Source organism: Athene cunicularia (assembly GCF_003259725.1).
Source record: "Athene cunicularia isolate RWA chromosome 6 unlocalized genomic scaffold, athCun1 chr6_part1, whole genome shotgun sequence".
Lineage (NCBI taxonomy): Eukaryota > Metazoa > Chordata > Aves > Strigiformes > Strigidae > Athene > Athene cunicularia.
In genome coordinates this window covers 3,436,156-3,537,781 of record NW_020799105.1, presented here as the reverse complement: position 1 = coordinate 3,537,781, position 101,626 = coordinate 3,436,156, and the positions used below count along the sequence as shown (strand labels likewise).

General features: G+C 41.7%; 1 protein-coding gene across 3 annotated transcripts; it reads right to left on the bottom strand.

The window, feature by feature from the left end:
* Positions 1-6,881: 6,881 nt before the first annotated feature.
* Positions 6,882-89,490, bottom strand: NDST2 (N-deacetylase and N-sulfotransferase 2). 3 transcript variants are annotated; one of them, XM_026851245.1, is made up of 15 exons: positions 89,417-89,490; positions 58,819-58,879; positions 31,137-32,537; positions 23,733-23,820; positions 23,394-23,548; positions 21,720-21,905; positions 21,181-21,309; positions 15,979-16,161; positions 15,094-15,190; positions 13,659-13,782; positions 12,086-12,260; positions 11,656-11,826; positions 10,186-10,295; positions 8,883-8,985; positions 6,882-8,723 (listed from the first exon to the last, which is right to left on the bottom strand). In XM_026851245.1, the coding sequence occupies exons 3-15, from the start codon at positions 32,127-32,129 to the stop codon at positions 8,598-8,600; spliced, it is 2,640 nt and encodes an 879-aa protein (XP_026707046.1). In that variant the 5' UTR covers positions 32,130-32,537; positions 58,819-58,879; positions 89,417-89,490; the 3' UTR covers positions 6,882-8,597. The 3 variants fall into 3 exon arrangements, with proteins under 3 accessions (XP_026707046.1, XP_026707048.1, XP_026707047.1); XM_026851247.1 differs by lacking the exons at positions 58,819-58,879; positions 89,417-89,490 and adding an exon at positions 48,838-49,799; XM_026851246.1 differs by lacking the exons at positions 58,819-58,879; positions 89,417-89,490 and adding an exon at positions 35,667-35,800.
* Positions 89,491-101,626: the final 12,136 nt, after the last annotated feature.

Genomic DNA, 101,626 nt, shown 5'->3' with positions numbered 1-101,626 from the left:
TGTTTAGAGAGATGGTTGGTGGACTATGCAAGATATCCAATAGGGACAGCATTGCAGAAAATTAACTTTAGAAAGCTTTTCTTTCTATGTCAAGGAAGTATAAAGGCCACTGCCATTTGTAAGCATACAAGCACATAAATTTCAGGGCTTTTAAAACTGGAAGTCAGATGATTGATGGATGTTAAGAATCCAGTTTCTCTGTAGTAATGTATTTTGCTTCTTACTTGGCTTTAGCCAGTGATGATGGGGAACTTAGTTTCTGCAAGCTAGAAGTAGAGGCCTGTTACTTTCAGCGATACTCTTAAAAAATTAACTCACAGGCATAGGGCAAAACAGATGAACAGGCTCCTTTAGTTTGCCTTTGTGTACTGTACAGGCCAGACTGTGTGACAGGTTCTTCCACTTCTGACTGTGCAAGAGTAACTGTTTGTATTCTTCCATAAACTATCTAGTTACATGCTAATTATAAATACTGATGTTCGGAAGAATGTGTGAAGTTTTATGGCTTTTAAACTAAGTTCCATGTTGATTATGAGCTGGCTGTTGGGCAAAACTCCTGAATTTGACTGGAGAGCATAGTCTGATGTCTGGAAAGTTTGGGTTCCTGGAGCCCTTTCTGTGCTCTCTGTTCTCAGACTAGTGTAATTGAAAACACAGAGCATGAGAGCACTGTCACCAGTATCTTTGTTTTGGGAAAATACAGTGGAGCTGTGAAGTGTGCTTGCTTTCAGTCTGTGTAGTCTGCATAAAGACTGTGAGAAAAAAGAAATCACAATACCCGTTATCTTTCACTGTGCTGAAAACTTTTTCTTGTTGGCTATTTTACCAATTCTAGTCCTCATACAGATTGCACTGCTTCTGTATGACAGACCCTGTCACAGTTGTCTTCCAGTAGCTGTAGAACCCCAACAGAGGAAGAGCCAGGGAATGTCACCTCAGGCTGACATTGACTGAACAAGCAGCTCAGTGGTATGAGGCACAGGTTGGTAGTTTCAGAAGTGTCCAGTCTTTTCTCTGAAAAAAATTCCTCACACTGAGCAGGTAGAGATGGGAGCTGTGTGGAGGTGCTGCACACACTCATTTATTCAGGCCTTCCAGAACACACTTTCAGTACTGCATCTCTGCATCTTTTAATCTGTTGTTGTTCCTGAGCTGTATCCTGTGGAAATATATCTGATCAAGGACAGGAGAAAGTGAGAAAGGAGATGGTGATGTTTTTTCTTGCCATGTGGCTGGGAGGTTCTTCAGGCATTATTCCTTCATAAGACATGAGATGAGCTCTGGTGGCCCAGGAAGCATTGATCTGTTTATTAAAGCAGAAAAGTAATTACCCAGCACAGTCTTGTTAGTTTGGTCACCACTTCAGGAGTGGGGAAAATACTTGTGCTCAGAAATTCTGTAGACTTTTCAGCAGAAGACTTGAAAAGAGCAGAGGTCACAGCCAAGTCAAATTTTCTTTGACTTTCAGTTAACCCATGTGTTTTTTTTCACTTAAATGTTCTTTAGGTCCTTGTCCTTACCAGCAATATGAAGTAAAGGCCAGCTGCCACAGCAGCTGGATGCTTTAGAGCTCTTCAGGGTAGAAGTGGTTCTAGACAGCTGCGAAGCTGTTTTCTGTGGTGGCTACCATCTCTTCCCAGGCTGGGCAGCAAATGCTGAATTTACTCGGTACTAATAGCTACAGGTATTTGTCTGGATAGGGCCTGGACCGCACTTGCATGAAGACAGATAATATTCTGGGATGGGCAACTTTGTAGTGGGTTACTGTCACTTTTGGTAAAGTCTAATTCACTGTTCATTCCTTAAAGGTCAGGTGAATGAGGTCTTTAGACTGTGCTGCTTCCTGTGTCCTCTGTTCACAGTGACTTGCTTTCACTTGCCAGATTTGTTTCCTCTTGTGACCATAGGAAATACACTTTCCCCTTCAGCTGTGTTTCTAGAAATAACAGCTCACTTCAGTGGGGAGTTGGAGGTCAAATTTGTACCGGTACAGATGAAACCAGCTGAGAATGGGTTGATGTCTTTACTGCAAGATATCTGTAGGCCAGTTTTCACTGTTCTGCTACTGTTGAAGATTGAACTGCTTAATTGTCCTAATTAGGGCAGTGTGCTATGGGCAGCCTTGAACTCTGAGTTAACCTGCTGTCTGCACTTGATGTTGTGTCGGTACTTCAGCTAAATGTGCATTTTGATGCTCTAAGGATCAGTACATGCAGATGAGCAGATGGTGTTCCAGTGTTAGGATACTTAGAAGCAGCTCCTTGAAAGATGGGGATTTTGTGTGTGTGTGTGTGTATGTGTGTGTATATATACACACACATGCACACACCAAAGTGTAAGGGAGAGGGTGTGAGAAGATAAAGGTGAGTGAAAAAGCCTTTTTTTCCCCTCTCTCCTTTCCTGAGGACATTAGTGGCCTCAGGTGACTGTGGTATCTTTACGCCTTGTCTGTATGCACTCTTATCCTGTATTGGGGCCCGCAGCATTTCTATAACTTAACCTAATTTCCGAGTCTTCAGGGGTAAAATCTTAGTGTTAGTGTAGTTGGTAGGAAATGTGCCAAGATTAGGTCTGTACTTTTGGATATTTCGTTTGTTGGAAGGAATAGTGTGATTTTTGCTCTTACAGAATGGATAAAATGTTTTAGTCATTGCAAGCTTCATGCCTGTAAACACATCTCATGGTGCAGATACCTGTTTTCTGTGTAGAACAGGTCTGCCAACTGCTGAGAGGGCTGGCTCCCCTCCTCCCTCCCTAGACATGGTCACCTACAACCATCTTTCTTGCCTGTGAAAATTTTCCTTTGGAAGCACTTCCTAGGAGCGTGAGTTAGCAGAGCAGTATTTGCCTTTGGACATCAGTGTCTTTACAGCCCATGAACAAGCTGAGTTGGAGTTGTCATCTGATGAAGCAATGTGCCATGCCTAACAACAGGTACACCCAGGGTTAGCTGAAAAGTGTCTAGTTTCTGTCTCATTTTGATTGCTGTCACCAATATTTATTTGGGATATGTACTTTCCTTCTCTCAGAACCCCTTCAGAAATAGCCTCCTGGGGAGCTGTTGAACCTAAACTGTTTTTTAAGTGTGTGTGTGTGTGTCTGTGTGTGTGTGTGTTTTTGGTTTTTATAAAGCCTAGAACTGAATACAGGTTTTTAATTTCCCAACTTATTTAGCGCTAGCTTGGATATTCCTACACAGTCTTAGGTGCACTGAACTGCCTTGCAATCACCAGTCAATGGAAACAGAGTAGCACTGAAGTATAGTTTATCACTATCTCTTGCTGTCAGTCAAGCTGTAACATGACATAAATTTGAAATAGTTATGTAAAGTTGTATTTTTCTTACCTAGCCATTAAGAGAAGAGCAGGGTATTAAAATGATTTTTTCAGCGTGTATGTGGGGGGAGTGCCAAAACAGACAAGTGTGCTCACAGTCTGCTACTGATGCTTTTTTTTTTTAAAAAAAAAAACAAACCCTAAGCTGAGGAAGGTAAAAGTGCAGGTTGGGCCATGAGGAATTCTCAGCATTTGCTGATGCCTGTGACTGCTTTTAAGGCCTACTGATAGAGTGAATGGCTCTCAACTACAATTTGTTTTGGAATATTTTGTATCTGAAGTATCATATGATGTGATTATGGTGAAGGCCTTTTTTTTAAATAGTACTACTTTTCATCAGGGTTGTTTGGTTTTGGTTGTTTTGGTTTTTTTTAACTACCTCCCCCCTCACTATGTCCCCAACCCCAGCATAACTCACATGTGGCTTTTGAACTGATTTCTATTTCCTGTTTCCATTTAAGAGGAGTACTTGTGCTTTGGGCAGGGCAGTGGGGGCACCTCTCAGAGTGGCATTATTCTGTGAAAGTTGGAAGTGCAGCTTGGGGCTACTCTGCTACGGCTTTTGTTTGAGCCTATGACTAGTCAGTGCTTTTTCTCAGGGTAGACAGACCAAAAGCAAGCTTTGTGTGCTGTCAGAAGATAACTTCACTGCTGTGCAGTTTCTTATTGGTATAAAGACAGTGACTGTGCTCTGTAAACAAGTTGACTTTTTCCCTTTGTGCTAGTGTTGCCGGCTTACAGTTACAGATTCCTAACTACTTAACGCTGCAGAGGCTGCACTGCATAGTTACTTTATTGCCGTGAAGCTCTAAGGATGGGAAAAGGCTGGAAATGCATTAAAAGTCTATTGTATGTAGTATTTATACCTAGATAGTGTGCACTGTGAGCAGGGACTGGGTCCCCACAATTTCTTTCCATGTCATGCTTTGCTTTGCCTCATTTAAGTCAGCCAGGAGAGCTTCTCTGTCAGGAAGTTGGGGCTTAAAGGGCAGCTGTTGTGGAGGGTCTTAAGTGTCAACACAGTGTTGTCAGAAGTCTTGAAATGCACCTTCTCCAATGACTTGAGTGGTTCTGAGACCTGCCTGATTTATGATACTCTGTTACTATAAGTGAAATAAACGTGAGCTGGGTTTCAGACTGCTGGGGCAGCGTCACTGTTACGGACGTGCTGGTTTACAACTGTTTTGGAGAGACTGGAGAGTTGGTAAGACTAGCTAGATGAGAATGGGGAGAAATGGAGTCTTGGAAGACCACCACTCTAAACAAAACATTGATTATTTCTACATAGTTCTCAAGAGTAGTGGAGATGACAGTGTCAGGAATAATTTCTTTTGTAAGCAAAACCAGCTTGCAAAGTGTTTCTCAGATTAGATCCTAATCTTAACAATGCTCAGTGTGGACAGTTGTGGTTTTTTGTTTTTTTTTAAACCCCCCCCCCACCTTTAAGAAAAAGGGGAAAGAAACTGTAGGCAAAGCCCTGATAACTTGACAGGAGATACCAGTGCTCAATCCATATCCTGCTTCATGATGGCAGCCTGCTGAAAACACTCATTTAGCTATTACTGTCTTGGGGGCTTGCAGCTGCACTGTGTCAGCCAGGAGACACTCAGGATCCAGCAAGGGGTGGGGTAAACATTTGTTTCAGATTGATTTGGTGTGTTCAGACCTGTTTGTCATTGCTGCTTTTACCATGTACTATTGATACAGCAAAATGACTGGCAAGGAAACAAAGGATTCTCTTACTGACAGTGTGAGGGCTGCAAAACAGCCAGAGTTTGATTGAGTTACTCAGTAGATTCCTATGCTAGGAGCTGCAGGCTTCTGCCAGCAATATGCGCCTTTGCAGTGCTGTCAGCAATGGAAAATTGCAGTTTGCAGGGACTGGATTTTTATTCAGAGCTGGTACATGATGCTGCCTACAGAGACATTCTCCCAGCTTCCATGTCTTTATCCTATAGTTGAGACTCATACCAGTATCCCCTGTACCTAAGAGAAAGAGGTACCAGGCTCCTTTTCAGTAGCGTCCTGATTGAATTCCAGAGGTTGTGTGTGAGTAGAAGTTATATGCTGAGGCTGGCATATATACATAGTCTAATGGGTTGTTTGTTTTTTTTTTTTTTTAAAAAGTTGTTTCCTAGTGGTTTTTTTTCCCAATTCTCACCTTTCATGTACCCTTCCATTTCTGAAGAGTAACATCTGACTACTGTTTCTATTACAATCACATGCCTTTCTGGTACCTAGCGCAAATTACTTTTTTTTTTTTTTTTTTTAATGGGTCAGTTTCCTATGCACCAGAAGTATTAAAAATATTTTAATGTATTACAAAAATATTTTTCTGGTAATGTTTTATTTACTGTTGTTTACCTTACCTTAGAAGTGAACTGCTTACCATGAAGTTCTGTTACTCAACAGTGAGGTATGATGAAGAGGTTTATTTCCACTGTCAAAATGAAACAGGAGGGTCTGTAATGTGTAGGTGCCTAAGGGATTAGTATCTAGTAATCTTCATATCTCACTGGAAAAGATGTTGGCTTTTTGATAGCACACAGCTGCTGATACTATAAAAGTTTCTCTTAGGAGGGGGTATTTGTTTCCATGGCCTTGAAGAGATGTCTGGAAAGAGGGCAGCTTGTGCAGCAAGGTGTTGTCAGAGGGAGTTACCAGATTTGAAAAGGACTCCTCATCAGCTAAATCAGAGGACAGTCCACATTGGGATCTGACCACAGCAGGTGACTTGTTTGCTGTTAGCATAAGCAGTAAGAGAACAAGTGTAGCATAGAAATGAAGCAACGGGGAGGAGGGAAAGCATAAATAATGAGAGTACACAGCTGCCCTTTGCTGCTCTGAGTGAAGGACTATCACCAGTAAACTCACCCTGACATTTAGTGAGCTCCTCCCAACATTTATTCCTGGTACCTTGATTATTTTGTAATGTTTAATTCCATCTCCTCACAGATGTTACCACATGGTCTGAGGTAAAGCATGAAGTAACTGTGAGTGAGAGCCTGTAATGGATTAAGAGCAGAGTTTAATGGAGCATCATTAGCATTGGTCCTGGCGTCCTCCTCCTCCTGGGGAAGCATGTAAAAACAGCCGTGCTGCTGCTGTATTTGTGTGTGAAGCGCTTGGTGGAGAAAGAGCTGTGAGGCTGTTTTATGATGCTGTCGCAACTGTGACTATTTAAACAATGTTTTGCTTCCAATTCGGTGTAGGCTGGTTATTACTGTAGGTCTGTGCCCCTGGATGGGAATGGCACAGCAGCTGGAAGCTGCTGCAGCAGCCAGGGATGGCCCAAGAGTCATCACTGCTGCAGGCCACAAAGGATGAGCCTGCAGGCTGTGCTGTGCCAGCTTCTGCAAGCCTACAGGTGCACATGCAGAGAAAGTGCCCTTAAGACACTGATTCTGTGTTGTTACAAATGTAAGTTAAACACTTTTGTTGCCCTCCCAAATATCAGCTCTAAGGCCTGGAGTAGGTTTTTCAGTTTTTCTTACTCTTCTACCAGCTTAGGGTCCATGACATCACTCAAAATCATCACAAAGAAGAAAAATAAGTAGTACATTTATTGAATCTCCACTTACTACTACTTCTAGCCTTTATTCAGACGCTTATGCTCAGCTTCGAGAGCCAAGAATTTCTTCATTATCATTCAATGTGAATGATGCTATACATGAATCCAGTGCAGGAAGTCAGGCTCTTCTCTCTAACAGGAGCAAGAGAGGGGTTTCTAGTCTTTCTGTCCTTTTTTGGCTGCACAAAATAACCCTTTCCAAGGGCCCATGAAATAAAATACTATATTGCATACTATATACATTTACATACAATGGTAAATGCACCATTCATTCAGAAATACACAATACCTAAGGCTCAATGAAGAAGCTTAGTTGAAGCAACTTCCCTCTGGATAGGAGAAAAGGAGCTCACGACAGTTGTGGAAGCTTCATTGTACAGATCCTGCCCCTCCATTCTCTGCAACTACAGCAACCTCCAACGACCATCTGCACCTGGGAGGGAGGGACGATAGCCCACACAACTCATGGGTCAGCAACAGAAAACATGTACAACCATGATGGAGGATTTCCTCTGAGTAATTATCCAGCAACTGCAGGAGGAGGCAAAGCACCTTAGTGTACTTGCTTAACTGTGTGCAGAAGTAGTAAACTAAACAGCCCCTTTTAAGTCAAAGCCTTCCCTTTTATATCCAAATGAACTTAACTGGTTTTTGCTTTTCTCCTTGAATTGTTGGGACTGTAGGGGGATTAAAACAGGTGCTATCTATCAGCATATGTAGTAGGGGCCCTGAAGCTGTCAGAAAGAGAAAAATGTTGCTTTTTTTTTTAACCTGATCAGACATGGGGAATGGAATGGTCTGCTTTCAGCTTTATCAGCCTTATTTTACAATACCTGAGCTTTGCCTCCCCCAACTGCTGTGCTGCACTAACACATGCCTCCAAAGTGCTCTAAGGGGACATGTAGCTCCTTAGTTATGTTCTGAAATGTCTTGAGTCCCTGCAGAGAAACACCTGCCATGTTGCCATATACGGCACCCTTTTCCCTAAGATAACAAATCAATTCTGTGTGTCAACATCTGCAGCTTTGCCTTATCTCCCACTGCCCAAAGTCACTGGACACTGTATCACACCAGCAATGCTGCAGGTAAGGAGGCAATGTTGTCTATTACATGTTGCCAAGAAGGTGCAGTCCCCAACAGCTGCACACAGTGGCACTGTAAGTAATGATCACAGCCACTGGGAGGAACAAGGCATTCTTGTACCTTACTGTTGGCAAATAGACTACCGTCTAAAAGCTAGGGTTCACTGGACTAGATTCCCCTTTTACTGAAATGCTGTTCTTTTCTCAACAGTGGGCTCAACAGCTCACCTCTGAAGTCTTTACTTCTGGACTCAGAGGAGTAACACATTAACTCTCCAGCTGGTGCCTGTTTCATACACAGAGAAGAGATAATTTAAACATAAAGTGTTAACCGTGCTCTCTCCCCTGCTCAAAGTAGGGCAAGCATTCCAAATCCTTCCTGTAAGTAAAAGTCAAAGCGTAACACACCATTAACGCTCAAGAATGTGACTTGCACTCCATGCGGCAGGGTGGTGTCAGAGGCAGCAGCCCTTCCCAGTGGTGGGGAAAGGCTCCGCATGCACATTCCCTGCTCATTTGTCTGGTTGTTTTGGCTTGACAAGAGATGGCATCATAGCACACGCAGGAGCACTACACATCCCAATGGCACTGGGGCAAGGGAGGTCCCTCTCAGCTCCAGTTGGAGTTCTGCAGTTCCTCTCGGAGCCAGGTTGGAAGGGGCTGCCCAAGTCTGTTCATCAGCTTGGATAATTCAATGTTGTGCTCCCGGTAGAAGTCTCTTAGGAACAGCCGTGACTGTGTGGAAAATACAGACCACATTAGTGTGAAAGGAAATGTTACCCTCAACACATGTTCCATAGGTCATCTAGGACACAGATGGTAGGAAAATCCAGGTTGGTCTGCTGGGATGTTTCCACATCTTTTGCTGCCAACGGAGCTGAGACAGTTACTCACCGAGGAATCCATATCAGGGTATTTTCTTCCTTTACTCTTTCCTAGGCATTTAGACTTTCCTCCGTCTAGCAGCTGGCACCAAAATCCTTTTGCTTCATCAAATCTGAAAAGGATACTTGTTTTTAAAAGATACGGTCACATGCCCAATTAGTAGTAGCAGAAATTAAGTAACTCCATAGGTATTTCCCATTTCAATGCTTTACAAATTGGGTTGGGGCTTTTTTTCTTTATGGTATTGGTTCCTTTTTTTCTTAGCACCTGTCTACTTCGACAAGAAAGCCATTACAACCATGACTGTTGCAACTTTATGTAGAGGTAACATGGTGTTACAGTATTTGTCTGTTAAGCTTGTGGGTGGGGAATAACAGTCAAGTGTTTTAGTGTATACAAATTCTTTTAAAACTCCTTGTTACAGTTGAGAAAATTAGAGAACCCCCCAACCATTTAAAGAGTCAGTGTTTTCTTGCCAAAACACAGGTGTAAAGCAATGCTGGGAACCATGTCAGGGTCTGGTCTGTCCTGTCCTGTCCCCTCAGTTGGTCAAAGGTGAGTGTGAGGTCTGAGCAAGTACTTCCACCAAATTCTGAGGCAAGCTGACCAATACCATTTCTTTTCTAGCCCTGGCTGAAGCATACAGGCCAGTACCACTACTGGAAATAGTCCATTTACAATCACCACATGTGCTTCAGCCAGTAAGGCTTTTGAGTAATCCGACATTTCTCTAAACCTGCCCTCCCCTGGGGAGCCATGTGCCATGCCCTTGGAAACCAACTGTAGGAGGAGAACGGAGCCGGTTCTCCTCTTTTACTGCTAAAGAAAAGGGCAGTTGCTCTGGGCACCTGTCAGGTCCATGTCTTCTGTAACAGGCTCTTTACTTCAGACTGTGTGATGCATCCCTAATCTCCATCTAGTTGAAGATACAAGGCACCTGTCACATGTTTTTATATCACAGCTGCTGTACTTCCTGTCAGATACAGGTATAACACAATGTAAAAGGAGTGCTCATAATTCCAGCTCCCTTTCTGAAACCACAAATACAAATGGAAAACATCGTAACTACTGCTGTGAGCATCTTCGTGCTTCTCCATGACAGTGCCAAAACCCACCCCTTCCTCTATCATTTTTGGAAAGACTAAGCTATGATTCCCATCTCAGCATAGCATCTCATGCTATCTGAACCTAATGTTAGGGTTGGCATACCTCTGAAACCTTGGCAGGTCTCAGAGTCAGTTTTCTTCCAATCAAGTGCTTACTAGTATCACACTTGGCTAAGAAAGTGCCCTCCCCAAAACGATTTCCCTACCTGAGGGCCTGGGTGTAGTTGAAGAGTGGTGTTACTCCCAAGAACTTCTGGATGTTGTCCATTACAGAGGCAGGGTTGTGTCTCAGCTCCTGACCATCCACAATGAGAAGCTGAAAAGACAGCGGCCTCCTTAGCCTGACAGCTCATGCTGAACAGCACCCATGAGCTTCCTGGATCTCAAAACTCCCCCTGGCCTCTCTGCATGTGAGTAAAGGCTGCCAAAGCCCGTTTATTCCAGAGCAACAAGGTGGGGAGATGTGGACCATCTGTCACCTCAGATAGAGAAGTTATGATACAGGCCACCAGTACCATGAAACAGTAGATCATGACAGGCTTTGCTTAATAAACTCGCCTTTGGCCAAACCCCCTGTAACTAAGCACTAAGGCCCAGCAGTAGCACAATTTACAGACTGTCTCTGGAAATCTCATGTATTCTTTTTAGATGTCAGCAGTCATTGTGCAAACTATTCTTCTGTAACCTATGATTATTCTCCTGTTACATGTATGATAAACTATAACGAACAACATTTGTGCTAATAAATTACCCATTCCAAAGAACAGAACAGAAAAATAGTCACATGAACTGAAGTCTGGGGAAGGTAGGATACCCTGACACTGACTATGGGTCAGTACAAGGATGGTGTATCTGGCTCGATCATTTCTCACAGCAGCAACCTCCAGGAATAGGAAGGCAATGAGATATGAGCCCAAGAATGTTTTCCCATGTCTCTCTTAGTCTTGGCAGATCTGTCATGTACAGTTTAGGCTGCTGCTTTGGCAGAGAGTAAGAGATGAAAAGGGCATTATAAGCCTCTGCTGGATTACAGGCTGCCTGAGGATAAACCACAGCAGCATAAAGGAACTTGAAAAAAACATATCCTGATTCAAACAGTTTATAAATTTCTTGGGAATTTAGAGACAGTAATGGTCTATATTGTCTATTAATTGACTTTTTAAAAAATTATAAACAAAACACAGAATCCTGACATCTCTGCAGTGAAACTTCCCTTCAGCAGACAGCTAAAGGCTTCACAAGACAGAAACTAACAAGTGGCAGAGCCCAAGAGCCTCTCTTTAAAGCAATAAAACGGCAGCAAGTAGTTTGAACACCTACTGGGCTTGAAGAGGGTCCCTGGGCTGCAGGCTGCCAAGATGAAAGGAAGGGATTGCTAACACTGCTGTTCTTGCTGAACTTCTCAATATTGTAGAGCTCTCTGGGACATCACAGGATCCTCCTGCACTCATTTACTTTTACAAATACAATAAAGTGCAAAATTGGGAGTATTCAAGCCTGATTTCTTATCAGCTCATAATAGAAGGAAGCAAGTGGTGGCTCCTGTTCCAAAAGGCAAGACAGAAGGTGAAATGAAATCAAGGTGGCAGGGAGTGTGTGCACATGTTATGGTTTGTTCTCTTCTCCACTAAACCTACAAGGGGCTCCAGGAGAGCCTCTACTGCCAAACCTCCTACCTGCCCAGAGGGGTAGTATGTCAGCCAGCGCTCCAGGTGAGTTGAATACCAGCCAGGGAGCAGGCATCGGCTTTGCAGGTTGCGGAGTTCCTGAGGGGCCTGGGATTTTGCAGAGATCACTTGGTAGAAGGTGTAATTGAGGGCCACAGGGTCATTATGAGCACGCTGGTGCTGAAAAACGTAAGCTGAATTTAGGAGCAAAATCCACACAAAATTCCACCTTACACATCTCTGTGCAGACCACATTGACTTGGCACAACCACCCACCAATGCCTTTGTGTGTAACTGTCCACACTCTGTAGGCAGCCTGCATCATGGCCACAGGCCCTCTCTGGAAGCACAGCCAGGGCCTTTCTGCCCTGGGCTGTCCCCTGCACCCTGCTGGAACTTCTCTCTGACCCTCACCCACAGAACAGTGCAGGGAAGTTACCTGGTACCATGAATAGGCTCGGTCAGCAGGGTTGATCAGAACAGTAATGATTTTGGCTCGAGGCAGCAGGGCTGCACCACGTTTTGGTACCACCTCTGTGTCAAAATAGTTGGCACTCTTCTCAAACATGAAGTCTGTGCTGGCGTTGGAGGGGATGGGAAAGAATTCCATGTACCTGCCAAACAGAGGGGATGCTGGTGAGTGGCACAGCCCAAAAAAGAAATGGCACACGACAAAACAATGCCCTTGCTCCTCTTCAACCCGCACAGTTCACAACAACTGCACCTCCCCAGCAATGCAGCGAATGGGCAAATGGGTGCAGAGCTGCCAGAGCCATGACTTGGAAAGGGGTGGCAGAGCACAACATAGAAAGTTGGAGATGATAAGAGGGTAAGAAAGTATTTTGCTGAGAGTGTGTTCCCCAAGTCCTTGGGCAATGGAAGGAAAAGGCAGAGGGTAGGGTACTAGTTACAAGCTCTAGCAGAAAGGAGGTTCTGTCCAAGAGTAAAGTCAGAGTCAGCCACTGGCCATGCCACTGACTGCTTGTTCAAACCCGTCTAAATCATTTGTCTCTTTGTGCCCCAATCCATAGCCAAGAGGCAGGGTAAAGCGCTCTGCTCTACCTCATGGGAGCTTGTCACATTAGTAAACATGGAAACTTAAAGACATTCAAATAATGGCAGAGTAGAGGGTAATGGGGAGACAGGGCACTATAAAGCACTGGAAGACTGGTCTCTGCTGAAATTTAAGCTGTACAACAAATTCAAATTCCATGCTAAACACAAAGATTCTCTCCTCTTGCATGTGATGCTACATTCAAATCAAGTATTTCACTCAAATACCAACCACCTTCCAGTATCTTTTCAACAGTTCTCTAAAAGATCAGACAAAATCTCCCACAGCTCATGGGCAAAGAGATTCCTCAGCAGAATGCCTTACTGCCACACAGAGCCACGCATGAGGGAGTGCAGTGCTTTGAGCAAGGAACACCTTTAAAATTTATCTGCCTGGAAACATACTGGCATTAATAGTGCCATAGTGACACTAGAATCTCCCTACTGGGTGGAAACACTGTATCACAATTGCATACTTTTAGAAGTAAAGACCAAGGTATGCATGTGGACACTGGGAGCCAGAGGAAGGAAGGCAGTGACAGCTCTAAGTCTAATGGGCCCGTAACAACAGTAGGGAGGTTGCCCCCTCCATAGGATGTGTCTGAACTTGGAAACCACAAAGAATTTTTTAATGAGCACACTGTTGTCTGTTCTGCATGTCAAAGGAAAAGAAACCTCAAGACAGTAGTGCATTGAACAAAGACTCTGATTTTTCAAAGCTAAGTCATGCCTACAAATCTCCTGGTGACCAGTGAGTAAAATCAGAAACCACCTGTCCTGTTCCTGGGACTAAGCAGCTGGGTTAGCAGGAAAACAGAGAACATGCACTGAGCAATAGCAGTGAAAACAGCTGTTCAGAAATAGAGAAGCTACTAAGGTGGCTGAGGTGGATGTAAAGACTCAAGAGAAGACAACATGGGTGCACCTTATCACAGAATAACATGCATCAGGGTTCTTACCAATCGATTCCTTTATGATAGTTGGGTCCATTAAAAAACTGAATCTCCTCGAAGGTGGATGGACTTGGGAAGTTACTGGTGACAGCTGGATGCATGGTCAAGAAGAAGTGTACAGCTGTTGTGCCTGCAACAGGAACCAGTTAACAGGACTCAGCTCACACGTAATGCTTGGCTGAAAGCGCAGGCTTTATCTGCACTGCGACACACAGTCCTCAGATGGGCACACTCCTACCATGCGTGGCTAACTCATGCAGGTTACAACAGCAGTGACACCAAGCACTTTGGGACTGAACTTGACCGAGTGGTTCAATCCCACATTTCAGCTCATGCAGCTGATTTAAGTCATCTGCTCAGCATGACAGCTGTCACCCATGTTGGCTACCTCCATGTCTTTTTTTCCCCGGTGGCACAGCTCCACTGTCTTGTGGCAGAACCCACAACTGCCAGAGGGGAGGTGGCCTGGGCACTGCAGGACAGTATTATGTGTTTGGGAAGGAGATGTGCTAGGGACAACATTAGTGTCCTTGGATGAGAATTCAGCTAGAGGTGCCTTGGCCTGCCTCTGCTGTAGATGTTTTCCCTTTACCCAGCCAAACCTGATAGTCCTGCTCAGCACTCAGCTGTTAGCCTCCAGCAAGCCAATAAATCAGGTGAGAGAAGGGTTTTCTTACTTGCAAGCATCTTGGGCCATGATATAGGAGCGCTCATGCTGCACTCACCAAGAGAGCTTCACAGTGACACAGGCAGGAGACAGCAGCTTGGCTGGGACAAACTTCCTCCCAAGGCCAGGATCACCATTTGCTGTGCATGGTTCACGGCTGCTGTTTCACTGCACTACAGAGAAAGCCCCGGTTTGAAGACTTGGCTTTAGCCGAAGAGATTTTGTTCTCTTCAGACTAGAAGGGACTCTTCAATACAGTATATACAGCCATGTCACTGCCAACCACAATGCCACAGCAGTTAAGAGGTCATGACAGAGGTCAGACAAAGAGGATCCCTGCCTCCCACTGACAGTGACATGGAGCATGCAGTGGTACACAGATCTGCTGTAATAAAAGCACTAGGAAGCATTCTTCGTAAGCTTTGCTAAAGCATGTGTGTTTAGTCCTGCTGACAGCTTATGTTTGTGACACACTAAGAAAGGTCACAGTTTCTCTGAGCTTACATGGAAAAGCCAAAACACAACTCTGCAGGTAGGGCTTTTCTCTGCAAATCAGGACTGAGCCAAGCAAAGTGCCAGGGTGCAAAGTACTGACAGGCTTGCCAGGTTTAGGTTAGAACAAATCTCAGATTTTCTGAAATGTCCACTGCAGCTATTTGGCAGCTTGCACAAAGGGCAGCCATACAGATCTACAATACAGACCTTTCCAGCTCTCCTCTCTGGAGGAATGAGATGGAAGCTGCAATCTCTCTTTAGATAAAACATTTGCATTACCAGTTTTCTGAGGTCCCACGATGAGGAACTTAGGGAGTCGATCACACGTTTTCTCTTTGGACCAGATATCCTTGTGCCTCTTATCATCACAGGGATTCTGCAGCACAAGTGATGGGATTAAGCATTACCATTGGGAGCAAATGGAAGGGGGAGGAAAAGCTGGAAGGCCAGTCCTCTCGGGAAAATCCTATTAACATATGAAGAACACTTCACAGCCACACAGCTGCTTTGCCAGACATCAAGAAGAGTTAAGTAAAAACATGAGGGAATGGTTTCAAAAGCTGCAAAGTGACACAGGAGCTTAAGTCCCTCTGAGAGTGTTAACCACAGTCCTTGCCCTCTGTAGCCATGCTGGGCTGGGCCATCAGGATAGTACAGCTCAGCATCTGTGAACTTCTGGCAGACAGACAATTCTATCACCTTCAGTTAATTTCATCTGCTCGTTACCATGCAGAGAGCTGCTGCCCTGGGATAAAATGGAATAAGCATGTTTTTATTTAATGAACATGAATTCTGCAGTGTGAAATTACCTTAAGATTAATCACATTAACATGCCTGCAAGCTCCTCTAGCACCAAACAGAGCTCTTCCTCGCACACTTAACATTTCACAGCAGCTTGCTCTAATATAAGCCATTTAATGACCCCAATGCCTGCAAGTCTGCCCCCCAGTCAGTTAAGACAGCTACACCATGACTGTGTCCTACTGCTCCTACTCCCCATTTTTCACCTTGTAATTTGTCACTTGCAGCCTCAAGCCACAAAGGTTAAACCTAATAGCTTTATGCATTCCACCTCTGTGCTCTGGATCAGCAGTCTTGCCACACTTCAAATGTGGGACATACCTCTTGGAAAACCACTAGGAGCAGTTAAAACTGGCATCTCACCTGCCACAAGGGATTCTTCTCCTGGGGAAAGATTTCAAAGTACTTTTTTGCAAGTTGGACAGGGGGCAATGTTTGCAGGCGAAGGTTGGTCCAGCACTGCACAAACTTGACGAGGCTCTCAAAAGTGTACAGTCCCAGACGGTCATTCCCATAGTTGGAGAGGTGCGTCATGAAGATGCTGATCTGAAAATAGGAAAGACATGGGATACTGGTAGATCACGTAACAGCACTGTTTCCTTCTAGCTTGATTCCACTGTCAGCAAGAGGCTGTTCACATCTCAGACAGTCCTGGCTGTCTGGGTTGATGAATGTCCATCTGCCAGGATACAGCACTGTCCTGATAAAAAAATGAAAGAAATGCAGCACTTGCAAGGCAGGAGGAACTCAGGAGAGGAGGAATACAAACCTTTCAGTAACCCTTGGGAATGGTGTGGGGGCGTGATAACTGAGCCCTGGATGTCAGTTCAAAAGAGTTTCAAAATTCCATTCAAGTGGCTCTGAGACATTTAGCGGAACAAGTATTAGTCAGTGACTCCCTCCTAGTCAAAGCCTTGCAAAGCCTCTTCCATGAGAGAACAGGAGCTTCCCTTCCACTTCCCTGAGGCACAACCAGGGCAACCTCTCTAGCTGTGGTGCCTGATAGAGCAGGGGAGCAGGCCAGGGCACAGTGGCACAAAGGACAGTTTTCACAGCAAGTTGTTTCTAGGCCCACAGCTTGTCACCTTTCATTCACTTTGGAGCTGCCATCTCAAGTGTGAAAGAACAACTGGCAATTCACATGTTAAATTACAAACCAGAGTACCTGGGGATCTGAACAGGGACTGCAAAGAGACCTTGCACTGGGACACTGTTGTAGAAACAGACATCAGCTGATAAAGTTTTAGCTTCCAAGAGCCTTCAGCACAGGCAGCCCCTGAAAAATGTCCTGCCAAGCCTGAGGATGTAAACCCTTGGGCAAAGTGGCACTGAGCACCCATGGGAGCTCCTCCAGCACTGCAGTGCTCAGGAGCTGGTATGCTGTCTCTCCCTTGCCAAGTCATCCCTTCTCCTCAAGCACATACATTTCCCTCCTGCCTGTTTTTCAGTATTTTAACTTCTGGAAAAGAGTGCAAAAGATTGCTGTCAGCTTGACTCTGGTGTGTGGCTTTGACAGGTCCCATGGAATTGGGCATCCCAGTGCCTGTAACACAACAGCACTTTGCCAGACACTAAACCCCACCACAGCTAGAAGTTAGCAACACAACTAAGGCCTATGGAAGAATGACTATGTGGGTGATTTAGCACTCCCCACCCAGTGTTTGCTAGTGCAGGGAAGAGAACTTAGTCACAGTAGGGGCACATACTGCTGCGCAGCTCAGTGCTGAATCCTGATGATGCCAGGTAAGGTCAGCAGGCAACAACAGGCTTCCCTGGCAGGGGACATGAATGGCTTTCCACTCACAGTAGGAAAAGAGCAAAAAAGGGAAGCAGAAACAGATGGTCTTAGGATGAAGACATTTGCTGGCACTCAGGAGGTCTGAATTCAGTTTTCTGCCCAGTGTCACCATAGACTAGTCTCAGTGCTGCAAGATGTTAGCTCTTTGTGCCTGAGCCATCCCCAAGACACTGAATGAATTTAATCCTGTCCATAAGGTGCTCACACCCCAGGGTCTTTGAGTAGGCAACAGAAAGAAGTGGTAGGACTCTGGGACACAAGGAAAGTAAGTGCAGTTAAAAGATTTATCACGTTTGTCTGCCTGTGAGTTTTTCACTTCTGGTTTCCTACTGAGCTGACAGAGAGGCCCTGCCAGACAGGCTCTGGCACCTACACTTCAAAGAGCAGTGTATGCTTGGTGCTATTGTGTAAAAAGGATGTGTTAAATACAACACAGAGCAAAGGACAGAAAGATCTTCTGTCTAACTGCAGGGCCAAGCACGTAAGGCAGCAAAGGATGTATCTCATACTGTATTTTGCTCCCCATTTCTGGGAGACACCACGAGGTGGTGTGACTGCAAAGGGTGGGTCATCCCTTTACTTACTAGTGAAACACTCAGAGGTAAAATTTGCTGCATGAACCAAGTACTGCAGCATGGAGGATGCAAGTCACCACTTGGGGCCCCTTCAAGATTTCCAGAATAAAAAAAGCCCGCATGTGATCTAGGTTACCAAAGGTCTCTCAAGACTGACTACATTCAGTAAAGTGGCTCACACAGGTAATGCTGTCACCTGCGAACAGTCCAAAGCAACTGGATTTAGAAGATGATGAGACAAGCCCAACCTAAGAGCCATGTCCCTGTACTTCTGAGCATGCAGTCATGTCCTGTAACACACATGCACTGTTTTAACAAGGCCTGGCAGCTTGCTCTGCCTCATCACACCTACTGCTGCCAAAACAGCTCTGACCACTACTTCTGACATAAGCTACACTCAATTCCCATCTTTCCCTCCCTCCCATCCACACCCAGTGACCCCAGGGACTGGCTTGGTAATAACACCTCCCTCCTCTCCCCATCCCTTCCACTGTCAGCATGCCATGGTTTCCCTTCCCTCACGCTGAGGAAAGATGAAAGGAAAGGTCACAGAGAGCCTAGAATACAGAAACCAGGAGGGTATGAGCATCCTTGCAAAATGTAACAAGCAGCTGTGGGCACAGCAGTAACCTGCCTGCGCAGTGTGAGCAAAAGTGTTTGTGAGAAGTGATCAGCCTGTCTGCTAACATCAACAGCTATTCTCCTTCCTGACATCAGACCTCGTTCAGGTCAGAAGATCAAACATCTTCTGTTTGCACTGTGGAGCTGATCATATGCATACAGGCTTGGAGACTCCTACTTGTGTATATCCACTCAAAGGGAGCTGGAAGCACCAAAAAGGAATAAAAGAGCCTGGTCCAAGTCTGCTACGGATCACTGCTGGGGCTGCAGGGCTGGCCAGCTTTCTATCTGGTCCATGAGATGGCTCTATCAGAGAGGGGTGGAATGCAAGGGACTGAGTCACTGTGCAAACATGAGCAATCATGAGGAGCTTAGAGCACAATACTCCGCTGTTGACACAGAGAGACAAATGCTCCACTGCCAAAAGAAAGCAAAAGTGTAAACATCAGAAGCATCTGAAGGTGCCTGAAATAGTTTTAAAAGTCACCACGAAGAGCCAACAGTAAATCTGGCAAATAAATTCACCCTGTACTACGGCACGATCTTTCCAAACTTTTTAGATTACATATCACTGCCAGCTGCTTTGACCATCTTATCCATAAATTTTAATGAGTAGCCCTAGAAACTATGTTTCTATAAATTCCTTGGCACAGCCTCCTAGACCAGCAGCGATCTCTGGATTACAGTCTGGCGACTGGTCTTCCTAGAGAAACCGAGAGCTCTTCATTTTCACAGTGGCTACTTCTGCAGGCATTCTTTAAGATCTGACAATTATGAACTGGGTCAAGGTGGAATTCACCCAACATATGGGAAGAGAAGCCCAGAAAAGAAAGCAGTTTCTTTCCAGCTGACCAATTGCGCCATACGTAATGCAAAGAATAGCCTTGTCCTTACTACAGACTTTCATTAAGCAGGTAGATTTGGTTGTTCTGTGTAAAGATAACAATTCTGTCTCAGGTGACAGGGACTGAAGGCTGGCTTCTAGACCTGAAGTATGAACCCCTACAGCTTTTGAGCTAGGGCTGTTACATACCCATACCTTCTGCAGACCACACACACCAAGCCAGGGCTGGTCACTGGCTAACCTTCAGAAACACAGGGCCTGTTTGTAAACTACAGCTTGTCTGTGTGATATACCCAGACAACATTGCAAGAATCTTTTCACTATCACAGTTCTACTTCTAGGAGTAGAAAGGCACTAAACACTAGGAAAAGTAAGAGTCAAGAAAAAAATAAAGCTCACTGAGGGAAAAAGCTTGATCTTCTGATTCACTGAGCTTCTACAGTCCTAACTAAAAGTCGCCAAAGCTGCATATTCAGCACAGCAATCAAGATGCACAAGAAGGAGAGAATAAAAGAAAACATCACGATAAGCAGAGCCACTGATGTTACGTGACAAATCCCACAAACAATTACTCAATGACTGGAACCGTTACTCTAGGGTTCCCGCCTAGGACACCAGTGAGAAACAACCTATTTTCAGATCTGTTTGCATGGCTTCTTGCCCATACTCAGGCACTGGTGGAAAAGAGGTATGAAGGAGAAGTAAGAACACAGAAATTTGGAAGTCAGGGGAAAATAAGAGATTAAACATCATTCTATTCAGAAGGCAGGGGTAGACATTCTAAAATCACTACCTAAATGCAGCAGGGCAATGTCCATTCAGAGAAAGGGAGGACAATAGGTGCCAAATCAGCTTCAGTAAGAAAAAAATTCAGGTGGAAAACTGAGTAAGTTACTGTACAATTGAAATGAACAGCATGTCATCCTGCTGCACCCAAGAAGCAGGAATGTGAGGGACTGTGATCTGTGGTTGGAAATTGCTACAAAGCTTTATCTCCCAATTCTTTCCATTCAGGATATTCTAAAAATGACCGTTTTTTTAAATGGGAAGTGAGAAACTCATTTGATTTTCCATCCATGGCTAAGAACTGGGAAGGGACTGCAGGGTGTTGAAGGTACTACATTAGCTTGGTGGCTTGATGGAACTGTCAAGTATTGAAAGGGAAAAACATCTGAAAGAAACACCTGTGTTACATCCAGATCTTCAAAAAATCCCTCAGGGCAACAGCTACACACAGAAATTGTTTCAAGTGTACACATGTTGAAAGAAAGGGGAGAACTCTTCATAATGAAAGCCCAGAGAAAGCAATTATTCTGAACAAAACTCATCAGTGAGCCAGGAGAGAAGCCAACAGGCGGCAGATGTGTGTGGAACAGAAGGAGCAAAGGCACATTTCACTTATGATTCATGAAGACGCAGCAGCCTAGGTAACACCCACGCTACGGTGGGCCATGCTCAGCATGTCACCCTTGCTAGTTTCTATCTACGGAGTGTTATACTTGTCAACACTCGATACTAATGCTTCCTTGGCAGAGTGTAAAGCAAAGCAGCACTAACTAGCAAGTACGTCCTTGGCCCTCTTTTTCACATCTCCTTAGCATGACAGTGGAGACACCCACACCGTGATGAGTGGTTATACTCAATCTCCCATAAGATCTAGCCCTTTCCCACATCACACACATAAACTGAGACACCCGTGCACTGATTCCCCTTTCAGATGAGCTTACTGGGTTCAGGAGCACCGTCAGGAAGAGTTCACCACCACGAATGCTCTTGTCCAACTCCTTTGAGCCACCAGGATATTCATTATAGAAGATAGTATGAGTAAAAAGACCACAGGTCTGTCGAGGCAGAACCTGGCAATATCAGAGAAAAGCAAAGTTAGGTAAGAGGCAGATGCAGCAGCAGCAGAACCTACACGTGTGTCAAAGCAGCACTCTGTGGATCAACATAAGGAGTAAGGGACACAGTGACATAGGTTCAGAGGACTCTTGATATTCCTCCCAACCATTTACTCATCACAGTGCAAACAAGGCAGTGGGATCTCAATTTAGGCTTGCTGTGCTTGGTTTTGTGCCCCATTCAGTACTGACCTCTGAATTGTACTGAAAAACGCAGACACTGGCTTTAGCCAAGTTTTTTCTCTTTGCTTGACTTTATGATTTTGGAAACACTGGTGATATTAAGATTAATGTCTCTGATGCAGGTCGCTCAAAGGCTGTCCCTTGGGCAGGAAAGCGGGCTCTGCTCACGCAGCTGTGCTCACCATGATTCCATTATGGATGAATCCACGCCGGTACCGGGCAGGCCGTAGGTGTGGGTATTCCTCTGTGCTCGTTACTTGGATGCTCCACACAGATTTCCATGCTTCATAGAGCTGTGTGTGGACAGGATAAACCCCAGAATGATGAGGGGCTACGGCATAGCCCAAGTCCGTGGGAATCCCATGCTCCTGGAAGCAGAATATGCAGCTCAATCATTCAATATTTAACTAATATCCTTAATAAGGATCATATTCAGCAATAGACTCCAAGTCAGAGCAAGTTGACAGAGTAACATGAAAATTCTATGGATTGGGAAACTTGAAATACTGCTTGTACTTCTTGTTTTATGCATCTATAGAAATATGAGTGATTTTATATCAACAAGGATGTCCAGCACTGGTAACAGCTGCTGTAAGAATGGTCTTGTAGCTTGCAGGTGTGACAAATCAGATTAATTCACAAGCCTCGGGTCAGGTTCCTTGGTTACTACAAACTAATCAATGCTGTTAAGTGACAGACACATCTGACTCCCACAGTCTGAGTCACTAAAGGAGGAAAACAAAATTTCCTTAATATAATGACGGAAAGGAAGATGACGACTGGGCTCTGTCTTGTCTCTAGCAATTCAAAGAAAAGCAGACATGAAGCAAGAGACTGTTGAGGGTAAAGATATGGGGCCTGGAGCTATACTAAAATGACAGGAAATATTTGAGTTTCATGGTTTTTAATTCCGCTATGTGATTCTGGTAACAATATGAATGATGACAGCTCTGCCCTGGTCGTGTACAATAAAACCAGAGCCCCTAAATGAAGCAGCAACCTTCTCCTTCTCACTGCTAGCCTGTTTTACATTAAATATGTGTAATTGTGGTCTGTGCTTTGTCTCTCTTTGCAAAAGACTGTACTGTTGTTTAACCAGGAAAAGGAGGAGCCTAAACCGTTTCTATAATGCTGCAACTGTGCTCTGAATTCAAGATCATTCCTAATCTGTGTGTGTCATGGGAACACAAAACAGCAGCCTGCTATTCCCAAGGGGATTACCATCAAAAGCACCAAACTAGAGGTGAAGAGGACACTTCTTTTCAGAGAAACATGTATGCTATATTCAACTCTGGGCTGTAAGCATCAGACATTGTTCCAGCAATGCAGGATGTTCAAGGTTTCTCCCTTCTCTGCCAAAACTCAGGGAATTTCCTCTGGACTTCCTAGATAAGTAACTTCCTTCAGCATTGTCTGGGGAGGCCAGATGTAGGGCTGTTAGCCATAGAGCATTTTATACTACCAACCAGGTGACTTCCCTACAAAACTTTTGTGAATAAGAATGAGAAAGGAAATGCTTTCTCACTGCCAGAGTTTATAAATTAACTGCATTTGGATGGTAATGCTACAAATTCACACTTCAGCAAACAAGAGCCTTGGGATTTGCACCCTGGAACTAGCGGAGCTGCCTGGGGCCATGCAGGTGCCAGGAAACACTTCCCACTGCACGGGCAGGCATGGGAATGGTATTTCTTGCCTGAAGACAGCAGGAGCCATGCACCAATTTAAACTTTCAGAACTACCCTCCTTAAATGGAGCTGAGTTACTAGACTAGTATTTGGGTTCAGCAGGGTACAAACAGCTATTCCAGGAGAAGAATTAGTACTGTAAGGTAAATAATCTGCAATGCTCCTTACCACAGCAAACTGTTTGTTAAGCTTCATCTGCTCAGCCAGCACAGTGACATTGTGGAAAAGATGAGGCTGCATGTGACTCCACATGTGAGGGAACCACCAGAACTCCTTCCTGTGTTTGAGCAGCATGTCATCCCCTTCATCTTCCTCATCTGTACCTACAGGAAGTGCAAAACAAAAGGCAGAAGAGGGGCTCAACGTTTCAAAGCAGTGCTAATCCCCTGCAATGCTGAGTTGTGCCAACAGAAAATCATGTGCTCTCTCATGTGTTATGCATGCATACACACGTGAACACTGGGGCTGTACACAGGTGCTGGGACCAAGGGGGTGCCAGGGGCTTACCTGTGTGGTAGAATTTCCCTGAGAAGCCCAGGTTGAAGGTGAAATTTGGGACTAAAGTTCTTAGCTTATTCTGGGTGCTCAGTAAAGCCTGTTTGAATGAAAGGAAAAAGAAATGTTCATATTCAGTTGCTCTGTAACATTTCTCTGTGCCTTACTGGTGCCCAGTTCAGTCTGAAGAGGTATCACAGGGGATGGGACTAAGGCATTGTTGCCTGTGGAGTGAAGCAGAGTAACCAAGTGCTTGACATACAGAGTCTTTAGTTGAAGTAGTCCTGCTGTACTAAATGATACCACTTTAAAACCACAGTCAGATAATGCTCTCCACTTCAGTGTGAAGGACCCAGAGTGTCTGGTGCTAAGGCAAAAGGACAGTATATCTCACTTCCAAGCAACAGACCACTTATTTTTTCCAGGTTGCAACCTCAACACTCCCTTCCTCTCCAGTGTTCACTGGGACAGCACATGGTACACAGGAGAAGGAAGAGAAGTCACTAAGATCATGAACGGTAACTAAGTGATGCAAAAGGAGGGGGCTTGTATTTAGAGAGAAAAGGTGGATTAGCAGAACTACCCAGGGAAGGAGCCCTGCCATGGCAGGGAGGTATCCCTGGCTCTGTGTCCCTTGAAAGTGACAAAATCTTTTGTAGCAGGAGTTTCCTGGATTCTCAAAAGAAAACTCGGGGGAGCTGACATTTACAGTCATCACATCTCCTACAGGTTCTCACTTTCTCACTTGTGTCTGCTTTATATGTCCGAAATAATTGCTATAGCCAAAGGGAAGGAGCCTTGTGCCACAAACCCCAAGGTCTAGCAGCAGTGTACAGAGTAAGACAACACAGCTGTGACAGAAAAAAAAATACAACCCAGAGGTTCAGTATGTCACAGACAAGACACAAACTAATTCCAGTCAAATTTCTTCTTCTGGAAAGCAGTAAAGAGAGAAATGCCCTGAGAAGCACGCTCTGCTGCTACCTGCATGCTTCGGGGAAAGTGTCACTGGTGCAGCTCCCTATGGGAGAAGCTCTCAATCAAATATGGGCCTGGTAGGAGGGCTGATGGCAGGTGACAGAGATGCAGTTATTTAGATTTTAATAGCTTTTCTAAGAAAGCAATGGATTGGTGGCTACACCAAGGTGAAGGCGATGACCTCTTAACAGCAGACTTGGGGTAGATGCAAATACACAAGCATAGATAATACTGGGGAAAGCATACAGACTTTTCAAAATGTGCAGGAGAAAGGCAGATCATTCTGCATCAGGTGCCCTTCCCCAGCCTCAAGGAGCACAAAAGAGCACTACAATGCTGCCTTCACATGGCTTACATTCTATAGGTGTTGTTTAGGCACACCGCTCCTTAAGTGGTCAAAGTGCATTCACAAATGCAGACTCTCATTCAGTCTCTTCAGGGATCTGCCTTGACACCAGGGATCTGTTCAGAGAGTTCAGGGATCAGCCTTGACACCTATCACTTAATCACTGCTGTCACTAATAATTCAAAACAGTGACCAAACACTGATCATCACATTAATTTTAAAATGATGACTTCTGTAAGTTACTTCAATCACCCACCCACCTACCTTTGAGCAAAGAAGCTGAGAGGTTTTATTCCCAAGGCAGCCAGCCCATGACCTCTCACACACGGCAAGGTGGGAAAAGCAGACAGATTATTTCTGCAGTGCTGCAGACACTCTCAATGCTCTCTCTGAGGGAACCAAGCTTTCAGACTTTACCCTAGAGATGTACCTAATTGCCTGTTCTTCCTCCCCACATCCACACAACAGTGACATCAAATGCAGCCTGGAACAAATTTCAAAGATCCCAGCTCCTCCACGGCCACATTATTACCACATCCTTACCCCAGTCCTCACGCAAGGATTGTATTTTGAGCAATGTATGACACACAACATCTCCAGAACCTATCACAAATGTAGGTAGTGCTTTTAAAAGGTGACATGCCAGCAGCACTGATGGCTGAAGCCTCCTTTGCTGCACAAGATCCACAATAGGCAATGGGAGGTCAAGTTCCCCTCACATAACCCTGGTAAGACACTGGAACTCATCCTACACATCAGGGAGCACAGACGGAGAGCTGTGCTTCTCTATACCGAGAAGCATCTGCCTGACCAGATGGATAACAATATTGCATCAAACTTGGGACCAGCACCTTGAATACACTGCCCAATATCTTAAGATGGGAAAGTGCCACTTTCTTTTCTTGTCTCCAGAGCTGTCCCCAAGCCTCACCACTTCTCTCTGCTGCCCTGAAAGGCACATCCAGGTCCTCCAGCTTGGGTAGGAAGGTGGAGGGAGGAAAGACAGCAGTTAAGAGGCTTAGCATTCCTCTGCATAGAGGGAGATGTAAAGGCTGTCTGGGGTTACCATAACAACACATCTGTCTGATGATAAATCCCCAAGAGCCTTGCTCCAGCAGGAAGAAATCTTTTGTGTCTGGGGAGGGACCAGGGATGAACTGCGGAGGTCCCAGAAATTCTGAGAATATGGAGCCTCAGAGAGTCCTGTTTTTCTGACAGATTTATTGCCAATCATGTCCCACCCCTCTGCCGATGCTGGGTCCTTTTCACAACCAAATCCATAAGGTAGCATAGCATAGGTTTGAAGAAATATATTTCTCCTGCACAGAATAAAAGAGACTAACGTGCCAAGTAAGATCTTTGGAAATTTGTTTCAACAAATTATGCATTCACTGTTCTCTAGCACACTGGTTCAAAGAGGTCTGTGAGCTGTAGTAAGGTGAAACAATACGGATGTGGGAAAATGCCAGGAAGATGGCATTTCTCTCTGCTCTGACACCTCTGCTGCACTGTTTCTCTTTTATAAAGTAGGATGAATGATAGTACTAATAATGTCTTACAGGTGACTCAAGTGGCGTTTCATTTATATCCATAATGTGCTCTGAGATTCTTAAATGAAAGGCAATCAAGAGTAGGAGTAGGCTATCCATTAAGATATAAAATAGCCAGATACAAACAGATCTTCATGTGCATATTTGAGAAATTTAGTTGCTCACATGGTACAGGACAGAGGGCTAGCATTTTAGCTACCCCCCCTAAATTCTTGGAGGGACACAGCCCCTCCAATCCCTCCAAGAATTTCTGTTTAATATTTTCTAACGATCTTCCATTCCAAAAGCCCTTCCAAGATGCCACCAAACCCCCAACCCAGAAAGGCCCCTTCCCCAGCTAAGCTCCCTACTTGAAGCTCAGCAAGGCTCACCCCAGGAAGGAACAGATGGGATCTTCAAGAGATTCCCAGCACTGGCCACCAGAACTCATAAGCCACATGAAGTCCAGACCCGCTTCATGCTTGTCACAGTCTACCAGAGAACATTCTTTGCAACTCACAACCTGTATTTCTGGAGGTCTTTAGTACTTAATTGGGGCAGCCAGGCTGCAGGACCAATTGAGACATCTTCATTTCTGGACACAATGGAAAAAAAGGTCTAAGTTTCAGTCTCATGTTCAATGCCCATCACTTTGAAAAAGGCTTTTCTATAATCTCAAATTATGATAAATATTTATGTCTAAGCAAATGTTAGGGGAAAAAGACATTATGTCTTTTGTTGCAACACATTGAAAAAACTGTATCATCTCACTGATGGGATCTGCAAAGATTTACTCAACAGTCACTACAAGTTCTTGATTCCATCCAGAGAAAGACAAAAACTCTCTCACTGGGGTTAAAATTCCAGGAGTGAGGAAGAAATCAGAGGCAGCCACAGCACCCTGATTCTGCAGTCTTTAGGTTGCTTCTTTAGGACCTAATCCTCTTCTAAGATGGCACGGTGTCCTTAGAATAACAGTAATACAGGGCTAAACCTTCACGGAACTCTGCTTTTTTAGCTATGTAATTTTTAACTTCTGAAAGTATTTGAAGAGATAACCCTAAATATTACCTCCCCTATCTCACATCCCTCTAAAAAGAGACAAAAGGGAGAAATAAGGTTGAGAGTCTGATGCTGAGAAGAAAGGATACTACGAGTCCAGGAAAATGAAGAGGAACAGATGATAAAAAATGGAAGAAGAAAGCAGATTCCTTTGACAGCCTCTTCTCAAATGCTCATGCAAAGTATACTAGGAACATGTTGCAGAAACACCTTCTTCATAAAAACTGCCCCTGTGAACACTGGGCAGCACATTCTCAAGAGGATTTTCTGCAGTTTTCTTACAGCTCACAGCAGTAGCACCAGCATAACTCAAAACAGTGCTGTCAAAAAAGAAAGCATCCATGGTACTGGTATTTCTACCTCACCCTACAATGTTAGAATCAGGGAGTTAGAAACTGCTGAGTATTTTCATTTCAGGTAAGATCTTTTGCTACAATTTAGAAAGGCAAGCAATGGCTGACAGCCACCCTCCCTAGATTCTCTCCCACCCTCAGCATTCACAACCCAAAATTAAATGACTGTCCTTGATTTTCACTTAGCTTGCTTTCAGGCTTGCTAGCAATGATTGCTCACTATTTATGCCCTTGTAGAGATTACCAGCAAAAGAGGCAAAAACTGATCTACTTAATCTTCCTTCCTCATACCTAAAGACGACCAGGAAGGCTCATAAGAGCCAGATCCGTTTGCATTAGAAACGGCTCATCTTTGTTGGCTAGTTCCATGGAGGTTTGGTAAATTCCAAGGATTATGATTTTAGAAGAGACTGAATGTGGAATAATTGAGAAAAGAAGGGATTCTCAGAGAATTTGTTTTGTTAATTAAGTGCAGCTCAAATTTCTGGTAAACTTTACAAGGGAAAAACATTTTCCTTGTGCAACTTCCCATGGTTTCGCTGCAACTGAGGACTGCAAGCTCCTGCTGCAGGCCTTCAGCAGAAACAGGAACTCAATAGTTATCAACTTTAAAGTAAAAGCAAGCACAATTCCTTTCTTTCTTGTTAAAGAAGAAAGCTATTCAGCTCTTCTTTAAGCATCACAAATAAAAACATTTCTCCCCTCATGCAGGACATCTACCACTGGCATGCATTCAATCAAATTGTATTCAGCGCTTTCTTTTAATAGTCATTTTGTCTGGGAAGGTCTCTGAATGTGGACCTGCATATGTCAAACAGGCTCACTGGGACAGCAGGGTCAATTTTATACCTTCACACAACATCCAATCTTCAAACCGCTACCCTGACCACTGTAATCTGAGCTTTAAGATAAGGACCTGTGTGTTGAGATAACAGCCCTGAAACAGAGCTTTCATATAAAAGGCCAAACAAAATGCCAGCTGTTCTATCACTATTATATCTCCTTCTCTCCCCACGACGCGAGGCTATCAACAAATCCATGTAGTTATTTCTCGCTTTAAAAAAAAATAAAATTCATTAACCTCTCATGGCTCTGCATAGAGCTTCTTTTAAATGGATAAATCTGGGTTTTATCTGCTTTGCCTGAGATTCTCTGTTTACTGATCACAGATTATTCCTCCATTTCACCCTGCTAAAACCCAAACAAAGCATCTTTTGGAATTATCTTGTCTGGGTTTGTTTTTAACATCACTAGAGCAGCCTTTGTTTCCAAGAGCTTTAGCCACCTATCTCCTGTTTTCTTACATGGGTCTGTAACCCACACAGACACTACAGAGGTGAGAATCTCTGCCAGTTTGGACTACAGGCTGCAGTGCCTGATTAGGAACAAGGTAAGATTGTGATCCTTCAAAAAAAAAAAATCTTTCCAAGCATTTCAGCACCTCAAAACACAGGAACACTGCAGTGAAATGCAGAAAATTTTTGCATTTTCCTTAAATATGTATTATATGGAACTGCTCCATCTTTCCCTACCTGCCTGCTTGGAAACATTTTTCTATACCTGTTTGCTTTGAGAGTTATGGTCAAAGGTGGCTCTAAAGAATGAAGGAAGTAAAACAAATAACAGCATGCAATTAGAACTGCTTCAGGCATGCAGCTTCAAATGAATTGTAAAGATAAAGCTAGCTCCAAACAGAATGCAAGAGCTTTTCTTGGATCAGAAGCAGAACTTAAAATCTCAAAGACCTGAAAAAATGGAGATGAAGTGAGATATGTCTTGCATGGTCACATAAAACATGTAGAAAAGGTGGTACGACTCCTAGTGAGGTGGAAGAGTGCTCTTGGGAATATGTAATGGATGAGGTTCAGTAGAGGTAAGGGGATGCAAATGTACAACAACATTTTGTTTTATATCCTTGTCTCAAATGTTCTGTGCTCTTAGACAAAAAGGTGCTTTACCGTGAAGTCATTTTGGAAACATGCTAAGGCAGCTGCTGTCACAGGCTTATTGTCATCATGGCTGGCACCAAGGGAACTCCATCCAGAACCTATCTAAGGGCAAGTGCTAAATGGGAATCCAGAGACCAGGAGCCTCCTAACTCTGGGAACAACCTCAACACACCCTGGAGGAACAAGCAATGCCCTGCCTCAATGGCTACAAACCAGAACTGGTGGGGAAGATACAAAGGCAAGTCTTGGCTCTGTGAAGACGCATAGGTACACATATCATAGACTTAGGATAACACTTTATCACATACTTTCAAGGACACAGATAAGTAGAAGGTGCACTTAGTTTCTTACTTTCTTCCTACTTGTTTTTTTTTCTTTTGCCTGTCTCGCTTCCCTCTCCTCCACAAAATCTCTCTGTGTCTTTCCCACATCCTTTCCTAACAGGTCACTGTATTACTTAAGGAACTGCCAAGGAAAGAAGATCACAAAGATGGCATCTCTCTTTCCCAATCGTGAGGCCATAGAGACAACTCACATAAAGGCTTGGTCTGAGAATGTTTCCCTGGTGAATTTTGGATATTTTCTGCCCAGGGATGGGGGCTGCTGGTAGAGGATATGAGTGGGCTGTAACAAAGGGTGAGAGAAAAGCTTTCTTTTCCCAATTTAGTTATGTCCTGAAAAACTAGATGGCTAAAACATAGGCTACAGCAATTTATACCACATGGACTGGCCTGGCCTACTGTTTTGCAATATAATATATACAGTTTATACATATCATAATACAAAATAATACAATACATACAGTTTTTCTAATGTATTCTGTTCTATGCTAACACAATTTGCCTTTTCCTTTTGAATGGTAGATTTTATAGCTACAAATAGGTTGACAGAGGAAATCTACATACGCTAGTTTCCTATGTCAAAGAGGAGAAAGGACAGACCACCACAGGCATCCTGCTCTTAAATTCAGAGAGCCCAGCTACAGGTCCCAGAATGAAAAATGGTCCACTTAAACCTGCACAACTGTTGAGAACACCACATATGGTGCCTCAGCACCTTTGCAGGCTATTTCTCTGTTTAAGATGAAAACAATTGCAGCAATCAACTCTTACACTCAAATTAAATGCAACCTTGACTCTCCTGGCATACCACACAACTAGAAATTTGTCTGGGGCCTCTAGTTGTTCTGGGGATTTTACCTCTACATCAGACACTTTCATGCGAGTGCCCTCTTTTCCCACAAATATATCATCAATGTCGACTAGGATATAGCGATCAAGTGTGAGACAGAGGCGCTTGCCAGTCAAGTAGGCAATGGCATCCACGAAAATGAGTTTGTGCAGCCAAAAATTTAGGTTATTGCCAAAGAGAACACGCTGGATCCCATCGTGGAGACCCAGGTCCTGCACCACAGTGGCATGCAACGCTTTGTGGGTGGCCAGGTGAGGAATGGACTCCGAGGATTTTGTGCTGGCCAACAGCACTGGCTCATAGGTGCTGTGGTTTGACTGGAACACTGTCCAGTCATCACCAGGCAGGGGACCCTGCTCCACCTCATTAGCTCGGGTGACGTAGAGCAGGGGAGCACTAGGGTTGATGTGATAGTCCCGCAGCCCTAGGTTGGAATGTAGAAAAAGGGGGAAACCCTTGAGCTGTGCACTGAGCAGACTGTTCTCGTTGGCTTTGAAAAAGCCTATAATCCCCACTCCATACTCTACACAGTATTTGTCCAGCAGCTCTCGGTTCCAAGCATCTAGGTTCACATATTTAAGGATGTTCTCATAGATAATAAGAGCGTATCGTCCTCTATCTTTGTCTGTCAGGGTGGGCATATCCCCTTTGCCAGGGGCGATCTCTGTCCTGTATTTAAACCGGCTAGATTCCAGGATAGCCACTATTTCCTGCCCCAGCTGGGAGTAAATGCTTTCCACAAAGACTAGCACCACAGGATCTGTGCGTGAGGTGTCCACAGATTTTGTGAGCCTCCAGCTGGCTTGCGGCGGGATCAAGATCCGGTGCTGGTTGCTGCAGTCACTGAAGGGCAGGGGTGGTGGCTCTTTGATTTTGGGACTGTTAGTGACGTAGTAAGCCAGGATGCACATGGAGATCAGGCTGAAGGCAATAAGCAGCAGGATCAATCTGTGGAGCTCCAGCTGTCGCACGTGCCTCACTACTTTCCACAACTGAATCATGGTGAGGCGGGCTGCCCAGCCCCTCCTCACAGTCTGCACCCACGTCGTTCTTGAAATCTCCAGTGCCGCCGTGGCAGTACCCAGCAGCAGCTCACAAAAAAGAGTGAGCAGCTGCAGAGAGAGACAAAGCTAAAGCAAACAGCTACAAGGCTAGAATCCCAGGGATCTGCCATTTATCTCAAGTAACCATGGCCCTCAATTCCCATCGCTCTCTTGTGTGCTTCCTCCTGTTCCTCTCCTCTCTCTCTCAGGAAAGTCTTTTGGAGGAGCGAGGTTTCCTGAATCTCGTCTCCAACAACAAATCAGTCTGTCATCCTGTGCACAAGTAGTTTCAGCTCAGCCTTCCCAGGTGTCCTGTTTCTCATTTAGCTGTTTCACATTCACATGATGGCACCTTCTCTTTGCATCCTGCAATTTAAAAAGAAAAAGTAAATTCTTGGTATGGATTCATGGCATTTAATGGGTTTGAGATGAAATGGCAGGATCAGCAGGTGCTAGGTGGGCAGTGTCACTCGCCTGTCAGCAGGCAGACCTGTTCCCTGGGAAGTGACACACACCATTTGTGCAGGAGCTTGGCAGAACAACCGTAATGGCCTTTGGAAGAAAGGTCCTGAGAGTGCACAGGGACTCAGCGTTTGCCTTGGGTGAGATTCTCACACAACAGAGCAAACAGAGCCAGTGTACCTGGCCTTCCTGCACTTCTCTCTATGCCACTGAACAGAAAACATGAACCCCTTTTATTCTAGTTTATATTTCAAAATTAACATGAGGAAGAGAGAGCCCTCACATTCTCTGTCTTGTCCTGTTCTCATATTAATGATGATGTGTCCAAGTCCTTGTCACTGACTTTCCAGACCTTAAGGATATGGCTGCCCTGAACCCATCGGGATGCCTTGAATTCCCACCAGCTCTCTTGCTCTACAACTGCCGATTTCCATGGTTCCTACCCCTCTCTATGAGGTTGCCCTACTTGTCCTGGAAACTCATGTTCTTCCAAGGCTCTCAGAACACAGCTCTGGAGAGGCATCGTCCCTCAGGCATCACAGAGCCAGGGGTTACAGGCTGCCCACACACTGCACACTTAATTGTTGCCAAATGATTCAGCAGCAGTTGGAGAGGAAACATCTGAAACCTTCCTCACCTTCCTTATACGCCACTGAAAAGCATGAAGCCTGTTTTACATCACCAACAGCACAATGTAAATTTGGGTTGATCTCAAATACGTGAAAGCTTCTTGTTATGAAGCTCTCTCACCTCCCGCTTTGTGTTTATGACAGCAGACTATTTCACCATATGTTGTTATTTTTCCAGGATAAAATGCTCAACAAAGCCAACAAACACCAAGCCATCTAAAACATAAACACCAGGGAGAGTAATTAAATTGCTCCTTGGTTTAAAAATAAAATCACTGTGTAGTTTTCTCTCCTTTACCAGAAGTGTGACCTACCTACAGCAACAACACCCAGGTGTGCATTACTTGGGATATGGGCACATTTTGGGGAAACACCTGCTGCCCCTCCCAGCAGAGTGCAAGGACAGCCTAAACACCAGATGTTGCTCACCAAGTCAGTCATGCTCAAAATAAGCTCCCTGTAAAAGTTCAAAAAACTTTTTTCTCTCAAAACCTTTCTTACACACACACCCACACTCCTGCAGACATGTGCTGCACCACACACAATCCCTCTAACCACCTGCTCAACTGGCACACCTTACAACACCAGGAGGCATAAGAGCAACAGTAACAGAAAGTACTACCAAAACAGTTCTTCATCCTTTCTCCATTCCTCTCATTTTTGAGCCTTTTTGTTACTATAATTCTGATAAAGCAAAGAATATTAGACTAATTTGTCCATGAGTTTCAGACAAAGTTTTTAGAAAGTCAGTGTTTTAACAACTCACTCCACCAGAAATGAAACTACTGTGAGACAGATGCTTATTTTGCTCTACCAGAAAAGAAATTACTTCTGAGACAGATGCTTATTTTGTAATGTGTATTACTAACCAGAAAAAAATCCTTCTGAGTCAGGGAAAATATCAGTTCACAGATGAGGCCAAAAGTCCCACTCTAAAACTAGACTGTTTTCCAAACTGCTGGTGCAGCTTGAAGCAGGAAAAAAAAAAAAAAAACAAACCCCAAGCAGATTTTATATAAAGAGATAAAATATTGCTAACTTTGTACAGCAGATGGAAAAGAGTCAGAGTGCTCTTTACACAAGCCTTACAATGATCATTAATATCTCAAATAACTTCTATGCTGTAAGCTCAGCAGAGCAGGGATTGGCTTGTGTAGTGCACAATTAAACCTTAGCCCTGATGAGGTCTTCAGAACAGCTGTAGACTGTAAATGTAAAGTATATTACAGAAATGATTTTCCACTGGAGAAACGGAGACACAGTAAATCTTATTGCAGGTCACACTACAAGGCAGCAGATGAATCAAGATTTTTAAAAAATAAAATAAAAAAATTCTGTTCATCAGACTCCAAATGGATTGAGTCTCCATTCCCAAATGGCCCTCTGTAATGACAGAGCTGGCTCTGGAAATCCAGCTCAGGCAGTGACAACAAGCTGTGTTTTCTTCAACAGTGATGACCTATCATCTCTGTTTAGTCTCTACATACTGTTAACTTTTTAATGGAAAAAGGACGAGAGAAGGGGAGAAACTACTATGGGAAGATGTAAAAAAACGAATTCAGATAGCTTTTTCCTTGTTACTGAAGTCACAACTGATTCTGAATGCATGACTCTGGACTGAGTGCAGGCTATGGCTTGTAATTTCAGTTCAAGATCAGTCCCAGTGATACACTGGGACTGCCAATGTATCAGTATAATACCCAAAAACGTGTCACCTTTCAAAAGCAACCACAAAAATTACCTTTCCACCTCCACAATGAGCCTTTCCCATCTCAATGCCTCTGCAAGGAAGGCCCTGGGGATGTTACCACCCTCATGCTTGGCAGTAGAGCTCCAAAGTCACACTGCAGGAGCCAGTGGCAGCAGAATTCACCAAGGCAGAGAGAGGTTAGACAGAAACATAAGACACAATATGTACAGCTCCATGCGTACCAGCTGCTATGAGGTGTGGTCTTCATTCCACTCCTCTGCAACAAATTCATGCAAAACATTCAACTCAGATTCCTACATACTCGATTTTGACTGAGAAGACTGAAAATAGCAAAAAGAGCGTCTTCCCAAATAGCTCACATTCTTTTGTTTTTCAATCTCATTGGATAAAAGTGACTAATTTTGGATTCAAAGATTCATATCTTAGCATGTATTAGACAAGAAGTTGTTTTTGTAGGAGAAAATAATGTAAAGAGGGACTAAAAAGCTCAGAAGCCCATGTGTTTCCTACAGAAATTTGTAAGCGTTTCTGGGGTAGAATTTGTAAATCTAAACACCACGGTAACAGTAAGAAAACTGAGAGTAATCTGATCTGTACAAAAGCCTGGCAAAGTACTGTACTACTCTTACAACTCTTCACCCCCCAAAACATCAACCCAGAAAACACTTCTCTTCCCTGGTTACACTCACTCACCTCTCCAACTTCATTTTAGTGTTGAACTGAGTCTCTATTTTGCACAGAGCTGTAGCTTCAGTTTTCTGGTTATCAGTTTAAATATGAAAATCACAAGACAACTGAATTACTCTGCAGAGTAAGGATGAAACCACAGTTTAAGCTAGGCTGCCACACCTGCAGTGACCAGCCGAGGGGCAAGAGGAGAGGAACCCCCTTTGCTGGGCAATTCTGAAACACAGCAGTGTTCTGATAACAATGACTCCATTCAAGCCTCTAGGGAAGCTCCCAAACAAGCCCCCATTTGTTACATGGATGAGCTCAAAAAAGCAAATTAAAAAAAAAAAAAAGGCCTGTATCAGATTGCTGCTCAAGAATCTGTCAGCTCTGATCTCTTTAACAAGGCTTCACAGCCAGAGGGCATGCCAGCTGGCACGGTATATGCATTTAGCTCTTTGGGGAGCACATCAGCTGGTTTAGGCTCAAATGAAAAGATAAAAAAGCAACAAAACAAATATACCAACCTAAATTTATATTAAAAGGTGAGAGAGCTGTCAGAAATGACCCATATCCAAAACAGAAAGCCCAGAAAGATCTATACTGGAGAAAGAGGAGGGGGGGGAAAAATCCTCACTAAAAAATGGTCTTTCTTAAAAGAAAAGAAAATACCTGTGTCTTCTTTTGAGATCAAACTGCTTGGAATCTAACACAACCCCCCCAAGTTTATAGATAACTTAAGGTCCATTCCAAACTCCTGTCAGGACTGCCTAAGTGATAATTGCAAGAGGCAGCAGTCAGAACCCACAGCAAGGATGAAGTATTTCATCAGTGCAAGGATGCAGGCTCAGCAGGCTCCCACCCTGCCAGAAAAGTAACACTACATGAGAGAGCATCAGCTGTAAGGTCACCTATCTCACAAATCACCAGCATTAAGACAAGTGCTTTATAAAACTTAGATGTTCTGTTTCCTCGTGATATACAGTGTTAATGTGAAACATAAACCATTTTGTGAATTATCAGCTGCTAAGCCACATGGCAACTTATGTGATATGAAAGCAAGATAACAATCAGAATTGTGTGGTTTTAATGTCTGATCCCCAGATATTTCCAATGCTTGGAAATTATTGTGGGATCAGTACAAATGCTCAAGACCAGCTCTTATCCAAAACAATGAACAGAATATATGTATTTGGGGCTGCTGGTACATTCATGCCAAGGCACGTGGAAGATAATGGGGTGTCATCTGACACCTTTATCAAGAATTTCGGTCATCCAAGCTCTCTTCCTAGCTGAGCCACAGAAGGTCTTACCACCCCAAGAACCAGTGCCACAAGTACATTTCCCCAGTCCTTTTTATTATTCATACTATAACTCCTCTTTCTGGAATGCACAGCAGCAGGATCATGTCTTTGTCCAGATCAGCTCTAATTCAGAGGTCTTTCTCTGGCACTTCCTGTGAGAGGGTTGTTGCCTTGGGCCCCAGAGGGACTGCAGTAATTGAGTTACACAGTAATCAGAGAAGGAATCTGATTGATTTTCCAACCCATTCCACTTTAATGGTGTCATCATGACACACAATTCCTCATTAATCTGCTTGATTGTTAGACACCACAGCCCCTCCCTTGTCTGTGGTGGTATCTGCTTTGCCAGGCCTCCATGTACAGTCTACCTCTCTCAAGAAGGTGGGGAACCTGGCAAGTAAAGTCAGCAGAGCACAGTGAGCCACATGGCAAAAGAATGAGCAGAATCTCCAGAGAATTGGTTGTATTCCACATACTGGATTTAAAAAAAAAATTACTGTGGAAATTACAACCACATTGTAATGTAATTGCCAGCCAAGCTCATTTTTGGGCTCTGGGCATGTGTTTCAGCTAGCACCCACTGCCAGTCAAATCCTGTGGTGAGAGACTGCCCAAGGAATACAAAACTCAGATCAAAGAGGCAAGAACCACTAACAGTGACCATGCTGCTCCGGCAGACAGGCTTGCATCCTCCAGCCAGCGCTCTGCTCTGCTTTGGCAAGTCCCCACACAAGGATAGGCCTCTTTCAGCACAGACATGCAGTAAGCCAAAAAGCTGCCAGCTGGCCAGCAAGCTTGAAATGTGTCAGTCCGATATAAGAGGAGAAGACCTGTGTGATGGAGTAATAATTATTATTATTTTAATATTATAATCCCCAGACTGATATGTAACTTCACACCTTCTGCATGAGACATAAACTGCAGTCCGTGCTAAACAGATCTCATGAACTCCTCTCAGCCCAGCCTGGTGGAAACCCAACTGCAGGTTTGAATTTATCCTTGTGCCAGTGCAATGAATTTTGAAGGTACCATGAAGGCACAGATCTTAGAGAGGCTGGCTCATGTTGCCAGGCCAGCTCCACAGGAGGCTGCACATGGATCCCATGACTCCTGCAAGGTTCTTGCTGGTAGGATAAATGATACACCCCTTCCATTGACAACCTAGTCTGTGGCAGATCTTTGTTCTCTTACTCCTTTACAGCACAAAGAAAGAAACAACAGGTTTAGTCCTTCCCATGCCAGTGACAGAGGCATGGCCCAGTACTACCTGCTAGCAACGTAAACCAAACCTTTCCTCTGAAAATAAAAATAGCCTCCTTATAAGAGCTTCCAGGAAATCTGGTTTTCAGCTCCCTGCATTCTCCCCATCATACTACACTCACTGTTTAGGGTCATTACAACTGACCTGACTCATTTTCAAAAGAGAGGGAATATCAAACTTTTACACTGAGGTATTCGCTCAAGTTGAATGTCAGCACCACAAGCCCTTACATATTTCACTGTCTTGGCACAGGACAAATTTGGGAAGGGAGAACAGCTATCTTGTTTTTTAGCCTGCCTAACAATCAGATGTGCAAATCAGGAACCCAAAGAATTATTTAACAAACAAAATTTCAACCTTCAACAGTTGCTGATGATTGACTATGTAATAAAAACAATATGTAGCTTGGCTGATGCACACCTTTGCTGGAATGAAAAGGAAAGACTACAAGTATTGTGGTAGTGGAAGTGCTCACAGAAGTCAGAGAGCTGAGGGAATGTAACTGCTCTGGGGGCACACAGGCCTCTAACTCAGCTGCCCACATGAGAGAAAGGAGGCACTTTCCTCAGAAATAACCACAGGGGCATATCCACTCCTTTACTTCATGTGCTACTGAACCTCTGACACCTAGGTATCAGGCCACCACAAGAACTGCAGTTTCATTCTAGTGTTACTGTTCCTTCTATTTTGTGCCTTTCCTGACACACAGGTCTATGCACACTCTGACCCCTAACCCTTTTCCCAAACCAGGGATGAGATACCAGCTTCTTTCTGCAGCCAGGCCCTTGGAGCTGTGGGATGGAAAACCAGAGTTAGCACAGGTTTGAGACTGCCACACAAGGGACTCCAAGTTGCTCTCCAATCCCACCCAGGTGGGAAGTGAGTATCGCAGTCACCCCAAATGGTGGGAACACACCATCTTTGGCCTCCCCCTTACATCAGTAATCAAAATATATGCTCTATCATGACAGAACATCTTGAATTCAACTGTGAGAACAGGAAATAAATGCTGTTCCTTCTGCATTAGATATTGACAAGGATCTAACTTCCACTTCCTCATGCACCCTGATTATCACAATTCAGATAAAAAATCCTGCTGCAAAAAGCAAAATGTCTTCTCTGCTGTCTTCTCCTAAGTAACTTAATCAAGTGGGGAAATACAGTCAAACTGTGGCAAAAACAAGACAACTCAGTGTCAGTCAGAGTTGAAGTGCCTTAATATAGAAATGTATATTATGGAAGTTTATCTGTAATTGCTATGAATGCAGCCTAACCATTCTTCCTTCAAGCTAAACTTTTAAAAATTAACCTCAATTAGCAATAGGCTGATCTTCTATATTCAATTGCTTCCTCCTGTCAGGTAACACATCAGAAGTAATCATCTCTTCCAAACTATTTTACCTAGGAACATATGACAGTAGGGAACAGGTCTAATAGTGTTACACTGAAAGTTTGTCCAAACTGACACCAAAAGTAAATATGCCCTACCAAAGCACAAAACCTCAGTAAAGCTCTTGTGCTTACCTGTACTTGTGCATTTGCACCAAGATGCACAGGGTCAGAATTTGCTGAGCTTGTAAAAACGTATGTTCCCCAGCTGTGTACAGCAGGTCCCTCCTGCCTTCAGCTGAAGTCTTCTATTCATCAGACCTCTACCCCGTGTAAAGCTAATAGCCTATCTCCAAGCCTTTGTAGTTTCTAATATCCAGTTCTCTATTACCTTTGTGTCATCGAAATAATTAAGTCTCCTGGACTGAGAGAACAAAAGATTCACATTTTTGCTGGTTTGGCTACTGCAAGACAGATTTTAAGACAGTGCAAACTTACTTCAAAAAAAGGGAGTAAAAGTGATATAAGCAAGCTGTAAATCTGGCCTACCAAAGGCAAAATGAGTAAAAACAAGCAAAGGGAAGAAGGGTAGAATGGGTGGAAAAGGCATTAGTTAAAGTGTATGGAGATTACACAGGCTGGCTGAGACACTGGTTTGGGGGGCTGGGTTTTGCAAGACAAATAAATGCAAAGTGCTCTACTGTCTTCACAGCTACCTGTACAACGAAAATCATCATCTGATTTTTCACAAGCATTATGGCAGAAATAGATTTCAAGGGGGAACTCTGTCAGGAAGACTGTCAGGGTCCTGCATACACCAATGGTCTCTGAATGCCCTGACCATCCTCCATCTACTGACGTGGGAGCTGTACCTAAGCTCAGGACATGACCTGAATTACAAGTATCGTCTGCCTTGCTGACCTGATTCTGGACCTGCCTGAAGACTATGGACTCATCTGGTGATCAGTGGACTCTAGGTTGAACCTGGTGGCTGTCAGTGACCACCTCTTAGTTGTCCTATTGTTGCTGAGAATGATGCCTGGGCTGGAGGAGGAGGGTGGATGGAGACTCCATGCATGGTGGGTGAGAGCAGCTCCAGCCTACTGTGGTCCTTACAGCCTTGATAGACTCGGCGGCAGTTTCACATGCTAGTTAGCTTTCAATGCATGAAAAATGTGTAAATGACAGCAGGACAGAGTTTGCTAGAGAAACAGGGTGATAAAGAGTTATGGCTATTGTTAGACTTCCCTGTCTTGATGTGGGTGGAATTATTTAATTTTCTCTCAAACCATCTGTGTTTGTAATCGTTACAAACTCAGAACAACACAGGCAATGCACATTTATTCCCACACCACAGTTTACACTATGTCATGCTCACTACCATTTAAAAACAAGAATTTCTACACTCTACCTCCTGTTCCCCCTTGTAGAAACCTCGGTTTTAGACAATCAACACAGAAACAAAACTTACTATTTCAAAAGTCATATACCTCAAATACATTAATTCATTTTAAATGGTACTGTAATTACATGCCACTAGTTTTCAGCCTTCCATTTTATAGATTTAATTGCTAAAGTGGGTGCTACATGCTTACATTTTTAATTAGTCAACTGATTAAGGTAGAATGTTTTTTCCTGCATCTTTAAAATACTCCTCCTTCATGCACAGTAAACCCAGACCTCATTAACATCCTAATTAACAGTACATACAAACTCAGGAACAAAAGCTGCCATATTTGCAATCTCATCTACCCTCTGATAAAACTTGTTTTGTCAGGAAAGCTCAAGAATTTCGAGCAAAATGTTCATCTCCATTAGGGACTGCAGTTGAAGACAAAAAGGATCTGGGTACTGAAACTGCAAGGTGCCCAATTACGGGTTTTGGAGACTAATTCAGATACCTTGGAGACTTTTTTCCAAAATTTACAAGTAGTAAAATTCCCAATAAAATGCATTCAACTACTGAAAATCAGATTCATTTTTCATCATTAACATGGAAACTATTTATGTTTTCAAGTAAAAAAAATGTTTTTTTCCATGAAGAAGCACAGTTTTGAAGTCCACTTTTATTTTCTGATAATGGAAAAACATATGATTAACCTTCAAGTCAAAATCAGTGAGGTTAATCTTGTGTGCCATTTTGTAAGTTTGCATTAAGTATTTACATAATTAAACAATTATGAAACTATTACTGTTTCACATATAACACTAAGTCATGAGGTCAGATACTATCAGAAGTGGGACCTGAAAATAGAAGTATTCAGAACACTGTTTATTACAAAACTTAGTCTAAAGCAACATTAATGTTTTCAGGGTTTCAATTTCTTTCTTAATAAATCTTAGACTTGGTTCAAGTTTAAAACCAAAAAATCCCAGTAACTTTAAAAAAAAAAAAATCAATAAACGGACTGCCTTGTCTCAGTTTGAATGGAAAGAACAGAATTGCTAGAAAAGTGAATTCTCTCCAGGTAGGAACATGCATCAACCTGTATGGTGAGGTGTTCAGTGGGATGGAGAACTCCGTCTAGCCTGGTAGAAGGTATTCAGCCTACAAAATGCACTACAAAATATGCAGTAATTTGATCCACCACTTGGATACAACAACATAACCACTTACCAACACATAGTTCTACTAATATGGTGGGCCTTGTGCTTTTCTGCAATCTTTTTGTGGTAAGACTTGTTCCACAAACAAGGACACAAAAATGCTTTATAAACAGTAAGCAGATACATCTCCACCCATGCCTCTGCAAGCTTGTCCATGCTAGGAAAATAACCACAGCACCACAATTACCACCGCAGTAGAGCTGTGCAGTGACAGTAATATTGCAAAACACCAGCAGATTTGCCCAGAGCCCTGTGTTTTCTACCACCATTTCATGCAATTGACAGACACAGCTGAACTTTGCCTATAGAGACAGACTAGTTGATAGCACTTGCTAAAACACAGACACCAATCTTCCACAGCCTAGCAATTACCTTAAGATAAAACATGGCTGCTCTTTAATAGCATACCGAAAATAGTGAACTAAGTGAAATATTCTGCTCTCAAAATGTCAAGGGGAATTTATTACTAATAATTGTAAAAAGAGCTAATGCAAACAATGCTCAACAAAACAGTGGCAAATACACTCCTTTATCCTGCCATACCTACTATCTCACATTAAGAAACATGATCCAGAACAACAGATATAGGGAAGAAAGCATACAAGACAATTAGTCATGTAAACAACTTGGGAATGATTTCTGGAAGAAACAGGTTCACAAAAGCAGAGGGGGCGGGGAAGGATTTGGCAGCAGAGACTGGAAGACTGTTCCAGGAATAGAAGTCAGCATGAAACAAAATGCAAAGCTGAGAGTAGGAGGAAGAGATAAAGGGAGGAGTGTACAAGGAGTCAGAAGGGAGTAGAAGAAAATGCAGCTCACATCACTTAAGGAGGCAGAAACATAGTGTCTAAAGACAGAATTTGCCTGAGACATTAGGTCTAGCTTGCCTACTTTCAAAAAACATAGGTTCTTTAATAATCAAAATAAGTCTAAAAGGCTTAACAGCTCATCTTCCAGGTCAAGTTCCAGCAGAAATACACTAGCATGCTTACAGCTTAGGTATTTAATGCTGATGGAAGGGGGCTCATACAGTCTGCAAGTCTAAAATTCGCGATGTCGTGCAATATTGCGGACACACCACAGCATTATTTCATTCATATCCTGACTAAAGCCACTCTTGGTTTGGTTGTGAAAATCTAATACACTTGTAGTACTGTCTAACTGCATTCATCCCTTCCCCCTCTGTCCAGAGAGAAGCATTCAGGAGCAAAAGAGGGCAAGGACTGCATTAGGCAGGAGTTGCCTCAACTACATTCTTACAGTGCTTTCTGCCCTTTCAACTGTAAACCGGTTTCCCATACAGAGACAATAGTGGTATTAGCTAGCTGATGTAGATTACCTGCATTAAAGAATACCCACAAGAAAACATTATAAATGCTGAAATTTCATTATTAATGTTGAAATCTCAAGCACAAATGTGCTAATTGATCTCAGTGAGGTAACAGATACTTTATAGGTTTCAGATCACTTAACACCACAATCATGTGCACAGATGTGACTGGAGAGAAACAACCCCATTTAGAGCATTCAAGTAATTCAAACTTGACTTTGCAGCAACACTTAACTAAATAATTAATGCTCTTTAGTAGCTCCAGATTAGATTAACACTATACTTCCAGACAAGAATTCTTCTTTTACTACTCAACATTGCTGCAAAGAGAAGAGCAAAGACAGTCTGGATATTCAAGCTGAATTTTCTTATTTTCTTTTATCATATCCAAAACACAAGAAGGAAATATTTTTTTTAGTGAGACAGCAACTTTGAAGAGTTGTAATTATGTTACTAAAAACCACACTGTGATAAACATATTTTAAAATTTTAGGCATTAATTTTAAAGCTAAATACACAAATTAATTTTAACTCTAATTATTTGGTCTACTTAACTCTCAATTAGTTTGGTAGCTGGAATATAAAGATTACAGCTTTTTGGAAGACATGCACTGTGTTCTTTCACAACAAAAAAATGAAGCCTCTACTTGAATTGTAAAATTCCCTCTTCATTATGAATCTGGGTTAGTGTTTCTGCAATAACTTGAAATGCTTTGACTTTGTCCTCACTCTCCCCTGAAGTGCTAAGTGGCTTGCAGAACATCTGTGATTGCAAGTGTTAACAGAAAGCCTATTCAAAGGACATACTGACATCTCGGTATGGTAGTAAGAATACTGTCCCAGTGCTTGTTTATACTTCTTTTTGCCCATACTGCCCTTTGCCTGCCTGTATTTTCCCAATTAGTTTGACAACCAGGCAGCATCGCATGGCAGCTGCTTGCGACTGGATGCAACAGCCTCTGCACTTGCCAGGTGCTGGCTTTGCTGCCTGACTCCCCTCTTGGTGAAGGGGACATAGACAAATGTGCAAATTCATCAGTATCCCCCACCCCGGCCAGGAGAGCAGACCTGCACATCCTTCTCCTTGGCTGCGCAGGGCTGCCAGTTTGACAAATGCATTGGTCATTCCAATTCCAGGAAACCCACCGACGTGGCTGTTTCAAGCCCTGGTGTTCCTCTGCTCCATGGGGCAGTGCCTTGGCAGCAGTGCCAACAGATAACTCTACCAAAGCAGTGCCAAGGTGCATGTGTTGGGGTTATCAAGCCATATGCTACCCTCATTCAGCTCCTCCCGAGTTAAGACAGGGTGACTGTTTTCTAACTCATTCCTGCACACATAAACTGAGGACCCAATTTTGTCCTCTCATACAGACACCAATTTTCCAGGGCATTCAGAGAGGAAGACTCCACAGCTGAGCCACAACTGAGGGCTCCATGTTCAAGAGACCAACACCGGGAATTGCCAGGGAAATTTAAGCACCCTTTTTGGCTTCCTTCTCTCCTTGCACAGTTACACACAGGGCAGAAGGAAGAATAGCATTATCATGGAAGATGAGACAGGATATTAAAATCTTCAACTTCCCCTTTGTGTACTGGTCTACAAGCATCAGAATTACCATCTTTATGATAGTGAGAGCTCTTCATGTACCCTCTGGGAGGGAGCTAGACGTTTTCCTAAAAGCTAGGGAATCTGAAAGTGAGACTCTTCTTTATTCCACTTCTAACTTGATATGGTTACACATCTCCTGAACCCTATTTGTAAAATAAGAATCACATTACACAAAGATGCTGAGCACTGATGCCTCCACACTGCTTTGTGAATATATTGGAATGAATTGGTATCCTGACATTACCTGAGTAAAACACAAACTTCAAAAGAGCAGTAAGGGTGGGATTGCCACTGCTTGCTGCTCTACTGCAAACACTCCAGAGGATGAGATTTGAGACAGACAGTGAAAAATCCTCTAGCAGTTCTCAATAAGCAGAAGGATCATATCTCGGCTTGGTTTGCTGACAGCACAGAGGCTGTTCCATGCAAGGGGTGAGAATTCTCTTCCCTTCCTTTGCATTTGCTAGGCTCTCATCCATTTCTTTTTCTTCACTGATGCTATCTGCATCAAACAGGGGAACCACGCTCATTCAGCAAAGGCCACCTTGGAGGTTAAAATACTAGCAATAGCATTTAATTTAGTGGGAAGGGGGAAGAGACTGAACTTATTTTAGGTCAAATTGCTTACACAAAGAAGCACCTTGGGCTCTGCAAATTTAGGAATACAAATAAGAGGAGTTATTTGAGACCTTTGCTTTTTTAGAGAGGTCCACTTTGCTTCACAATCCTAAACAGATGAATGTCAATCAACCAATTTAACATATACAACCAATTTAATGTAATGCAGGCTGAACCAATGCCACAAATCCTACCCCTAAACTGCCCTATCACCTCAAAAGAGACACCTCAACTTCTATTCCCTGCTCCTTATATAAATCCAAACCAGAATACTGTACATGTATCAGGAGACCCTGGAGGTCAGTTTCACGCTTCCTCACATTCCCCACCCTCCCATCCCAGAAAAAACATTTGGCCTTTGCACAAATATATTCTGCACTTGAATTTTCAGTATAAAAATGATTACTTACTCTGAAATGAAGCACAATATGGAGTGGTCACTAAGCACCACAGAAAGGCTGAAAAGCTACAACACACCAAAGCAGAGAGAGGTGAACTTCTCCATTTGGTCATTTTCAGTTTCAAAAGGGAAGGTCTTTCTAGAATCTCAACTCACATATGAGGGCATGAAAAAGCAAGATTATGCTTCCTTTGTTGTACGATACCTAACTTCACAACCTTTTGTTGGGAAGAAGGCATCACACTGGCTTGAAAGCAGCTTTTGAAATGGTAAGCAACGAAAACAAAACCCCTTGGAGGAATATATTGCATTAAAGATGGCTTCAAATTTGCAGTGAAAGATTCCAGCACCAGGCATATTCCAAAAACAATGTGTGCTTGCTCTCCACCAGCCCCTGTGCCTGGCTTGATGGCTCTACAGTGAGTTTGTTATTGCCCTAAGGGAGTATTAGATAATGAAGAGCTCCGAGCTTTCTTTTTGCTTCATGCCTGGGCTCATCTTAATGTGTGTAAGCAGGCTGAGTTTGCAGACTTTCTTTCTCAACCTCTTCCCCCTCCTATTTTCCAGCAACCCAGCAACATTTTTAATAAATGAGCACTATCAATTGCCTCTCTTGAAACAAGTTTATTGAATCTACCACCTTCTTTAGGTTGTTTCAGAGACTTAAACGAGGTTTCCAGCTTTCAAACAGACCTGAGTACTTTTACTGCACTAGGTGACTCCAACATGAAGCATCAGAAAACAGGCACCTCGCAGAGTGAGAACTACTCAAGTATCTGCTCCAGTCCAGATGCCGCTTTATCCTACTACAAGAAAACTCCAGCAGGGTCCAGGTGTGTGGAGTGAGGTATGACAATGGAGACACATCTGTCACACTGAAGTGGTAACACCAGGCGGAACGGGTGCTCATGCAACCAGATCTTAAACTGCGGTTTCAAGCAAATGGCTGCATCCACTGATGAAATGCCTCTGACATATAATATTTTACTGAGTGCATAAAATGGCTGTTTCACAATGAAGGAAAGTAGTGGGGTTAACGACTTTTTGTTATATTTCATCTAAGGTGAACAGACTTGCTACATCATTTCCGGGTGGTTTAAAACAATGGAGACCATTTTTATTGACAGATCATTTGTATTTTATAAGTAATTTCTTTCAAAAGCAGAAAAGCCACTCCAGAGGCTGTCTGACAATTCCAGCAGCAAGGTTAAGACCCAAGATTCGTGGAGTTAGCAGCCGGTCAACCTTTGACAGGTTATTTCAGCTCTGTGTTGGTTAAATACTCCTGTCAACATACACCTTTTCATTAACTCTTTGGGATTCTTGAACTGAATGGCCTATTAAAAGGCCAGATTCTAATACAATATGGGGAATATTTCACTGCAATTTTATCTAGCCAGAAAAATATAACATCACTTAAGAAGAGACCACCACCCTTCTTCATCCTTTATGAGCTGAAGCTGGGGAGTGAAGAGGGAGTGAGGAGAATGGAACTGAAAATTGTGTCTCCTCTTCCATATAGCCACATTGTAGAGGGAAGGTTTTAGACATCAGGAGCTACATCTATACAGTTACTTACGAAGCAGCCTAACTACCCGACTGTCTCTGTTACTGTAAGAGGAAAAAACAAAGACCATTAAGAGAAGAAGCCCTGTGAGAAGTTTCTGGTCTGTGCTTCCTACATCTGTGGCATTTGGCCACACTGCAGAAGCATCCATACTATCAGCATCAACTTGACTGGTTAATTAAAGAACATTTTTAAAGGCCCAAATTCTGTTTAATGTGCCTTAATCAGGAAAATGTCAGCTACATCTCAGCTCGAGGATCAAGAAATTTCTTAATAACCAGAAAATCCTCAGCATTTCAAGTGAATCTTATTTCCCAAGGAACTAAAAAATGGAAATCAAACACATTTTTAACCAAAGGATCTTCTTTTACTAGTTTGCAGTGAAAGGAAGAATATCTGTAACAATTTCCATTTCTAAGCTTTCAAGTTGCTAAATATTAACTTAGCACAACTAGCTTTGCTCTTGAGATCCAAACGAGAATTTAGATTGCCGTGTGACATGCCACTAGAAAATATGGTTGCATTAGTCCTCAGGGAACATACAAGACATTATCTGATTTTTAAAATGTTCTATTTGTAATGGCTCTAATCTTTACAATTACTTTGTCAGTTACCAATATTGCTGGTATCTGTTCATCTTCCACTCGGGTTCCCAACACATAAAGTGACTATGAAGGGTCAAGGGAGTATCTATTTATAGTGCAGTGCAAGCAGTAACCTAGATGAAGGCACGCAGCTATAACCAGCTTCCTTGTACTATTAAAGTGCATTTGTGAGCCACCAGCAACAAACAGGCCAGATTTCATCCTCCTTCAGCACATTTCAGAACCTGAATTTAACCCAGCAGCAAGGTTAGATGTAGAGACATCCTTTCAGGGAGGGCAAGGGAGAGCAGACGAGGAGGAGAAGGAACTAACAAAGAGCTCAAAGAGCAAGGAACATAGCAGGCATATCGGTGGGAGACACAAGCCCTGCCAACTCAGTGCACTGCCTAATACAGTCACTGAAAAGCAGCTCCTCCATCCTCCTCTCAAGGCACTGTCCTTGCAGATGATGACTGGTTAAGGAGTCAAATAACAACCATGAAAGAAAACAATGTTTTCTTGTAACACCTTAGGTAACAATTAGATAAGGAATAGCAAAGATAAACACAAAGATTCAAAATCCTACCTTTAAAATCGAAATCCTTAAGTGAAGTTGCTCTCTCAAAAGGGGTCTGTATAGTCAGCAACCCAAGGAAACACACGAAGCCAAAGGGAAAACAAGAAAGCCTGAGAGCTGCTCTTCACAAAAATCATATATAAGGTGAGCTGGCCTTTCTAGAGAAGGGCAGCTGGGTTGCACAGTTGGTAGATGGCTAAACCATTATTAGTAGCAGTGACTGCCTTCCCTTCACTCAGTGTTGCCAAAATCTCTCAGATCATTTTGTGAAACTAAGGATGGTGGAATTTTAAGTGCAGACAAATGGACAAATGTAAATAAATACATGCTAAAAAAGAACACATCACTGCTGAGCAGAAGCACCATTAACCACTAGCTGGTATAGCATACTGCAGCTACAGGTGGGTGGCGGGCAAAGCACAGTCCCACATAAAACAATCCAAAAGCACAGCCCTCTTCTCCTCAGAAACTATCTTGCCTTGCAGCTCCTCTCTGAAAAGCTTCCATGTCACTTCCTGAAATCCCAGGAACAGCAAGGAAAGTAAGGAAGACGGTGTGCAGAGGAAGGCAGAGAAGTATGGTCCAGTACTCAGATTATCATGGCACACAGCAGATTTGAGATGCTCCTTCAGGGTGGGGATACAGCTCCACTCCTTCCTCCTTCTACACACTGTGCATATAATCTTGGCATGGCGTTGAACTCCATTTGCACGGCAGACAATGGGATCTGGCAGCAGTTCAAAGGCATTTCTAGCGAAGTGACTGAACAAGCTCACTGTCGGCACAGGCAGAAGGGGATGCAGAGTGTCCCGCTTTCCTCCGCTTTGCTCCCCAGGCTGCAGGGGCAGGTGCTGCACCACAGGCAGCCAGTTCTGCCTTTGTTCCAGTGCAAAGAGGATCAAGGAGGAAACCAAAAAGGTACCACCATGGAGAACAGCAGCACCTAAACCCACATCACTAAGGTAGAGGGAGTCGGAGAGTGGGGGGAAAGAGGAGGGAGAGAGAGACAAGAGGGAGGCAGGCAGAGAGAGGGAGGGCAAGCGGGCGGACAAGGGGGGAGAGGGGAGGAGAGCAGCCCAGACAGCAGCGCCTGGCACCCTGACAGCTTGCTGCCGGAGTTCGTCTTCTAAAGCTGTCACAGGTTTATGGATGCCTCCAGACTGACAAGCTGACAAGATGAGGGAAACTACACTCAGCAAATGTATTCAGCAGCAGTAAATTGCTTCTCTTGCCCTAATGCGCCTTGCAGTTTCACTCAGTGAACTGATCTCATTATCAGAGGGAGGGGGGTAGGGCAAGCCAACCCAACAGTACACCAGCTAAGTATACTCAGACGCAATTATTAAAATCTGGAGACTGGAATAAATCTGCAGAGGGACACTGAAAAATCATCTTCTTGTGCACCACTAATAAAAAATTAACATGTTAAAAGAACAAATACATAAATCTAAGGCTATGTTCTGTCCCTATTTAAGTGTGTTTGGTTGCTGTGATAGTGGGGGAGCTAAACTCTCTTTATACTCCTGAAAGACTGGCACAAGAGGGGCTTTTTACTTTAAAATGCAATAGAAAAAAGGTGTCCTAGAGGAGCAGAAAGGCAGGCAGGAAAGGAGGCGCTTCTGACCACAGCAGCATACTCTGCTCTTTGGAGATGCAAAGCCCTAGGTATGCTCAAAGTTGTATTGTCTCCCAGTCAGCATATTTGGGAGAAGAGGGTTTTCAGACAGGATGACACACTAGCACACATCTCTAGAGGAGTTATTTTAACAGGAGCTGACAGCACACAGCAAACACTTCTGTAATAAGACAGTGAAAACTAATGCAATGGAACATCACAGGGTATTAGAGAGTGCTCTGAAAGAGGCCTGAATCTCAATGATTCAGGTGCTATCTCTGTAATAAAGTGAACAAAGCACCTCCTGAAAATTTTGTCCTGACAATTACAAGCTAAATACTAAAATCAGAAACAAAGGTCAATTATCAGGTTGTTGGGGTTACCTACTATGATTTAACCTCCTTTTGCAGAGTGTCTACCTTCTCACAGTTAAATTGACCAGGTATCTGCAGTAAGGTCTGTCTCAAAGATATTTTCTACTGTCTCATTGCTCCTACAGGACAGGAACAAGCCCTGGAAGCTAAGGTAGAAAAAGTTTTGAATTATTTATGATGAGTAGATGATTTTCCTTTTGAATTAACAATAAAACTCATTCAGAATGGGCACACTATTATGTATCCTTCCTCTCCTATAATGGCACAGTCATTTGTTCAGTGTTGTTTAATCCTAAAAGATACATTATAAAAACAGCAATTATTTATTAATTTAATATGAAAACTGAAAAAAGCACTGAAGTCTTTCAGAAAGAAAAGCATGCAGACATTGATATTTATTGCTAAGTGGTGAATACAAGATGAGGTGCTGAGGGACAAGTATTACACATATGAAACTAGTGCTGCTGTTCTAATCAATCAGCAAAATTAAATGGATGTTGAGTACCTTTGAAAAATGTGGTTTCCACATCTAACAGGAGACAACTCTCTGTTCTGCCTCATTTAAAAAAATCTTCTCACATATTTATCATGCTACAATGCAGCACTGTAAGTTTTCAAGCCTCTTTGTGAACTGCAGATGGATGATGCTGAAAAAAAAAATTATATATAACCTAAAACCAATTAAATATTTAGCTTCGAGCTCCCCTTTCCATTCAGGCTGCAGTATGCAAAAAGCAGATGTTGGAAATCTCTTGATACTCCACTAATCACAAAGACAACAGAAAATCCTGACTCCACACAACAAAGAACTGATTTTTAGAATAACCAAGATTTTCATGATGAGTTTTCACCATACACTTAATACATTTTTCTCCAGACTCCAGTGTATTATAGAGATTCAGGTTTATTGGACACTTGCTGGTAGTGTTTTCAAATTTATTCACTTAAAAAAATATTAGAGAGAAAAATTACTGCTGCTCCAGGTATATGAAGACAATTAACTTTTGCCTTCAAGTCACAACTTCAGCATCTCTCTCAAAGGCTAGATTTCCTCTCCTCCATCCTCGCTACCCAAACCCACTGCACTTTCCCACTCCCCCTAACTCCCATAACTATTTCACACTGTCCCCCCAGATGAATGGCAAGCAGAGAAAAATTTCACTCAATTGCTGTTAAGCACCACTTAGAGGCAAATACATCAACTATGTCCTCATGCTAGTAGATAGTTAATAGTGACATTTCAGTGATATTTTCCTGAACAGTCAATCCTAATTACCCTGGCATGCCACAAACTGTAGTTCTGCTCAATCTCACTTCATGGTGACTATCTCCAAAGAGCCTTGGAAATAAAGAGGGAAATGCAGGATGTTGCTACCAATCAAGATAGAGCCTCTATTGATGCACATTTTAAGTACAGCCTCCCCTTCCCAGCCAGCTTCCCCAGTCATGAAGATAGGGATAACCACGAGGGTGTTTCTGTAACATTCCTGGTGCTGGCTATGGTATACAAGGCCCTTCTGACTACTCCATGTATTTTAATGATAGTGAGAGCAGAGGCACAGCTGCAGAATTATACAACACCAGAGCAGAGGTTTTCCACCAGAATCAGCAGACTATTTCCGATGGGTCCACGGAAACGCTACCAAGAAAATCAAGGCAATCATCAGTAGCTTTAATTCACTGTAAAGGTATCAGTATCTTTATTAGACATTTTTTGTAAATCTGTCAATTAAAACAGATTTTAAAAGTACCTTTTGTTAGGGTAGTGCCCAGGAAAATGAAAGCAAACTCAAAATGTCTAGTCATGGTTCAGATAAAGTCTCTCTTCTGTCACTGGCTGAAATCACATGCCTGCTGCAGCATTTCTGGACTAGCCTTTATCTTTCCTCTACTTCTAACACTCAAAATCTGTAAAACCCATCTGAAAACCAGAATCAACTACTCGGAGAAAGAGAGAAGCCTCTCAGAGTCTCTATACCTAAACTAAGAATGGTGGTTGTTACAAAAGTATTAACAGTATTTGTAGTATTTCCTCCTTAACATGGTCATACTGTGTAATACCTTAATTTCCAGGATGTTGGTTAGACCCAAACCTCTTGCTGTGCTTTGTAGCAGTTGCTTAAAAGGGTATATGGTTTCAAGGTAAATATGTTTGAAATAAGTGGCCTTAGCTTGTAAATAACCCAATCTTGAAAAGGTAAATAAAAACAAGAAACAAAATCCCACTGTGCAAGCAAATCTGCTAAAAGACCTATACTGAAATCCTGGGCTTCAAAGCCCAAGAGAGACTTGACAGTCCTCTTTGATGTCTCTCATTTATCAGGCTATACAAGGTGTTTACCTGGACCTTTACAATGACTGTAAATGGCTAGGTAAAACACATTTTTCATGCCCTGCCATGTCAGAAGGACATACACTTCTCCGTTACATGTTTTTCAGAATACCTCAAGGTTTAGGGTGCTATTTACACTTGAGAAATGGATGGGGATTAAATGGTTCTGGAACTACCAAGACATAGCAAGATACATGTTTGCTTAGGTTACATTCTTTGAAAAATTTTCTTGATCAAGCCTTATTTGTAAGGCACCGAGGCACGACAGCGTTGACAGTACTATCCCTGGACAATTTCTAATCTCCAGACAAAACCACACAACCAACAGTAATGTGCCAAACAAGCATTTCTCACTCAGTTCTTCAGTCTCACACACACATCAGTCTCATCTGTGCACAGATCTTGTCCCTCAGGACTCGGCCCACTGACTACCACATTTTACAGGTAGTGACAACACACAGGATATGCTGTACCCAGTCCAATAAATCTTGAAACTCTCACTGGAGTCAGTGAAGACAAAACATGTTTCTGTGTAAATTTCATTGGAAAAATACCAGCAAAGACAGGTCACTATTGAGGTATTTCAATACTGCACTAAGTACCTGAAAAAAATGAGAGTTCTTTTAAATTCCTCCATCCTTCCTCACCCAAATATTGATAAATAACCTAGATTACCATAGCTCTTTTCAAAAAGATAATACTTGGACACAAAGCAGATCTTGGGGATCACCAAGGGAAGAGAAAAAACTTCTCATCCTCTTTAGTAGCCACAGAAGGGACAGAAGATTTAAGGATGCATTCAACCCAGCCCAGTACCTGTTTGATAAGAGAGGAACAGCTTTCTGTCCTGAATTTCCCCTTTACCTGAAGTTAGCTGAGATCCACTCCCTAGCACAAGGAAGACTACAGTTAAACTCAACAGCTTTCTGGTGCAACAAGCCATGTGACCATTGCCAGAATTGAGGCATGGATGGGGGGTTGAGAAAAAGAGATGGACCCTGCAGACTTGTGTAGGTACAATATGTTCAGATCAAACAAATTAATTTTATTTGCACAGATTTTGGTAAACTTCTAGCTGGCTTTAATGTTTATGTTGTCACTGGTAAAATCTACCCTACCTGAAATCCAATCAAAGATATCTGTGTCATATTATCCTTTTTTTATCCCCTGCCACTGAAATAGAAGGAAAAGTGGTTCTTGAGAAGGCAGGAGTGGGTGGGGCCACAAACGAAAACCACACCTCTGTCCCTTACATCAGAAGACAAGTGAGCTATCATCCTCCCTGTTTGGAATGAAGTGCCTATCTGAAGATTGACAAGAATTTCTGGAGCCAGAATAAGCATGTGAGGGAAAACCTTTTTCTTCCTCTTCAGTGAAACAAAGGGTCTTTGTTATAGGTACCAGTTACAGCATTAAAATTTGTGAGAAATGACAGCATACACAGCAAGCAACTTTTCATCTGTCCCACTAAGGAGCTGAAGGTGTCAGGACCCTGAGGGCACTATCAGCCCTTAAGAGCACAGACCAGTCTCACATGGGACTGCTCCTCCATGCACCACTCTGCCTATGGTCCAGCATCCCCACCTGCGCTCAGGCTTGGGCCTTTGCTCTTTGCTCGAACTTCGCTGTAAGTGTACCTGTCTGCAGCCCTGCCTCTAGCCCTGTCTCTTGGATTGACTTACGCTGTAGGTAGCTTGTCTCCTGGAGAGACCCCTCATATGTACACTTTAGCTTGTACACAGTCCTACCTCTGGCCCTGTCTCCTGGGTGGACTCTAGACCCATGTTGTAGCTTTGTCTCCAGCCTTGTCTTTTAAACTCGTGGATGGAAGGGAGCCTTATTGCTCCATCTTGCCTGGGACTGTCAAGAGATGCTGTTACTAGCACCCAGCTCTGCCTGCCATGCTCCAACCCTGTGGGACTGTTGCCCCATTGTTGAGCACACTGCCTGCACTGGGGTCACTCTTGCCTGCCTCCTGGCTTGCCTCAGCTCCTGGCCCTTGCTGTGCCCTGACAGGAGGCCAGTGCATAGAGGTTGCAGGAACATTTAAAAATCAATGGAAATAATATTCATCTCTTGTAACTGTTGACTGGACACATCCTTTCTGGGAAGCTCTCCAAGATGTCTATAATCACAACCTAAGTTGATTTCCAAGCCTTTAAGCATGGCCTTAGGACCAACCTTGGCAGTTTGGTGACGGCCTTGGATCAGCAGCTTTAATGCGAAATACAGTAAATATAATGGAGAAATGAACAGAGTTTTGTAATATATAAGCACATTAATAATTTTGTGGAAGAAGGTGAAAGAAAGGAAGAACATATGTTTGCATTTATAGGAGAAAACAATGGCAATGTTGTTACTTTACCTCTTCCATGTTGAAGTAGGAAAAAAGCTCTCGATGTAGTGAACACAGCACTCCCCAACCGTAAGATTATATTCATTTAAAACGCATGGTGAGAAAGGTGAAAAGTGCCAAAGTTTTAAGCCATTCAATTAACAAACAGATGATACGTTTAGAGGAAAGGAGCATGCCCCTCCCAGAGCACCCTAAGTCATGCCCTTCTGCTTTGTAATCAAGTTTTTCTCTCTGTTCAGCTGTGCTTATATATCTTATCTCACAGAAGATCTTCAAAGCCCACTTGCGCATAAAGTAAGCTTATACAGAGGGAAGGATAATGAAGTTAGTAGGTGCTGCTATGCAGGTTGCTAGCCTTGCATTGTCTTTAGCCTTAGTAGTGCCTACAATTGGAGACATTTCATTTTTGTATTCATCTTTAATACTGAACAGGCTCATCTACAGCAGCAGCCAACCCTTAAAAATGATGTAAACAGTAACTGGCAAAAATTCACTACTAACTTGCCAGTTCTCTTGAACTTAAGTCCAATAAACTAATTAAAATGTTTAAGACCAAATCATGTCCAAGCACTCCAATTCATCTCTGTTACAGAAATGAGCATGATGACATGAAGACACACCATCTAAGTAAGACAGCATACTTCTGGAGATGTTTCAATGACAGGACCTCACTGATATGATTAGATCAATTCCAAATGTTTCAGAGGAACTGGTTACTGTAACCTGCCCCAGACAAGGAGATGAAGAACTGGTGACTGCAAAGAAACACCTGATAAACAAGTCCTTACTAGAAACCCACTAACAGAACAAAACAGACACAGTTAAGAACCAGAAAAAGATTAAATATAATGAAAGAGAAAAGGAGTTATTTATTCCTCTACTTCTGCTACAACTGAATAGAGTTGAGATATCTCACAGGAAAATAAAGGCTTTTAGGAAAATAAGTTTTCTTGAAAAGTAAGTTGCAGGCATTTTGGGGCTCCTCTCTTTCTGTAATTGAACTGTGGGATATTACTGGCACAGGCATCTCATCGCAGGAAACACTATTAACCAATAAGTAAGTATTGCTATGAATGAACTAATCATGGGTTAGATAAGGAAGGCCCACAGTCCACTTTAGAATTAGTAACAATAACTTACAGTTTCCAATAACTCTGCATGTACAGTGAAATGGGTTATGCATGGCCTACCTGGCTATATATTGTATTGCATCATCCTCTTTCCATCTGTGTCTTTCTACATTTTTGCTGTCTTTCCCCATTTCTTAGCCTCTGTGTCAGTGAAATCAAAGGTGCATTGGAGATTTACTGTGGCTGTACCTGAAATCAAAGCATTCTTCTCCCTTTGCTGTTTTAGCCATAATGTCACATGTATCTCAACACTAGTAGAATATATGAAGCATTCCATTAATATTTTCACTCTCTCACTTAGAAATATTTATCAGTTTCTCATGTGAATATTACACCAATGTCTCTAGAATTATGCAACTATTCAAGCTGGACAGAATGATAATGTGGTCATCACGCTCATTCTACTCCATCAGACGTTTTTGTTTATTCTGTTTCTACTCTTGAGTTTGCAAATGTAGCGCTGGTTTCTATTACCACTCACAACAATGTATTCTAAGTACAAAACCTATCACATGTTTCAAGTTGTTTTTGCTTGTTTATTAGTCATTGCAAGTTCCACCTGCAAAATTACCAACAAAAAGTTTACAGGAGACAAGACTTTATTATTGGAATCACACTGGAAAAATGAGCTATGAAAACAGGGGCACAACAACTACATAGGTCCTACCTCTTTTCCAACCCTCCAAAATCCTTTTATCCAACCAGTGCCTGAGGACCCTTGTATACATGTATCCAGAAAATTCAGGGCTATGGTTGAGAGAAAGCAGAGAGCTGCAGTGTGAGTGGGGCTGGGAAGGGGCTGCCAAAAGAAAGTGAGAGCTGCATGGAGACCATCCATGGAAGAAAATTTTCATTTGGGCAACAGTACTGGACTTGCCTATCTCTTTCCAGGAAAATTAAGGTTAAAGTTCACCTTCCGATTGACAGACAGTTTAGAGCTGAAGCATGTGTAGAGCTCAAGGAGTCTGAAGTCCTCATTTTAGTATGTCCACCTTTCCTCACCACCTGAGTTTCTGTACACTAGAACCATTCATTAAGTACCACCTCCTGCAATTCACTTTTTATAAACCCAGTCTACCTACATCAGGAGCTTGCAGTTCCAGTCTCCCTTTTTTTGCTCTCCGATTTTGTGCACAGGTGAAGCCGTAACAGTCTGCTCATATAAAGCAATCTGAGATATCCATATAACTGAGAACACGTTCAGGCATGAAAAAGTATTTTGACCAGACTTGCCCAGCACAAACACAAAACCAAATCACCTCTGTTCTTTCCAAGCAAATCTAGGAACTTCAGCGGAGAGAAGACTTGACCACGTGCCTGACTCTTCTACTGCACTCACTATAGAAACTTTTAAAACAGGATTGACCTTTTTGCAAGTATTGCAGCACCTGAAATCCATAAATGTCATAGGAGCCTGAACATTTTGCATTAGGCACCTCAACAGGACTGGTGCTTTTTTGCTACATTAGAGTGCAGTAGTCAAACATATGTCCTAAATAAACTCCGCAAGAATTACCTTCCCTCATTATTCATCCAGACAGAATGAAGGAAAAAAAGTAGGACAACTTTCATTCAGCACATAATTTAGACCAACCCAATATTTCTATTTTTAATTACAATTATAATATTTCCTGTGGGTATAAGTCATGAATGTAGTTCCACTATGCTGGGAGCAACATAAATATAGTCATTCCCCAAAGGAACTTACAGCTGTTATGCATGGGTCAGAGATTCTGTAAAATATAAAATCTGAAACTTTAAAAGCTTTTTAGCCCACATCCTTCCCATTCCTTTTCAAAGGCAGAGTTAATGGATACATTGCCCCACATTTTGCCCACAAGGTATGGAAGTAGTAACTCCATTTAAGCAAAGTAATATTTAGCAATAAGCAATCACCCAGTCCTATCTCACTCTGGAACTGCATTAGAAATTCCTTTCTGATCCAAATTAATTCATTTGACACTTCATGCTGACAACTGCACAGCTGAAGACACATGGAATTGTTTCCTCTGCAAATCATTTTAAGGGGAGGAAGGAGGAGCGCAACTTCACACTGCAGCATACAAGTCTAGCCACCTCCTCCTCCTCTCTGATGAGACCACTCAAAAGGACTTAAGTAAGCTCTTCCCCATACCAAATCTGGAGATGACAGCCCATAAAAATGCAAAAGATTCTGCACTTACCTCTGATCACAGCCTGGTGAAGGAAAAATACTCATCAGCTGCTTCTCTCAGGAACACCGGTCTGTTTAAAAACAAGTAAAAAATAAACAAGACTTTAAACAGTGCTTCTCTCTCTTCCCTAGTGTTAGCCTCCACATCAGTGTTTGTAAACATTTACTTAGCAGGAGCACCTTCGTTCTCTAGAACCAAGGTAATGATTACAGTACCCTAACCATGGCATGAGGACAGAATGAGGCTGTGACAACAGCCCTGTTGGCATGACTAGCTGATGATGTAGGGTTACACTGCAGCAGGCTCAATTGTGCAAAAGTGAGAAAGAGTGGGGTGAGATGAGAAATGACAAGCACAGGGAAAAAAACCCAACCAACCAACAAACCAGGAACCTGGATTTAGAGGTAAACCATGAAGAAAAAACAAAGTTCACAGAACAAGCAAATGCAGTATGAGCTGAGAGAACTGGACATGCCAGCATAGTCCTAATGAGATTTCTCACATCTGTTCATTAATACAGTTGCCTTTGAAACAGCAAACAAAGCAAACTGTACGACTCTATCTTCTTTAGCCTTGGCCACAGCTAAATCTGTTCGGCAAAACTTCAGTGTTGTGACAGTCTGTGTAGTCTATTGCCAAAGCTTTTGAAAGTCAGTAAGTACCATTAGGTATACTGTGAAACAAAAAACAAACCACTTAAGGACAGTTACACCCTTCCTCCACCCCTCTACCTGGCTACTGATCACAGAGATGAAAGTACTTTGTGAAGCTAACTGAAGCTCAGGAAACTTCTGTGTGTGCACACACAGAGCTTGCCAGTGAGAGCGTCTCAGTGGAGTCACGAAAACCCCGAGGGAGGACACAAATTAGAGCAGGGTCGGGTCTAAAAGGCTAATTTTACTATACCTGTCAGGCAGCCTCTAAAGGCAGCTCTTCCACATCAGCTCAGATATACAAGTGCTCTCCTGTAGATTTCTAGCTCACACAGACCTTAGTTCAGCAAAAACTCTGACCTTTGAGTTTCCAATAATCTTTAATACCTCTACAGCCAATTAGTAAACAAATAAGAACCACACTTGCACTGTCTGTAAATATAACCAAGGGCAGCCAGCTCCCTGCCTTCCTTACAAATTTACAAGAACAAAATTTTCTCTTTTCCTTTTTGCTGGTTAGATAAAGATTAGTTTAGGAAAGAAAGCACCTACCCTTCCTCAGTACATAATGTTCCTCTTTTATTTTGATCCATAATTCTTATGTTTCTTCACTAAACAGTTTGAGAAGGCAGAACAAGAAGCCTGTACTGGGTCTGGCTGAACTGGAATTGGTTTTCCCCTACAGCAGCCCTCACGGTGCTGTGTTTTATGTCGGGAGCTGGCAGGGTGTTGATAGCACCCTGGTGTTGTGGCTACAACATAAGGAGCAGTGCTTACACAGCACCAAGGCTCTTTCTGACATTTCCCCCAGTGGGACGGGGTGGGCAAGATCTTGGGAGGGGACACAGCCAGGACAGCTGACCCAAACCGACCAAAGGGATATTCCATACCATATGACGTTTGCTCAGTATAAAGCTGGGAGAAAGGAGGAAGGGCGTGGGGTTCACCCTTGGTCCTCCGAGGCAACCACTACGCGTATTGGAGCCCTGCTCCTGAGAAGGCCCGACATTGCCTGTCCATGGGAAGTAGAGAATAAATCTGTTTGCTTTTGCTTCCGCGTGCGGACTTTTGCTTTGCCTTGCTTATATTAAAACTGCTTTTGTTTCACCCACAAGAGTTAGTTTATCTTCTTTCCCCTCTTTACCTTATTGAGAAAACAAGGGGAAAAGGGGGGGCGGGGAAAGTGATAGAGCGACTTGGTGGATACCTGGCATTTAGCCAGAGTCAAACCATCACAAAGCCCTACAAGTCTTGCCTCCACAGATCCCAACACACCAGGGTAAACATCAAAACAGCCAGATGCAACAGAAAAACAGCTAGACTACAAAAGGGGTGAATGTTTGATGTCACTGTAAAAGGAATAGACAACTAAAGAAAAATTTTTTACAGAATTGTGACAATCCAGTGAAACTCACTGAGAAAATCAAATTAGGAAGTTAATTATTAGTAGAATTTATACAATGGCAGTGGATAAGACTCTCATATGTCCACTACTCCCACGGTAGTCACTAAGACCCACACCAGCAGACACACCAACACCCAACTAATAGCATTTAATGTAAGTTTCCCACAGGGGTTGGCTGTCCCCCGATGTTTCACTGCAAAATAAATATTTTGCACTTTCTGATTCAAACTATTACCAAAGTGACTTGGACCAAGATGGAGTATCATGTTGTTCTAGTTGGTTTTACTCTCCAGAATACAGCACACTTGAAAAAAACCAAAAGGATCAACAGATCACAAGGAGAGACACTCAAAGAGGAAAATGAGTTACAAATAATCTCTCTTCAGCTTTTAAAAATGTAATTTACTCACATTTACAGAAGCTCAGAAACAGCTGTATTAATGAGGTAAAGAAACTCCTGCTTTTGCAGTCCCACAGTTTTTCACTAAGGCACGTCACAATCAATATAATTAGAAACACAGGGGAGGCAGAATTTAACACCAATTGAATGGGGTAACAAGGAATTTAAATCGACTGCAATAATTGATAAGTAGCCAGTGACAAAACACAAAGAACACAGTGATATTATCAAGCAGGTAGATTTCTCCATCAGGAGAAATATGACTGGAATTGGCTAAATCTGATTTCACTGCAAGATTTGTTTTAAAGAACCTTAAACTAAAGGAGTGGTTTAAAGCAACACTAAAGAGATGACACTGCTGTCCGTTTCCATAGAAAGCCAAGTGAGGTGACGAAAATCTTGCCTAATGATTTCCCATTTCCCTTCTCCATACAAACTATTCTGCCTATGTTGTCCATGAGATGCAAACAGATTTGTTTGTCTATAAAGCTCTCAGAACAAAGCGCACCTTACCATCATTATCAACAGCTGCTAAACACCACTTCCCAAATACTTAATAGAGAAGGCAACACCACATTTCATCTCTAGGCATTAAAGCATTTACTAATGGAAATAAACCTCTGCCTAGCACACAATTAAGGGATTTTGGAAGGCTGTCATTAACTCTAGGAGCATCATATCTTCTGTGTTTGCATTTAGTTTCAAATTTAGCAGCCATAACAGTAGAGTGGAAAAGCTCAGGAGCTCGTGTGCTGGCCATGCAGGCTCCTGCAGGAGCTCCCGTTAGTCAGGGTGCATGCTGTATGGAGACTCAGTAAGCAATGACATTTGTATTTCTGACAGTTTTATTTATTTACACACCAGCCACACTGGAAGTTTCACTTTACCTTTTACTCGGGGAATAAAGGTCAAACCTGAGTGTAACAGATGCTGTCTGGAATACCCAGGACACATACTAGAGCATGTGTGTGGTCCCCTTCACCATTATAAGATAAAACAGCTTTCAGAAAAATGAGAAGGGTGCTTAGTTTTTCTAACCATAAAAACTTTAATATTTTCACAAGTTAAAAGCAACAGGGTCTACTTAGTCTGAAGAACAGTATTCACAGGGGAACCCAACCAAGTAGAACTATTTTCCCATTAAGATCTTAGTCTGGGCAAATAATCCAAGTCACACTAGACAGACAACAGTTCTACTCTATATGTCTCTGTAATAATTACACCAAAGAAACATGACAGTCCTTAGTTTAGAAATGATAGTAACTTTAAAAGCCAAAATCAGAAGCACAGTGAAAATATATAATGATGAAGCGTACACTGGGTAAACACAGAAGGTAGCTTGATACAGACAAAATATGGAAAGATTTACAGGCACATGAACAGAGAGTAGAAAGCCCTGCTTAGTAAATGGTGGAGATTTTTAGTTAATTTCTGTAACAGAATAATATAGAAAATATAAACTACAGGGACCTGAGGCTTGCATGTTCCTGGATAACAAATATTTTGTATCACTGAAAGAGCTGTGTAGCTTTACAGTTCAAAGATGCACAAAGACGACACAGAGTAAAGACAGGGGTGACTTTCAGTGGCTACAGGGAGCAAGGATGAACAGACTGCAGGAAAAAAGGGGAAAATGTACGTAGAGAAGGGGAAGAGAAAAGGCACAGAGCTATGTGGGAAAGAGTGAAACTGAGGAACAATTATCAGAAAGTCACCATCAGAAACTGCAAATGCTCAAGAAAGAAGCACTATGGAGAAAATGGCATTGCCTGTCAGGTTCTCCTAGGAAGTGAAAGAACTGGAGACTAGGCAGCAAGGATATACTTGACACAGTTAATCAAGGACGTTTGCCATCAAAACAGATTAACACATAGCTCCTTTATGGCTCATTCATGAGCATCCAGCAGAACTGGTTTGAGAAGGGAAATGGTTTCCGAGACCCTGTGAAGCTTTTAAGTGAATTCATATTTCTGATAAGAGAAAGCAGTCTTATTTTCAAAGTACTATGAGTGATCTCTTAAATTCCTCCCCTCTCTCTTGTATGATGGGTTACCTTCACTGTAAATCACCAGAGCAGCTTTCACAAGAGAAGAAAAAGGCAGAGGCATCTGAGGAAGGAGAAGCATCACTTCGATAATGTAAAAGCCAAGGGCTTAGCATGGTTCATCATTCAATCAATGCCCTACTTCAGATCTTGCACGTCCTTATGTGGTATCACCTTGCCTGCACAAACGAAAGGATTCCTCCCTATAAGCCTATTCACTGCATGGAGGGCATGTGGTACATACCCCATCTGCCATCAGCATGACTGTGCTCGCTTGCAACCATGCTGCTCTGAAACACCCATGACCCTGACTGCTCCAGCAGTCCGATTTTGCAGAAAGGCCAATGCAAGCATTGAAGTGTCAAAACCGTTAATGCTATCTGTCTTTGACTCTGTCCTTTTCTCTCCTGCTATCAGCTCCCAACAAGCAAAAAAGCAAACCAATTGCAGTGAAGGCCAATGGTGAAAAAGATATCAGTAACAACCTTCTACCCAATGTTGCAGCCTCGCAGCTAAAATCACGCTGTCTTTGTGAAGACAGAACAAATTTGTAATAAAAAAAAAAAAAAAAAAGGAAATGACTACAACTGAAATATTAGGAAGAGATTTCTCTTTTGCTTTCTGCTTTCATCACGTGAGTAGGAAGGAAACAGCTTTCTCAGCTGATGAGCTTCCATTGCTGCAATTCTCTCACTCCCCTGCCCCTTTGTTTATGACTGTTCCTCAATGAGCAAAGAATGATCTTGAAAAAGGAAAAAAGATCAGTTATGTATTAGACAGATATATCTTAAAACTGTCAGCTTCCATTCTGTCAGAGTCACTGCCTCCTGATAGCAATGCTGTAATTAAGTTGATAGCATCAGGCATTCTCTGAATTACTGGGTTAAAGTAGCAGAGCACTGTATTTAAACCTTTCACCGCACTCATATCGTTTAAAACAATTCTGCTCATGTCTTGCCTAAGCTATGCCTCCTCAAAGTATTCAAAATTCAGAGCACCCAAAAGAATTAAAGACACCTAGTCTGGTACTAGTCTTTTGCTGGTGCTAGTAAACCAAGGCATTGCTTTGTCTGTCAGCCATATCTCCCCTATACCAGTCATAAAGCAATCATTATCTTAAGAAAAATAGCATTTGAAAAAAATAGCAAACAAATAACTAGATTAATGAAAGGAAATCATGTGTTAGGCTTCCAGACACACAGCCTGAAAACACCTAGGAGCCCAAGATCCACAGGAATAAAGTTAATGTCAACATAAAACTATGTAACAGCTTTGTGCCTAAATGGTGACCCCCAATTTATGGTGAAGTCAACAGCTACCATGGAGAATTCAAACAAAGTGGGTCATTTATTTATTTCATTTTATTCCTCCATTAAATAAAGCAAATTAAGTCAGAAGCCTGCTGACTTTAAGTCCATGTAATTCCTTCTCTACGTTTTTCATTCATCATTGTCAATATTTGATCTGGAGGACAGTGTTGCCTCTTCAGGCTCCTTATGCTTGCTTTTATCCCTGTCTTTTATCATAAAGCAAAGTGCACTCTACATTGCCAAGGAGATTCCTCCAATATCTATGATGATGTGAGGGGCAAAACAATGCATAAACAGCTTCTCACTTAACCTCACAAATGCACCTACAATATTATGAATCTTCAATTCCAAGTTATGATTCATCCCCACCAAGGAACTAATTAAAATTAATACTAACGTTCATTTTCTATAAAGAAGAAAATTCATAAAGCCAATAATCTATACTCAAATAAAAGGTATAAAACACATCTGATATGACTGTAAAGACACACTGCAATAAAGAAAATGGAGTTTTGACTATAATTCAGTTCTAATGTGCTGTTTAAAGAGCTTTCCTTGCATGCACTTTGAGGTTTATAGTAGTAACTTCAAAGACGTCTAATAAGTGGCCACAGCACAGCTGGCTGTACAGAAAAAAATACATAATGAGAAGAGATACTCTATCCAATAAACCAAATAAAAATTACAGATATAGTTGTTCCTACTGGATGCAAATGCTCAAAGCTGAATGAAATCCAAATCTGGAAGAATAAATATGGTATTTTGAAGCCAAATTGTGAAAGGGTAAGATTTGTTAGCAGATTGGCTGTATCCACACCAGTTTAATTAGGTGCATTTTGCCTTTTTCAGTAGGTGAGAGGAAGGAAATTTGCATATATGGAAACAGAAAACAGGTAAAAATAATTTATGTTTTCAGGGTGATGAAAGGAAAGAAAAAATCCAAACTTCTTACTCAATTACCTTTTACATGCTTAGCCAATGTTCAGCCCCAAATTCAGCTTAGTCAATGCTCAGAAACAGACAGGTATCTTCAGTATCTTACCCACACTTTGAGGTATGATAGCTTGCTTTCTCTTTTCCACAGTTTTCTTAAGCTCTGCTCCTCACTGCTGCTGCCTTCCAAATGCCTCTATACCCAGCTACTGATGGTGAAGGCTGCAGGTGCAGTCAGCTAGTGAGGAACACACAAATGTTGAACAGACTGTTCCTCCTCCCTGGGGGCTCCCAATTGCCACCAAGGGTGGCTGTATAAATGCGCAAATTGTCACCAAACCTTCCCACAAATGGAAACCGATACCTGATCCATCCACATAAGTTTCCACTACCATATGAGCTTGTCTGGAAGAATATTTAAATGCACTGTTTTGCCTCTATCTACCATCCCTCTTTATATTTTCTGGGATGCAGAGGTGAAACAACCTGCTAAACTAATCAATTTTAAAATAATATAAATGATGTAGCTGCTTAATCCTTTTGTTCATTACGCTGAGGAAAAAAAATAATCTTAGCATGAACCAGTAATTCTCTTTCTCTTGATTTTCCATGAGACAACAGTACAGATTGTGGCTACTGAGATAGTAGTACCAAAACAATGTGAGGAGAGGAGTATCAATTCTTTTAGTGCTACAGGTGCAAGGACTTTGCCACATCCTTTCATTGGGTCTTTTGAAGTCAACAATGTGACTGTGGTTTGAATTGCCAGGCAGAATGGCATCTGAAAAAAGGTACACATGATCAACAAACCTTCGTTCAAGGAACACTGTAAATGCTTTAAGATTAGTAGTCAAAAAAAGCCTGCAGATTCTCTAGACACTGGGTTATGATCAGGGAAGTTTTGGCACTTACAGATTGACTCATGGAAACACAACTAAAGCAGCTCTGTGTGGCATTTTTTGAGTCACTGACCCAGAAAGGCACTAAAGCAAAGCTGTACATAACATTCCCAATGCAGACACTCAACTCTGTGCTCTGCTGCTAGAAGGAAAACACTGCCTGGAGCTCCACAATTTCATAGTTCACAAAAAGCTAAGGGAGCTTTTGTGCTTGCAATGAAATGAAAATTTATACTTCCCTTCTTAATTTCTTTTCACTCCTCAAGTTAAAAGCTCTTTGCTGCCTGCCTTCTCTCTTCCTCGGTCTTTACTCCACCCTTTCACAGTGATTCTGAGTCAATCAGTGATTAAATTCCCTGTATTTTTATGCAAACATCTGACTTCCCTAGGTTCAATGGAACATCAGTGAAGGCCTCCCTCCCACTCCTCTCTCATCCCAAGAGACTGAGGCATACACAACTTGGCCTGATCATCATTTCGGAATAAGGCCACACGTGTTTTTAAGAGAGGCATCCAGCCAGCTGGAGGTTTCTTTATGGCTTCACTAAGTGCAAAGCCTTTTAGACTCATAGACTGAGCCAAAACCCCGACCTACCATGCCCTTGGGGGACCAAGAATATTCTTCCACTACTTGAGAGAGAAAATACATTAACTGTCAGTTTAGAAAGCATGCAACATGGCAACTGAATATTATCACTGTAGGATACTATCAAACAGAGTTTCAGTAGATGAAACACAGCAGGATCTGGTGTGCAGGACAATTTTTTTTTTAAGACCTTCAATCAACTCTGCTCCATTTTAAGCCAGGTAGAAAAAAAATTATGCAAAAACAGAAGCTTCAGTTTGAGTTTTAGACCACATTTACATGTCAGCATGAGAATTTGATCTAACACTTGTCACAACCATCAGAAGTATTTCCACTGAACTCAACAAGCACAGGGTCAGGATTTAAATTTATGTTGTACCAGTATTTGTATATACATTTATGTATGTAAACACCATGGTATACAGGTGGTTTTTTTTGGGTTTTTTTGGCATGGAACTCTCTAAGTATTACATATGCATCACAGCAAAGGGCTGGGGTTTTTTTACTAATATTTTAAAACTTCTTTCTCCTTTGGGACCCAACCATAACTTGTTTTTATCTCTGTAATAACAAAGATTTTCATCCCACTAATCTGCTCCTTTCCTCAATATAAAAAGAGAATTTGCAAAGAGGATGATTAACCAAAACCGCTTCAGTTAAGGCTCACTCTGCTTAGGTGTTTTGACACTCCTAAGCTATGTTTTTCTACTCATTTTCTGAAAAAATGCATGTTCCTTTTGTTTCAACAGATTTACAAAAGACAAAGAGACAATGCCCCATCTGAGTTACATCATAAATCAACAAAAACATCAGGGGAAACCAACTTTTTTATCCTAGCAGTGCAAACAGAAATTACCCTTGTCCAGCCTTATTTACCAGACCATCTTGCTGGTGGTGAACTGCATAACCCTCACATCGTGTCCTGAACATGTCCATGCTCTTGTGGACCTAGGCAGTTGTAGATTATAGGCCTTTTCATGGGAAACACTTTTCTTATTTCTTCCCTTCATCTTAACGACCGGTCCAACCTGAACAGCATAAAACTATTCAAAAGGGAAATAATTTCCAAAATACCAACAACACTCAAACCACTTTGTACTTCACCATTTTCTCCAGGCAAAGGCTCTGCCATCTCACCCTCATCCAGACTCAAGTCTGACTAAACTGGCAAAAGTAAAACAGAGCTGTTTAAATACAATAGCATTTAAGTCTTGTGTCAACAGAATAATAGCAAAGCTCTCTCTAAAACAGGCTAAGCATAACTTGTCTGATTTACAGGACAGCAAAACTGAGGAACAGAGCACACACTTGGACACTTACCATGTCGGCACCAGAATCAAGAATGTGAGGTTGCAGGAACAAAGTTCACAGGCTCCTAACCACTGGCTTTTTGTTGCTGGAGCACTATTTTCTGCCCGCCCAGAGCACCCCTCTGATGTTTTACCTCACATGGAGCACAGGCCAGACTGTGTGCTCTCTGAGGTTGCTGGCATAGCCAAGGCTGGGACTGTGGCACTCTCAAAGTTGTGTCTTCCAGGTGTTAATACTTTGTCATCACAAACAACATCAAACACCCAACATTCAATATAGGGCACCTTCAAGCGTTTACTAAAGAGAAAAGGCAGTCATTTGATGCAAAACCTATTTCCCACTAAAAAGCATTGTTCTTTCCTTTTTTCCTAGTACCCTGTCAATTCCAGCTCACCCTGTGTTGTATATTTGCCCTACCAAAGGATATCCCACATTGCATCACAAAATTAATGAAAACACTTTTTCACCAACAAGACGACCGATACCTTTTTACCAAGAAAAGCAAGAACGGTTCTTTTAACAAAATCAGATTTTACAGGTTATCAGAGCTATCTCTTTACCATTTCAGTGGCGGCTGGATAACAGTTTTCTGTCCCTTTTGCTGCCTTTCTTGTCTATCTCAGCTGGACTCAAGCTAATAAGCTTCTCATTAATGAAACAACTATGCCAAGGTACTGGCAGATGGTCCTGTGTTCCAAGCACATCTTCCCATTCCCTTCCTCCCAGAAGTCCTAATCTATACACAGTGTAATCATCACAAAAACATATGCTCCCTGACAGAAAGCTTCCCTTCTATTATCTCTCTACTCTAGGGGATTGCCCCCAAAACCTCAGCAACACAAAGCAACTCCCTTCCTACTTAAGTCTCAGTTTCCTAATATGCCTGAAAACACATTCACCAGGTCCTGGCCAAAGTGCCTGTACAGGGTTTAAAATCCATGCTCATCTCTCCATAGTACTGTCCATGTCCTAATCCATTACTAGGCAAAATGCACACACACATATATATGCAGATTTAAAAAAAGGTAATATATAACTCATACTTCTTACATGTAATACTTTGCCACAGTTTTATTTACGGGTCCCTGTAAGAGTACACAAGCCCTTCTCTTAGATGAAAAACCATACAGTATAATTTAATACATTGGTTACCAGTAAATCTCTTGTGCAACACTTCCATTTAAATGCTAAGTCAGCCACTAATTGGGTATCTCATATATCTTAAAATAATCTGTTTGCTTCATCTGCTGGCTCCCTCTCCCCCATCAATTTAATCAGATTATTGTGACTGATGGATTCATTAATATGGTCATCCTATCCTGAGAGCACAGCAACTTCTACAGAGAAAGTTTCAGGAAGGAAGAGCAAGTATCTCCTTATAACAGATAGTTATGAGCAGAGGAATAAATGAATGCTATCAGTTTCCCAGCTGTGGGAAGGGCTGCATGAGGTTATTTCTACACACTTATGATAACTTTGGCTGGCTTTGCTGGAGCTCCTCAGAGAAGGCTGGGGGTATGATGGGCACAGACAGGCCACCATGATGTGAAGGGTTGTTTTAGCTCTCCAAATTGACTCTGAACCTTCTAAAAAATAATTTCTTTCTAGTGGAAGAGAAAATTTTATTGTCAGTTCTCTGCATTTTATCCCAACAGTACTGAACAGCTTTTTTTCCTCTGTAGATAGGGAAAAACACCAACAGAAAATAGAAAAGCTTTCCTTTAATCTTTCCCACCTCCATTAAAACTTCAAGTTGAAAGTCTTCAAAGACCTCTTCTCATACTGCGTCCTTAAATCTCTCCAGATTGTTGTAGGGAATAATTTAAGTTTAGTAACTCCAAAACTATCTACCTTACAAAAGATGAAAAAATTAAAATGCACATTTATTTGTACACTGAACCAAAAAATGATAGGTCAAATACGGGCAATGGTGGGCAAGAAGAGAGTGAGAAATATTATTCAGCCATCAGTAAAAATAACATAATTGTGTTTCTGTAGCTTTTGTCATCCAAAAATAAAGAAGCCAAAGGACTTTGATAGTGCACCTTCCCAATCCTCCCAAACAGTAAAGAAAAATAGAAGAAACTTCGCACTTACCGGAAAAAACAGTAACTACAGAAAAGCATGTAAAATTACTGCTCCAGTACGCAGGAGCTGTGACTGCCTAAGGAGGATGATATAAATGACCTCCACCTGTGCTTACTAGTTGGCTGAAACTGTATTCACAAGTGAGACAAACTCTGCCTTCAGCTGCAACGTTTTATCTTTCTAAAAACATCATAAACCAGATGAAAAACATATTACTTAAAAATATGGTAAGACACCAAATTCCTAGGGAGAAAACCTAGTCTCTACCTTTTGCTGTCTGCCAGAGCAACATCTGAGTGCCACTGAGCATTTCAGGATCAAAAAAGGTCTCGGTGAGCATCTGTGAAGTGGAGGATTTGGATAAGAATTACTTTGGGAGGATGGCCAGCCTGGTAAACAGCAGCAAGCAAACAGGAAAGGCTACTTGTTGGAGGCAGAAATGCATAATAGGCTTCCAGAAACTAAACACACCATACATAATTAAAGCCATTTATTACAGTTAGGTGGCTTTGCACATTTGGAAATGCATTTCCCCCTTTTTAGTCTCGGAGTTATGTCCTTATTCATGCAAACTGAAAGGAAATATGTAAACAGTTTTGAAAATGCAAGAAAAAAGTGTGAGAATGGAATATTTGATATGGCATTATCTTGCAAATGCCTCCAGATTCCTCTCTGGTCACTGTGTGGGCAGCACATTCCCAGGACAGAGCATGGGGTGAGTGGGAGAGAGGGGACTGTAAAACTATTCATGAACTGCATTTAGTCTTTTCCAGCTGAGGTTCACTGGTGACCTACTGGAGCACTGGGGAGGAGGGAGGGCTGGCCATGGCAGGAAGTACACACACAGGAGTCCCCAATGCCCAACATGCTGGAAGAGGCCATGCCAAGGGAGTAAGGCCCTCTCACCGACTCGCTGCCCACAGAGGGCCTTTTAATCGCTCTGCTCAGGCTGCACAGCCACTTTGAGATCTCCCATTTGGATGTACCATATGCGGTCATTCAAGAGGAAAGTTAATCCATCACAATGAAGTTCTCACAAACCAGGCAGGCCTTATCCCAGCCCCTGCATAAATAAAAATACAGGTTACATCGCCCTGATTGCCTAGACTTTCCCTGACCCCACCAAAGCTCAGAGACATAGGCAACAGCTCCCCGAGACAGATGAATTGAATAGGATGGCTGAGAACCCACGCTCACTGCTATGATGACAAACAAGGCCTAAGGGCACACAATGCTGGCAAAATAAAGTCTCCACATGTTGCATCATACACCTAGCTGCTGTAAACATGGGAACCATCCTACGTCTCCCTACTCTACAGCAAGCATCAGGAAATTCCCCATCACACAGCACTTAAATTTTGACAGCTGAAGATGCTGGTAGAAATAGAAATGCAGAATTCCGGTTTACTAGGGAAGGACTCTGCCCAGGATTTTCCTCTTGACCATTCTCTGCCAGCAGATCCTCCTTTCCCACATTCACCAGCACCCATTGTAGCACAGGGCAGCTCTATAACCAAGGCAAAACAAGAAAGCAAGGCCTGTCTGGAGCTCTGAAGACAAGGATAAGATTTTGAAGCTGTCATATGGAAATAATATGCAATTGCTGACAAGTGGATGGTAGGCACCGAATACATGACAGACTGGTGTAGGCTGGCTATGGACAGAACAGCACAGAATAGTGCCCACAAGGTAGGGGGTAAAGGAAAAGGGTGTGGGTAAACAGCTAGAGAATCTGGATAACTGGTTTATCTGCACAGCCCATCATTACTCCAGGTATCCCTCACAGCAGAGGGATATGGAAATGACTGCGCTGTGATACAGTCCTGTCCCCTTTCAAAACGTTCTCTCTGTGAGAGGCATCAAGATTCGTTCATACACAGCAGCCTGTAGAAGTTATAAAAGAGAGTCTTTGGGGTCTTCTGAGTTCAGGGTTAATTTCTGTCCCAGTAACATCTGGGACTCAAGAGGATGATATAGGATGAAGGATGGTATAAAAGAGAGAGAAAATTACTCGGCCATGTAAGAAGAGAACGACCTAACAGGCAAAACTGAAACACAGTAGAATGACAGAAGTCACTAGGCTGTAATCACAGTGAGCTAGAAACCAGAATACATCACATTAATGAAGTAGGAAAAGATCTGTCATATGCAGAGGATTACATAGAGCCTAATAAAAACATTCTCTATTAAGAGAAAAACATAATCCAATTCCTACGTAAACAACTTTCATATTATACAAATCATGGTACAAAATGCAGAACACACATTCAGGAAAAATAGCACGTAACACTGACGTAAAGCAAGCTGTCAGTAAAATCTGATAAAATCATAACACTGCTGAACAGAAAATATATCTATTTGAACTAATCAAACATAACAGTAGGAGAAGATTTTAAAGATTTGAAGTAGCAAATGCTGCACTCTAAAGAAGCAGAAATGGTGGTGCAGTGCGGTTTTGATTAATAAACCTGACTTTTGTAGCTTGCAAATGAATTGAACTGAAGGATTTGGGTTTTGTGCTGTATTCACGAAGCATCCAAAACAGCTGGCACCTAACTTGTGATGAGGACTCCTTGCACTTTGGCAATACAACCAAATTGCAATCCAGACAATAATTTCATATATCTGTATTCTCATCAGAAGAATAAAGAAACATGCTGATACATCATACCTAAGTGAAGTACTAAACAGTGAAAACTATAACCACTCATACTTTTTCTGAACAGGGTTATAAATAAATTAGCAACTCAAAAAAAGGGGAAAAAAATAGACACCTTCACGAAGGCACACTGTGTGCTCAGTAAGTAGTGACAGTAAAAAATAGAGTAAAAATGGAAATTGAGTTATATTAAGATGGATAAGAAATTAAAAGGTGAGTAGTACAAGAATGAACATGTGCTTTCCACTGAAACACTGTTCAGTTCTCACCACTTTATCCTAAAACAGAAAAACACTGAAATAATTGATTGAAATTGCTAACTGGAAAAAAATATATATATAAAGAAAAACATTTAAGTCTGTTGGTTTTCTTCTCTCTTTTTTTTTTTTTTTCTCCCCGATTTTACAGAAGGTTTAAGAGGTACATGAAAAAATCCAAAACACTCAAGAGGAGAGACTTGACAGATTAAGAACTATTAATTTGATTTCTTAATAAAAGAACAAGGGAATACAGAATAAAACTCAGGAGCAAAAAACTGGGTAGTTTGAGATTATATAGTTTTACATGATACACAATTATCCAGTAGTGCTTACTATATGGCATTAACTGATATTAAGAAAATTATGATACAGTAATATTTATTATAAGCATATTTGAATTAATAGCAACAAACATCAATCACAAAGCACAGAAACACTCATGTTTCAAGACAAAACATAACTATAAATAGCTAGGAAAAGTGTAATATAATAATCTTGCACGGAATTTTTTTCTTAAACAGAGCTACTGTTGATTAGGGAAGGACTTTGAATCTTGACAGACAGATGCTCTGATCCACTATGGGTGGAGAAGACATACCAGTAGCAGTTTCTTCTGCAGGGAAAACGTTGTAAATTATATCACTGTAACTACAGTGATAAAGTCTTATGAAGTGTGCCACACAAATGCAGAACAAAGAAGAGTTTATAGTTTAAGCTTAAGAGACAACAGAAAGATGTATAGACAAAGCTGCAACAGAAGTTAAGACAATAGTAATCAACAATACTGGTCTAACTTTTTTAAAGTAAGGGTTTTTTAAAGGTTTTTTTAACATTTCTAGAGACCTTCTTAAATATGAGGGGCAGAATGAGAGGATGATACTTTGACAATTTATGACAGACAGGATGGAAGATGCTATCATTGACCTGAAATAAAAGCTATATACTGCCACAAAAAGGAAGACACATTACTTATTTTTTTTACAAGATATTATGCTTGCTGGATACAAGCAGAACCCTTCACTTTAGGATCCCTTTCATACCAAGCATCCATATCAATGACAGAGATAGTGACCATCACCAGTGCTGTCACTGCCACTTCCCATTGTTGGTCCTGTGGCAAGTATGGGGAGACAGAAAAGAGAATTTTTGCTATGTGCAATGTGTTGTTTACCAGCACTGTGGGTGGCTTGTGTCAGGCAGGAACAGCTTTAAAAATCAAGAAAAACTAAAATACCACCAGCAAAAAAAGAAGCACTTTAACCCTGTGCTCTCGAATTTTCACTTTTCCTGTTTCAGCTTCAAAAGGAGACAATGGTCTTGACAGGTATTTTGTTCCACCTCTTCTGGCCACTTTCTCACCAGAAATTACTCAGTTGGTACAATGTCCTGTCGTCTGAGTCCCATCAAGGGCTGGCTGCTCCAAGAGAGAAAGTGCAGGAGACCCCAGGGCACTTACAGGGTGCAGTTCCACCATATCTGAACATGGCAGGCAGAGCAGTGTGCTGGTGACAAGGTTCCAAGCAAGGAGAGGGATGAAACAGGTCCAAGGGCAACTCAGAGGTCCAGTTAGGAGAAAAAGATGAAGCCAGGGACAGAACAAGACAGAAGACAGACTACGACGTAAGTTCATGGTCCATTCAGGAAATAAGGCTGGAGACAGAAGAGGAGACAAGCACACCTACAGCACCACTCAGGCCAGGACTGAAAGCCCAGGCCTGGGCTTGACGGCAGTCCCTGGCCAAACACTGCACAGGCTGGAGTCCATAATGAAGCTTCTCAAGGCACTGGTGCCCTCAGAACTGATGTTAGTTGGTTTCTGCAACCTCTGAGTGCAAGGAAGGGCTGTGCACCTCTGAAGGAACAGACAGATGATGTGCCAAAGATGTGGTATGAAGGGTGATTTATATTCACACATTCTACTGTCCCCACAGGAATATATACAAAATTACAGATCTCTGAAAGCATTTTCCCCCATGGGAATATACATAAAATTACAGATATCTGAGAGCAGTTTTCCTACTAATTATGTAAACATGCTGCTGTCAAACAGTGTGTGTGGGAAATACTTTTTTCCCCCACTTCATCTGCACTGGAGTGCTCTGGCCTCTTTATACCAGTGCAGTCTCTACTCAACTATAACTTAAAAGGTCTGAAGCAGCATTGTGCCACCAGCAGTCACCACCCCATGTGTTTTAAATGCTCTTGACAATAAAGGCAGTAAGAATGCATGCCCTTCAACGCTCTGCTATTGTCTCTTACACCCTCTTCAAACAAAGATCAGGAAAGGGGAGCCTCTTCTGCAAGAGAAGGCAGTCCTGGAAGTTAGAAGGAAGAATAGTGAGGAGGTGTGACAAGAGCAGGGAACAGCAACCCTAAACAGAAGATAAAATCTTCTGGACTAATTCCTTCCACATAAGCAGCGCTGGGCTTGTCTACACCGATACTCTTCTTCAAAATTTCCTCTGTTTCACTGCTGCCAGTGCCCGCAGGGATTGCAGCATGAAGCGCTGCTCTGTACCAGTTTTCCAGACACAGCCATTAACGCCTGTACTCGATTCGAACTGGAACATTTCCCTCTTGCCCGGGACTTTCTTGCTTGAAAACACTTGACAAGCATGGTTCAAACTTTAATACCATAAATACACTCTTCTCTGTGTGTTGGGAGGAAAAACTTAGGCCATGAAGAAAAGTACTATGGATGCAGAAAAATAACAAACTTCTGCAATTTGTTGGGCATAAAACTGCCACAATTACTAAGTTTTTGATTAAAAATTGTACTCCTGAATTTTCTTTTTTGTCAAATAGCTTAAAAATGTGAAAGTACACAAAGTTGTTATCAATGTTCAGCCAACAGTTACAACACACTGACCTCTACTTTAACTCAACATGGCTCTAACTTCAAAGACTGCTTCAAACTATTTAAATACCAACATTATTGAGCACAGCAAGCATACTGAATACTCAAATGATGCCAGCATGCTTTATGCCAAAGCCAGTCTCTGCAGTTCCTCCCCCTTATTTCCCAGGCTAAGCTTACCTGTTCTCCAAAGCAGGACTTTCCTGTCACACTCCTTCTGACAGAGAGGAGTGGTGTTTCCCTGCTCTCTCACCATTGGACTACAGCTTTTTATTTCACCATCGCTTCCCCTTTTTACTAACTGCAGTGGAGGCTAAGGATACAGCCTCTGTTTCAAGTCATAGGTTTTCACCCTTACCCCAGCGGCTCTGCATGCACCTTAGTGACTGCTGATGGGGGGAACCCGAAGCTGGACTGAAATCCAAGCGTGGTTCTACTGCTGTACACAGGGCAGAAGTGAACAGAGATCCCCGCTACCACTGACTGTGCTGAGGGGCTCATGGGGGTTCATGCCTGACTGCACCTGCTTGTGCTGTTTTAGAGGCTGTAACACTACAGAGATTTCTTTAAATAAGCAGCATACAAGGAAACTGAAAGTATTACCTACAGAAGGACAGAACAGTACAAGAATTTCTGCAACTCTACGAAATTAACCAAGAACAGAGCTACTGTAAAAGGCTCAGTCTCATATGATGACAGGCAAGTGGTGGAAAAGCCTGGACTGCTAAAGCCCTTCAACAGTGTTCCTGGAACTTCCAGCATCTTTTTCACTGCATTTGTTATGATCATACATCTTGATTGACACTGAAGCAAAAACGACTACATCAAGAAAATTATCTGTCATCAGCAATGGTTACAAGTAAATGTCATAGATGAACCAATGTCAAAAGAGTTTAACTACTTAACTATCAAACACTTAGCATACTTTAAAAGTAAGGCAAAACTTTCAACACAGTTTCTCAATCATCACTCAAAGGCTGCCATTAGTAATATTTTGGATCTCAAGAGCATTCAGTAGTATGTATTGCTGATATCTGCCAGCAAAATAAATATTTAGTAGCCTGAAAAATGTCCAAGGGGTAAAATTGCAACAGCTCAGAGGCAGCTATGAGGCTGCACAATCAAGAGTGCAATCCCAGAGGAACAATCTTCACAATAATTATTTTATTTTTATTTTAAGCTCTTCTCCTTTCTGTCTCTTAAGGGTCCTGGGTGCTGTTATGATACCCAGACTAGTACTAATCACTGTGGTTTATGTATCATTTTTCTCCTGGTTTGGGCTGTGGCCCAAACACTTTTAGTCTCTCCCAAAAAACAGAGCATGGAGAGGTACACTGTTCACTGAGACCCTTTATTCCAGACTGCTGGACTCCAAGGCACAATCTTACAATCAAATTATTCTTAAGGCTTATGTCAAGTGGAAACTGGATCAAATTATTGGCTCCAACAAAACCAAAAAAACTCCCTCCAACTTAAAAGACATATACTTTCCACGGTAACATTTTCAGAATTGTCTTCTACCTAAAAGTCATAGACCTTGCACTGCCAAGTAATAATTTGCTTTTAAAAACATTACCCTTGAACATGATTTTTTGTAAGTGGTAAAGTAAAAGGATGAATCTGGATATAAAGAGTCTGTGAGCATATGGGGAAAATCTGTGTTCTGTTCTCACAAGTTAACCAGTACTTGGCACAGGTATTTCATTTTTCTACCATGAGTTATCTTCCCTGCCTCCAAAGTAATATATTTCAGTTCTATCTACAAAAGGTACATACGGTAAATCGAAGTTTAGACATCCTTAAGCTTATGCACCAGCAAAGGACTTCTATTTACAGTCACTTTCTCCACACCTTTCCCAAAGTAACTCTTAGCCTTTGAGTGAGGTCACTCTCCACTAGTTTGCAATGATCTGTTCTACATTCTGGATACTTGCTATGAAACCTCAGAGGAGCTGGAAGATAGACAGGGAGTAAAAAAGCTGAACATATGAGACCATGCCAGTACAAATATCCAGATCAGTTACCAATATAGATCTCCTGCATTAAAACCCTCCTGTTTCTGAATGCTTCCTAAAAGAACCCTCAAGCACACAGTCCTACTGTATGCAATGATGGGATAATTTTAAAATGGTAGAGGGAGAGGAAGAAAAGAAGAATCCTAAACATAAAAAGTTTACCTAAGGAAAGGTAAACATGTTCAAAGAAACAAATCACACACAGAGTAACATCTACAGACTCAAGCTTGAATTCAGGTACAGATTTCTGGTACCTGATCTACAATCATTGAGAAGTCCTGGCTACTACAGTGAGTCTTAACATGCTGAAGCCTTCTACAGCAAAGCTTTCCATAGAATCGTTGAAAAGCTTTGTGTGCTAGCTCATCTTGCAGCTATAAGACATACCTTCTTTTTAAATTTGGAAGGCATACTTTGATGAAAAAGGATAAGGCAAGAAAGGACCCCAGAACTTAGCATATGGGTTCAAGCGGTCTTTCTTTCACTTTGCTGCAGAGTACTCAAGCACTTTCTTAGATCAGTTCAGAGTTGAAATCTGTTTTCCCCTCTCTCAGACATGCTTATATTCCCTCAACACACTATCAAAATTATTACTTTGGCAAGAAACTTTCAATATATCACTACAGGGTTAATTTCCATTTACCTTCTACTATCACACTTGAGTGCAGAGTGCTCAGCTTGGCTAAAAGCTCAAAGGGCATGAATAATGTAAGAGGACCCCACTTCGAGCACCATTAATGCCTCAGAAAGCCTTACTGGATCTCTCACCAGTTCTCACTTGTCTTATCCTTAATTTCCTTTAAATGTTACAATACCAGCGCTAAAACAAATCCAAAGCTCTCACATCTAGCACCTTCCCACCAGCCATGAAGCCAAGAGACCACGGAGACTTAGGAGTCAAAGGGGGGCCAGGAGGGGAGTGGCCCCTGCAGCCTCCTGGCTACACCAACTAGCTCCTCCACCTTCTCAGCCTGTTGTCAATTACTCCTCAGCTTCTTCAACTTTTGCCTTCAGCACTGAAATATTACATCCTTGGTTTAAGTAAAATAACTTAAATTCCCTTTGAGTTATATAAAGATGTAACAACTGCAAGAAATAGTTTTATTATTTGGAAAAAGTACTTTTTGCTTTCAAGGGTAGATGAAATCCAGTTGAACTACTCACCTTGTGACATAACATGCACTTCAACCTTACTAGATGGCCCATTAAGCTTGGGAAAGTTTGGTAATAAAATGAGTTGTGGTTACAAGAAAATCCAGCCAGGTGCATGCACAGAGGGAAGTGCTGAGTCTGAACATTATCTGGTGAGCCACAAACCTGATACATCACACATCTATGAAATTACATACAGTTCTTAATTGAATAATTCCAAATCAAATCAGGAAAACACAACCAGAATTACAGGAAATACTGGAATCTTGAGCAAATTGCCTTCAGTGTCTGCTCTCAGTTATGCTATTTGTAAAACACAATCAATAAACATAACCATTAAGTAAATGCAAAACATGATTAGTCCAATTCTTAAACAGAAAAAAATTAGGTAGGGACTTGTTTTTGTACGTATCAGATACCTGCTTTGCAGTACACTGGAACTGTAATACAGTTTCCAAATGCTGGAGAGGCTGGAAAATGGGAGCTGGAAAAGCACGTTATAGGCAAACAATTTGAATGTAGAAAATCCTCAGATTTGCATATGCACAATTATGATTTGTATCAGCTTTCCCTGCATACATAAACTGAAGTAACAAAATACATAACAACAAATTGTGAGAACTTAAGGTGCAATGTCTTAACCCATAGCTATGAACCTAACACTGAATACAGAAAAAAATGTCCTCTACACTTCAGTTTTCAGTTAGTTTGGCAAAGCCCATACCACAGGAATTTTAAGTGACACTGCAAATAGGCACCAAAGAATAACTGAAGGGAAAGATGGGAAATCACAAGTATTTTCTGAGGTGATAAAACAGTATTAAAAGAAAATGATAGAGGAGAGGCTTGAAAAGCACTAAAGATTCTGACACTGGCTGGAAAAGTACTCAAAAGTAGTTTGAAGCTGTGGTTTCAAATAGTATCTACAGGGGCACATGTTCGAATATTTGGAGGGTTAACTAAAACCTTCTTCTGCAAGCTTTATAAACTGAGTCCTGTGTTAGGATCCACTAGACAACTATTTTGTACTAAACATTAAAAACTGTAATACCAGACATGTTGAAGTTACAGAATTACCTGTAGCTCTTCAAAATTTGCTTTGGTCATTATATTACCTAATATGTTTTCCCAATATCATATATGATTGTGTCAAGTGCTTTGAAATGAAAGATGTTATGTGCTGCATGGCTCCTTTATTGAGACATCTGCTAGGAAACTGGTTTGGCCAAATCATAGTGAGTGACAATGAGTGCTATTTAATCGAGACAGTATTAACATAACTTCTAACTTGTGTCAAGTAGCTTAATAGTAAATTACTCAGTGTTAAACAGATATGGAATCTTACAATCTGGTCCTTCAATAAACAAGTTTTTGAATAAACTAAATTGTAGGGTTTCTTCAATGTGAAGTGTGTCTTGCTACCTACAGGAGGTAGCTTGAAGCTGTGCTTGAAGCCCAAGAGGTGGCTTAACATTTACTTCTTATTTCAGTGGAGCAATTAAACATAACATGTCCCTTCCCCACAATGCTAGGACAAATACTGTGACAGAAAAATAGACTTCTTAATGTAGCACACACACACAAAGTATCTATGAGCAGCTGGAGAGAAGAATGTACACCTGGTGTCATACTGCGCATGAACACATGCATGAAGTGGACAAGCTCCTAAATGGTTACAAGAGCACATGCAAAGGGCTAAAATGGTCGTTGCTAATGTCCCAATCCCAGGTCTTTAATTTGCAGAGTTTAGAAAGAGCCATGACTTTCAACACAATAACTTTATTAACACTAAAACCCACAATTAAGTTGGACTTGCTCCTTTCCCTGTCACTTCATAATCACACTGTCTCTGCCGAGAGTTATGCTCTCCCTTGTGCAAGCTGAAATCTCAATAGGGGACAAGAAGGACAAACTTTTCCACAGGTCTAATTCTCAAAGCAACAGCCACCTGGGGGGTGGGGGTGTGTGTGTGTGTATAAGAAAGTGTGCTGTTGCTGTGGAAACAGAGCACAAAAATACTCCTATTAACTCAAGTACCTATTGGAGGATCAAACACACTGCCGAACAGTTACTGGAACTTCCCCTGGCATAGAGGAAGGGTTAGGACAGGGAACACAGTCAGCCCAGATGTCTCCACCACCACCCAGTACCCAGTTTTCGGGAGATCTGGGACAGCTTTTCAGAAGTGAGTCCCTCACTACACTTAGTGAGGAAAGGCATCTTGTTTGTTACAACAATTAGCATCACATGAAGGCCCTGAACTGGGAAGAAGATAAATTGCATAGCTTGCTTAAATACTTGATAGATGCATTAATACAGAATCCAGGACATGATGTTTAACGGAGGACTGCAGAAATGCCTGAGCCTGACCCAAAAGTTTACAGCCTGAATTCAAAAGCAACGCAGGTGAATGGTAAAGAAGAAAATTAACATTCATACTAGTAGAGTTCTTCTGTTCCTTGATCCCCAAGAGATGAAAGAGAATAAATGGAATGTGACAATGTAATTAAAGACTATATGATAATTAACACACAAAAATGTTTGAATTAAGATCACATGGTCAAACACAGTATCAAACTACTCTAATTTTCAAGTGACTTGACTTTAAAATAATTCTTGTGCATAAATCCATAGTTTTGTTCCTCTCTCCATTCCCTTTGAGATCCCCTAACTGTGGAAGCTGTTCATATCCTGAACTACATGAACAGTATGAGACTGCAAGAATCTAATCATTCACATAAAACACTGTAGTTAAAAACATAGATACACAAAAGCCAGTTCCAGATTTTCAGGAAGAAAGGAATTGCCAAGTGTCAGCATTAGAACTCCTCATACTATCAAAGATCAGGTGAAATGAGCAACTAGTAGCTATTTGATACTCTAAACCACTAATTTTGTTAAGGCATTTTAAACATCAGACAGAGATGGCTGGGGATTCCAACAGGTTAGAAATCTGTTTAGTTAATCAATGCTACCAGACATTAATTCCCCTAACTCTGAATCTTCTACCCTTCCTTCTCACCCTCCCAAAACATCTCATATTAAAAGAAACTAGACATTGGCAAGCTAGAAGAATGATTTATTTTACAAGGGTGTTGTGAAGCTTAATTCATGTTTGTAAAGCCCTTTGTATTGCGCCTTTCATCTACTGTGGGAATCTCATAGTATTATCAATAAGGTCTTTTCTACAGTAGAAAGGCTTTGCTAAAATAGCTATACTAGCAAATCTGCCTAGTCGAGATGTGGTTTACACAGGCAAAAAAGTTATTTTGCCAGAACAGCCAATACCACTTCCCTGAAAAAACAGGCTATACTTGCAGAAGAATATTTTGGTGGTATCTCACTGAATCTAGCACATAATATTTTATGTCAGCTAAGGGTGATTTCTGCAGAATCTTAACAAAACACAATTATGCTGGCAAAATGTTGAAGGGTACTTCTGATCAACGTATTTGGGAGACTGCAAATGAAGGATATGTATTTACTGCTTCTACAATACCAAGCCTCTGCATTCGTTTATTCATGTGTGTGAACTAGAAGCAGAGTCCTCCGTAAAAAGATCCTGTTAGCAGCAAATGCATTTAACTTTACTTTTTTATAAAAACTGGTTTGGTTTGGTTTTCTTTCTTTAAGAAGTAAGAAGCCAGAGGAATAAAGGCAATTAAGATAAAGCTTTGGTCAGATATAATCTGCCAAATAGAAAAGAATATTAACAGCACTAGAATGAATGCCTAGAAACTATTATACAACTGCAAAAAACACCGACCGTGGTACAAGAAACTAGTTCATGCGACAGTCACTTTTAACTGTGCTATGATTATTTTCTATTCAAGATGGCAGTTTTCTCACTCAAGTTTAAAACAACATAAAATATCCAATTGTTATTTGTCTCCTAAAAAAGGTGGAGAAGCTCCATCATGCCAGGTTCTCAAACAACTACTCGCCATTTTTTTCTAGTCGCATTTAGCCTTATTCTGAGCTGCTCAGGGTGGCAGCCTGCAGATACCAGGAGCAGTGCATTTACATTTTGCCTTTCAACCTTTCCCTATCTTTCTAGAAGTCTGTAACACATCTTATCACCTGAAGGCTTGTTTACATAGCAAAAGGAAACTCATCTGTTTCACATCTCTGGAAGGCTTTTCTTCAGCAGATACCTGTATTTATTTTAGAAGGGTATCTTTCCATATCTACATGCAGTAGCACACAATTTTCTAACACCCACAGCACCAAAGCTATGCACTACAGTGTAAGACTTTGGCAGAGCCAGTTTCAAATCTGTGGCAGGTTACAAACTGGCTAAACATCTTCCCACAAACTGATTCAGATCAGACATGCTTGAACCTGGTACAGAGCTCAAAATCCAAAGACAGAAAGTGCCAGAGTTAAGGGAAGTAAGCTACTTAACAATATGGAAAATTTGTTTTCCATATGAAATACGGTTTCATTACCAAAAGTTGAGCACGTGTATTCAGTTGCTTTCCACTGAAAAGTAAAGCTAAATCTACTTTAAAACAAAAGTAAACATGAAACTCAATCTTCTTTGCTACTGAGACAAAGTAGAAAAAGACTAGCTAATGTAAATTAATCAGTAACCTATTATATACCAACACAGCACTGTAGATTACACAGCCCACATATCAAGACTACTTGATGCACTGTTTTGTTATGCCTCAGAATTATTTATGTGACCTCTGAAATAATAAATCTCATAATAAGCAGTAATTTATAATTGCTACATGTTCCTCAGTTACTGATATACGGGTCTTTGTATCATGAGAAACAGCACTGACTCAAAAAACAGACTTGACAGTTCTGGACTAGGCTTAAAAAGAGCAAGGTTCAAACAAGAGCCAGAATACATGAATTCTTTTTGCAAACTGTTTAAACTATAGACCAAAGCGTGCCCAGGTGGCCAAGGTGTATCAGAAAGAGTGTGGCCAGCAGGACTAGGGCAGTGATCATCTCCCTGTACTCAGCACTGGTGAGGCTGCACCTCAAACACTGAGTTCAGTTTTGAGCCCCTCACAACAAGACACTGAAGTGCTGGGGCACATCCAAAGAAGGGTAACAAAGCTGGTAAAGGGTCTGGAGAACAAGTTTTATGAAGAGCAGCTGAGGGAACTGGGGTTGTTCAGCTTGGAGAAAAGGAGACTCAGGGGAGACCTTATCGCTCCCTACAGCTACCTGAAAGGAGGTGGTAGCAAGGTGTGTGTTGGTCTCTTCTCCTAAGTAACAAGTGATAGGACAAGAGAAAATGGCCTCAAGTTGTGTCAAGGGAGGTTTAGATTGGATATTAGGAAAAATTTATTCACCAAAAGGCTTGTCAAGCACTGAAACAGGTTGCCCAGGGAAGTGGTTGAGTCACCATCCCTGGAGGTATTTAAACAACATGCAGATGTGGCACTTTTGGGACATGGTTTAGTGGTAGACTTGATCTTAAAGGTTCTTTCCAACCTAAATGATTCTATGATTCTATAAAGCTACAGCACCAAAAGCTGAGCTTTCTTGATTCCAGTTAAGAATCTCTTTCTTGTCGTAAGAGCTTATAAAAAGATGGATCGTGTTTCCTTTCTCTACTAACATACATTATGCATGTAAGCAGCTGTTCCTAATCAATGAGAGTTAGATATTAACACTTCATACAACATGAAAATTTATGTCACAGCCTTCTTTCAAAAACTATAAAGACATTTTCCCCCTAGCTCTGTGCCATAGGCCAGACATCACTCAATTTCCCCTACCTACAACACAGCAGCCATGTACCCCTCTATCCTCCATAGCATCCTCCATCGGTATCACTAGAAGGTTTGAATGAAGATCAAGGACAGAATACGGCCATTAGACAGTAACTATATTTCTAGTTGGAAAAGTTCATTCTTCCCTTTGGGATACTCAGCAGAAAAATTTAAGGCTAGCAACCTTTAAAGGTAAGGCTATCTTGCCCCTCTGTTTCTTCCCATTCCGCTCACTTCTCTGTTTTAGCTCCTTCCCATCCCTTCTTAACCATCATCTTTCTTTAGCCTCTGATCACAATGACTGATCCCTTCATTTCTTCCCAGGAAGAGAGCTCACAGGAAATTTGCAGGGTTCAGTGCATAATCTTTCTGTATTTCCTGGGTCCTGCCTACACAAAATTGCTGCCTTGCTTAGCATGTCCTGGTAGTAAAGTTTAACTAAAGCATTTGGAGTAAGAATCCAGGAGTAAATATGTGGAGGCTGAGACCAGCTTCCGAGTGGAAGGTCACCTACTCTGAAACATCCCTCCACCACTGACAAAGATATCCCACATTTATCATTCTCAAGTTCAGGTACACTTCAAGGCCAACTTTGTTTCTCTTAAGCAAAAATGGAAGAAAAACCACAAACTCGGGCTGAGGCTTTTTTTCTCTTTAAGTTTTCTGGAATTTATACCTGCTCCAAAGTTTCTGCAGGGGTAGAAATTAAATTTAAAGGGTAGAAGGAGAAACAACAATTACTTGGCATGAAGTTCTACATCGAAGCACAAAGCCACAACCACAAAAGAAATGCAGGAAAATGATGAGGAGCTCACTTCTACTCAGAGAGAAAGCTGAAGCACCCTGAATGATATAGGAAGACTGAGGCTTCATGCTTTCAGCAAGCTCACACAAATAAGCTCAAGCTGTTGCTTTTGACCTTTAAGGCCTTTCATGATTTGTGTCCTGAACCACTAAGATCAGGAAAAAGTCTAGGACAGGTTAAAGATTTAACCAGTAAAGAGCATTTATATCTCAAGGATTAACTTTCTAGTTCTAACAGAATGGAGGTTCATTGTTGGAGAACGGCTTGCAGAGAGCAAGGCCATAGCTCCCTGCAGAAGTCGGTCACAGACACCTGAGGTAAACAGAGGAAAAAACCCAGGGTACAGTTATGCTAGCAAGGAAGGAGATTCAAGGCTCAGTGATGCTAACAAGGACTGTTGTGAGAACAAAGAGATAAGTTGGGGTGCATTATGATCTTGGGGGTGAGACAAAACAAGTCCTGGAAGGGAAACAGGTTCAAAGCAAGAAAAATGTTTATGCATACCAGAAATGCTACAAGGGGCTGGGATATTACAATGTGACCTTTTCGATGTATCCAATGGCTGAGATATTATAATGTAGCTTTTTTAATGTATCCAATAGAGTTACAAGTAGTGTAATGTAGAGTGCTTATATAAGGTGTGATTTCTTTCAATAAAGTTGAAGCTTGCTCTATCATTCACATTGAATCAGCTGCTTGCTTCCTCAGCCTGCCGCAGTTCACCAACTTCACCAACTTTCAGAGCATGCTAGGGCTTATGTACTAAAACTTTATGGAGATCATGAGAAGAAGGATAAAATACAGAGGAACAAAAGATTGAATTTTTTGATATGTAAGTTTTGTATCTCTCAATCTGTGTAGATGAAGTTTAGAACTAGATCTAACTGCACCTAAAGATATTTATTGTAAAAGAACAACACAATTTGGAAAAAATATGCAGAATTGAAGATATACTGATTTTGCAGAAAGGACTGTGGCACAATCAAAATCCAGAATTTCTTGCATATTAAGTATCATTTAAAAGGTCAGCTGTAAATACAAGAAATTTTTTTCAGTCTAAAAAGCTAACAGAAAAAGCAGAACTCTGCCTGTCTAGGAATCCATTTATGCACACGATTTCTTCGAATGTAAAACACAAGCTTCAAACGCAACTGCACCTATTTCATAATTCACTATAAAGGCAGCATAACAGTCTCTGCTTATGCACAAGGTATCTATGACAAACCATCAGGCCTGAGTAAAATACATTGTAGACAATGATTAGAAAATTGCCTTTTGGCCTCCAAGAAACAGCACTGAAATTCCAATTTGTTCTCGTTTTAACATATGTCTGTATTTTAACATCATGAGAACATACTTGGATGCAGTTTTACCACTTCTTTCACAAAGGAAAAGAATAGTCACTCTTCAGCTGAAAATGGGTCAGAAAAATGTTATCTTAAGACTGAACACGCAAGACACGATAAATGCAGGTGCCTTCTCCACCAAAATGAAAACACTTTTAACACTGCTTTTCCACAAACATTGTATTTACAAACAGTTCTTTTATAAGAAGTTTTTATTGAAACAGCTGTAAAAACAAACAGTTGAAAACTAAAATCATGCTGTGTTACACTTCTCCCCCATTTCCAGAGCATGTGTCAGAGCCAGTCTCGCACAGAAGTATAGAAGAGTACCTCTGAATCAGCAGACAAACCCACAATATGAAAATCTGTAATGTGATACCATAATAGCTGATCCTAAATTACTTTCAGAGTCCTGAGATTTGAAGAGGTGAAGAAAAAAGAATCAGTGCTGGATAACTCTCATATAATCATCTGAATGGCTCTATTGTCTCTTTCGTCATGCTAAAGTTTGCTTTGTTGTTGTTTTCATCTTTCCTTTTAAAATAGCCTCCTGCAGCTCTAAGCTAAGGATCTTCCTGGAGCTTCTATGCGACAGCTGCAGTATCTTAGCCATCTGTTTAATTTATATTTGCTAATGCAGCTCCTGCTGTTTTCAACTGACAGCTTTTTTCTCTCTTATTACCCCCACACGGGAAATCATTGAACTTGCCAAAGTTTCTCTGTAGTCTCAGATGTCAAATCAAGTCTGGTGACAAAAGGTGATGAATGAGGCTCCTATGCACCTCCCTTCTGTTTTGTTAAAATTATGAAAAACTGTAAGGGGGTTTTATGTTATTCCTTTAAAGAACAATTAAAGCAAAAAGAAAGGAAGTAGTACAGAAACAAAGAAGGAGATCATAAAGGAAAATCATATTCCCTTCCTCTCAACATGGCAATTCGGTGGGAAGGCTGAGGCTGGAGGATCTCCAGGATACTCTCAGAAGTAGAATATCCATTCCATTCCAACCTCTTCAGTTATTTGTGCCCACTTACCAAAGACTTTCCCTCACTTGCAATCAATGTCTCCTAACTTTTCTGGAGTGCTCTAGATCTCAGAAGTATTCATAAATCAATAGGAAGTGATAGAGCCCTAAGGCCCACATGTTGCAATGCCTGTAGTTATTGCCATCCTGTTAAGCCTTCAGCATAGCAGCTGATGAGGAGCTATCAGGGATGCATGTTTGAGGGAATACTTGGGAGACAACGTCATAATCTCTTATTACCACTGTTCCCAGAAGATTATGATGAGAAATTACATCTATTGTTCCAACACTCTAGAGTTGGCTCCTGCTCCTAACATCAAAGTAACCCATAGGGCTGAACTTGTGACAGCTCCCTATCTTGTGCACAATCATCCCACCAAGCCCTGGAGGATAAAGTTACCTGAAGCAAAACGAACATTTCTGCTTTTGAAAGTACAGCAAGCTAGTGCCAAAAATAACTGCTGGTGCACTCTGGAGAAGGTTACTGCTTCATCTTCATATCCCCACTCCTTGAATAATTGTGGTACAAAAAGTCGATCTTGAAGAACATATTGGACAAAACAGAAAAGCTAAAACGAATAACCTAGAATAACATCAGACCTAACATACTAATAATTACACCATACAGGAGGACATCACATCCTTTCCTACCCAGATTTTGTCTAAGAGCCAGACAAGCCAACTCTTAAGTTTCATTCTGTGTCTCAGTCTTTCCATCTGTAAATATAAATAAATGTTGATGTACTTCACTATAGTACCATCATACAGTGCTATAGGCTAGATAACCAGCACAAACTGTAATGTTTTATAACTCAGTGCCAATACCAAGGGGGAAAAAAGGTAAACCCAAGGAATATACAAGCCTGAAAACCTGAAGAGCCGCTACTCAGCTTCACTTGATTATTTGTACTTGATGGCATTCCAGAAGTAACACAATCAAGAAAGTATAAAGTATTACATTATAACAATGTAGATACAGATTAATGTCCCAAGTCACCAAAGATCTGTTTCTTACGAGCTCCATCAACATACTGAACCAAAGACCCACAAAACATGAATTATCTCCCAGTATCTCTGCATACAATGCTATGCAGGCCAAAACGATCCTTTTATCAATTCTTCCTTACCTCAAGAAGTATATACGCAGTCTCAGAAAGAGCTGTGTTGTACCAGATGCAGACTGAGTGAAAACACCATAAACCTGGGGAGAGAGAATTTTCATTTAAGTATGTGTACCTGACAGTGTAAGGCAGTAATATTTTCCAAACTGCAAACATCCATCCAGGGTGTCTGAATCATTTCTGTACCTGAACTACTGCAGTTTTCAGTTCAGGAAATTAATGTAGTGCTGATTTTAGTGATTCCTTCAGCCAGGAACAGGAATAACTGACTAGAAACTACTCAAAGCTGCAAATAAAATAAAAAGATTAAAGAAGAACTGTAAATTAGGCATACCGGTCTTATCTTTTGCAGCCAAATTCCTTTGTTTTCCTCTTTCTTCCTGGGTTAATAAGAATTATTGAGTGTTACTTTGACTAGCCTCCAGTCACAAGCTCCTGAAGGAAAGAGGAGGCTCAGCCATGTGCTGTTGCTCAGTCTGTTTACACATTATTGTACCTGTTAAGCAGAAAAGCTAAACTAAGGACTAAGAAGACCACAGGATTCCAGCTGAAAGGAAAAAAACAGTGCGCAGTGAAGGGCTCTCCTAGGGGAGCAAAGATGTCTTGCACATGACACAACACCACTGAAGACCTGGCATAACAAATGTTGCAAAATTAGGTGCAGGAAACAAAACTTCAATGTAAAATGTGAACAGATTATACAACTAACAAACTAGATTAATTTCTTTTCTGTAGACTACTACAGCCCAAGGACAGAACAATACTTTTCTACCCCTTGGGGCAAACACAAATATTAGAATCATACAGGTTGAAAAGGACCTTTAAGATCATCGAGTCTAATTGTTAACCTAACACTGCCAAGTCCACCACTAAACCATGACCCAAAGCATCACATCTGCATGTTGTTTAAATACCTCCAGGGATGGTGACTCAACCACTTCCCTGGACAGCCTGTTTCAATGCTTGACAAGCTTTTCGGTTAAGAAATTTTTCCTGATATCCAATCTAAACCTCCCCTGACACAGCTTGAGGCCATTTCCTCTTGTCTTATTGCTTGTTACTTGGGAGAAGAGACCAACATGCACCTTGCTACCACCTCCTTTCAGGTAGTTGTAGGGAGCAAAATGTCTTCCCTTAGCCTCCTTTTCTCCAAGATGAACAACCCCAGTTCCCTCAGCTGCTCCTCATAAGACACATGCTCTAGACTCTTCACAAGCTTCGTTGCTCTTCTTTGGACATGCACAGCATTGCTTCCTGTGGGACGTTACGCTATGGTATGTGGTGTATTGATGCACACCTCCTTTTTGGACACCTTTTCATCACAAACTGACCACACAATATGAGGAAAAACCTGACACCTCTTACTGAAAGAAAATTGGTTGTTGTTCCCCCCCCCGCCAAAATACTTCTGCTATACAACTTCTTAGTACATGCATGCAAACTACACTGGTCTACAGGCTTTCCTGGAACCGGAAAATAAAAAAGCACCTTTGCCATTTATACTACAGAGATAAAAGATACTTCAAACTGAGTACATGTGTTTTAGGAAGAAAGCCATTATTCAAGGGTAGATGGATTTAACAGCAGAGTCAGGTACAGGTTTATCTGCCCTCTCAATCTTTTCCATAAATGTTCTGTACATTGAGCATCCCAGGAGAAAACATCTGAACTAAACATGTTATTCTTAGCTTGGTCAGACACCACTTGATACAGCCTTCAAACAATCATTAGCAAACTAAATCAGCTTTCCTTTGTCTAGGATAGTGGGGGATGGGAATAGCCAGATAACAGAAAACCCTGAGCACACAAACCCTGCTGCACAGAGGCAAGAGCCCAGTGTCTTTGCACCATGCTCTGCAGCGATCTAGGTTCTGGGAAGACACTTAGCTGGGGTACAGAGGCAGCCCTGTAAGGAATCCATCTGACAAATCTCTCAAAGCAGAAGGGATTGCAGTACATACAATATATTACTCTTTTTTAACAGTTATCCCTTCTGAAACTACTGCTATCATCAGCTCCATTGTTCGAAGTCTTGAAGAGCCAGAGCTTGAGCCCAAATCTGCAAGCTGCTGACCCCATGCTGGGTCCTGAATGCTTCTCCAGCTTCCCAGTGTCCCATGAGCACAAAGCAGAGAGGTCAGCAGTGGTTCTGAACAAAGCTGATGAAGGCTCATCAGGTGAATTAGCTCAGGGTCTGAGCCACACAAAAACCTAGGTACTGCTTCCAGGTCTGAGCCTGGGATTTCTGTATGGATAGTTACCTGAATATCATACCCATGGAAAACAAAACATTAGCTGTAAAAATTAAATAGAAGAAAGGCCAATTGCAGTGTCTACACAGTAGTTCAGAGGTCAAAAATTAACTTACCATGATTACAAAGGCTAAGTAGAACATCCCCCATACAGTGTTTGAAATCCTGTCCTCTGAAGTTTTGCCTGTGTGTATTACTCTTCACTTCCCAGAATCCTCAGGCATTCCCCAAGAGCCACATAGGCAAAGAGTATAAAGATGATACTCTCAAGGAAATCAGACTTGACTCTCTAGGCTGTCCAGTGCATGCAAGTAACATATACTTAGTTAAGCATGACTGTTCGTACAAATCAAACCATTATGGACCCTAATAATCACCACCCTGAACCTTAACTCTGAGCTCCAATGAACAGGTCACAGCCTTCCCAAAAAGGGTAATACTAGTTTACTTTAAGCACAGAAGCAATAGCTTTCAACAAATTTCAAATAATTTAAAATTTTTACCTTCCAGAAAACCAAGTTTTGTTATTCATCTGCACTTTAGGTGCCTAGATTTAAAATGAAAAAAAAAGCTACAGCTGCTCACAGCTGATAAGGCCTCATGCTACTGTCATTTGTTTATATCCATGATCCAGAGTAACAAGCCCACGTAATTTAAAACAACTGAAGCAACTGCTAGATAAAACATGGAAATGGGAAGATGGGACTAGAAGCCATCTCCTTTACTGTATAAATCCCTTCACCATAAATCAAGAAAAAGCAAATTTGGGTGAAGGTAATAAATGATCCATACTGTCTCTGAAGGTCAACTGCCAAAGCAGAGAATCTCAAAAACAATTTCCAAGTTAGTACATCATGGCAACTCCTGATGGCACCTTGTTGGTTCTCATCTGAACGCTGGGGCCAGCACCTCCGACGAACCAGTCTTTTGACTGAGCTCACTAACACTCTGTTTTGTGTACAGGCAGCTTCTCCTGTTCAGAGTTGCTCAGAACCACAGGCATCACAGGATGAGATGCATCTGAGAGCATGGGTTTAGTGTTTGTGATTAACCTCAAGCAATGCCTGGTTTGTGGGGTTGCAAAGCATAGATGGAAACACAAGTTTAAAGTCCCAGGAAATAAGGAAGACATAATTGGTCCTGTGGGGCTAATCCCAAGAAAGTAGGAGAGAAGACAGAGGAGGACGGAACATAAGTGTGCTTCCAACTATGGCCATACCAGCTTGGCCCAGAGCTGATGTTACTCCTGCAGATGATACTCAGCCCAACTGAGTCTGAAAACCCCTGTGTAAGAGGACACCACAGCTCACACATGCAGTTATTATACCACATTGAGATACTGCCTATAAAAGAAACTACAGCTTGTCCTGTACTCATCTGTAACATAGTATTTCTCTGTGCTCAGTCAGTTATCCAAAAGCATATTACAGAGAAGCGTTAATAGCTTCAAGGTACAGTTCCACAAGGAGCACAAACCAATGTTAGTAGCTACCAGCAAAAAAGGTGGACCCACATCCCTGGCTATTCATAGCACACTGATCCAAATAACTAATCCACAAAAAACCCCATTATCAGTCGGTCAGATTTATGAATTTATCGAATACACCCTACAGCTATCTGATTGCAGGAACTGAAGCAAAACAGAAATGTCACAACTATGGCAGATGAGAGCAACACTGACCTTTCCAGAAGTGTAGTCTGAGATCACTTTACAAAACAGTTTCTTTATTATACAGACTAGAGTGGAAGGCAGGGGATATAGAGGCTGGCTAAAGAATGTCCTAGTCCATTAGACCTTCTTTTTTTTGTGTGTGTGTGCGTGTGTATGTGTGTGTCTAGTCCTAAATCTGAAGAATCACCGTGCAACTGAGACACTGGTTATTTCCATCTAGACTTTTAAACTGTAAAATGGTAACAAACTTTGAATATGACATAGGAATCAAAACCCTGAACAAGAGCGAAATACAAGCAGCACTTTCAAAAGCTCTCCCTAGTGTGCCCTCCTGATTCTTCTGTAGTGTCTCTCTGCTGTGAAAGATTTTAACTTTTAAATAAAACAGAAGCAAATACCACTTTCAGGTATCTTTTTCCCTGCTTCTCGCTTACCTTTCTGTTCTACTGATAGAATAAAAAAACAGTATCACAGCTGGGGAAGAGCAATACAGAGCCAACAAAAAATAACCAGACTGGCTGGGGAGGGATGTATTGGTATACACTCATACAGCTCTGGAACAAGACTAAAGGAGAGAATATCACAGGGACAAATCTGAAATAGCCAGCAGCTGACCTTGAGGCATACACTACACAAATCCATCCAATTGTAAGGGGCACCCCTCATGCTGCACCCAAATTTAACTGCATCCCACACCAGTTTGCTATTCCTAGTCTTTATGGTAAACTGATATCAAACACCTACTCAGAAATCCAAGGTCAGAGAGAACAGTATTTACATTAAAGAAATTAATCCCACTTCTTGTCATGCCCCCTGTACTGTACTTTATTTTACAGTTTTTCATTTTGATTTTGTGTTCCAAATTTGGGTATGGTAAGGCAACAGTAACTTCAGTTGCTATGCACAACGTAAAATAAACAAAATAAAGAAAAACTCTCAGCTTGGAGACTCCAATATGTAGATGTTCTACATCTATAGATAGTGCAAGCATCAATACTATGTGCACAATTTTTAGGCACAAAAAATCAGGCAGAAAATCAGTCTCAGACACTGACCAAGGTAATTTTAAGTATAAAGTATGCCAGATGCAACAGAGTTCTACTTGGACGGTAATTACAGGCAAAAGCAAATTCACAGTACCTGAAACTGTCACATCTTTTCCAGTCAAACCCTCACAACTATTTAGCAATTATTCTAATCTCCCCATCCCTGATGAGCAGTAATACTGCACATTTCAGTCTTTTAACTAGCAGCCACATGGTTTATGGAGCAGCCGCTCTGCCAAGGTGAGGGGAAATGATCTCCTGTTGTGCTGACCTAGCACAGAAACATATTTTGTCTCCGCTGGAAATTGTTCTTACACAACCAGTGATCTCAATACACTAGAAAATAGCTTAGATACCTGATATCATAGATTTTAATATTCTGAATGTGAATACGGCCATCAAAATCCCCACTGCTTCTCATTCCTCACACACTTAGTATGTTGATTTAATTATATGCCTGTAATTCAGTTTACATTTTAGAGAAGACAAAAGGTAGAGAGATTCCAGTAAATGACACTTGAGATAAGAAAATGAGCAACTGGAGAGCACGATGCTCATTCTTTGCATATAGACCAGCCTATAATAAAAGGCTTAAAAATTCACTTGACCAGAGCAGGTAGGAAGCCTTGGCAAAAGCTAAGCTAAAATTAGTTTTCCAGACTTTAAGGATATAAAGGTAACTTGCAAAATATGAATCAGTGAAGAGCTGTCTTCATAAATCTGTGGACAGACAGCTTCAGTCTGCTGCTCTGCTCAGGGCTTTTTCCGCAGTTGCAAAGAACAAAGCTTTGCCGGTGCTCACTGACTGGGCCACCAGGCAACAGGGACAAGAGTGGAGAGGAAGCAAACGAGGTGAGCTCCATGCTGCCCTGCCTGGGAAAGCTCTCAGTGGAAACCCAGACACTGATCACTGAGGAAAGGTGAAGTAAAACATAGCACACAGAAGGAAGTTTAGAGATGGATGTAAATAGCAGCCAGGAGGCTTTAGGGTGGTAAGAAAATGACAAGCTCTGGCTACTGTTCAGATGAGAAAGGAGGAGGGAAAAATGAATCAACTCTGAATCTAAAATGAGTGGGACATGAAAAAATTTTCCAAGAATAATTTAACCAGAGACCAGATGGAATGAAGTAGAGAAGCTAACAGATGTGTCTTAATAATAAAATTTATTATTGTTGTTATTAAGTCAGTCCAATTCTCATTAGGGAAAACATAAAAAAAAAAAACCAAACCAACCAATCAAGTAAAGGTCAATTTTGGTGGGAGGAAGAGGAGGTGGCATTTTGGAGGGCAAAGTGAATTGAAATATATCCATGTTAAAAACTGGAAGATTTTTTTCAGAAGTTGAAACCTGTCAGAAATACCCAGAAAAATTTGACAACCTCTAAAATGATTAGCATAACAATCCTCACAGAGTAGGAGAGAAAGATTGGGGATTTCATCTCATGCAAACTCATAAGCAGGTAGGAGTATATTTTCTTCAATACAGAAGGTATAGCCTAAATCAAAAAACCCAATCAAGTTAACAGAATAAATGGGAACACACACGCAAGCCTTGGTGCTGTTGTTTCAGCTCACTCAAAATCACTATGTTAAAACAGATGCTCACCCTTTTCCCTATCCCTTACAAATGGCATCATGAAGCTGAGTGCCTGTTAGGGAGCTAATCCCAAACTACAGTATCATTCTGTGTCCCAGTGGACTTCCCCCCTCTTTTTTTCCTCCCTGTATCACTTTCAACTTCATCTGACATGGGTGATGTAATTTATGACAAAAAGAAGCTGCTTCAGCAGTGTATTGTTGAAAATTTAAGGTTATTGTGTACCCCAGCCAACCAGGTTCAAACCAGGAAATCAAAGCGCTGCATATTATCTGATACCACTATAAGTTACAGATAATCAGGCCCACTAACCCTGCATCCCTCCAGGGAATCCCTAGCTTTGAGGACAAAAATACTACTACAATCTACAATCGTCACAATAAACTAATTAAGGAATGGGATGGTGTACTCATACATATTTCATATACATATATCTGGTTTTATTTTGTATGTATTGACATACACACATGCCTTTCTGATGCAGGAATTAAAAATTCCCTTTTAACACACCACTGGCTGAACAGCTAATGTATTAGCATTTTGGAACTGGCTTGCACAACAGGAAAAGCGAGACACAGTAGGAAAACTCCAGCAGAGAGACAACAATCCAACAACAAACAGGACATAAAGCATCAAATAGAAAGTGAACTCTTGAGGAACTAAGACAGATGCAAAAGCTGTTGGTGGTAGTGTGGAAAAGTGTATTTGTTTAGCAAGTTTAGGAACACAGAGAAGGTGTGGAAATATTTACCAGTGCAATGCTCTGAAAAGACAAAGAATTCACAGTCGCTTATCAAGCAGAGCTTTTGAAAGCAATCAGAACAAATTTCCATGTATGACCTTAAACAAACTGAAATACCAACTGCTAAAGCACACCACCAGTATTAATTCCTGTACAGGCATGGTCCTGACACTGCAGGTTTTAGCAGAAACCTCACAAAACCACTTTCCCACTCCCAACAAGTACATGTTCATGGAATGCTTCTAGTTGGAAAAGCTGTCTGAATTAATTCTAAAGTCAGAAAATTTATTAACCACTACTTCCACAAGTGAAATCCACACACCTACCAAACAATGTATTCACTTCTCCCAAACTCTAGTAAGTGGTCATCAGTCAAACAGCCCCTCCAGTAAAAATGACAAACTTAAAGCCTTTCAGCATAAACTGAAAATTCTCCTGATCCCCTCTAAAGCCATACTTATCTTACATGAAAACAAATAAATATTTACTGTGTAATTTTACAGATCTATTGTTTTGATTTTTCTGCTTTGTAGCTCCATTTCATGCACTTCAGCAGTATCCCTAACATCACATTTCAACTTTGGGCCTGTCTAGATCCACAATTCCACATATTTGTTATTAAGAGGTACCTTATTCAGAGAGCTGTTTTGACGCTGCACTAATAATACCACATGTAGGCAACCAGTGCATACAGGGACTGTTAGAATCTCACTAAACACTGACTCTCCTGCTAACTTCAGCATCACAGCAGGAAATCAGGCAAGTCAGACTGCAGCAAAGAAATTCCACTTCTCATGTGACGTGGCACTAAGATGAAGGCTAAAATAAGTATATACGAGAAGAACAGGTTACACCAGAGCATACATTATATATTCATTAATTCCTTACCTTTCCCTTTACACTGCAGAGGTTACATCACCACTTGAAACAAAGTCATAAGCAGGAGCAAGTCTTGTATATGAATCTTTCTTTCCCTGGGTGCTTTGGGGAAGCGAGAGCATGCACTCAAGTGAGCATTCATGCCTCAGTCAGCTTGAGGACAAGGCTCTGCACTAAAGTCCTTAAGACCTTCTCACGGCTGCTGATTTCATCCATGGAACTGAAAGAGCATCTCAGCGGGACACTGCCAGCCTCCTTTTCAGCTCCCTCTCGCTGACTGCCAGTCTCTGGCAAGTGAAATGTCAAGAACCAGGCAGGGGCGGTGTTTGGAGAAGGAGGGATAAGAGATTCTCACCATCCATCAACCTCAAAACCTATTCAGCCGACAACTTGAATGGAACTGGCATTTCATTCTCCATGGTAACAAGAGATGGAAGGACGTTGGAAAAAGAGAGAGAAAGGACAGACCCAGGAAAAACTGATGTTGAAGAAGCAGGGAAAGTTGTAAACTTTGCAACTTCTCTCTGCTGTGCAAGTTGCATGTAGAAGAGGGGAAAAAACCTTTCCTTGTCTGCACAGTCCCTGAGACAAGCTGTCCCACAGCCATGATGAGGTACCCTTTATGAGGGGGGAGGAAATTCCTTACTCTGGGGAGGACTGCTGCAGAGGAAAGACAAAGGCCTTCTGAATATTGGGAATTAGGGGAAGCTGCAGATTATTGCCCCACAGGAAACAGAACTGCCTGAAAAAGAAAAGATACTGCCATTCCCCATACTGTACTTCATGTCTACAGATTGAAGCCACTGATGACAACTCAGTTTGTGTGCCAGCACAGACCACAAACTGGAGCGGAGAATCAGCCTCTTTGCCTGCTTTCCATCTTACGTGGAAGTAAATGTTTGTTACTTCTATTATGCTGAATCACTTAGATGCACAGAGAAACAGGGTATTTCTTCTCCAAGGCAAACCAAAATGAAGCATGGAAGCAGCTAGACTTAAAATTTGGGCAACCTTTGCCACGGTCACAGGAGCTCTGGGTAAGTCAGTCGTTATTAACATTTCAGGCCTGGCCATCTTCTGAACTTTTTTTCTGCTATTTTACATTCATAACTTGAGCTGTCGCAGCCCAACTGTGCACAACAGGGAAATTACATTCGGATTCATGCACGTTTGTGTTCCAAGCTGGCCCCATGCAGCTACTGAAAGAGTCTCTGGCTAAAGCACTTATGCAAGATAACCAAACAAAGGACTGAAAAGCTCTGCAAATCCTGGCTGCTGCCACTGCCATCTTATTTCTTTCTCAATTCTTTACACAGATTCTTTCCTGAAGGACACATTTAAATCTCCCTCCCCCACCCAAACCCACTACCTCTCAATTCTGAGTTTGTTCTCACTTTTCTACTGCATATGCGACACACTGTTGTGTGGTACTTTTTTTTTTTTTTTAATAGCCATATCTATACAGTGAGGTTTTTGTTAAACGTGACCTGCAGAGTTTTGAGTTTTCCCAGTAGACCTCACATCTCAAATATGTTTAGAAATCACAGGGTTTTTTAAACTGTCAAATTTTTCTTCATTTTTCCCATTTGAATTTTGGACTTTGTCTTAAGTAAGTCTTTATTTACCATTCATGACATTGCAACCCATAAGGCAAGTTAATACATGCCCTTGACCACTGAACTTCAGCCTTTAGCCACCATCAACCATTTCAAAGCAGTGTGAATACATTCTTGCTTTTGAAAAATATTTTCATCTTCTGAAAAGATGTGTTTATTTTTCTCCTCTGTCTTCATCACTGGGGGTAGGGGGGGTGGGGGTGGGTTGTCCTTCCTTAGGTAAATGAGGGCATATTTACCTTTTGAAAGGTAATTGAGGTGCATACTTTCTTTCCTGAAGAATTTAAAAAGAAAAAGAGAAATGAGACTGTTCCATTCTCTCTCTCCCAGCCAAAGCCAACTAAACTGGGAGTGACATAAACCATCTGGGAGTTGTTGGCCTTCTATAAGACTAAATAAGCAAATAAATGCTGTTAAATGCATCCACACAATTAGATTAATTCAGTTCTTTTCACTTCTGAAGATATTTCAGAATTCCAGGGAGATACTGCCATCCCTTTTAAAACTTATTCTACCCACATCTATTTAGATGAAGATATTTAACATAAAAAGCTTTTTATGTTCCTTTCATAGAACAATCTCAGAGTACTTCGTTATTTGCTTTATTATGGGAGCACAAAAAGGAAAGAGGTATTTTTGCCACTTGTCACAAAGCAGCATCATCTTCTCTGCAGTTGCTGTTCACAGAGTTTCACCTTGATCCTCTTGAAGGTTTGAAAGCATTGTTGTTTATCTGCAGCTCAAGGAAGGGATTTTCTTTCTTTCTGAAGTTGGTTCTAACATACTTCAAAGACTTGCCATCTACTGACACCATCCACTTGTCTTCCTGTGATCCCAAAACTATAACCATAGAAATGGAGACCCTTTCCAAATCTGTTCTAGCAGCATGCTTTAGGCAAGGAGGAAGATGCTGACAATATTACCAATATTCAGAAATGTGCCAAAAAGCATTCCAAGAGTAGAGGGCCATACCAACCATGCTGTGCTACTGTGTTTTCCTACAGCTACCAGAAAGGGAATGTGAATGTGTCTCACCAATGAGATACACATTTTGGAAACAAATCTACTATGAACTGGCAAAAGCTAGCATCTCAAAAGGCACCCTACCGAGAGGTACTGAAGTGAGAAGCATGCCCACACACAGAATCAAGATCTTATCCAGCTTCCCAAAACAGAAGAATAAACAGTATAGCACAGCCAACATTCAAAGGACTGCCCACCATGCATGTCTGTCATGCAGTAATAAAAGCTGGAATACAGCAATAACTTCAGGCTGGCTGAGAAGGATGATGACTTTGGTTCTGATCAAGTTTGGTGGTCCCACACAGCTCTTGTGTTATCATCTCAACTGGCAGCAATTTTAGAGAAGTGAACCAGTGGTGAACCTGAATCAGTGGTGAATCTCACTTGTGGGACACCATTGGCAATGGTGCTTCATAGCAGCCTGTATTGCACCTGCTCAGGAAACAAACTAATTTTCTGCTGCCAGAGCTGTGAACCCTGAACTAAATTCACACTTTTTTAAAGTAGATGCCTGCTCTGAAAACCTTGACATGCTTACCAAGAAAACTAATGTGAAGTAACTATGTTGTAACAGTGCTATGATTTAGCAGTAGAACACTTTACTACAGCTACTCCCTGAAGTACCACTTTAAAATAGGGAAATAAGCAATGCTGTTCTACATTAAAAAAGAAAATAAATACATTAAAACTTAGCAAATATGCCAAGTTTTAAGTATCCATCCGCAGACCAACGCAGTCAATACTGACCCAGAATTTGGAGTGTCCAAGAGAAGATGTCCTGAAAGTTGTTTTACTACAATGAAGAAATACCCCAGTCCCAGACTGACTCACCTGACACATGGAAAGTGTACAGAACAAATACCCTCCTGTTCCTGCTCACAACCATGGAAGAAGCTCAGTCAATCAGATACTCCATATCTACAGGTACTCACAGAGATCGATACTATGCCATAAAGTAACACAACTGTAAAAACCCCTAACTAAAAACTAGAAGAGTGGAGGGACTGGGCAGGGCAGCCATGAGTCATTATTCACTGGATGCTTTTCTGGTCCTCAATGCCCTCTTATTTCATACAAAGCAGAACCCTTCAGCTCCATCATAATATCACCAGAGAAGGAAAGAGAGCATTTATCATGTTGACAGGGCAAAAGACCCAAGTCCAGCAATTTCCAGGCAGGCCAACAGCTACCCCACTCAGGTATCTACAATTCTGAAGCTACAATTCAGATTTTCTTTTTTTGAAAGCAATTTTTACTTCTGGGATTAAACAACATATTAACTTATCATCACCACCTGAGGAATAAACACCCATTTTGATTTCAGGTCAGAAATCACATACCATCACAGAAATAATTTATGCAGTTGTTAGGTTAACAGCTTTGCAGAT

Bases quoted from the DNA above. Each gene is read 5' to 3' on its own strand.
- NDST2 (XM_026851245.1), bottom strand. From the start codon at position 32,129: ATGATTCAGTTGTGGAAAGTAGTGAGGCACGTGCGACAGCTGGAGCTC. The intron at 23,549-23,732 runs GTAAGCCCCTGG...CACTTCCTGTAG, and splicing joins AGGGAAATTCTACCACACAG to GTACAGATGAGGAAGATGAA. The intron at 8,724-8,882 runs GTGAGTAACTGT...TTTTCCACACAG, and splicing joins ACCCTGATATGGATTCCTCG to TCACGGCTGTTCCTAAGAGA.